The 144,179-nt window shown below is 33.3% G+C and overlaps 5 protein-coding genes and 2 pseudogenes across 10 annotated transcripts; 4 read left to right on the top strand and 3 right to left on the bottom strand.

Moving 5' to 3' along the window:
• The window catches only part of LOC133172442 (NACHT domain- and WD repeat-containing protein 1-like), a 16,684-nt pseudogene extending 13,729 nt beyond the window's left edge, over positions 1-2,955 (top strand).
• A 5,679-nt stretch (positions 2,956-8,634) lies between these two features.
• On the top strand, positions 8,635-15,053 carry LOC133171896 (inactive pancreatic lipase-related protein 1-like). Its single transcript, XM_061306693.1, has 6 exons — positions 8,635-8,707; positions 12,573-12,654; positions 12,901-13,202; positions 13,545-13,794; positions 13,916-14,032; positions 14,112-15,053. Exons 2-6 carry the CDS (start codon positions 12,606-12,608, stop codon positions 14,417-14,419), a joined length of 1,026 nt encoding a protein of 341 aa, XP_061162677.1. The 5' UTR covers positions 8,635-8,707; positions 12,573-12,605; the 3' UTR covers positions 14,420-15,053.
• A 1,067-nt stretch (positions 15,054-16,120) lies between these two features.
• On the top strand, positions 16,121-18,077 carry LOC133171852 (inactive pancreatic lipase-related protein 1-like; annotated as a pseudogene).
• Positions 18,078-31,683: 13,606 nt separating this feature from the next.
• Positions 31,684-37,959, bottom strand: LOC133172410 (WSCD family member CG9164-like). Of its 2 annotated transcripts, none has more exons than XM_061307289.1 (4): positions 37,883-37,959; positions 34,038-34,367; positions 33,534-33,773; positions 31,684-32,112 (listed from the first exon to the last, which is right to left on the bottom strand). In XM_061307289.1, exons 2-4 carry the CDS (start codon positions 34,324-34,326, stop codon positions 31,766-31,768), a joined length of 876 nt encoding a protein of 291 aa, XP_061163273.1. In that variant the 5' UTR covers positions 34,327-34,367; positions 37,883-37,959; the 3' UTR covers positions 31,684-31,765. The 2 variants fall into 2 exon arrangements, with proteins under 2 accessions (XP_061163273.1, XP_061163274.1); XM_061307290.1 differs by lacking the exon at positions 37,883-37,959 and adding an exon at positions 36,082-36,196.
• A 25,272-nt stretch (positions 37,960-63,231) lies between these two features.
• LOC133206002 (uncharacterized) lies at positions 63,232-65,315 on the bottom strand. The gene is made up of 6 exons (XM_061341907.1): positions 65,047-65,315; positions 64,605-64,764; positions 64,350-64,484; positions 63,982-64,216; positions 63,683-63,825; positions 63,232-63,601 (listed from the first exon to the last, which is right to left on the bottom strand). The coding sequence occupies exons 2-6, from the start codon at positions 64,755-64,757 to the stop codon at positions 63,410-63,412; spliced, it is 858 nt and encodes a 285-aa protein (XP_061197891.1). The 5' UTR covers positions 64,758-64,764; positions 65,047-65,315; the 3' UTR covers positions 63,232-63,409.
• A 1,512-nt stretch (positions 65,316-66,827) lies between these two features.
• On the top strand, positions 66,828-68,276 carry LOC133206178 (uncharacterized). Its single transcript, XM_061342108.1, has 4 exons — positions 66,828-66,994; positions 67,138-67,272; positions 67,455-67,689; positions 67,829-68,276. The coding sequence occupies exons 1-4, from the start codon at positions 66,845-66,847 to the stop codon at positions 68,164-68,166; spliced, it is 858 nt and encodes a 285-aa protein (XP_061198092.1). The 5' UTR covers positions 66,828-66,844; the 3' UTR covers positions 68,167-68,276.
• A 3,287-nt stretch (positions 68,277-71,563) lies between these two features.
• LOC133171891 (pleckstrin homology domain-containing family G member 5-like) lies at positions 71,564-133,779 on the bottom strand. 5 transcript variants are annotated; one of them, XM_061306688.1, is made up of 23 exons: positions 133,582-133,779; positions 127,318-127,403; positions 117,143-117,278; positions 114,753-114,897; positions 112,595-112,679; positions 112,196-112,303; positions 110,806-110,900; positions 109,036-109,172; positions 96,343-96,416; positions 94,370-94,522; positions 92,347-92,520; positions 78,305-78,463; positions 77,290-77,385; positions 77,005-77,055; positions 76,621-76,770; positions 76,266-76,376; positions 75,763-75,912; positions 75,215-75,352; positions 74,840-74,959; positions 74,596-74,728; positions 74,316-74,428; positions 73,220-74,223; positions 71,564-73,006 (listed from the first exon to the last, which is right to left on the bottom strand). In XM_061306688.1, the coding sequence occupies exons 1-23, from the start codon at positions 133,625-133,627 to the stop codon at positions 72,997-72,999; spliced, it is 3,474 nt and encodes a 1,157-aa protein (XP_061162672.1). In that variant the 5' UTR covers positions 133,628-133,779; the 3' UTR covers positions 71,564-72,996. The 5 variants fall into 5 exon arrangements, with proteins under 5 accessions (XP_061162672.1, XP_061162669.1, XP_061162668.1 ...); XM_061306685.1 differs by lacking the exons at positions 127,318-127,403; positions 133,582-133,779 and adding exons at positions 118,025-119,003; positions 120,674-120,920; XM_061306684.1 differs by lacking the exons at positions 127,318-127,403; positions 133,582-133,779 and adding an exon at positions 118,025-119,065.
• Between the last annotated feature and the right edge of the window lie 10,400 nt (positions 133,780-144,179).

The raw sequence follows: 144,179 nt of genomic DNA, 5'->3' as shown, positions 1-144,179 counted from the left end.
CAGACATCCTACCAACTGTATACCACGCTCTTTGGTCAAACGCTGTATATACAGTCATGTTTTTTCTGAGTTTTTAAAGAATGCAAAGATAAAGAACACGATTTCAAAGGGGGGAAACGGAAATGTATTCCTTTAAAACGATGAGCACGATTTTCATACATTTCTGAATGGTTTGCTTCACTTATCATTTATTTATTTACCTGTTTGGGCATTTAAGCATCTTACTTTTAATCATAGTCACATATTTTTATATCATATACATCTTAAATAACTATTGAAAAGGTAAAAATTAATTTTCTATGATTGTGCTTTAGCAATTTTGTCTAGTGTACGTTTAAGAGCAATGCTTGTAATCGATGCAGAATTTTATGAATTCAGCCTTTATATGAATATGTTTTAAGTAATATTTGATGCCAACTTAGAAAAAACAAGTTTATTTAACATTTTCTTTTAGGAACATTATCGCCCTTCCTAATAGTCGTTACGTAGCAGCGCTATTCAAAAAGACGAGTCAATCTACAAATGACTTTGGTCTGATAGTTTATGACCTGGTGGACATGAAAATTGTCAGACAAGCAAACATTGTAAGCCTATAACATCTCAAAGTATACTTATTACATGTTACTTATAAATTTATACCATAATTTTATATAACGACGTGTAAATAAGAGTCTTCATCCTAAAGTAAATTGTCTCTCGACAGATGTATTGCTACTTACGTAGTTTCTGATTTTGCATGGTGTAATTGAAAAACATAGTTAACATAAATGATAATTTCATTTAGATGGAAACACCGGGTGTGTTCGAATTGATTGATGATGAACACGTTCTCATGAACATGGGGAGCAGTAAGATTAAGATAGTCAATATAAATACCATGACAGTGGCGCATACATTTCAAGGAAAAATCCCAAAAGTCAATGACCCACAAGTCTGTGTTATTTCTGATCATAACAGTAAGGACCATTTTCAATTGCTGAATCTTTCCAACTTTACCCAATCCTTTATGATACATAGAGAAGAATTATATAACCATACTTTTAAAGTGAACACTGGATTTCTTTTTTCTTCAGAGGTAGTTATGCAGACCAAAGGGTCGAGTCATCTTAAAGTCTATGATATCAACCACGAGGAAACGGAATGTATAATCAAAAATCCCCTCTCTAATGAAAGAATTGAGAAAATATACGTGAGTATCAGAAGCCCTTTTTAATTGAAATTGATATATATTTTGGTATCTGCTATAATCTCTTTTTTTAATTATTTATACAGACAAACAATAAAACTTTGAAAGTTGCCGCTTTGACAGACTACAAGAACATAATTGTTTTCAACATAAGAGACAAGACAACGGAAGTGGTCACGGCGGCTGACATTAAGGTTGATGAGCTCGGAGAAATCGTGGCAGTGGCCCCGTGTGGTGACAATATTGTCTTAACGAGTGCAAAAAGTTTTAAGATTCACGATGAAGTGACTGAAGAAATTTTGGGTTATATTTGGAACTCAAAGAGTGGTTAGCAATTTTCTAGATTTTATTTTTGTCAAAGAGGGTGACAGATTTGGATTTTTCTATTGATGATGTTCATTTAAAAATTATTTTCTTTGTAAACTTATGCAGGAAAACTAGTAGCAGAACTCCACGATAAGGAATATCAGATTAATTATGTGTTGAAAGAGAATCAAAGAGGGTTGTCAATATCTGTGGATGATGTCATGTTTATAACTGACACGTGGTTTCTGACGTCAGACGATGATTACATCATGCGGGTTTGGGATATAAATACCGGTACTTACATATTATGTAACTGGTTTTACGGCTATTTCAAACTTTTGGGAAAAATAAAATCGACACCTTTAACCTTAATCTTTGGTGCTTTGAAAGAAATATAATTGTAATATGCAAAGATTGTTCTTGAAAATTGGGTAAAATATCAGATTTTTCAATTTTATTAGCAAATCACCAAGCAGAATATACTTTCTCCAAAGAACTGTCATAATGTATTGTATATCTAAAATAGGCACCTTGATGAAGAGACTAACAGGTCACGAGTCAAACATCGAGATGTTTTCTATTACTGACGGCCCTTTATTTGTATCTTATGGATGTTGGGAGGAAGAAAACGCCATTAAACTTTGGTCAACTGAAAGTTTGGAATGTATAGCTTCGTTCAAGTTAGATAGTGCGGTCAGTATTTAAGCTAACCCATCATTATTAAAGAAAACAAAATTAAAAATTAAGACATCCTCTAAATTTCTATATCAGTATGTAGATGTTTTTCTTTTTACTTGTATTAATAAGGAACAGTAATTTAAATATTTGAATGAATGACGTTTGAAAAAATTTGTGATCAGAAATCCCCATCAAAATCATGTTGTTTTTTTTTTAAGTTTGGAAAATTAAGGCTGTGCAAGGACGGGTTAACGTTCGTGACAACAGAAATCAATCCCTCACGTATTATTCACTGGAAGTTACACGGTGTAGAGGAAATTGTGGACTTGTCCAAACTTCCCAAGAAATTTGGTGGAAAGGGTACGACAAACACAATGAAATAATTAATTGTCAGAAAAGCCTTTTGAAAGTCTGTCTACTAATATATTCAAATTAATAAAAGAAATATACATAATTAAATGCTTTCATTAACAGTTCTGGAAGTAGACCTGGACCTTCAGTCAGTAGAGGATTATGAGGATGATCCTAATGATCCTGACACTGATATAGAGGTTAATGATGATGACGACGATGAAGAATTCGAGGAATGTGATGAGGAGATATGAGAGATTTTTCATGGTTCATCTCAAGTGTTATGCTAGCTTATGTCACAAACAGATATTTCTTTCATACCTACCTCCATACCTATACCTCGTTGTCTGATATTAAGCTATACAGAGGTTTTGGCCTCTCTAATTGTAACAACAATCGATGATACTAATCATCTTTGTTATGTTTATTTAAGAATAAAACAGAAATAAGGCAAAATATGTGACTGAATTTTGTGTTTTCTATCCTTTTTGGGTTTTTTTTCCCCTGAAGCATCTTTGCTCATTTAAGCAAATGCCTCTTAAGGAGAAAGTTCTTGCAACAAAGTTCAATTGCAACTCTTTTCTGTGACTATGTTCTATCAAGTGAAAGTGTATACGTATTTAAAAGTATTTCTGAAAAATTAATATTTTTGTTCAGGAGACCCCATATAAGGATGATGATTAAGAAATTGGAAGAGTTAACTTTACAAAAATCATCATCTCTAGAACAACTAGATCAGGAATTAAATGATGTTTTCTTTGAAAGTATCTGTAAGTAAACAACAATAATAATTAAGATGTACAGATTACACCAAGACGTTAAAGATTGTGACTAAATATTGTACCCAATGTTTACAATATAAAGGAGTGATTCTAAATGATCAGTTGTCTAAATTGATACAGAAATGTTAAGGTAGTGAAGCTTAAAAAAGACCTTGACACTTTGTCAGAATGGATTAAATGTATCAGATGTATGTTAAAATCTCGCATTAAGGATTGTAGGGTAATATGAAAATCATCTATTCTTCTGTGTTCAATAATTCAGAAGTGAAAAAAGAATTAGATAGACTACACGATCAGTATATAATGGTCCCAGCTGACAAAGCAGGTAACAACATTGTCTTTGTTTGTAAGGCTCATTATATTGTATTTTAGAAGAACTGGGATTTCATTTTACAATTGGCAATCCAACTTATACCCATAGCTCCCTTTCTAAGGAGGAAATTCTTCAAAATCATGTCAGTTCTGAATATTTTTAATATTCCCAACAACCAAAATGAATCTGAATTACCATATTTATATTGGATTCCGAAAATTTCTTAAAAATCCTTCCAAAGATATATAGCGGGTTGCAGTAAATGTTCTACCAAGCCTCTTTCTTTACTCCCCACTAAAATATTAACAGCAGTGAAGGAGAAACTTCAGGAGTACTGTGCAACAATATATTCGAGAAGTGGTGTAAATCAGATGTGGATACTTAAAAATTTGAAGGAACTTTTGGAAAATTTGAAATCACAAAATTTTACCAAAATCAATAACATAAAAACTTACGACTTTTCAACTCTGTATACAACCATTCCCCACGATAAATTAAAGTCCAGGCTTTTTGACATCATTGACAGCTGCTTTTTTTCAATAAAAATGGAAGTCGTAAATTTACTTACCATGTCATTGGTCATTTGTAAAATTATTTTGTTAAAAACATTCTGATTTACACATAAGTACTCTGAAGTTTATATTAAAAAGATGCTTGAATTTCTGATTCACAATATGTATGTGGTTTTTGGAGGCCAGGTCTTCCAACAATCTGTTGGGATTTCCATAGGTACCAATTGCGCCCCGTTGTTAGCAGACCTATTTCTGAAGCAGAATGTCAAAATCTTATATACATGAGAAAAAGAAATCTCTTGCTGTGGCCTTCAACTCGACATTTAGATATATCGACGATGTATTATCAATTAACTTTTATAGTTATATCCATTCATATGTGGACATGATATATCCCAGTGAGCTTGAAATGAAAGATACCGCAGAGTCTGACACATTTGTTCCATATTTGGATATTTTACTAGAAAAAGACGTTAATGGTAATCTAACAATTTATGATAAACGTGATAACTTTAACTTTTCAATCGTCAACTTCCCTTACTTAATATGCAGCAATATTTTTATAATATTAATACCCTTATCACCTGCATATGGGGTGTGTATCTCTCGGTTGATTCAATACTCAAGAGCATGCTCTACGTACTAACTTCTAAAACGAGATAAGTTTTTGACAAACAAGTTGATGAAACAAGAATATCAACAGTCTCGTTTAAAGTCATCATTTCGTAAGTTCTATGGTTGATGCATTGACCTTGTCAACAAATACAATATATCATTAAGTCATATGCAGACTGGCGTTTTTCTTACCAATTGTTAGGCCATTATTTACACACTGAATTGTCGACGGATTTTTCCGCTATTTCCCGATCATGACAAGGAGCACACGGCGGGTGTGATCGGTAGGGGATGCTCACTCCTCAATGGCACCTGATCCCATCTCTGATGTTTTTTGGAGTTTGTTTGCTCTGTTCCCGATTTGTATTGCATGTTTTAATGGACTTTGATCTTGAATACTGTTCGTTATCTCCATATTTTATTCAGTTTGATTGATTGATTGTACCGTTATGTTGATTTATGCCCCATTCGAGAATTTTTTCACTCATATAAAGACGTCACCATATGCCGGTGAAGGGATTCAAATTTAAATCTATTCTTGGCACTTAAGGCCTTTGAGCAGTGAGGGTCTTTATCGTGCCAACGCCTAAGAAAATTGAAAATATTTTGGGTAAGTTGGTGCTACATGTATGAATTGAATTAAGTTTCATCCTAAGTGAGTATAATTCTTTTTTGTTTTACTTTAATTTTTTAAACTTCTAACCAAATTCGTATTAGACCTCTTTCATCCTTCTTGAATTCAGATTGACGCCATTTGTTTCTCTAGTAAGCTTTTTCACGAAAATGTGACCTAGAATTTCTTCTCTATTGCGTATACATTGAAGTGCTACAAAAATTATTTTACTCATGAATTTTAAAGTGATGGAGTTGAAAGGAAGCACTACCCTGTAGAGGCAAATTCACACTTTCTCAAAACTATTCATAAATATATTCGTAATTCGTATCCATGTCTAGTATTCTGACTTCATGTTCCATCATTTTCCAATCTATTTTAAGAGTCTTAAGATTTTCTTTAAAACAGTTATTTTACAACTTGTTCTCTAGAAGCCTGTTTGTCCAAGATTCGTAGGCTAAAACTCCCATCTAGTTAAACTAAACCCAGAATGTCGTAAATATGTTATTTTATTTATAGAAATAACATTTTCTAAAATTGAATGAAGGTCTGGAACATACATTTTTAAAAAAAACTTATTTTTTCGTATAACTATGACTTAAGTAGCTTGACAGTCTCTGTCTGGAATGGTTTCCAGTGTTTGGCCTCTTTCCGGTAACATATCAACATTTATTATACCTCTACTGATTTTTCACTATGTAAGAGTAAATCGATATATTTTGCTGATTCCCTGAAAATCACCGTAAAAAGACTGATTCCCAGTAAAAAGAAGCATCAGTTTAATGAACTGAATACACACTTATGCAGACCACCTAGATATGTTCCAAATTAAATAAATTCATAAATATTCATATTTAGCAGCTGTAAAAGTTACATATAGGGAGGGAAATAGGGGAACTGGAATCTTGCTGACTCCCTCAGTATGATGTATTTTAACTGTATAATGACGCTTTCTTGACAGTTGACGGACAATGGACAACTGCTCCGAATATTTAACAGTGTCCGATTTACCTCTTAATGTTCATCTTCCCTCTGCTCACTCATATAAAACCTTTCCTTAACACTTTTGATTATCCAAAAAGAAATCTAATTCATAGCCTTCGGGTTACCTTGCGGGCCAAAATTTGACAGAAATGGTCTGTGAACTTGACAATATCATAAAGGAATAATCATTTATACTACTTATACTACTTAGAGTTATCTCTCTTATCCGAGTATCGATGAACCTTAAGGGATTGAAAAGCGGAACGATCCCATCTCCTCATATGTGTATTAGTCCTGGATGGTGACCACTCCTTTCGTGAGAGTCTACCCAATCTCATCAGAAATTTCTCCTCTATCCCTTTTCATAAGAATGAAACAGGAAGCTGTTGTTCCGGTGTACGTTCTGTAGATTCCAATGGATTTGGTACCTTGCAATTCACAGAACAATCTCTGCTCTCGGTCATTCCTGTTCCATTTGTTCAAATGTTATAACAGGGATATCATAAAGCATGAGTGACCATATCTAGTAGTGAATCATTGAAATATTCATTTATTCACACACGAAAAGCAAAAAACTGAGACAAAAGGCTACTACACACTCAAACCCCGTTATTTTATTGCATTACATGATGTTATCTGTAACCTTTTAAGAATCACGCCCATCGGCCGTATCAATTAATGCATGAAAGTAGGTAAACGCATTATATAGAGTTTTGTTTCATATAAACTCTAAACGTAGAAAGTCTATCTATGCTAGAAAAACCGTCAAGTAAACGAACTTTTAAAAAAAAAACTTGTGTCATAATGTATGTGAATTTCTAATGAAAATTCAGTTAATTTTTTTTTAACGTAAATCTTGGTATACAGGTAAATGTACCGCTTAAAGCGTGCTACCGATTTAGTTTCTACCTCAGAGGGACCAGAAGAAGAAAAAGGTAAAATATATTGGATATAATATTTGGATTATTTTTTTTTAATATGCATGTCAATTTAATTTTTTTAAAAACATTTCTAGTGTATTTGTACAATTATGCATTGTTGCACATGAGATATTCAGTAATTTAGTTTCTACCTCAGAGGGACGAGAAAAAAAGGTAAAATATATTGGGTTTAATATTTAGATTATTTTTTTAATCTGCATGTCAATTTTATTATTATTATTTTTTTAACATTTCAGTTGTATTTGTACATTTATGCATTGCACATGAGATATCCAGAGATAAAAACAAACATTATATCGGAACCAATACATGTGTATATTAATTAAGGTTAATGTGTACTAAAATGTCAACTCGATGATCAAATTCTCCTGAAAGAAACACTATTGTGAACATTAGAAAAGTATGCTCAAATTTTACCATAAAATATAAATAACCCATCTCTGAAACAATCAGATGTGATGATGAAAGCGTATACTCCTCGCTTTCTTCGATTCTTTTCAATTCTTTGGCTCTGTGTTATTAGATATGTTGTATTTTTCGCCAATTAATTCAACATTGCCATTTTATACCTCTACTGATCGAAATTTGTCCGTTGTCTGTATATGTTGTCGCCGTATAAAATTTTATTTTTGACATCTTTAAAATGTCTTCTTAAGAACCACTAGTTCGGAAAAGATGAAAATTATGTGAAAGCTTCTTTACATGGTGAAAATTCAAAGTTTGTTCAAATCAACAAAGTTATACATAGGAATATATAATAAAGAAAACATCTTTAAACTCTTCTTCTCAAGAACAGCAAAGCCACAATTAATCATATCAATGTAGTTCTCATCATTCTAAAGTAGTCTAGATTAAAGTTTGTTCAAATCATGACCTCCTGGGGTAGAGTGGGTCCACAAGAGGAGTTCAAATTTTTTACAAGGGAGTATATAGGAAAAATTTCCTCTAATAAACAAAACAGCCGTAATTACTCATAATGATATTGATTTGCAAGCATCCTCAAGCTATTTAGATCCATGTTTGTTCAGATCAGGGCCCCCGAGAATAGGTTGAGCCTACAATAGTGGATCAAAGTTTTACACGAGAGTATATAGGAAGAAAGCTTTTCAAGAGCAGCAAGGCCACACTAAATCAGATCTGGATTTTGGTCAACGATACCGAGTCAAATTTTAATGAAATTAAAGATGGGAATTAAAAAAAATCTGAAGATGAAGAACAGCAGAGCCATTATATTTACTCAGGTGAGGGTTGTGGCCCATGGGCCTCTTCATTTTCTTTTTTTAAATTGACAGGAATATAAAATTGCATTTGTCGAATGGGAATTATTTTTAAAATTGTATATTTTATTCAAGGATGAAATGACAAAATGAAAGTATCAAAAGCAGAAATACCCAGACTTGAAAAAATATTGTTTCTGTAGATCAAGGTGTGTAACTGCATTTATTTTATTTATCTCTGAGAAATTAAAAAAAAAATATAGATAAAAGTAAAATGAACGTTCTGTGTGATTTTGGTTCACGATCATGAAATGTATAAATATGACTGTCATTACTGAGTATCTTGAGTGTTTATCAGTTTCTTTTATTGCGGATATTGTTATTCCCGGACACAGTAACATGTTATATTGTCATGATTGTGTTTATTTTAGTTATCAACTACATTTGGATTTGGACAAATATTGTTAATTATGGCATGTCCTTTTCATTAATATCGGGTAGGACATTGTCTTTTTGTTACCCTCTTCAAACAAATTTGAATTTTGACATTTGAAAAGCATTTCAAGCTTGAACATGATCTCAAGTTGTACCAAACTGTAAATTTACATGTATGAAGCACAATTAATTCATTTCGCCCCGACATATGAAAAAAGGCCTGGTTGAAAAGTACGAGGTTATATGCCCCATGAAGTTTTAAAACTTTGAGCTGCATTATTTATGATAAAATTCCAACTTTAAATTATTTTATTCAAATACAAAGAAACTGACAAATATCTAGGCATATCTAGGCATTTATATTTCCTACTTTATGCTAAAGATGAGCTTAAGGTAGTGTCGCCTGACTGCAATATTACTCCTCATCGGTTGAAGTTCATGAGAATGTTAACTTGGAATTTTTTTCAAAGAAATCTTATAGTTAGAAAAATAACAGTTATGTAATGAAATATGAAGATAACGATCTAAAGTTCATTATGGAAGCAGAGCAAATACGGACCCCTGAAAACATCAGAGGTGGGATCAGGTGCCTTGGAGGAGTAAGCATCCGGTGTCGATCGGACAAATGTGAAAATCCGTATACAATTCAGTTTGAGAATAATTAATGGTCTAACAATCTGTATGAAAAACGTCAGTCAACATCTGACTTGACGATATGATTCTATTTGCTAACAAGGTCATTGTATCGATCATAGAATTTGCGAAATGTTGACTTTAAATAAGATTGTTGATATCCTTGTTTCATCAACGTTTTTGTCAATGGCTTGCCTCGTTTTAGAAATTGTTAGTAGATAGATCATGCTCTTGTGCATCGAATCAACTAGGAGACATAAACTCCATATGCAGGTGATATTGGCATATTGATACATAAATAAGGGAAATTGACGATAGAAAAGTCATAGCGTTTATCATAAAGTTTTATTGTTAGTTGCCATTAATGTCTGTCTCTTAGTAAAATATCCAAACATGAAACAGATGTGTCAGACTCTGTGGTATCTTTATAGTCCAAAGGGATATAATGAATCAACGTAGGAATGAAAATTATTATTAATTGATAAATCGCAGTCGATATATCTAAGTGTTGATTGAATGCCACAGCACGTAAGTATTACAATGTAGCCTAGATGTAATGTTGTTGAAAAGTTTATCATTTGCAAAAGAGGGTGTTGCAGAAACTCGCGATTATTCCCTAAATCGAGAAGGACATTTAAGGACATACGCAACGTACCTTACCTACTGATAATTTTTCAAGATATTCTTAATTTAAGATTATAGTGCCATCAGATGTTCGTAGACAAAAAATCAGCATGCATTACCAGGGGTTTTGAAAAGATATTAAAGATGAAAATTCATGTATAATTCAAAGAAAAATTTACAAAAATTACTAAACATATATGCTAGATGTTTTGTTTATCCAAACTTGTTCTAGAAGGAGTGAGCAACAGCATTTATAGACAATAAAATGTAGCACACAGTTCCTTTAAGTATTGGAACTCTTCAACTCCAGGGAAAAAGACAATAAAGTTCAAACTACATTGCGTATGTCCTTAAATACCCACTACGCGTGGAGAGTTAGCCTATCTCTAAATATAGATCTATAACGCTACGTAGATGACTTTATTTATACAGCGGGTATGTCCAGTCCAGCTTGTTATAACAAAACATTTCACATTTTACGTTTGTTTCATGCATAGTTTTTCCTAACATAGGCTGACGACCTGTTAGTAAACTTTTCACATCTATGGTCACTGTCGCCATATTGCACAAGAAAAGTTAGAACGATAAAAGCAAAACTAATGGCAAGTGCACTTCGCACATCATTTTGAAAGATGTACTGTATAAACAGCGTGCGTTAATATTTTTCAATATATAAAAATGTGTCCTATAATTACGCTGTTGATGCAATATCCAAGAAATTTCATCGAGTCATTTCAATTTAGTTGTTTCAAGTCAAATCTGAGCCACTAATTAACAGAACAATAATGAAATGAGTATGAAAAAAATAAATTATCTAAAATGATAGTATTTTATTTTTAAGGAAGCTCTAAACACTGCTCAGTAAAGAGTTCAAATTCCATGGTAGTTTTATGCAGTTAGAGTGATCTGCCCTTTGATGTAAAATGGAATAAATGAAACTCTACAGTTGATGACACAATTTAGAATAGATTAAAGTATTCTTAACATTATATTAGACCAGAATAAAGTAGTTAAAACATTGTTTGCATGTACATTCCCAATGTAAGTAAACAACAGTAATTCCTGTTCATTAATACTTCATTGTCTTGAATTAATTTTTGTGGAGAAATATGGCAGGTACCCTATATTGAAAATGAACTAGAAAATTCAATATGAACGCCTGTATGTGATAAAATTTTCTTAAAGTCCAAAAAACATTTTTTGTCAGTGTTGAGAGTTTCCTTAAGGACATACGCAATGTAGTTTGAACTTTATTGTCTTTTTCCCTGGAGTTGAAGAGTTCCAATACTTAAAGGAACTGTGTGCTACATTTTATTGTCTATAAATGCTGTTGCTCACTCCTTCTAGAACAAGTTTGGATAAACAAAACATCTAGCATATATGTTTAGTAATTTTTGTAAATTTTTCTTTGAATTATACATGAATTTTCATCATTTAATATCTTTTCAAAACCCCTGGTAATGCATGCTGATTTTTTGTCTACGAACATCTGATGGCACTATAATCTTAAATTAAGAATATCTTGAAAAATTATCAGTAGGTAAGGTACGTTGCGTATGTCCTTAAGACAACGCCACTATATAATAACATTAAATGTATGACTAATTAGTTTTAGATCACAATATCAAGGAAACCAATTTAATTCTGTATACATTTAAAATATTACCCATTAACTTTGACATTCTCTCCCTCTCTCTTTCTCTCTCCCGAGATGTTACATTGTACTTCCATTATATAAGGAAAAAATGTAAGCCATTCCAGGATTCGAACCCATTCTCAGGTAAAAAGAATCTTCGCATAGAGTCCACACGCTTTACCACTAGACCAGCTCCGACACTGAAGAATCATGTGCTATTTTATGTGAACATTTTGCATTTTGGATGGATAATAATTTTTATTCGATTTTTGTGATTTTCAAAAACATGCCTCTTTGAAACAAAAATCGGAAATGGCAGTTTTGAAGAAAAATCCTGTCTCTTTGTGATATGTATATCAAATTTATTTTGTTTCAAGGAGGCAATTTTCGAGAACAATGGGGATTCCCTATTTGAAAAACAGAAAACTTGACTTATTTTGCTATGTGACTAATTTACACTTCATTTAATGGCAAATTGGTAGTCGATATGCAGTTTCTAAATACCGCTCTACATTGTGCTGTATATGCCGTTGTATCTGAAAAAATTTAAGATCGTTTTCTGTTACTTAAAAATTTTCTTTTAAACTGCTACAACTTTAGGGAAAATAACAAAAGAACTGCAACACCCTCTTTGTACTTTAATTTTCAAAAACAAGTCCAATGTACATGTATATAAAGGATATCCTGTATTTTATCACTGGACATAATTTAATCCACATTTCTTTCCTTACTTTAAATCATTTTAGCTGAAGCTATATGAAGCTGTTCAAAAGTCACCTATGTTGTTAAAAATCTTACCTTTTCTGCTCCTGGTTTCAACATCCCAAGGTAATTCCAGTTACATTGTTGTTTTTAATATCTAAAACTGATACATTTTAATTATATGTAACTATAAAAATGACTTCAAAACCTAAAATACTTTTTTTTAAATTTAATATGTTAATATTAATATTGTTTTCAACAGGAAGTAACAAGTGCACTTCCTGTCAGATATTTCAATTTTTTTTTTTTTTTACATTTTATCCGTGTAGTTCGTGTGGCAACATTTAAAAACTTTTTTTTTTCCTTTTCTAGGTTTTTGGTTTTTCAAAAGCAGAAAAGTTTGTTATGCTCAGATCGGGTGTTTCAGTAATGCAGCTCCATTTAATAATGTGATGGGTATCCTGCCCGACTCACCTAACAAGATTCAAACAACCTTTATGTTGTACACGAGAGAAAACCGGGAAACCCCTCAGATTCTGAGCCCCTACAATTCAAATACCATCTCCCGATCAAATTTTGATGCAAGTCGATTAACAATATTTATCACCCACGGGTTTACTGACACTACCAAAACTGGATGGGCGCTGAAAATGAAAGATGCGCTTCTGGAAGTGGTGGGTTAATATCCCGTTATAATTATAATTTTAGACAAATGAAGTTTTACTGAACAATTTTTGTTATAATTATAAATGTTTTTTTATTGTTTAGGAAATAGAAATCATACAAGTTACTAATCCCTTTTTTAAACTTGTTCTTATTACATCAGATGCACTTCTGCTTTCTCATCCAGTTACCTGTGCCGAGTTTTGCTTAAGGTAATAAATTTTGCGACCTTTAGTAAAACTCGGCACTGATCCATAATTTCCTATGAATGGAATCATGTTTAAAATTGATCGGAACCACGTTTCTTCTGAATTTAAAAATTAATTTCAAATATTGTTGACTGGCACTTTTAGGATGATGTAAACGTGATACCTGTCGACTGGTCCCCAGGAACTAAGGGCTTCAATTACATGAAATCCAGTGCAAACACGCGCGTTGTTGGAGCTACCATTGGTAACATGCTAAAGGCTTTGTGGGACACAACTAATATACAGCTTAGTCGTGTTCATTTGATTGGTCAGAGTCTTGGGGCCCATATCATGGGGTACGCCGGTGACTGGACGCGTTCAAGCATTAACATTGGTAGTATAGGCAGAATAACAGGTAGCTATTGCTTACTAACGATTATTAAAGTTTATGGTCAAACATACTTTTATCGTTCTTTTTATTGTATTTTGTACAGTTGATTTTAACTTTCCCTTAGTGGCATTGCTTTGGATTTTAGGTTTAGACCCAGCTGGATTACATTTTGAAGGTTTTGACATCAAAGTGAAATTGGATGTCTCTGATGCCAGCTTTGTCGATGTCATTCACACGGATGCGGCCTCTATTATGAATTTTGGTAAACAAATTATTTTGAAAGAATTCATCAAAACCTTTCTTTTCTTTGTATCAATAAATATATACCCTTTTTCTTCCAGGACTTGGAATCAGCAGTCCTAATGGACACGTCGATTTTTATCCCAACGGAGGTAAAAGACAACCGGGGTGCAACGCTTTGTGGAAGGTAGTGTGTAGTCATATGAGAGTGATTGATTACTTCATAGAGTCCATCACTTCCTTCTGTGAATTTAAGGCGTTTCCATGCCTAGGCTATTGGGATTACTACTTTGGAGGATGTAGATCGTGTCGCAATGGCTGCAATAGAATGGGTTACCATGTCGATAAAAATGTACACGGCACATTCTATCTGCAAACAAAAACTGAATATCCCTTTTGTGAGGAATGACAAGTTTACCTACGTTTTTACCGCAGGAAATCTCTTCAAACCCTTGTTGTGGGAGAGAACACAGACGTAGGTCTGCTTAGAAGGAGGATTTGTAGAACTCTGGACATGATTTAAGAATTTAAGTGATCTGACTGTCAAAAAGATCTAGATGGTGACTGATTGAAAGAATATACTTTTCTATGTCTGGATAGTGAGAGTGTCCGAAAAAAGAGAAATCGTATCCAGTGTAGAAAAAGCAGTGAAAACCCCTTTAAGGCTACTTCTTGCTCAAATGCAAACCTTATACTGTATTTCCATTCGTAAAAATAACGAGAGAAGAATTTTTGGTGCTGATAAATTTGTAAAATTGCGCTGTATAATTATTGTATCTTTCAGTATTGGATTACTTTTTTATGAACTACATGTAGGGATGTGGGAATCTTAATAAAAACAGGAAATATTTAATTTTATGGATATGCGTGCATTATGAAATACTCGGTATGTAATTTTCGTAATCCAGTGAATATGGCGATGTAGTCTAATATTTCTTTCCTTCAGATATCCTTATGATAAAAAGATTCAAATGTAAATTGTTCTTGCTTTGAATTTTTAAATCAAAAAAAGTAATTGACACTGGAACGCCACCAATGGGAAATTTATATTTTTTTATGTGTTTTTTTTGTGATTTGAACTAGTCTATTTATCTTCTTTATTTCATTTCGTAATGTATTTTAGGTAATCTTTGTCTATAAATAATTTTATTGTTTTAAACTGTAGAATTCCTCTCCTTTAATATATGAAAAATAAAAGATGAACAAGTGAACAATATTTTGTTCTTCACTATAACTACTAATGACAGAAATAAAATGTTTGTAATTTTCATCGACGAATTTAATTAATTAATTGTTACATAATTGTTTTTCTCATTATACTTACTATACCGGATGCAACGGCATGTTATCATATTGTCCGCGTGCTTTGGTTTTCACTGGCTGTTGATACTATAGAAAAATGTAATTAATACCACCTCATCAACATTATCAGGTAGGTCACTTTGTCTCCTTACACATTAATCACCAAACATACTTATAACAACATCCTCAACTTTTATATTCTTTTTAATTTTACATTTCTCCTGTAATGAGCTCTGAACGATCACTTTAATCTGTGAAACTGATTTTGGAATTCAGTTCACGTGTTTATTTCCCACAATTTTATAAATATTTCTGATCTAAACCTTTCACTTAAAACATAAAAAAGAATTTATATTTTATAGTAATAGGAGATAGACAAGGATTTTTTTGTTTTTGTTTTCTGTTGAAGGAAAAAAATATTAACAAAATCAAAACTGAATATGTAGATTGAACTTTTAAAACAAGGTAAGCATTCTGACACATAAATCATTAAAGGAAAAAAATCGCTATAAAATTCCCAAAGAATCTATTGGAACATACATGTATATAAACATAAAATGTATATCAGAATGCAAAAACTGTTTTGCATTATATCAAAAAAGGTCGATACACAATATCGTAATGGGAGATGGACACGAGAAAGGAAGAAGGAAGGTATATAATTGGTTTATTGATATATTAATTATCTATCTTTAGAAAGCGAATGTTGTTTGCAAACTACTATAGTATGCGTATATATGACATGGTAACGCACTCTAGCCCGAGTATTTTTTTTTCAAGTTATAGATGGTTGATCACTGATGAGACCATGTCCATTATGTTAAAAGCCTCAATGTTTCTGCTCCTGATCTCATTAAATAAAGGTAACAACCATGAAATATATATACTTACTGCAATAATCAGGAATTTTTTCATGATCAATGCTATAGAAATTGTTTTCATTTTTAAGTATTCTTGGAATTTTTTTTAATATATTGGCTATTTAAAATTCTGATGCTTAAAGTTTTGAAATAACAAAACTCAGCCCTTTGGGGAAATGTATATGAATAAAAGTACTGAAAAATGCTGCTAATATCTGCATATATTGTCTTTCCGCTTTATTTCCATTTCAAAGATTGATAATCTCTGATCAATTCCCCAGGTTTTTGGTTTTCAAAATCAAAAATTCGACAAGTTTGTTATTCAAACGTCGGATGTTTCAGCAATGCCAAGCCTTTCAATAATGCAAGAGGGATACTACCCGATTCGCCGGAGAGGATTCGGATGACCTTTAGACTTTACACCAGACAAAGCAAGAAAACTGCCAAGATTCTGAACCCTTATGATTCAAGTATAATTTTAAAGTCCGATCTTGCTGCTAGACGACTAACCATTTTCATTACCCACGGGTTCAGAAGCACCGCCAAATTTGGATGGGTACTCAAAATGAAAGACAAATTTCTCAAAGAGGTGGGTTAATCAGTTATTCATTGCTGTCCATTTTGAACCGAGTTTAATTATAAATATAACACATGTACATCGATCTGTATGTATATATTTTATGAATTGACCATAACGTCTCTTACTTAAATTTTTACCATCCAAGTATGTTTATCTCTAGCAATTGGTACATACTGTTCTACTAGTACCGTTGCCTTTTAATATGTTTATCTTCCTTGTGTTTTACTGCTAATTGGTTATAATTAACTCAAATAATTTTATGTAATTCATATTTTCTCGGAATGTCCCCTAATCTATGATAGACTGTGTTGACAAACTTGTAGGATGATCTCAATATAATAACTGTTGACTGGTCTTGTGGTACCAAAGGTCTAATCTATCGGAAATCTGCTGCCAATACTCGCGTGGTAGGGGCCACCATAGGGAACATGGTAAGGGCTTTGTGGGACACAGCCAAAGTAAAACTCGACAGGATCCACTTGGTTGGTCACAGTCTAGGGGCCCATATCATGGGATACGCCGGACTGGATACGTCACAAAATCAAAATTGGGAATATTGGCAGAATCAGCGGTACTTCACTTCCAATAAAGGAAACTTTCCGGAAAATAATGACATGATAATGTTTGCATAGTTAACTTTTAAAACTTTTGCTACAATTTATTCCTTAATTTAAAATATAGTCATAGTTGAATTGCTACTAAATTAAATTAAAATGTCTGTAAATTACCTGTCAATTATCTTATGTATTGAATTCTCTTTGGAATATTAGGTCTAGATCCAGCTGGCTTGTATTTTGAAAGCTTTGACATCAAAGTGAAACTGGATCCTTCTGATGCTAACTTTGTGGATGTAATTCACACGAACGCAGATTCTCTTCTCCGATTGGGTATGTTATCTCTTTGATAGCAATTTATTTTGAAAAAATTTTCTCGCGTGAATTGTATTCCAGTTGTTTATGGCCTTTTCAGGGTTTGGAATCGGGACACCCAACGGACACGTTGATTTCTATCCAAACGGAGGTAAACAACAGCCAGGGTGTCGCTCGTTAAAAGTAGGTTGCAGTCATAAGAGGTCAGTCCAATACTTTACAGAGTCTATTAATTCCTCCTGCAAATTCAAAGCGTTTCCGTGTAAGGACTATAAGGCATTTTCTAGTGGAAGGTGTAAGTCGTGTCGCAATGGCTGCAACAGAATAGGATATCACGCCAGTAAGGAGATGCCAGGAACATTTTATCTGAAAACGAATTCTTATCATCCCTTCTGTAAAAAAAGTAAAAAATCTCCCCTATCCCCAAAAAATAACACACTCACTCGCAGGCATTAAACTAGCAAAGAGGAATTGTATGAATTTGTGCTATCGCATACCATATGTCAAGCAAGCACATTGCATTGAGCGTAACTTAAGTAGTGATTCCTCGACCATTTCTCTTTGAAATTCTAAATTATAAAAATTTTCAATCAAGCTAGATATAACTTAATTTTGAAATAGTAATTTATATTTATCAAAATATTAGAATTCCTCAAATGAGTTGTCGTATATTAGTCTGTAGATTCAAATTATTTTGAAAATTAGGATAAAAAATTTTTAGATAAAAACTATATTTTGCAATGGAAATCAAGGAAAAAATCATATTAAATGGCCATGGTTATTCACTCTACTTCAACATATTCATTTTCTTTAAAGTGTGAATAAAATGAGTTGAGAGTTACATTCCGAATTTATTCCTCTAACCACTTTACGAACATTTCAAGTGGATTGAAATCCAATTCAGCCAAGGGGTAAATGGGCAACAAAGCTAGCCACAATCACATTGGCACTGCATATCCTGAGAAGTTTTTAGGAAACCTGAGCCGAAGGCTCAAGTGAGCTTTTCTGATCAAAAGATTGCCCGGTGTCTATCTGTCACCCTCGTCTGTCGTTTGTAAATTTTTCACATATTCGACTTCTTTTCATGAACCACTGGGCCAATTTCAACCAAACTTGCCAGAAAGCATCTTTGGGTGAAGGGAATTTAAGTTTGTTGAGAGGAAGTGCCACACCCTCTTTCAAGGGTATATATTTATGAAATTCATTAAAATTTCTTGGCATCTTTTAAAAATCTTCTTCTCAAGAACCAGTTTTACATAGGAATGTATAGGAAATGTCTTTAAAAATCTTCTCGAGAACAGCAAAGCCATGCATATGATTAGTCTTATTAATATTGAAGTATTCTCAGTGTAGTACCTCTCAGGTAATGTAGACCCAAGTTTGTTCAAATCATGACCACTGGGGGTAGGGTAGGGCCACAACAGTTTACCGTAGGGATATATAGAAAATATTTTTAAAAACCTTCTTCTCAAGAACAGCAAAGTCATTATTAGTCATATTAAAAAAGAAGTAACCTCAAGTAGTATAGATTCAAATTTGTTCAAGTCAGGACCCCCGTGGGTAGGACGGGGCCACAACAGTGGGTCAAAGTTTTACATAGGAATACAATTTATATAGATGTAATGGTTAAGGGGCATTTGTGTAAAACGCATTGAAGACTTCAAATAGTGGAATGACCAGACAATCATTGGAATGGACTAGCCAAAAGGTATACAGTGTATAAGGCAAAGCTTTGGGAAAGTCAGGTATTCAGAAGCTAGGAGGAGAATTTGGCAGTTAATCAGCAATAAAGAAGGGTAAGAGCAAAATAAAAGAATAAAAGTTATAAGCACCAGTGCAAATATCCTAGGGAAATGATGTTCTGGTTGTAGTAAATCTGAAGAAGATTGAGACACCCGGTTCTTTTCTATCAATAGGAACTTAGGGCAGAAACATGGTGCTAGCAGTACATTACCCAGTCCCCGTCTCTAGATAAGAATAAAATTTTTGTACTGTGTGATTTTCCCTCAGACATAGCAGTCTTAATAATCATTCCAGTCATTAACTCAGAAAGAGTAAAAGGAAAACCTGTATATCCCTTGTAAGAATTAACCTGATCATACACGTTACATAGGAAATATATTTGAAAATCTTCTCAAAAATAACTAAGCAATTATTTTAGTCATATTTATACAGAAGCAACCTTAGGTATTGCAAATCAAGTTTGTTCAAATTTTGACCCCCAAGGGGTTAGGGGTACAACAGAAGGCCAAAGTTTTACATAAAATATATATATGAATCATCTTGAAAAAATCTTCTGCTCAAGAACAGCAATGCCATGATTAGTCATATTATTATAGAAGCATCCTCATGTCGGACTTTGCCATTGTAATCATATGGGAGGCGGGGGTATCATTTTGTGAGCTCAGTGCTCACAGTACTTCTAGTTTGTGTCAGGCTTGGTTATGTATAACACAGCTGCTCATTGGTTCTGGTAAATGAAATAACTCGATTAGGTGATACATTAGCTATCAGTTAAAATAAAAATTGATCATTGAACTCACCCAACCTGATTATTCAGTGTGGACAAGATATCTTGGCCACGCAAGCAAGAAAGATAATAAACAGGTATCATTTTAGTAAATGTGCTTTCAAGTTACTTCCCTTCGGATTATGTTGACATAAAAACGGAAAAAAATAAATAATGATATATGTAATTGGATGTTGAATTTCATTTGAGATATCCATCTACGATCTGACTTATCATGATCGGGAGTGTATGCACTTACTCCCTACTAAGGCTAAGTCAGTGGCGTTTTCAGACCCATTTTCATGATTTTTCTGTTAAGTCTAAGTTTAAATTTCTATAAATCTGTAAAAATTATATGTCATTGTTAATAATGCTTTTGAGAATTTTAAATTATTAAACGTCACAAAGGTGGCAAGACACGACAAACTGTTTTACAGACTTTTTACTCATTGAAGGAAGATGAGACAAGGTATTTTAGTGATGAGAGGATTCTAGAAAGAAATAAGCAATTTAATGTTTAACTGGGCTATCAAAATACTTATTGCATTAATATAAATCTTTCAATTAATATAGATTCTTGAATGACCGATGTGTGTTTTCGTATATTAATATCTCAAACTGCGCAACCGAATTCGGAAAAGGAATCTTTTTTAACATAATGTATACCCCCTATTTTCCCCTTCCCACCTCATGTTACTATGCCTTTCCTTAATTTTGAAATAAAAATGGAAATTTAACAAACTGAATCTAGAAAAAAGTTAAATTGCAAGATAAATGAAACAAAATGGGTTCACTTAATGGAATATCTATATGTGTCTGCTTGGTTTTATTCCTTCATAGAACCATTAACTTTCCTAAGACGTTGACTTTAATGTAAGACTTCTTTCGGATTTCTTGATAAATGGCCATTTTGTGAAAAAATGTTTGATATTTCAGGGGAACACTGTTTAATGCTGATGCAAGTGTAAATTAAAGAAATGAGAGAGAGAGAGAGAATAAAATAAACAAGAATTCGCATCAGAAAAAAATCGTGTTGTACAATCACAATGTCATCTCTCCTTTTCTTTTGAAACGGAATGCTGCCTTTAGATGTAATCTATATACGATATCTAGAAAATATTGTTCCAGATCACCTTTAGTATGTATGAAGTTTCTGAATGACATCTACTCATTTTGAACATTTTATTATAACAGTGTATTGATACCAGATAATCAACCATTAACTGGAGATTTGACTATGTTTCATTTTGACAGTACATGTATAAATATTTTTTAAAAATAAACTAAGGCACCCAAATGGATTAATTTTTTCCTTTGCACCAATATGATTACCTTGGGTAACCTGGCTCAAGTTAAACATACACTTACGTACAGTTTGAAAGTCAGTTGTCTTTGGCGAGTTAAGAATAACCAAATTAAGTTGATTTGTTAGTCTTTAAGTATAGGTTATAATTACACTCCTTGAGATTATGCAAAGATTTATCACTAGCCTGTTTTTATGATCAATAATCTATGTGTGTGTGTCTTTGGTGCATTGACTAATGAACTGATGTTATTGTTAATCTTTCGTTATTGTTAATCTAATGTTATTTTAATCAACCTTTCTGCTTTACTGTATTCGAAGAGAAATTCCCAGTGCACCTCACGCATAGCAATAATTACAAAACAAAACCATACAAAAAGTAGACACGCTGATGGAAACACTCGAACTAAGTCGAGCTTCAAAAGATAATGCAGCGAGTTTTTGTTCTGATGTGCAATGCAGAAATAAAACTCTGAGATAATGAACAGTAGATTATTTGTTTTCACCCAATGGAACTTTTTTACACTGAGAGAATATACAATAAAATTTTAAGCTATTCATGATTTTAACTTGGTTGGTACGTTTTTGACATCGTAATTAATTAGAAAGAAACATTTATTTATTATTTCAACAAAAATTTCAATATATTATACAATATTATTTTCTTGATACATTTATATAATTTTTAATATTACATTATTTTCGGGATATTGGCCATTTACACTCAACACATTGGCAGAACGTATTTTACATCATGACATAAATGGCTTCAAATTCTTCAATTACTTTAAAAAAAAATAAATCATGATAAAAAAAAAATAAGACAACTATATATCATCACAAAGGTGTTTGAAGAGACGCACTGAAGAGCTGAATATACTATATATAGTGACATATTGAATGCACTATCAAAGGATTCTGTTCTTTTCATTAATTTTGATTATCAATGCTTTCTTGTTACAACTTCGCTTATAACTTTATATTTACATTTCCAAATATTTTTCCTTAAGATTCTTTGCAAATAAGAAGAAGTTCATGTTCTCATAAACTATCGTGGGATGAGTAAGAATATTTTCATTTTGACCTAACTGAAGTAAAAAAATAGTGCAAACTTTTTTTTTTCAAGAATGATAGTTGAATGACAAAATATTTGGCAAATCATCAGAAAAATAACGTAAATTTAAGGAATGAATTTAATTTTTGAGAATTCATGAGGTACATGAACTACAACGCTAACGCGCTTCATGAAATATGCCGGCGTGAAGCGTCGTAATTCATGTCCTCATGAATTCTCAAAAATTAAATTCATTTCTTAAATGTAAAATTCAAACAAATTTTAAAAGGGTTACGATTAGTCTGTAGTATAGATCATGGAATTAAAGATGAGTAATATTTTAAATAAAAGTAAAAATCTTTGGTCTGCAGCGTAGTCAATCTCCTTTATTGTATGATCGAATAATTTCTATTTTTCTGATCCAGCAAAGTAGAAAAAATACTACGTTATACATGTATTCACCAGCACGTGTCCTTCCCGGTGAACATATGGATTTATTTTCTCTACCTTGGTCTAAAAATAGATCGGGAAATTCAAAATTGATACAAATAGTGTTGGAAAGCTATTTCACTTGCTACCGACTTCCACTCAGATGAACATAGCAAAAGGAAATATACAATTTGGGGTGGGGGTGGTTGGGGAAATGAACTTGACACCCCTCGGAAAACCATTGTCAACCGCCGCTGACGCGTCGGTTGACAATGGTTTTCCTTGGGGTGTCAATTTCAACTGTTACCCTAAAAACATGCACTATTTATATATTATCTCCTATAATTCATTTTCTATTATCTCCTATAATACATTTTCTTTCATCTCCTATAATACATTTTCTATAATATGCCATAATACATTTTCTAACATCTCTATGATACATTTTCTATCATCTCCTATAATACATTTTCTATCATCTCTATAATACATTTTCTATCATCTCCTATAATACATTTTCTATAATATGCCATAATACATTTTCTAACATCTCTATGATACATTTTCTATCATCTCCTATAATACATTTTCTAACATCTCTATGATACATTTTCTATCATCTCCTATAATACATTTTCTATCATCTCTATAATACATTTTCTATCATCTCCTATAATACATTTTCTAACATCTCTATAATACATTTTCTATTATCTCCTATAATACATTTTCTAACATCTCTATAATACATTTTCTATCATCTCCTATAATACATTTTCTAACATCTCTATAATACATTTTCTATCATCTCCTATAATACATTTTCTAACATCTCTATAATACATTTTCTATTATCTCCTATAATACATTTTCTATCATCTCCTATAATACATTTTTTTTCATCTCCTATAATACATTTTCTATCATCTCTATGATACATTTTCTATCATCTCCTATAATACATTTTCTATCATCTCTATAATACATTTTCTATCATCTCCTATAATACATTTTCTATCATCTCTATAATACATTTTCTATCATCTCTATAATACATTTTCTATTATCTCCTATAATACATTTTCTATCATCTCCTATAATACATTTTCTATCATCTCCTATAATACATTTTCTATCATCTCTATGATACATTTTCTATCATCTCCTATAATACATTTTCTATCATCTCTATAATACATTTTCTATCATCTCCTATAATACATTTTCTATCATCTCTATAATACATTTTCTATCATCTCTATAATACATTTTCTATCATCTCCTATAATACATTTTCTATCATCTCTATAATACATTTTCTAACATCTCTATAATACATTTTCTATCATCTCCTATAATACATTTTCTATTATCTCCTATGATACATTTTCTATCATCTCCTATAATACATTTTCTATTATCTCCTATAATACATTTTCTATCATCTCCTATAATACATTTTCTATCATCTCCTATAATACATTTTCTATCATCTCTATGATACATTTTCTATCATCTCCTATAATACATTTTCTATCATCTCCTATAATACATTTTCTATCATCTCCTATAATACATTTTCTATCATCTCCTATAATACATTTTCTATCATCTCTATAATACATTTTCTACCATCTCCTATAATACATTTTCTAACATCTCTATAATACATTTTCTATTATCTCCTATAATACATTTTCTATCATCTCCTATAATACATTTTTTTTCATCTCCTATAATACATTTTCTATCATCTCTATGATACATTTTCTATCATCTCCTATAATACATTTTCTATCATCTCTATAATACATTTTCTATCATCTCCTATAATACATTTTCTATCATCTCTATAATACATTTTCTATCATCTCTATAATACATTTTCTATTATCTCCTATAATACATTTTCTATCATCTCCTATAATACATTTTCTATCATCTCCTATAATACATTTTCTATCATCTCTATGATACATTTTCTATCATCTCCTATAATACATTTTCTATCATCTCTATAATACATTTTCTATCATCTCCTATAATACATTTTCTATCATCTCTATAATACATTTTCTATCATCTCTATAATACATTTTCTATCATCTCCTATAATACATTTTCTATCATCTCTATAATACATTTTCTAACATCTCTATAATACATTTTCTATCATCTCCTATAATACATTTTCTATTATCTCCTATGATACATTTTCTATCATCTCCTATAATACATTTTCTATTATCTCCTATAATACATTTTCTATCATCTCCTATAATACATTTTCTATCATCTCCTATAATACATTTTCTATCATCTCTATGATACATTTTCTATCATCTCCTATAATACATTTTCTATCATCTCCTATAATACATTTTCTATCATCTCCTATAATACATTTTCTATCATCTCCTATAATACATTTTCTATCATCTCTATAATACATTTTCTACCATCTCCTATAATACATTTTCTATCATCTCCTATAATACATTTTCCTCAAACATTGATGTTCTGCTGCTGTATGAATTGATGCATAATGATTTGATTCGTTTTGATATAACTTCAAATAATTTCCTGCTTTATTACAGTTTCTCACGCCAAACAACTTTTGATTTTAAAAAAAATAATTTTAAGCCCTCGTAGTTGAAGATTCGGGGGCAGGGATTTTTTTTTTTATATGTAGCTACATGTATAGCATGTAACTATCCGTCTGACTGTTTGTCTGTCTATTTTTCCGCAAAAAATTATTTTGTAATTAACCTTTGAAAGTTTGTGCTACGGCTTCATATTCCACATGTGTATTTCTTGTGACAAGGTCTTTCTTTGGATACCAACATATTTGATCTCTTGGCCTTCTTTTGCAAAATTTTACCAAACTTTAACCTTGCCCATAACTTTTGATTGGTTGGTTCTAAAGCTTTTATATTTCTCATGTGTGTTATTTGTGACTAGACCTTTCCTTGTGTTCCAACATTTTTTACTTTTGATTTTGACCTTGGAATTTGATCTATATCTGAAGAACTTTAACCTTGGTCATAACTTATGAACGGTTGGTGGCAGGGCTTTCATAATTCACACGTATATTCCTTGTGAGAAGACATTTCCTTTGGTTTCAATATTTTTGACCTCTTACGTTGACCTTGGAACATGACCTACATGTACTTTTCAAAAACTTAATTTAACGTTGGTCATAATTTCTGAATGGATATTGCTAGGGCTTTCATGTTTCACATGTGTATTTATTATGGCAAGACCTTTCTTTCGGTACCAATTGCAACCTTTTGACCTATTAACTTTTACCTACATTTGAAAAACTTAAACCTTGGCCTTGAGCTGCCATACGCTAGCCTCGGTGTTTTACAAACACATCTTGTCCATATTGAAATGTATGTATGTATGAAAAAAAATAGTTGAAGCATAAGAGACAGCGGAAGAAATATTATAAAGTAATCAAGTCATAAAAACACCCGTTTCATATCTGGCTTCAAAAACTCTACGATATATCCATTAATAGAAGAATCCAAAATTCTGTTTTATATTTCGGCATCTCTTTTTTCAGCTATACCGCAGGTGGATGTTTGTTATATTATTGTTAATTTTATCCAACCTTAAATTCTACAAAAATTTAGCATCTCTAAAGTTAAATGTAGCTAGCATCCAACAGTAACCTTTTCATCCACAATGGCTCCGTGCTTATAAAGCTGTAGGGAGAATGAATGTATAAGAAATAAATTAACAAGGGAAGAAGTTAACTAAGCAATGCCATGTTTATGTAGGTCATTTTGTTTAGAAAAGTATTTAGTATCTTTGCCTTGTAAGTACTGGAAATTATTTTGTAGGTTTAGAACTTGTAATAATAAATTACCGATTGAAGTTGGGAGATGGCAAAATGTGCCAAGAGAAAATAGAATTTGTAAGTTATGTTCCAAAAATGAAATTGGTGAATGAATATCATTGTACTTATTTAATTGTAATGATCCATTTATTTTGAAATCAAGGTTATCATTAATATCAAAGTATTACTATTTATATCCAAATGTTTATAAGTTTGATCATCTTTTTAATACAAAAAATACAGTTAAATTGATAAAACTGTGTAAATTTATAAAAATTATCTTTGAGAGAATTGACTCTCCTGGTTAGCTCATCGATAGCTTTTTGACTGTGTACTTTTTTCTGTTTCACGTATGCACATATGTTTAACTATATTTGTAATCTGTCTCCACCCTGTACTTAATGTCAGTTTATGGTCATTGTTAAATTATATAGGTGACATATAATTATAAAGAAATTTATTGAACCTGTTTAGTACAGATGGCATATTTATGCCCCCGTATCGAAGATTCGGGGTTATATAGTTTTTGCCCTGTCCGTCCGTCCGTCTGTCTGTCTGTCTGTCTGTCTGTCCGCAAAAACTTTAACATTGCCCATAACTTTTGATTGGTTAGAGCTATGGCTTTCATATTTCACATGTGTATTCCTTGTGACAAGACCTTTCTTTGGGTACCACTTTATTTGATCTTTTGACCTTGACCTTGGAGTTTGACCCAGTTTTGCAAAATTTTATTCAACTTTAACCTTGGCCATAACTTTTGAACAATTGGAGCTAAGGCTTTCATACTTAACATGTTTAATCCTTGTGACAAGTCCTTTCTTTGGATACCAACAACTTTGACCCTTTGACCTTGACCTTGGAGTTTGACCTACTTTTGAAAAACTTTAATATTGGCAATAACTTTTGAACGATTGGTACTTCAGCTTTCATACTTCACATATGTAATCCTTGTGACAAGACCTTCCTTTGAATACCAACAACTTTGACCCTTTGACCTTGACCTTGGAGTTTGACCTAATTTTGAAAAACTTTAACCTTGGCCATAACTTTTGAACTGTTGGTGCTAGGGCTTTCATACTTCACATATGTAATCCTTGTGACAGGACCTTCCTTTGGAAACCAACAATTGTAATCCATTGACCTTGACCTTGGAGTTTGACCTACTTCTGAAAAACTTAAACCTTGGTCATAAGTTTTGAACGATTGGTGCTTCAGTTTTCATATTTCACCTGTATATTTCTTGTGAGAAGGCCTTTCCTAAGGCACCATTAATTTGGACCATTTGACCTAGACCTTGATGTTTGACTAACTTTTGAAAAACTTTAACCTTTTCTATATCTATTCAATGGTTGCTGCTAGGGCTTTTATGTTTCACAGGTATATTCCTCGAGACAAGACCTTACTTTGGGTACCAACATATTTGATTTGCATTTGAGAAAGTTTAACCTTTGCTATAAGTTGCCATACGGGGGCATCAGTGTTTCACAAACACATCTTGTTTTTAATATTCTGCTCTAGTTTGCTATATTTTACGAAAATCTGGGTTAACACAGTCGAGCAGCAATTGAAGATATACTGATCTTATACTTTTAAGGATATGTTGATTGCTAATCTCACTATAGTTTAATGATAATTAATCTGGATCAATAGTTATATTGGTTATCTCACGCATGCTACGTTACGTGAAGTCCATTAAACAACAATACACAGACGTAAGTACTAGGACTCGAAATTCACAAAGCTATGACATACACACTGTCACTTTTTCCCTCTTTTTTTCTTTTCATCTTAGAGGAAGCAGATATGAGGAACAATAAGTTGTCTATATTTCATTTTATTATGTATATCCAAAAGACCGTTAACATCTCTTCCACTAATGTATTGTTATGATCTTCACGTCTCTCGATAAGGTATACAGAAGAAATATCTGATGTACATAATGTAATAACTGGTTTATTTTTATGTAATAGCTGTCTTTTTTAATGCAATAACTGATTTATTTTAATGTGCTGTCTATGTAACCTTTCAAGAGAATTGTAGAGAAATTCCCATTGAACTCCTTTTTTGTCGGCAGTCCCATGCATAACTATAATTCAAAATTAAAAACAAATGCAGGTTATGCTGATAAAAAGTCTTCATCTGAATTTTACTTCAAAGGTAAAACCAGAAGTCTTTGTTCTGATAAAGATTCAAAATAATATAACAGTTACATGCATGTAGGATAATATTGTTTTTTTTTCTTCGATTAGGGAAATTTTAAAAGCAAAGTGAAAAGTTATGAAAAATTTGAAATTTCATTTTCTTTTTGATATTGCCTCTCTATGGTGACATATTTCCGCCCCCTACATGCAAGATAAATTATGTTAACATGCAACATAATTATGTAGACATGCGACTTGTTTATGTCAACATGCAACTTATTTATGTCAACATGCACTATAATTATGTTAACATGCGAGTTAATTACGTCAACATGCGAGATATGTATGTTAACATGCAACTTATTATCTTGCCTGTTGACATAAATACCTTGCATGTTAATAGCGATTCTCTGTAACCACTTAAACTTCTTTGCCACGCATGGTCACCGATTTTGAAGAAACTTTGCCCTTTATTACAACTTGACACCAGAAACATATATCAAATAAAATTTCGTTGCTATGTGTCTTGGTTGCCATGGTAACAGCCAGAAAAGTTGAAAAAATTGAGATTTTCAGCTACTTTAAATCTTCATTAAGCCTTAATAAAGACTGAGAAAACCAAACAAACCATTCTCCCAGAAACATGACACCTTGTTGCCACTTATGCTATAAAAAACTATTTAGAATTTATCTCTAAGTAAGTTGTAACCATGGGTACATTTGGAATACATTTTAGATGCTGAAAAATGCTGAAAAACGCTCTATAGTCACAAATGATAGATGTTACATGATCAAACTCAATCAACAACGTAAGAAAAATAATGAAAAATATTTGACCTCATATAATTAGGTATTGGTAATATTATTCTAAAAATAACGTTCATGGTTGCCATGGTAACACAGTGTCACCATGCAAAATCTGTTGCTATGATTGGGTTAATGCTACTATCGTGAGGAAAAACAATAAAATTCATGACTGGCACATATGCATCCTTAGGACCTTGCAACACCGACAACATAAGAAAAATTGAGAATAATTGTTACTTTCCAGTGTAACCATGGAAACAACGTACTAGTTGTTTAAAGTGATATTTTTTTTGCTGCTTTAGGAATTTACTAACCTTTTAATCAAGAAAATATTATTTGAATCACCTTGAATAGTACTTATCTCGTAGAACTAAAGTTGAATATCATATATTGATAAAGGTTGTTGAAAAATACAACACTGTTGCTATGGTTACCAAGAAGTGAAAATGTTCGATTTTGTTAATTTTTTGTCAGTATTAGACCCTATGTGCCAGCTTTTTGCATGCAGTTAGAGATTGGGTGATAGTCAAAATTGAAAGTCAGGTTATTTGTTCACATATATCAATCATTAAAGTTTTGGGAATCTACATACAACGGTACGTATCCAAGGAAACAGAGTATTTTTTAGATTTTTATGCATGTTTTTTCGCCTTATTCCCATAGCAACGCACTATTTAAAGGATAGAAGTTGAATTTTTTGAAATGTGAAAATTAGGGTCACACCAAGGCCTTTAAAAATTGATCATCAGTTATATAGAAATATGCTTTTTAAAAAGATAGGATAAGATTAAAACAATAAGAGAGTAAATTTAAAATCCCTTCGTGGTATTAAAACCATGGCAACCATTGCCAACCTATAAGAAATATCATATTTTGTCCTTGGTATATGTTACAAGGATCTCTTCTCTATTATTTGCTTGCATTTCAACCTATAATTGATTTTATTCTCAAGTGTATGACTTTATAAAATTAAATGAACAAAATTATTACTTTTGAATACATTGTTTCCATAGTAACGTATGTTATAGATGATTTACCAAACATGTTTATCATGCATTTAAGACACCAGGCCTTCAACTTTCAGAAACAGTCATTGCCACTTGTTTGCTTTGCTGCAAACGTTAACTGTGGGACTCTGAAGATGTTGAAAAATGCCATTTTTCAAACTTTAGGACATGTTGCTATGGTAACCAAGACACATAGCAACCAATTTTTGCCTGATTTGAGTTTATGGTGTCAAAGACTTTTATCATATAGAGTTTGGAGAAATTCTGAGACTATGCGTGCCACAGCTCCTATATAAAAGTTCAAGTCATTACAGAGAATGGCTCTTAAAATATAACTCGCACGTTGACATGAATAAGTTGCATGTTGACATAAATAAGACGCATGTTAACATGAATAAGTTGCATTTTAACATAATTATCTTGCATGTTAGCATAAATAAGTCGCATGTCAACATAATTCTGTTGCAGCTTGCTTGTATGATATCGAATACTGGCATTAGTAAGTAATTTTACCAACATTAAAATTAGATTCTCAAAAAAGATTGGTAACTTGCATGTCAACATAATTATTTTGCATGTTGACATAATTATCTTGCATGTTGACATACTTTTCTTGCATGTTTACATAATTTATCTTGCATGTAGGGGGCAGAAATATGCCACCATACCTCTCTATGGTTTATAAAAATACTAGTAATTTGCACACACCCCCCCCCCCCCCCCCTTCAGAAAGGATGGGTGCAAATTCATACCCCAGCTGCCTGTACTACTAACCATATACGTTATCTGGTTTCTTGAAAATTTTGGAAAAGACAGTTCTTAGAATTTAAATTATGTCCCTTGATAAACTTTATTTTACACAATGCAGGCGCGTGAATTATATAACTTAAGAAATTTGTTTAAATTTTTTTGAAAATATTAAATTTTATACAGTAAAAAAGGGCACCAACAGAAACTTTTCATAGAAATTGCGTAAAAGTCATATTTTATTCCACTTATAATAAACATGTAAACTAACTTTAAAAATAATCAAATCAAAAAGAAAAGGACTCATGTATAATTTTTTGGTGGTGTATATCTGTATCGCTGGTCAATTATTTCGTTAATTTGCTGTTCATATTGCACTAAGATACTCCTCATTTCGGATGAATATGGGCCATAGTCTGTAACATTCTTCCTAGGTCGTTTAAACCGTCCATTCATATTCTGATAAACGCACATCAACTCCTCTTGTGATATGTGTATTTGTAGAAAGTTAAGCAAACGTTTAATTTCGTTGATAGGGTCAGCTTTGAGCTGTTCGTATCTCACAATGTGTAAATCGCCGGTGAAATTTAGCCAGTCCTTAGTCATATTTAACCAGTGCCTCGCCGAATTATTGACGTATGGTATCCATTCTGTAACACAATAAAAAAGATGCTTGAATCATAATTTGTGCTTAATTTATATACATATCTAGGAACCAAGATCCAAAAATGCTCTCAGAAAATATATACCGGTTCAAGTACATGTGTCTTGAAATCAATAATTAACAATTTTCAATTGCTAATGTCTCATTTGTCGAGTACTCACTGACAACTGACTATTTTTAGACACATGTACATGTATATATACATGTATACATGTATTTATGTTAAAAATCGCACCTTCTTTTACTGCATTTGGTAAAATTCTAATAATTGGGTTTCTTTCTTCATCTCTATTTCACTAATTAATACAAAAACATGTTACATGTACATATTACAGTACGCAGTCAATATTTTTTGGAATATCACCCGTCGTCAAGCAATGTTGACTGTTGCTAAGCTGGAGGGCGTGACTTCATTATTCAACGGGAATTATTGTTTTTTAAACAAATGTTTCTCGAAGAAACAGATTTTAATAACTGATTTACATGAAAGTATGATATAAATATTCGCTACCCTGTGAATGATGAAACGACGCCCTTTAGCGCGATAGAACTTCGCAACAGTCAACATTGCTTGACGACGGGTGATATTCCGAAAAAAAATATTGACTGCGCGGAATCTATGCGTGCACGCTTCACCATTATTTGTATAGAATATTCAGTATAATATAATAATACTGCATCTACATGTAGAAGAGGGTAACACATGAAAATTTTAATACCTCTTGGGGATAAAATTTTGAATGCATGTTTTAGCTTCTTTAAACTCTGGATACGTGTAGTCTCAAGTGGAATAAATTGAAGGTTTATAAATTCGTTTTGTTTTACATTATGAAAGTATATAAATTCATTGTCAGCCAACTTTTTTCGTATAAACGTGGAGGGTATGAATCTACATTAATTTCCAATGATTGAGGAGATAACACTAGAAGAGGACCTTCAATTCTCAAAACGTTTACAACAATGTTTACTTTACAGAACTTTATGTTGCTTTCTTTATTCACTGAGATCTTTTCTTGCTTTCTTCTTTCCAATCCAATCTTATCGGTTACATATGTTTATATTGATTGCTTGGAATCTTCGAAGAACGAAATTATGGTTTGCTTAAGCACACCACATTAAACTAAGTATTGTTTTATTTACCATGACCCGCGCTAATGCATCGAAATACAAACTGACTAGGCAAAAAAATACCCTCAAGTGTATTAAAATTAACGAACACATTGTATCTAGGGAAAATTCCTGCTTCAGTTTCAAATTTCTTCATTTTCATGTTTGTGCCAAATTTGTGTACTGTTTTTTTGTAAATGTACCGCGGTGGCATGCAAGCTATCAAATTTGACGGTTTTCGATTTTTCAGTATCCCCCTTGGAATGTCAGAACTGTGCCTCTCATTCCAGAGAAACTTACTTTGTTTGAAGTCTTCTGTCTTTGCATGACCAATGTGGCCAGCGTTCTTTCTATTAAATTCTGCCAGCAGGGAATCTTTGGGATTTCGGAGGACTAAAATGGCCCTTTGATATTTCTCCCTCTCAGTTACACCCCATTCGTGTGTCTTAATGACCAGCACCGAGGAGTTCTGCACGCCCTCTCCAGGAAATCCCAAAACCTTCAGAACATAGTCTCTATAGACACTTCCGGTATTAATACCTGCGAGTCAAAAAGTTATTCAAATTTTTCATCTGTGTTACAGTAACTCTCACGAAGAGAGATGTTTGTCTACCGACCTGGGATTAGTTTACTACAGACATTTTGTGTCATTCGTATCTAATTGCATTATCTCCAAAGAAATAGTTTCTACTACAGATAAAAATGGTAAAAGAAATTTGAGTTCAAAATCATAAATGCTCTCTGAAATTCTTTTAATTCTAAAATTAGAATATCTGGTTTAATGTTATTTATCTACAGTCTTACCTGTAGCTTGTTGTAATATATGGCGGACCCATGTATTTCCAGATCCTGGAAAACTCACTAAAGCAGTAAGAGGTAGAGCTTGTTTTGAGAAATGTGGAGTCTTACATTTCCAAGATTTAAAACCCAGATATGCCAGGTAAAGACGGCCTCTGTTGACAGCTACAGATGGTGGTGTGTACGTGGATTTGGTCAAACTATACAATGCCAAACCATTAAACAGCACAATGTAAGTGAAAGCGAGGCAGACGACAACCGAGGACGTGAGCCGGAGGCGCGTGCGACAGCTCATACGTGGTCATCTACGTCACCCACGAAACGTCAGTATCACTTCTGAAATGAATGAAACAGTAATTAACACAGACATCCTCTCTTTCTCCGAGTTCCTACGATATTCCTGTTAGATATTTCTATGAATATTGCTCCTCCAGTCCGGTAATGAAGTTGATCATATCTTATCTAAAGAATTTATTCAATGGTTACCTCATCATCAGACATCATGCTATATTGATTACATGGCTAATGAAATATATCATACTTGCATCTCTCCCCTCCTAGTCATGTATTTTTTGCATTACCGTTCCTTCTTTGCTATCTCTGATACAAACGAATAATCTTAAACACACTAACTATAATTAGATTACACAAACTATGCAAGTCTATGAACTTAAACAAATAAGACAGAGTGAACGAATTGGGTTACTTCTTTAATATCAATATCATTTCCTATTTATCGATCAATTTATGAAGGAAAACTTCATTGAGACTTTTTACAGCTTGATTAATCAATCTTTTGAAACAACATTTGTAATGTAAAAAATTAATTTTAAACATCTTTATATTGACTTTCTGGCACAAACGTATAAATGCATGCTTGAAAAAAGACGTCATCTCTCAGTATCCTTGCATATATTGTCAATATGAACTAGGAAGAATAAATAAAGTATGTGTAATATTTCAATTCCGTTCAATTATACATGCACAGATAGCAGCTGGGTCTCACTGAAAACAGTATAAAGCAGATCAATCTTGTGATGAAAACTAAATACAATTAAATAGATCATGCAGTACAAACAACATTTTACAGAATATATATCAATAGTTGCTCAGATACGTGGTTTTTTTTTTCTGATCCTAGAGGTTGGATTCAAACACAGATATTGGAACCCCTACGGGTAACAATCAATAGCAAATTATATCCAGTTACATGTATATAACAAAACCTCCTATATCGACAAGCCTGTTTATGAATGATAACTGATGAGATATCAAAAGCGATCAGTCAATGATATTCTCTCTTATAAATAGAAGATAACATCCAGTTTGATAGGATTTTACCGCGTGGTAACGAACGATAAAGAGACACTAAATACATACTTCATTAGAAAATAATTGACTTTCTGTAAACTGAAACGAATAAAGATGCAGATTTTGAAGGTTTCGAAATGATGAACATGCAATACTTTTGATGAATAGTTATATTCACTAGAAATCAATAAAATGATGATTTAAGAAGTTTTATTTATCCTACTTCTATTTTTAAATTTGTTCCCCTCCCGTATAACAAGACAATCTCAGTAACATACATAATTATATAAAAAGAGATGTAATTAATTTCATAGACAAGTCTTACAAGAAATGAGTTAATTGATTTCCTAATTTTTTTTCCTACCAAAATAATTTTGTTGCAGCGAATATGTTCGTGATGTTTGCTTGTTTGCTGAAAACAAATCTAATGCCAATAAATAAAAATAATATCAAAATTTTAAAAACATATTTTCTTAGCTAAAATTAATCAGTAATTAACACAAATATATATATATATATATATATATATATTTTTAGAGTTTTCATAAAAAAAACTCCAACAAATAAAATAATGGTGTAGTTGTAATTTTTAAAGAAAAGTTTTATTTTAATTCAATATCAATGAAACATTTTTAAAAAATCCCATAATGTGTCTCTCAAACAAGAAGACAGAAAATAATTCAAAATACAGCTACCTGCATTACTCTCAAAATCACTTGAAACAAATAATTATATTTACTGTGTCGAAGACATTTGATTCATCCATTATGGAATTTATTCCAATGCAGGGAAATATAAGTCCAACTTAACATGTTTTAAAAGATATTGCAAATTCCTAGCCATATCTCCCACTGCATCTCACAACGTTGGCCATGTTAATATGGTCTAGATGTACCGAATTTTCCACTCCAGGAGTTTGAAGCTAATGAAACTGACAGCACTCTACTTGTTGGTTTTGTTTGCATGTATTTCAATCAGGGCGGAAAACTCCTAAAGTTTGGCAATTAATCAATTTTCAACTCAATGTGAAATCAAGTGATCCAGTGTAAAATTATGAACATAATTCCTTAATTGTATCCTAGTACTCCCAGCGCCTTAAGTTCTGTTTGCACTGGTGAACCTTATTTAATGTTTAATTCAAAAAACAGAATTCGTCCTGGGTGGCTTTTAGATTTCTCTCTTTTAACAGCGTTACCAGACAAAGGGATTGATTAACATTCCCTAATGTACTTTTATATGTATCTTGTTTTCTGATAATTCGACAGCAAATAGAAACTAACAAAACAAAAAATGTGTTTCTCGGTTAAATAAAAACACAAGGATGGGCATCTCTTAGAAAAGGATAATAAAACATTTTCTCAAACTTTCAAAGTATGGGATTATTTTCTCTTTATTCTCTATTTATGTACATAGTAGATATGGTCAAATCTTTCTTAAACTCTGCATTGTTCAGTGCTCTTTCGGATAAATCGAGGAACAGATGTGGATATTGAGTATTTATTTAAACATTCAGAAACACTTATTATGGGTGCATCATTATTGTAAATATGTCCTTCCAACTCAACAAATGGCGCCAAGTTACTTTTTTCTTCAGAAAAAAAATATATCCACAGACATAAACTGCGTATATTGTCTCGTACATTGGATGTTACATGAAACCCCTTTTTCTGTATGCATCACTGATAAAATCCTTATAATATGATACTCATATGAATAGTAGAGTTGTAATACGCCACACAGAAATCTGTAAAAATTATTCATCTAAGCTTGTGTGCACCCGATTAAAACAGAGAAAAAAAGGAAGAGAAAATCTACCCACCATATGTAAATGAATTATTAAGCGAGGAGATATGGCCTGTCCATAAAAATCCATCTTTCAGGTATCCGACATTCTTGACGTACACTCATGTACGTTAAATCCCTTGTAGAACCCTTTATACGCTGAAGTTTACACTGTTATCTTCCGGTCAAGTTGATGGCCTCTCGAACATTAGGTTACTATATACTAGAAGGTTAATTACCGAAAAGGGTCATACACTTCGATCTAAAGTCAACACTTCATCTGGACTCCACTATATAACAATTAACAAGAGCTGCCTGTTTTCACACCTCTTTACTTTGCATTTTCCCGTATGCATTTAGCCAATAATATAAACCGGAAAAATATTGAACGGTAACACTACACTTGCGATAAAGGTACCTCAAATTTATTTATTATATCTTAACGAGCTTAAGGCTGTTTCTACAAACTTCCGCTTCATGGATTTCTTGCATCGATATCTATTCTTCCATCATATACTACATCGAAGAGACAAATATAGATAACCAATTAAAAGTACTGCTAAGTCTTTATCTTGGATAGTTTAAACAACTGTCATTGTCTGAAATGAAGTGGTTAAAAAAACAAAAACAAAACCAAAACAAACAAACAAACAAACAAAAAACAAAACAACAACAACTAAAAAAAAAAAAAAGAAAACATATAATGTGACTTGAAATTAAAGGGGTAAAAGACATTCATATTAAGGAATCCACCTTACCTAACAAAGACACCTTGTTGGTCAATGCAGATGACTAACTCCTTCACTTTTGTGAAACATCAATGAGTACTTAAAAAGGCTGCAATTCACCTGACGAAAGTTAAATAAATAAGCCTTGTGTTATTCGGACCAACACTCTTTCGCGTGATATTCATTATGTATATTTGATATATGTATCGTATACCGGTATATATCAGCGAAACATTCAGTGTGTTGAGTACATTAAATATTTATATTAAATCCATCTTGGTTTTTTAATCGGAGTCCGATTTCCTGTTACACTTCACTATAAAATCAATTTCAACTGCTTTCAAAATAATGTTTTAATATGAATTTGTTGCAACATGTTCGCAAAGTGCATTTTTTTTTCCAACAGCACCTACTTGAAAATGATTTTTTTTTTCCCATTACATCTAACCTTCATGTTTAAACTTATGTTTTGTGATTTGAAAGGATCATTTTTGATATTTTTACCTGATTTTTGGAACGAATTAATGTATTCGATATTTTAAACAAAAGCAGATTTGAGTATGTAAAGATGCAAGGTCCTCCAGAGTTTTCATTCTGCTTGTTTCCCAGGTAAAACAGGTGGGCAATCCAATTAATTAATTGGCATGAGGGAAAACATTATATAATGTGTACAAATACAAGTTTGATCGTTTGTGCACTGCATGTGTGTGGAAATACATAGCCATTCTGTCGATTCTTTAAACAAATTGATCCGAAATTTGTTTTTAGTACATTCAAATACAATTCATTTTAAATCAAACCAAGCCATATCATGGAACAATTCAAACAAACATAACACTTGAGAGAAAAAGGTATGTTAATTTTATAGTAATTTCTGCATATTTTTTTTTTTCAAGTACCTTAGCAATTCTAAAGTTGCCTGAGTGATGCCTAACTTTGTAATCCACCAATGCTGTACCAGAATGACTAAGTGACAAGTAACGTGATAAAGAAGGCGATCATCCTGTGCGCCATGCAGGCTAAGGAGAATTGTACGTGAATATGCACATTGATGAAAAAACACTTATCAGTATAACACGGGAATGATAGGAGCTCTCAGGAATTTACAGAATTTGTGATCCGGTAGCGATAGTAGCTGGTCCTGCATAACTCAAAGGTCTTGCTTTATAAATTGATCACTGAATAATCTGTTAAATGTCTAGAAAGGTAACGACATTACGTATAACTTTTGAAAAAATATTTATTTATTATCTTACAAAAGACTAATGCTGATAGTCAGACTTGTTTACTGCTGCAAAAATTAAGACAGAACTACATACCTTAATTAGTTCTATATTCCCAAAATTATTGAATATAATAATTTCCTAGTATAAGAAAATTGTCTCATTCATACAGTCCGAAGTTATCTAACTCTTTTTGGACTTATTTCACAGTCATGCGCTATGGATTGGTTTGACCATACAGAAGTCCGGTCGTATCACATTAACATGTCAACTGACAGATAATCTGACAAAGTTGGAACCACGCGCTTTGTATTCTTTGTATTTTCTTTGGCTGTTGTACATGGATTGACACACCTTGTTAAAGTGTGTTATTTCTTTATTTCCTGTCTCCAGCCTTGAGTGGATAACATGATTGTATAATTTTTTTTACTTAAATTAGTGTTGTGGTTTCCCGTCTTTCGCTGATAAAAGGTGTTTCCTTTTTTTCTTTTTGAAATTATTTGCTTCCTTATAAAGTAAGTATGCCTCGTTGATTAACACTTTATGGCAAAAGTAGATTTTTTTCTTTGCATATAAAGATGTAAAGTCTTCCATGGTTTTCAGTATCTCGTTTTCCCGAGAAAAGAAAATGAACAACTAATTAATTTATTATTTATTAATATCGACATGGGTCTTTCTATTGCTTATTTGTACCTTATTATTGATAAATAAATGAATTTCTTCGGAAAACATTATTTAATGTGTTGAAAGTTCGATACTTGAAACAGGATATCCTAATATATGCACGTATACTACAGCTTGCAATATATCAATAATTAAAGATATTGATTAAATTTTAATGATTTGATAAATTTAATATAAATATATGTTGTTAACAATGAAATGAACTTAATTCTCACAACTTTAAAAAAAATAGTGTAGAGAAATACAAGTGTACAAGGTGAACAACCAATATTAAATATTATATGCATGAAGAAGTGTAGTTAACCAAGAGAGATAACTCTCTCAATTTTTTTTAAAGTTGGAATTTAGATTTGATTGATAATATTAGAGCATATTCAAGGAATATGCAATTTTATCTCAGGGAAAGGCTATTGTTAATATTGTGTATGTACTTCCCGGAACAATCCAGGATGCGCATACTGGATTCTTGAAATTGGAACATCTCTGGTGGCTATTTCATATCTTGCAACACCTTCAAAACATTCATTGCATTGCTGATTAGTAAGAAAACAAGCATATGACACTATTTTTTGGACAATTTTATTTTTGCAGAAAGGGCAGACACAACTCATTGCCAAATTTGAAGATATAAAAATCATGTTCAATTTGTGAATTAAGTATTTAGAATAAAGTTCATAATATTGAAATTTATGACAAATAAAACTTTTCTGTTGAAAATTTTCTCGGCAAAAATTATCTTATTATTAACAAAAATAATAAGGTATTCTTGGGTTTCGAACCTTAGCAATAAAACAGGAGATTTTGGGAAACACTTACATGTATGCCCCCCCCCCCCCATTAATTGGAATTTTTCTAAGTCCAAGGGGCATAACTCTGTCAAAAATTGCTCCTTGGTACCCAAAACAGAACTTGGCCTAGATATTTTTATGATAAATCTGTATACCAAATTTCATTTCAGTATGTGCAATATCTGCAAAGAAAATAAACGGAAACTGCAAATAATTGGAATTTTAGTCCAGGGGGCATAACTTTGTCAAAAATTGCTCGATGGTACCAAAAACAGAACTTGACCTAGATTTTTATGATAAATCTGTATACAATATTTCATTTCAGTATGTGCAACCTCTGCGAAGAAAATGAACGGAAACTGTTGGTGGACCGACAGACAGACAGACCGACCGACAGACAGCAGCAAAGCAATATGCCCTCCCTTCTTCGAAGGGGGGGGGGGGATAAAAATCTTAGTATTAGTTTAATTTTTCTTTGAGTATAACACGCTAACCACTACTCTACACAACTCATGACAAAGAGCGGAATTTAAATCTTGTTTGTGATAAGGCCCTTGACTAGATGGACTTAAAGTATTTCTAGGAAATATACGAAAGCTGTGTCATAAAAGTGTCCTTTTAAGATAAGGTGGGTCTTTGCTCCATGATTTTGCTAACCAAAAAGTTGAAATATATATATATATATATTTTTTTTTTGAGAATAAACTTTCGAAAAAAATGGAGCAAAGACTCACTCATATATATGGACAAATTATGTTATGAGAAAATTATCCTTTTTACCCTCTTAAGTTGGTGTATGCTATTTCATAGACAAACAAGATGTGTTGGTGAAACACTATGCCCCCGATGGTGACACAATTCTGGAGTGGGACGTAGACTACAGTGCAATAGTTATGGCCAATGTAAAAGTTTTTCAAATGTATGTCAAAGGTCAAAGTTGAGGTCACATGGTCAAAAATTTCTGTACCAATGGAAAGGTCTTGTCATAATGAACACTCATGTTAAATATTAAAGCCTTACCCTTGACAGCGCAATAGTTATGGGCTAGGTTAAAGTTGACAACAGACAGACAAACAGGACAAAAACAATATACCCCCGGGATCTTTCGATCCAGGGGCATAATAATTTCAATCTTTATGAGATTTTTGCATAAAGTATACTTTGTTGTTAGATGAAGTAACAAAGTAAATTTTGTCATAATTGAAATTTAATTTTTCACCTTCTTATTTGTCGTACCGTTTCGGCATTTCGCCCGTCTTGTTCACCAATCTTCTTTTAGTACACACCGCCACGGTAGTTCAGTCGGTAGAGCGCTCGGATCGGATCGGAAGGTCGTGTGTTCGAATCATGGCCGCGACTAAGTCGATAAAAAATAGGTAGCAACTGTTCCTTCGCCAAGCGCTCGGCACTTTGAAGTGAAAGTTGCGGGTCCTTCGGATGAGACCTTAAAAACCGAAGAATCGTGTCACGGTAGTCGTTGGCACGATTAAAGAATACTCACTGCCCAATGGCCCTGAGTGCCGAGTAAAGGTCTAAATTGAAGTCCTTCACCGGTGTATGGTGACGTCTCTAAATGAGTGAAAAATTCTCAAACGGGACGTAAAACAATATACAATCAATCTCTTAGTACACAGATTCCATAATCGGTTTTGAAATGGTCATTCCCCTGAACCTGAAAAAAAAACCCTAGTACCCACTAAATAATATATATCTCAAGGCACAATAAATTCCCGGTAACCGTAATCATAATGCCACAGCTGCTGCAATATTCAATATTTTGTCAACAATTTGGCAGATTCTGGGACCTAGCTAATTCTTAATTATCTCTCCTTGAAAGTAGAAGCTCCAACAGCAGACCAGCGATCCAGGCAATTCCAGCTCCCTTCTACAACTCCCTCTACAATTTTACTGATAAAACCAATTCTTTAAGTCAATATTATTATGAAACACATTACAAGTTTATACAGTGGTTTACAAGCTTGTAATCAATTAAGTTCAGCTCAAAGGTGGATATATTAATTTGATACAAATTCCTATCTCTTGAATTCTTAGATACATCATTACATTTAGACAAATTAAGATCCACAAAGTGGAGCATCCCCTTCACAAAGAGCACATTTAAGCAGGTAAGAGGCCTGTTTCTTACTCCACTCTCACCACTTGCATCAAAACAAAAGCAAACGGCTGTTTGTAAAAGGCGGTAGGTCATATAAATTTTTTAACAAGTGTCATTGATTCCTGATTCAATCCAATATAACACCGCTGCATGGGGTCGAGGAGACATATGCTTCGACCTGCAAAGCAGTGTTTCTTGTATTGTTTTAATTTTAGTTTTCGCTTTTTTTTTAAACTACTCCATTCAAATACTCACAACATGGCATGTGGAACCTATCAATTACATAAATTTTTGAATTTTCTCACACACTCTTTGTAAAAAGGATCGATCCATAGATGAAATACTGAGCCTTAAGAAGGCAATCAAATTATCAAATCACTAAAGGTGGCATGACATAATACAATTGAAATTACCTGTACTTTTCTTACTTAAATGGGGAAAATACATTCAAATAAAGTTTCCTCTATTTTTAATTCTTAGAATACCCTGGTATTTAAATTGATAAACTAATATTGTCATACACTGTAGAATTCAAGTTTCCACATGAAAGGGCTTAAACATATATTCTTGCATTTTTGTCAGGAACAATTTAGTTGTATGTAAGTTTTGCCTTGAGATCAACCCCATCCATCTTTGAAAATCTCAATTATAAAATCCTTGTCTGTTGTATATTTTCTTTCCCATTATACTTCACTCATGGGTAGAGGGTGTTCAATGACCTTGAACCAATTTTCTAGATGAAAGGTCAAGGTCGGAAAATCTCTTTGCATAAGAAAACCTTGTGCAGTGTATGTTTTCTCTTCCCATGGCCTTACCTTGCTCAAACTTTACCCATAGAGACCCATGGGTGGAGGATGTTGAAGGACCTTGAACCAATTTTTTCAAGCAAAGGTCAAGGACCAGAAACCTCCTAGTGTAAAATCCTTCTTCAAAGCATATTTTCTAATCCCCTTGGCTAAGTTGGACTCATATTTCACTCAAAGAGTGTTCATGGGATGAAGGGTTTGCAGTGATCTTGAACTAATTTTTATAGATGAAAGATAAAGGTCAGAAAACCTCTGTGTTAATTTCCTTGTCCAGGGTATATTTTCTCTCCTCCTGACCCTTCCTGGATCAAACTTTAAGATTCTAGGTTGGTGGTCAAGTTTATAGCAAACCTCTGTAAAAAAAATTCTTGATCATTATTTTCTTCCCATCCAAGTCACAAAGAAACTACAAGTGAGTTCCCGACTTAAATCCATTAGGAAATACAAGACTGTTTTCCATATTTTGAGTATGCAGAAATGAACTAAATTATGTTTGAAAACTCATCACGTGGACTTTCACCTGAATATTGCAGACGGGTAAACAAACCCCTCAAAGTATTATACTCTAATTTTTTTTTTATTATACTTTAATCATAATTATATAATCATACATGTGCCTAACAAAATTGGACTAGTCAGGATTAAAATATCAATTTAATCCAGAATTTCTGACAAACTTAGAATTATGGATGTCAATTTATAAGATATGGGGAATGCTTTTTAGCTTAAGGGTTATATGGCATTTTTGAAATGCAGTTCCGCTGTTTGAAAGAAGAAACACCTCTTTAAAAATGAAAATTGTATATGTTAACATGATAATTTAATATCAGAAAGCTTTATTAGTTTGATAGGTAACATAACACTTTAAACATCTAAAATGCAAGTCTGCAATTTTTTCCGTTACCCGTACTTCAACCTTTCACGTATGTGGAATAATATTCTGGCTCATTGCATTCCTGGAGAGAGTTTAATTACTTAATGTAATTAGGGTCAGACGACATTTTCCTCAATAATATATATTTTTCCCAAGGATCTGTGATTGAAGTATTGCTACTTTAAAAAGTTCCTTCGCAAGACATTACATTACCAAGCATTTGTGCAGTCAACACTCTAGTTAACAATAGATTGTATTTGCTAACAAGTCATTTTATCAACCAAAGAATTCAAATTGTTGACTTTAAACTAGAGTGTTGATATCCTTTATAATCGACTTATTTGTCAATAGCTTGTTTCGTTTTAGAATTTGTTCTTACGTAGAACATGCTACTGCGTATAGAGTCAATTGGCAGACATAAACATTATAAGCAAGTGATGATGGATTATTGCTAGATAAATAAGGGAAGTTGAAGTCAACACTTTTTTCATAAAGTTACGTTTTTAGTTTGCAACCAATGTCTTCCCTAGTAAAATACCTTAATATAAAACAGATAGGTCAGACCTTGTGGTGTCACTATTTCGAGCTCAAAGTGATATATCGTTTCAACATAGGGATGAAAATAAAATATTGTTAATTGTTGAAACTTTTTCGATATAACTAAATGTCGAGTTTAAGGCCACAGCAAGGGACTTTTTCTTTTCTTGTAGAAGTTTTTGACTAAATTCTGCTTCATATAAATTAAAAAGAAATATGAAGATAACGAACAGATCAAAGGTCCATCGAAATAATACAAATTTGAAGCAGAGCAAACACGGACCTGTGAAACATTACAGGTGGGATCAGGTGCCATGGAGGAGTAAGCATCCCCTTTTAACCGGTCATAGCAGCTGTGTACTCCTTGTCGTGATCAGGCAAACGGAAAAATTCCGTAAGACAGTTCAGTATAAAAATAATGGCCAAACAATTTGTATGGAAAACGTCAGTCAACATTCGACTTCACGAAAGATTGTACATGTATTTGCTAACAAGGTCATTGTATCGACCATAGAATTCGCAAATTGACTTTCAACGAGACTGTTGATATCCTTGTATCATCAACTTATTTGTCAATAGCTTGTATAGGTTTAGAACTTGTTCGTAGATGGACATGCTCTCGCATATCGAATCAACTGGAAGACATAAACTCCATATGCAGGTGGAAATGGTACACAGCTCCGCGTACTTTTGTTTGTTTTTTTTTTTTTTTTTTTTTTGGCTCACATGGGTTTTCGCACAAATTAAAGTACATGTATCTTACCAAAGTACGACAAAATAATCCTGTGATGTATTTGATATTTCATATCAAAGGTACATGTCCTTTAGAAATATTATCGCAAGTTTTCAAAGTCGATATTGTAGAGGGAAGTTTAGAAATAAATGGTACGATGTAACAACTATGATAATTCTACCAGGTATTCACAAATTTGATAAATAAATCGAACTTTGTTTGATACAATTTGGTTGAATTTTTTAAATTACTTCTCAAAGATGAATTTTACTCTGAGTACTTTTCTAATTTATCATAATCGCCTTGGTTTTATCGAAATGTAGCGCCGAAAAGGGACATAGCTGCTGATGGAAACCATGCCAAAAAGTAGGATAATGCGGTATTTTTTTCAAAACGGTAAATTGTCACCATTGAAAGGAAAGTTATTTTATATACATTGTTTGAAACTTTGTAATTTTGCAGTGGGACGGATCTCCCTTGAAGCTAGAGTTCATGTAGTAACTTTGAAAATATGGAAAGCCGTCGAACAGATGAAAGAGAAATACTGTGCTATCATCTTGCGCTATGGAGTCATAACAATGTACAGAAAATACAAGTTACAGGCACTGTGTCTAGGCTAGGGGAAAAAGTCGCCCATAGTCAAGAGAGCATCTTCAAAAATTCAACATTGTAAGGAAAGGCGATTTAGTGCGAGAGTTGAAGAAAAGTTCCAGCAAATATTATTTTGTCTTTATTTAGTGAAAATAAAATAAGATAAACAATCGCCTTTAAAATATATTTTGTTGTCTCTTCGCACAATATCCCATTGTAACAATGTGACTTTAATTTGTACGAAAAATCAACTGAGTTCAAAAAAGTATGCGAAGTTCTATTGCTACATAAACAAGGGAAGTTGAAGATCGAAAAATTGAAGTCATCACGTTTATCACAAAATTGTGTTGTTAGTTCGTCATTAATGTCTTTCTCCAGTAAAATATCCAAATATGAACCAGATGTGTCTGACTCTGTGGTGTCATTTATGTCGAGTTCAAAGGGATATATCGAATCAAAATAGGAATGAAAATGAATAGTGTTAATTGATAAAACGTCCTCGATATATCCAAGTGTCTTATGAAAAGCCAAACATGAAACTCCTACAAAAATAAGTCTGTTAATACGTACTCAAAGAAATTCCAACAAATTGTTGGAAAACCTGGTTTCTGAAAACTACATAGATATTGTCAATCAGAGCTCAAGCATCTTTTTTTAAAATATTTATCAACATCGCACTTTTTGTGTGTAGAATCAAAGAGATTTTAGCAATTAGATAAGTTTGCGGATTACCAATGCCAAGGTATGCAAATTTAATAATTCCATTTCTATCAAGGAGCAGTTGTGACTGATGTCAAAAAGCTTGATCTTTAATTTATCATGGGGAATAGCTGTATAAAGTGTTGAAAAGTCGTACTATTATAGGCTTTTAAATTTGGTAAAATTTTGTGACTTTGTGTACCTTTGTTTGAATCTTTAAGAATCGAGCAGAAGTTTGGTAATTCAAGTTTAATTTTATTGTTGGGAATATTAAAAAAGAATTTTAAAATGACATATGATTATGAAGAATTTTTCCCCCATAAATAGGGAACTATGAATATATGTTGGTTTACCACTTGCAGAATTTCATACAAGTTCCTTTAAAATGCAAGTTTAATAATAAGCCTTACAAACAAAAGACAATGTTGTCACCTTATTTGTTAGCTGGGACCAATACATATTGATCGTGTAATCTATTTTGTACGGATATTTGTGAGAAATACAAGGCGTGGACTTCAACTTGAAATATGGTGGAATACAAGAATGGACCCTTTTGTGATTAAGAATATTTCTGATGTTTACTGCGTCAATTCCTTTGTTGGCAAATTTAAGGAACAGACGGATTTCTTGGAAATCCTTGTCTTCCGTAAAACATCGTGTTTTAAAAAGCCTATGATTGGCAACATCCATATTTTCAGAATCCAACTTGTATTCTAGACTTGAGGAATCACAGTATGTATATATTTTCTTTGTCCTTTTCATAAAGTTCATATAACTTTCAAAGGAATAAAATTTGGTGCAGATGGGATGCAGACCTAACGGTTTATTGAGGTGAAGAACAAGTAAAACAGTAGAGGCATGATGTATACTAGCTTTATTGTAAGACCGATGTCCATGACATCGCTTACATCTATGTGTTTTGTTTAAAAAAAAAGTCTCATCACATTCACACTGCTGCACTGAAGACTTGAAAGATTCCCAAAACTGTCAACCGGTACATTGTCATTACAACCATATGGCCATATGCCAGTATTCTTCTCGGGCTATTAGTATGATGATTTTTCTCTCTCTAGAATTCTAACTTTCATTGATAAAATAGAATGGTCTGGAGAAAAAATGCTCATAAAGAAGCTGCTGACCTTGGTAGTTGATTTCATATCTATGTCAAGATATTTCATTTAGTGAACCCTTGGTTTCAACAACATAAGGTACATTCTATTCCGTAGCCAACATAAGATATGCACTTTAGGTCTTAGGACGATTTGGTATATTACTTTTGTCCAGTGATATTACTTATATATGGCATTTTGTAATCAAAATATCACATTTTTGCAGTTTTTTTTTTTTTTTTTGCAGAACATTTAGAAATAAAGGGCATGGAATCCGAAAAGGAATCATCAAATGCAAGTATCTATACTTATAAATTAATAAATTTTGTAAATAAACTCCGAAACGGGTGCACCAGAGTTCTTACTAACTCCTCTAAGAATACACTAGATAAAAGATGATGTCCGTAAACTATATTTAGATTTCACTTGCATAGTTAGTATCGTACATTAAATTAAAAGTCTACCCTCATTTTCTATAAACAGCCATTAAATAGCAAAAACATGAGTACGGTGGCGTTTCCGGTTGGCGGATCTAAGTTACTGGCAATTTTTAATGACACTGACAATAAGCAATCGTTTATTTATTTCATAAAACGTCATCACTGAATTATTCAATCAAAACTTAATTTAAATGATATAAAAGAAATAAGTTGTGATACCCGATTAAAAAGGGAAATGTGCAAATTATTTTCGTAGTTCACCGATCTTAATATTGACGGAAGCTTCTAGAACATCATATATAGCATCGAGCCCGATGTTAAAAAAAAAAAAACGAGGCTATTATGCTACATTAACATAAAAAAGCTTTTGTGTGAATGGTCATTGAAATAATGATAAATCATTGATAACACTATAAGTTTTGAATATATTTATATATCGAAAGACTATTACATATATGTAGTAGGTTTTCCTAATAAATTTATCGGTAAAATCCTCACTGAGAGCATTGTGGCAACGAACCCAAAGTACAATTTGTACTTCGTAATAAACTTGCTAACATGAAAAGAGAAAATTAATGAATAAGGTATTGTTCAAATACAATGAAAGCTGTAAAATTTTGTGCTTTAATTACATTTCGGTTATTTTTCTGAATACAGTTCTTTGTATCAAATACTCGGCCTATTCAGAGGGCGTTAAAAGCTAATATTTACAAGGGTACTTGAGTCTTGGTTTATAAACACGTATGTACCTTATTGATACATGTATGTAAAAAAAGTAAAATACATTTTTTACATATCGATAAGATACATACATATTTATAAAGCAAGACCAAAGTACCAGTGAATTTTTACCCCCCCCCCCCCCAAAAAAAAAAATCAATTTATCAGTAAAATGTGCATATTCGCTGGTTTTATCCTTGAGGGAAATGAAATAAGAGCATCTGAAGTACAATATCCATAACATAGTGTAACAGGTTTCACAATAAACGCCAATTAATGAAACTGTTTTTTTTTTCAAATTTTCACAAATGGGGGGGGGGGGGGATTGGAAACGTACATCTACTTCATGCAGGATTTTGAACAAAGTATTTCTTCCTGCTATAAGCCTGTAGGCTATCAGTAGAAACTACAATATATTTTCTGTCGGTAGTAGTGTAAATTCAATTCCCCGCGCTTGCGCGGGATTTCATCTAGTATCTCTTATTGGAACCGTACAATGTTTTGTATGAATTGTTAGATAAATACCAAAACTGACGACTGCACATACGACATATGTTCAATATCCCGAAGGATGATCTGATTGAACTCTTAGAGTCTATGTCCCTTATATACTTAAAAGATTGACACCTTTATCATACCTGCCGATGTATCAGCTAGTACATTTTCGTTATTCTGTGCCTTACCCATGATTGCTTAGGCATCAAACGACAAGTATCCTTGTGGACAGACTGTCCACAAGCAGAGATACATTGATAAGATGACGAACATTGATAATGCTCAAAAGTCCATTTAAGCAATACAAATGAGAGTATATGTTCCCAATGTTTCTTTCCTTTATACCTCACAATGAAGACTGTTTTTACCCAGGTTTTTTAATTTGCCAGAAGACTCTTTCATAGTTTATGAAAATATATATCAGATGTAAAATAAAGACACCCTATTAAAGTACGATCCCCTCTTCTTTTGGTAGCCTTTGATCTCAGAATTTTTAATCTTCCTCGTCTAATGATAATTAGTGAGAAAGTTTGGAAATAAAATAATTCTCTGATCAAAACAATTCATTTTGGAAGTTTAAAAAATTATTATAGATTTATTCAATTCAACTGTTTAAATATTTATTTGAATTTTTTTTTTCAAGACTTTGTGTTAGTGAATTTTTTCCTTACACTAAAACATCTGCTACACAAGTTTCCACCCACTGAATGAGGTTCTCTCGTGCGGAGTGAGGGATTCAATATCACCAACAGGGCCAGGAGGGGGTGCCGTGCGGACATGCACAACATCTCCCGCGTTCAACTCTTTCACTACTAGACCTGTAGTTGAGAGTCGACCATTGCTAGTGTCACTATTTGTTAAAATTCCTCCAATATTATCAGCATTGACTACAATTTCGGAGTAAATATATCCACCATTAGAGCAAGCAATTGTCCAAGAGAATACATATACCCTTGCAGAAGGAACAGTGAATGTACCGCTGAAATGATTGTATCCCCCGCCGACATTTGTAACAGGGACGTCGAATACCAGTGTATGGTGGGGTCCAGGGTTTACTTCTGTATGTCTCATGTAGGCATAGAAGGCAACGACACCAGATATTGCTGAAAAAAGTCTTATCTCAGAATGTAATAGAAACATCATATACTTATTATAAAATTATTTACAATTTACTTTCTTTTCGTAAATCAAACACTTTGAGGGTGCATGTTTGAATTATAGCCGTTAACTTTGAGATATGTTGCCAGGAATATTTTATTAAAGTTCTAAACAACATACATTGTAAATTGTATTTTAATTATACATTTAACATACCTCTGCGAGATTTAGTTTCTTGTCTTTCTATTTTCAAATGGTCAGTAGTGGCATTGTCGTGGAGATGGGATTTCTCTTTACGAAGTAATCCTACGACATCTCCTTCAGAACTTAGTTTTTCTTCTGCAGTCATTAATCTTTTTGATATTTTCTGTTTTTCGGCCTCAGATCTTGCAAGCTGTTTCTGAAGAAGTTGGATTTGTTGATCTTGATTACTGACCTTTTCTTCAAGAACGCGTAACATGTCAGTGTTTTTCAAAACGATACCTCGAAGTTCATGTAGTTCTTCGAGAATATCATCCGCATGAATGGGATCAATACTCACAGTCCAAGAAAGAAATATGAAAAAAATATACATAACGGAAACAAGACAATAAAATGCACTCGTAAGTTAGGGTAAAGTGTTATAAAACTTATCTTTAATCTTTGACCAAATTATTTTATTATCATTTAAGGCGCACCACGTACTTGGGAATCCCTGTCTTTCGAATACTAGTAGTTTGATTAAATTTGTAGTTCTTCAATACAAAATTCAATAGTTGAACCAAACTTTTTTTCAATTTAAATAGAGAGATAACGAACAGTAATCAAGCTCAAAAGTCCATTGAAACAATACTATTTGGAACAGAGCAAACATAAGAGGTGGGATCAGGTGCCATCGGGGGAGTAAGCATCCCCTGTCGACCGGTTACATCCGCTATCTACTCATTGTCATGATCGTGCAAACGGAAAAATCCATAGACAGTTCAGTTTGTAAATAATGGCCTAACAATTTGTATGAAAAACGTCAGTCACCATTCGACTTAATGATAGATTGTATTTGCTGACTATGTCATTGTATCGACCATAGAATTTGCAAAATATTGACTTTTAACGAGACTGTTGATATTTTTCATCAACTTTGTCGTTAGCTTAACTCCCTTTAGAAATTCTTCGTACGTACTAGCTGCATGCTCTTACGTAACGAATTAGGTGATAAGGGTATATTGATACATAAATAAGGGAAGATGACAATAGAAAAGTTAAAGTCATCACGTTTAGCATAAAGTTTTGTTGTTAGATTACCAAAAACGTCTTTTTGTAGTAAAATATCTAAATACGAAACAGATGTATCAGACACTGTGATATCATTTATTTCGAGTCCATAGGGATATATTGAATCAAAACATCCATTCTTGGTAAAGAAGTCTGCCTGCTGGCATCTATGACAATAATCAACAATCAACGCCTTGACCTGTTGCAGAAATGTTAACGAACGATAAACACATGTCATTAATATAATAGTTATGGAAAAACCACTGCTTTAACAGAAACCATGCACTTCTACTTCCCAATATATAGGGTTATTACAATGGTGAATTAATTTTAAGAAATGTTTGTTACAAGTACATACAACACTAAAAATATACCGAAATTACTTAAAATATACCTCACAAATATGTTTAGAATCATAGAATAGCTAAAAATGATAAAGATCTTCAAATGAGAAAGGTGAAGATAACTAACCTTGATCTATCTAAAATCCTATGAACAATACAAATCGTGAATGGAGCGAAAACACATTGTTAAACCTAAGCAGGCCTCTGACAAATAAGTTGATGTTCCAGGGATTTCAACACTCGTTTAAAGTCAGCATTTCGAAAATTCTATGGTCGTTATAATGACCTTGTTTGCAAAAACACGCTGGCATTCTTTCGTAGATTACGACTAAAGAAGCACTTTTCTAGGAAAAAACTCCCACTCCGATGATGACTCGTATGACTCTCCCAAGCCACAACTGCACAACATAAAGAAATATAAACTCTATAGGCCCAAAAGCAACTGGAATTCTACATCCAGTGCAGCACTGTCTTCCTATATCAGTAATCAATTCAGTAAAATAAACCAATGGTTCTGAAATATTCTGTTCTATAATGGCAAATATGGAGCCCTTGAGTCGTACATTGACATAGTGGAGTCAGACATAGAGAAACCCCTTTCCGAGCCAAACAAAGCCCCTGACAATTAATGAAGGAAGAGAGATTCTTCTTAATTCTTTGAAGAATTGGAATGACATAATAATCAAGAAAGCAGACAAAGGATCTACACTAGTAGTGCTTGATAAAGAGACGTGTACATGGCAGAGGTCAAGAGACAACTTTCAGACGAACGTTTCCATAAGAAACTGGACTAATAGAGTACTCAGCCGCAATCACCAAAATTTGACGAAATGTTTGCTAGCATTCTCGAACGCTAGCAACTACCTTAGTCTTTTTCACTAAATGGTAAAACTGGATGGCTTCACTTTGGCAATGGCGTCAATGTGCTTTATGCATCCGTCGTTCAACGTTATTTCAATGTTGAGGTGGAAATTCCAGTCAAAATTTTGTATGAAATAAATCTTCAAAAGATTGTCACAAACACACAGCAAATATCATTCCAATCTTCCAAGATCATATTTTGTATCTACAAATACACTTTCTTTCGACATGTCAACGTCAACAGTGTGACGTCATCAATTTACATGTCATATCAATTTGGGTAGAAATCAAACAACATAGCTTAAAAGGGATTATCTCGAAGTTTTGTAAAAAAAAAAAAAAAAAAAAAAAAAAAAAAAAAAAAAAAAAAAAAAAAAAAAAACTAAAATCGTATGAGATAAACCGAACATCTATAATTATGTGATATTATATTTGCTCTATCCAACTCTTTGAAATGGTCCATATTCGCTTGGCAAGCATCGTTGGATAAAGCAAATATAAAGTCAAACAATATAGATATCCTCTGTTGAATTCTTATTTTTGGATTTCGTATCGTGTGTTATACATAAAGAAAATTACACAAAATGTAAATATATATAATTAAAAGAATGTATAATGATAAACCAATTTGTTCCCATACATGCATGAATTGGTAATCTCTGATAGTTGGAAACAATTTAAATTATCTTTTATGACTTCAATATAAGCTCGGTCATTTTTTAATTGTTTTAAATTTTTGAGTATGCATGTCTTCCCCCCCAAATATACATACTCATAAACTAATGGGGGTAAATATATAAGTAATACATTGCAGGGTTAAAATCTGAATAAGTAAAGTTGTATATTTCATATTCAAGCGCAATTTTAACAATATTACATATTACAACATTAACTCTATTTTCAGGAAAACTGTATTTAATTACTGTCTGTCTAAAATGGCAACCAATACAATCCGGGCACAGAAGGTCATCCTATGTTACTTCTTTGACAGGAGACCCACCCTGCTTCACTGAAATTCCTGCCAGGTCAACTCATGTGAAGAATTACATGACGTCATCGCAACCTCTCCGACTGGAATAAAACGTTTGGAAGATGGCATTGCAAGCACTATTGAAATAGCAATCACTATTGAAATAATTATGTCAATAGTGGTTGAGAATGCATTTCAAAACCAACATATATATATTGAAATAAAATTGAAATATCTATATATTGAAATAATATCCACTACTGAAATAAATATAAGGATTTATTGTTCATTATACTAGTATTACCAACAAGGACAAAGGTAAGCAATATTGCCCATGTCTCAGTTGTCTACGTGGTGTACATATACTGAATATATTAACCTATATCGAAGACCCCCGATTTTGTCGTGATTATCATAATCTTCATCAGATTCAATATCTCAAATTTATGTAATAGGGAGAAGTATCCATGATATTATAATAGTGGTTGTAACACCAGAGTTTGGTTGAGGGGTTGAGAGTAGAAATAATAAGGTAATCAAATACAATGTACACTGAATATATATTATATGTATGAAAACTAAATAAAGCGAAACAAAAAGACAATAAAAATATTGCAATACTTCTTAAAAGATATACTTAGGAATGAACTATTCTTAAATCAGCTATACATGTATTGGGTTTTGAGGATTACCAAAGCAAAAATTATCTTTAATTGTGAATTACTGTTTCATCGTTTGGCACATAACCGGTCAAATCGTTTCCTCGGACATTCACTTCAAAAGTCTTATAGATATTAGATTTCTTGCTCCTGGTGTTTGACCTTCTCTGTAAACGCGCATTCTTGTAAATGTTTCAGAAAATATTTTGTAAGAGTTCATGAACTACTATAGAAGGTCATCCTCTATATATGATATTAATTATAAACAAATTTCTAAGAGATAAAGATATTCGAATGCTTAAACCTAGCGAGCATAAGGCAAAAAAGAATGTTTTGTTTTAATGGACTGATAAGAAATTTCTTATCTGTGACATGATTATAAAGAATGACTTTACCGTTTTCAACCTAACTTGAAAACAGAAAATCTCTCTATTCTTTTTCAATGGCTTATAACAACCAGTATACTGTTGAAGATGCCGTTTTCCCTCATAAGGGGTGTGGGCTATAATATACCTGTTCGTATTTTTATCTGAAAACATTTTTTTCAAAATACCTTTCCTCCTAAGAATAAAAAAAATCTGTGAAATTCTTCTAAATCACTGCTCTTCTTTCTACCACAGTTTTTGGTATGATTTTTATAAAAACTTGGTATACAAGAAGATTACACAAAGATGCATAATTTTATAAATCAGATTTTGATTTCTTTGAACAACGTTGTTGCCATGAAATAGAAACTTCCCAGAAATTCCTTCAAATTGCCTCTTCTCTTACGGCTTTGGTCAGATTTCAATAAAACTTGTTTCACATACTCTACAAAAAGATTCACGATAATTTCTTAATCGATTATTGATTACGATGAACAATGTTGCCACGAATGATAAAATAATATGTTGAATTCTTTCAAAATACTTCCCTTCATTCAGTTTTGGTCTGATATAAATAAAAACTTGTTACACTAGGAGACTTGACCATAAGTCTATTTTTTTTTTTTTTTTTTTTTTTTTGTGTAAGATTTGATGATCGGTGTTGCCTTGTCTACTATACATGTAGGGAATAAAACATGAAAATCTTTCAAAATGCTTCTCCTCATACAGATTCCGTTTGATTTCACTAACACTCGATAGAAGTTTTGAAAAAGTTCTGTACACATAGTTCTTTAGATGTAAATTTAATACCAAAATATCCTTTCAAGTCCAGGTTATCATTTCTCTTCCACCATCTTTAGTACAATCCTATAGCCCTCTAAAGTGTCTTAATTATCACAGACAGTTTGTCTTTCTTTTAAGTTTTACTCCTAATTTATACTGCAACAGACATGCCATTTTGACATTTGAAAACTAGAAACTAGAAATAAGTGTAAGTCTTTAGGACATGAATGCCCTACCGAATGATACATTTGTACATTGAACTTGAAAAGAATTGTACTTTTTTTCTTTTTATGCCCCCGTAATCGAAGATTTGGGGGTATATAGTTTTTGCCCTGTCCGTCTGTTTGTCTGTTTATCTGTTTGTCAGCAAAAACTTTAACATTGCCCTTAACTTTTGTTTGGTTGGTGCTATGGCTTTCATATTTAACATGTGTATTTCTTGTAACAAGACCTTTCTTTGGGTACCATCATATTTGACCTTAACCTTGGAGTGTGACCCAGTTTTGCTAAATTTTACCCAACTTAAACCTTGGCCATAACTTTTGAACAGTGTATACTAGGGCTTTCATACTTCACATAAGTAATCCGTGTGACAAAACCTTCCTTTGGATACCAACATCTTTGACCCTTTGACCTTGGAGTTTGACCTACTTTTGAAAAACTTTTACCTTGGCCATAATTTTGAAAGGTTGGCGCTAGGGCTTTCATACCTCACATGTGTTTTCCTTGTAACAAGACCTTCCTTTGGATACCAACAATTATAGCCCATTGACCTTGAGCTTGGAGTTTGACATACTTTTGGAAAACTTTAACCTTGGCCATAAATTTTGATCGGTTGGTGCTACGGCTTTCATATGTAACAAGAGTATTTCTTGTGACTTTGGATACCAACAACTTTGGCCTTGATGTTTGACTTATCCTTGAAAAACTTTTCTTTTCAATGGTGGTTGCTGCTAGGGCTTTCATATTTTACTGGTATATTCATCGGGACAAGACCTTACTTAGGGTACAAACATATTTGATTTGCAATTGAGAAAGTTTAACCATCACTATAAGTTGCCATACAGGGGCATCAAAGTTTCACATACACATCTTGCTTTTCTCTTGTTGTGGTGATGGATACTTTCATGTAAATGATTATGCCCCGTAATCGAAGACTTGGGGGCATATCGTTTTTGCCCTGTCTGACTGTCTGTCTAGCTGTCTGTTTGTCCGCAAAACCTTTAATCTTGCCCATAACTTTTGATTAGTTAGAACTATGGATTTCATATTCCACTTGTGTATACCTTGTGACAAGACCGTCCTTCTTATACCAACAACTTTGACTGTTTGCGGTCTTGTCACAAGGAATACACATGTGAAGTATGAAAGCCCTAGCACCAATTGTTCAAAAGTTATGACCAAGGTTTTTAAAAGGAGGTCAAACGTCAAAATTGTTGATATCCAAATGAAGGTCTTGTCACAAGGAATATCAAAAGTAAGTCAACTCCGGGATCAAGGTCAAGGGTCAAAATTGTCGGTATCCATAAGAAGATCTTGTCACAAGAAATACACATACACATAGTTTGAAACCCTAGCTCCAACTATTCAAAAGTTATTGCCAAGGTTAAAGTCTGATAAAATTTAGCAAAAGTGGGTCAAACTCCAAGGTCAAGAGGTAAAATCTGATGGTGCCCAAGAAATGTTTTGTCACAGGAAATACACATGTGAAATATGAAAGCCATAGCTCCAACAAAGCTATGTGCAAGGTTAAAGTTTTTGCAGACAAACAGACAGATAGACAGCTAGACAGACGGGCAAAACAAAAACTACATGCCTCCAATTCTTCGATTACGGGGGAATTAAAAGTTTTGGCAATGAGAGTAGGGTCAGATCAAGGTCATAGTAGTGTCAAAATTAGAAAATACTAACAAAATTGACTAACTCTCGATTCCCGCCTACATTTTACACCCATTTAATTCAATACTAATGGCAATTTGGCTGTAAAATCTTTGTTGAAATGCAAAGAACAGTTCAATGGTAATTGACTGATAATTTTAATACCAGTATGAAATAGTTAATTACCCCTAATTCCAGCTCTTTAAATAAGGGGGGGGGGGGGGTAGACGATATCTTGAAATCGGGGTTTAAAGCATCACCACATTTTAAAATATTCTTAAATATGAATAAATGTTCCTTAATCTTTTCTTATGTTTTACGCATATAACATTAAACATATATTATTAATAAAATACAATGTTTTAGTTGTAAATCCCTTTGAAATTGGTGAAAAATATGCATTTTTGTAGTTTTTTGTCTATAAACATATGCCCCCCCCCCCCCCCCGTGAAACACAAAAAACTTTGGTATGAATTTTTAAAATGATAATCCATATTACCTGTAAAAAGGAATTTTTAAAAAGGGGAAGATGTTTTAAAAATATTTTCCGTTTTCCGTTGATTTCTATAGTGAAAAACACAAGTTTTACCAAAATTATAGAGTTATTTCCCTTTTGTTTTCCCAAAGAAGTAATGTTTTTAATTCGTATGAAAATCTATATAGATATGAAAAATCATTCAAATGTGTTAACTTTTGAAAATTGACTTGAAGGTACAATACTATCGTTCGCAGTTCTTTATATCAATGACAGTTATTAGTGCATGAAGTTTATGGAAAGTACTAGTATCTTGAAAAGTTTATTTGAAACTCAGTTTGAAGTTGTTTTTTATGCCCCCGGGGGCATATGGTTTTTGCCCTGTCTGTTTGACTGTTTGCCTGCAAAAACTTTAACATTGTCCATAACTTTTGATTGTCTGGAGCTATGGCTTTCATATTTCACATGCGTATTCCCTGAGACAAAACTTTTTTTTGGGTTCCAACATATTTGACCTTTATCTTGGAGTTTGACCCACTTTTGCAAAATTTTACCAAATTTTAACCTTGGCCATAACCTTTAAAGGGTTGTTGATAGGGCTTTTATAATTCAAATGTGTATTTCTTGTGATAAAGCTTTCCTTTGGGTACAACAATTTTTGACCTTTTGACCTTGACCTTGGACTTTGACCTTCTTTTGGAAAACTTTAACTTTGGTCGTACTTTTGAACAGGACTTCTCTCGACCTTGGAGTTTGATTTGCATTAGAGAAACTTTAACCCACGCCACGGGATGTCATAAGGGGCATCAGAGTTTCACAAACACATCTTGCCTTTTTTTTAGAACGGACAGACAGACATAAGGACAGAGGTGCTGATCTGACAAACACCACGTATGACAGAGTCAGATATATGGCGGAGCATACAAATGGTTTAAACTTTATTCATCTTTATTTAGTTTAAACAGGTTTGTATCTTATTAGACAAAAAAATATCGGAGAGGGTAGCCCAGTGAGAGCAAAGAGAAATAAATAAATAAATATGTGCTTTGGTTTCTTAAAACCTTTACAAATTGTTTTACAATTTTTTTTAACATACTTTTGCAGCATTTCAGTTTATTTGAGAAGGCTATTTTCAAGATTTGTAGCTTCCTGTGGTATTCAAATACAGATTTCTTATTATGACCATTGACCTCCTCTCTGGGACCAAATAACTTGTTAGTGTATTTACATATGATACAGAGTTTATGAACATCGTTTTCGAGGTCATTTATTTAAGAACTGAGAGATAAAAGTGTCCAAAAATATTAAACATGCGTGGAGAATGATCGGTCGAAGAGAATGTAACATTCTGAAGTAGATGTTATATTATCTTATCAGTGACAAGATTATAAATTATGAACTTATTTCTGATTGAAGAATGTGAATTATACCTTTTCTTACTTCGTCCTCTGCATTTTGAAAACATCTGTAATTCTGATACAGAAAATTACCATGACAAACTTGATAAAGCCCTAACCTAACTGATAGTTAAAGAAATTATGATGAATCTTTCTCAATAGTTTATCATTTGTTTTTCTTATTATATGTACATGTATGTGGCTATGATCGTTAGTGTTTGTACGTATGTACGTTTATTTTAAAAGGCAATTCGTCCTTGGTGATGTTTTTTTCTTCTTTTCTTCCTCAAAGCTTTAATTTCCGAGAACATTAAACACACATACTACATATATGAAAAAATTGTTAAATCTCGATAAAGGCCGGGACCTAAGATTTATATTCTGTGATATTTCAAAGGCCTTTGATAGGGTTTGGCAAAAAGGACTTATCTTTAAACTTGAAAAAATAGGCTTCCAAAATAATATTTTGGGCTGGATTAAAGATTACCTTACTGACAGGCAACAAAAAGTAAATATTGAAGGTTTCTCATCAACATTAAAAACTGTTGATGCAAGAGTACCCCAGGGATCTGTGCTAGGCCCATTTTTATTCTTATTATACATTAATGATATAACTGAAGACATACATAATGGTATCCGTTTATTTGCGGATGATACATCTTTGTTTGCTATAGTAGACGCTGATATTATGACTCCTACATTATCTCTTACAGCCGATCTTGAAAAAATAAAGAAATGGTCAAACTCTTGGGCTGTAGATTTTAACGCTGATAAAACAATTAATGTTAATTTTACAAGAAAGCAGCGACTTTTTCCAGACATTCATTTTGGAGAAAATGGGGGCATTATTGAGCCATCCAGTAGTCATATACATTTCGGGCTTCACCTTCAGTCCGATGGTAGTTGGAATAACCATATATCTGCTATTTACGAAAAAGCTTGTAACCAATTAAATATTTTGAGATTATTAAAGCACACACTTGATAGAAATTCCCTAATAAAGATATATTTTGCTTTCATTAGACCTGTCTTAGAATACGCAGATGTTGTATGGGATAACTGCTCTCAGGAAAATACAGAATTGTTAGAAAAGGTCCAAATAGAAGCTGCAAGAATTATTACTGGTCTAAGGGTAAATTCTTCAAGATCTATTCTATACGACGAACTTGGTTGGGATCTTACTATAATAGTTTTATTCCTTCAACTATAAAACTGTGGAATAATCTTAGCTCTGATGTAAAAATGTCACCTTCTTTATCAATGTTTAAGTCAAAAATAAAATCTAAACGACCATTTAGCAGTTGTAAATATTATAACTAGGGTAACAGAAAAGAGAATATACTTCACTGTCAATTACGCAATAAAGCTAGTAACCTTAATGCACACTTAAAAAAATCATTATATAATAGCTGATTCATCTTGTCCCAGGTGTGATTACCATAATGAGGATAATGAGCACTATTTCATGAATTGTATAGCTTATAGCATACAAAGAAATGAACTAAGAAAAAAATTACAAGAGCTAGGTATACCGTATGAACTAAAGATTCTTTTACATGGGTGTTCGAAGTTATCGTATCAAACGAACATCAACATTACAAATTATGTACAAGAATATATTAGGTCAACAAAACGTTTTTAAATACATTTCCTTTTGATATATATATTTTTTACTACATTTTATTAATACTATGTGTTATGCTTAATTCATCTGGATCTGTGCGTGCCTGTGTGTGCTTGCGAGGGTGTGTCTGTGTGTGTGCCTGTGTGTGTTTACCCGCATTGTAATATCTATACTTATAAATTAATAAATTTTGCATTTAAACTCCGAAACGGGTGCACCAGAGTTCTTACTTACTCCTCTAAAAATACACTGTATACAAGATGACGTCCGTAAACTATATTTAGATTTCACTCGCATAGTAAGTGTCGTACATTAAATTAAAAGTCTACTTTCATTTTCTATAAACAGCCATGAAATAGCAAAATCGTGAGTACGGTGGCGTTTCCGGTTGGCGGATCTAAGATACTGGCAATTTTTAATGAAACTGACAAAAAGCAATCATTTATTTATTTAATTAAACGTCATCCCTGAATTATTCAATCAAAATTTGATTTAAATGATATAAAAGAAATAAGTTGTGATAACCGATTAAAGAGGGAAATATGCAAATTATTTTCGTCTTTCGCCGATCTTAATATTGACGGAAGCTTCTAGAACATCAAATAGCATCGAGCCCGATGTTAAAAAAGAAAAACGAGGCGATCATTTAAAAAAAAAACAAACTTTTGTATGAATGGTCATTGAAATAATGGTAAATCATTGATAACACTATAAGTTTTGAATATATTTATATATCGAAAGACTATTTCATGTATGTAGTAGGTTTTTCTTATGAATTTATCGGTAAAATTATATATACATGTATTCCTTACTGAGAGCATCGTGGCAACGAACCCGAAGTACAATTTGTACTTCGTAATAAACTTGCTAACATGAAAAGAGAAAATTAATGAATAAGGTATTGTTCAAATACAATTAAAGCTGTGTAAAATGTTGTGCTTTAATCAATACATTTCAGGTTTTTTTTCCTTCTGAATACAGTCTTTTGTATCAAATACTCGGTCTATTCATAGGGCGTTAAAAACTAATTTTTACACAGACCCCGTACCCTATTGATATGTTAAAAAAAAAAGTAAACTACATTTTTTACGTATAAATAAGGTACATACATATTCATAAACCAAGACCCAAGTATTTGTGAATCCCCCCCCCCCCCCCCAAAAAAAAAAATCATGCAGTTTATCAGTAAAATGTGCATATTCGCTGCTTTTATCCTTGACGGAAATGAAATAAGAGCATCTGAAGTACAATATCCATAACATAGTATAACAGGTTTCACAATAAACGCCAATTAACGAAATTGTTATTTTTCAAGTTTTTACAGAAAGGGGTGGGGGGGGGGGGGGTGGAGGCATTCATCTACTTCATGCGGGATTTTGAACAAAGTATTTCTTCCTGTTATAAGCCTGTAGGCTGTCAGTAGAAACTACAATTATATATTTTCTGTCGTTAGTGGCATAAATTCAATTCCCCGCGCTTGCGCGGGATTTCTTCTAGTATATATTCACTCAGTCCATTGTATTTTGTAACTTTGATTCTTGTATAGAGAGGGTATTTATAGGCATTGCCTGTTGCCCAGTCTATTCATTATTTTGAATAAATATTGTTTAAATCACACATACTACATAACCAAACTCAGTCTGGATTATATCACATTGCCAAGGTATATGAACTAATTTCTTTAAAAAGATATTGATATTGTTGCTTCATTTTCAATTGTATCGTGCATCTTTCATTATTATTCTTCCAAGTAAACTATTAAAAAAACTAACATGTGATTTCCTTTAATATTTTATTATAAAAATTTAAAAAGTGTAAAATATATAAATAACAAATAAAAATAACAGATAAAAGCTCTCATGTCAACAAAATATAAATTAATATATAATGCAGGGAAAGTTCAAAAGAAGGCCAATTGCAAGCATTAGATGCAGCTGAAACACAAAGATGAAATTCTCAAGTTCTTGATGTCTATCAAAAGCATGGCAGTGTTTTTGAAACACACAAATGCATTCAAAAAGAGGAATATGCATGGCACTAACCCTGAACCTTTAATTTTTGGCAGGCCGCTGTGCAATACAAAGATGGACAATATCCACGTCGGCAGTTAGACTTGCACCAATTATCAGCGTAGTTATTTATGATTCTGAAGTCTGGGGTTGCACGACACGTTACTGCAATGCCGTTGATAAATGTTGGGATCAGTTGAGGACGCGCTTCAACGTGCTGCTGTACATAAGGGCGAGGGATTTCTTTCTGCTGGGATCCATTGGTGATTAGTTGAGGACGTGCTTCAACGTGCTGTGTTACCTGTATAAACGGGCGGGGAATTTCTTTCTGCTGGGATCCATACGGGACTTTATCGATGGCAATATCAGCGCACCCATAAAACTGTTCCTGAGGGCCACACCCCTTACACATCCCTCCATATGGGGACCTTCCATAACTGTTACCTATAAAATGAAAACATTCAAAAGATTAATTGTATACCTTAAAAAAAGAAATCCTTGAACGTCCACTGCAATTGCAAAATAAATAAATAAATAAATAAATTAATTAATTAATTAATTAAAGATTTCGTATTTGAAGCTTGAGCAAATGATTCATACCAGCGTTATATTTCCATTGCAGAACACACTGTGAGCAAGTCAAGCCTCTTGGGAGTTTGAGCTTTATTGAGTAGACCTGGGTGCGTCCCTGTTCCATAAATCGAACACTCCCATTAGGCTGGTGAAGGACGTATTGATCTAGGCAAGCCTGTGTAGCGGGCTTGTGAATATCATTGTTCGGACATAAACGAAATTCGAAGTATCCTAAATGGGATGCAGTGATTTTCACTTGTGCCTGAAATATAACATAAACTCCAAAAATTATCTTTCTATAATTAATTGTAGCCCTTTGTCATTAACTGCAGTACATGTTGCTTTTACTTCTTTAGTGATTGTATCTATATAAGTGTACGTAATATTTCATTTACCTCAATGATCTCTCCCTCTTTGTATCTTCGACTTATGATTCCTTTTGCATAGCGACCACCAGCCTCGTTTTCACGAACACCATCCCAAGGATCGCCACAAATTCCACATTTTCCGCCATTTTTGCCCCACTGTCTCTAGAAAAAAAAAAAGCAATACGACTTTTAATATGACTTTTAATATGAATGATTTCGATAATATGACTTGTAGATTAAATTAACTTAATTGGACAATTTATACTCTTGATGATTTCTTACATTTTTTCCTCCACAAAAAAGTTGATTGTCGTTGTAATTGTGGGGTGTATTGAAGCCAAACCTCCACATACTGGAGCGGGAGGGGGGTTCCTGGAGGTAACCGTGCCCCAGGACGGCAGGTGCGAGGAGTGTGAGTAGGAGACCAATGAACATCTTAACACTAGAAATAGTCAAATGACAATACTGATAACTATATACCATATAAGGAGTTTATTTAAATTAAAGAGGAAATCATAGATGCTTTTGCGAAAATAAAAAATAAAACAAAAGCATGCAGTCTATAAAACGTGAAGAAACTCTTTTTTAATTACACATTAATAAATTTAAAATCGGTGTTACAAGCATTTTAGTTGATATTTTTCAAGAAAATTCAATAAAACAGATGCATAAATCAGGTTTCAAAAATTAAAAGCATACTTTTTGGAATAGATTCTAACAGTACCTTTTCTTGTTGCAGGTATTTGTTGTCTGTATCCAACCTACACGCAGAAGTCTTATTTATACCCAAATCTGATCAGAATCTCTATTTACATATGTCTCATTTTTCATAGTGCGTCTGCGTAGACGTTTGGTCCTTAATCTGAAATAATTAAATCTCTCAGATAAGTAAATCCTGACTTCATTCATAAAACCAGTCATCTTTGTTTGTTTTTATTAAAGAGAATGCAAAATTCCTCCATTGTCCTTCGAAAACCCCCGGACGTCATTGATGGATCGTTTTATCAGTAGGCCAGATACTAATTTACGTGCGCATTTTTGAAAAATCTGTCATGTATACATAATTTCAGCTTTGGTTATGTTTCTATGGATCTTTTTATCATTATTTTTTTATTTATTGATAAAAGATGTCTTCATAAAGCACTTGCTGACCCAGATACAACACTAACATCCAATTGTCTTTTTCCATCTTGTAAATATTTGACAGGGAATGTGTCATCTTTTTGCGGTTAGGTCTGGGAAGATTTGTCTTCGAGTCATATCACTAGGGTACAGTCTCATAGGAAGCTAGGATTTGTTGGTCTATCCTCCAAAAAATCCATCTCGGGTAAATGGTTGGGGAGTTCCCCATAAACAATTGGATGCACCCAATCCGCAAAGGAAATCCTAGTCGGTTCTACGAACATGAAAAAATGGGGAGGAAATAATACCCGAAAAAGATTTAGCTGAATATACTTCTTGGATCTCATGGGCATTTTATGCAGGTACCTTTCTGAATTCTTGGGGAAGAGGAAGAAAAATCCTATAAACATTTTCTAGACGAAGACAATCCCAAATACGTGTATAAAACATGCAAAGACATGTACCCATTTATGTCCCACTTTTCAGTGTCAGCAAAATTTATTTTACATATTATAAAAAGTGGATTGACACAAAGAGATCTTTATAATAAATAAAGAAATCAATCATATTGCAAAACAACATGTTCTGTCAATGAGAACATTGACTCTGGTTAATCGTTACATTGTGGTTTAAACCTTTGAAAGATGCAATTCAGAGAACGATAAATGGTTGCCATGTTATGGTTACACGCAATTCGATCAAAACCCTAATCTGAATACATGTATATGCACGCAAATGCTCTATTATTTAGACTATCAAATTTTCTACTTATCGATATGAGTATATTTATGTACGCATGTACATATAAACAGAACTATTCTTAGAACCTCGAAATATTTATACTACTGTTTGCATAAACCCGTTATCCGACGTGTCCTCAAAGAATCCCATGATTTCAAAACTCAAACTTTGACGTCTTAACAGAAATCAAGCAAATTTTTGAATCGAAATTTTAACAAAAACAATGAATGACTAGACCCAAACAAACAGAGAATAGGTTCAGAATGATGTCAGCGTTTGTACTGGAAGTCTTTTGTGGATTAAATCGGATATCAATGGTCTGATTGCGTAGTAGAGATTCCAATATGTACACAAACGAAGAGATAAAAATTCACTATATATACGAACAGTGTGGCTACTCCAGAAAAACAACAACAAACAGCCGATATACATTAATTCTTACTGAAAGTAAGTGTACTGTCTCATATTCTGATGTATTAAATTGTGCTTTTGCAACTGAAAAACCAAGCTAAGTTCAAATTGATTTATTTACAAATACAAAATTAACATTGATATTATATTTTACAAACCATTGCTAGTCTTCAGACTTTCTTATTCGTTGGTAACTCTTGCAGGGTTTGTACCGTCAGGGTTTGGGGAATATTGAAAATAATCTGAAAATGATTGAACTTCTGATGCTGACGCTGATCCCCGGTGCTCTAGGGCACGGCTATCTCCAGGATCCCCCCTCACGATCCAGTATGTGGAGGTTCGGGTTTAACACGCCCCACAACTACGACGACAACCAACTGTTCTGCGGAGGATTTGATGTAAGAAGTTAATTCAGAAACAACTATACGTGATTGTTTTCTATTTGAAAAGAAAAATATATTAGGACCTTATGCATGTTAAAAAAAACCCACTATGATAAACAACGGTGATAATTAATCACCTTCCGTTAATCTGATTGCAGAGGCAATGGAATAAAAATGGCGGGAAATGTGGAATCTGTGGTGATCCCTGGGATGGTGTACGTGAAAACGAGGCTGGAGGTCGCTATGCAACTGGAATAATAAGCAAAAGATACACTGAGGGACAAATCATTGACGTAAGTAACATACACTTTCACTCTGAAATTTAAAAGAGAATATGTAGCAAAATGATCCTGCACTGAAAGAGATATTTCCGATAGCATTGATAAAAGCTTTTTAAATCTTTTCTTGTTATATTCATATAAAAACTTATCTGCATGCAAAAGACTAACGTATTTTGGGTCCTTCTTAATTTCAGGTTAAAGTGAAAATCACCGCCTCTCATTTAGGATATTTCGAATTCCGCTTATGCCCGAACAACAATGTTCATAAGCCTGCAACACAGGCTTGTTTAGATCAGTATGTCCTTCATCAACCTTCTGGGAGTGTTCGATTCATGGAACAGGGACGTCCCCAGATCTACTCAATAAAGCTCAAACTTCCAAGAGGACTCACGTGTTCACAATGTGTTCTACAATGGAAATATAACGCTGGTATGATTTACATGTACATGGATTTAGTTGATAATTTTATAAGCTTCCAAAATAGAATCGCATTTATTTCTTTACAATTGCTAACTAAAGGTAATCCCATATAGAAGACATAAATGTTTATTTTTTCCTTTCCTTTTAGGTAACAGTTATGGAGTTTCCTCATACGGACAGACATGTAAAGGATGCGGCCAGCAGGAACAATTTTACGGCTGTGCAGACATCGCTATCGGCCACTCCGAGACTGGGTCCCAACAGAGCGGAAGTTATCAGCCGTACGTTCCAAACAACGTGGCGGTGCGTCCCCAGCTCCCTCTGGCGGTTGTCGGTGGCAGTTCGACGACTTGTACCGCTGCACCAGCATTCAGAAGGATCAACCAACAGGCCGCTGATAACTGGTGCATAAGTAACTGTCGAAGGGGAAACTGTCCGCCATTTTATTGTAACTCAGCATGTCAAAGTTTACGTGTGTATGGTTAATATTCGCGTTCCTGTACTTTGGTATATACTAGTAACGAACCAGTATTTTCAAAGTACTAAGTGCCTGTTCTAGTCTTTCATTTTATGCTACAATCAATATTTAATTTTTATGTTACATCATATATTATTTTTTTATATAAAAGTTTTTACTTTTTTATTGTGTTTATTATTAACTTATAAGTTATAATTATGCACAATCGATATCTTTACGAGCGATATTGCAATCATGTCATCTTTTGTAGAATAGACTGAGAACAACTCAATCCTTGCATTTTATAAAAGAATCTGTTTTTGTGTCTTTTTTTGTACTGAATGTTACTTTTCATGAATTATTTGCAAAATGAATTTTTATTATTTATATTTCTCGTTTTTGTAATAAAACACAGCATTAAACTTGATGTCTTGATTGTCATTATTTTGAAAAACATGAAAGAAAGCATGAAATTTTGAAAGAAATTAAGGAAGAAACATTGTATAGGTCATAAAGTAAAGCTCTTCAGGACTAATGCATGGCATCTTAAAACAGTTTTCTTATGATGGTTTGTTTGGCCAAAATAAAACATTTGTGTTGGGCCATCAGATCTCCCTCGGACATGTAAATTACATACTCTTTGTGGGGGCCAACAACAAGGGGGTATACCGAAAGCAAACCGTCACTTACACTGGTAATGGTGCTGGTACATTTAGATGCATCATTCACGCACTTTTAAATAAAAGCAGATTTTTTAGGTGTACAAATAATTTGGCACCAATAGTCAGTAAGGTCTTCACTGGGTGTTGGTTCTAGCTTCCGACTATACAAAGACATTTGCTTTTTTGTGTATGAATATTGATCCTTGTCAATCTTGCATACATAAATAGTGAGTGGTTGTTTTTAGCACATAGCACGTTTATGCCAGATTAATATTTTTATTTGCAAAGGGTGTATGTCGCGGAGAGAACAACGCAACTCATTTCGACCAGAATTTGAGGAACTGTGCCATATACATGTATAAATATTTCCTCCTCTAAATCAGCTTCAACCAGGGACCTATATACTTAGTATATAGGTCCCTGCTTCAACGAAATAAATTTGTTTCCGACTTTCACACACCATAGTATGATGTTGGTATCCTTGCAATTATGACGAGAGCGATAACTCAGTTACAAAAAGTTAGAATGTAAAAGTAGCACAAGAACAGCTTTAACTTGATCCTGTAGTTAATACACTTCCGGTATTGATGAGTACGTATTTTTAAAATAGGCATTTAAATGCAGTGGTTGTTGATCTTTGAGAGAAACTCCTTTGAGTTAATCAAGTTAACTCTGGTTAGACATACATGTACATGTATGATGGATACCTGGATTGGTATATTTTAAAATTTTTGGACCAATTTTGGTTGTAAATGATGCAAATATCAAATTTCTAAAATATGAAAAAATCGTAAATTTTCTATAATGTTCAAAATCCTACCTTCTGTAATCACCCTTATAAATCGATACAATTTTTTTCATCACTAACTTATAGGACATTATACACATGACTGTAGTTGTTATTATGTTCCCCAAACGAAGTTGGGGAACATATTGTTTTTACTCTGTTTCTTATTATTATTATTATTTTTCTTCTTCTTCTTCTTCTTCCTGGGTACTTTTTTGTCCACGAGTGATCTCGTCAACTACTCATCCGATTGAGGTGAAACCTTTTTAGGGTTAATAGGCATGTTATGTAGATTTGCGGAATCAAGGTCATTTTGCGCGCACGTGCATGCACGTGTGTGCGCGTGCAATGCGTCAAATGACCAATATACTTGATATAGCTGTAACTTTTATATTTTTTGATGAAATGCTTTGATACTCAAAATATAAGGATATATTAAAAGTGTAAACAAGATGACATGGTCAACATGCACATGCATGCACGTGTGCGCACGCGCAGAGCGTAAAATGACAAATATACTTGATATATTCGTAACTTTTATACTTTTTGATGAAATGCTTTGATACTCAAATTATTTATATATATTAAAAGTGTAGACAAGATGACATGGTCATCATGCACATGCATGCATGCGTGCATGCATATGCATGCACGTGTGCGCGTGCAATGTGTTAAATGACCAATATACTTAATATAGCCGTAATTTTTATATTTTTTATGAAAAGTTTTGATATTAAGAATATACAGATATATTAAAAGTGTAGACAATATGGACATCGTGCTCATGAATGCACATGCGCGCGCGTGCAGTGTGTTAAATGACAATATACTTAATATAGTCATAACTTTTATATTTTTTTATGAAAAGCTTTGATACTAAGAATAAACAGACAAATTATAAGTGTAGACAAAATGGCATGGTCATTAGGAACATGCATGCAGGTGCGCATTCATGCAATGCTAAGATGACCAATATACTTGATATAGCCGGAACTTATTTATTTTTTGATGAAATGTTTTGATACTGAGAATATAAAGATGCATTAATAGTATAGATGAGATGACATGGTCATCCTGCACATGCATGCACGTGTGCGCGCGTGAAATGCAAAAAACGATCAATTTACTTCATTGGCTTATTTAATGAAGCTTACAGGAAATAAGACACCAAAAGGGTGTTGGGGAGCGTTTGGGGAACATCTGTAACGGTTCCCGTTACAATTATAACTAGTTTTCATGGTTTTTTGGAAAAAAAATGTTTGTATCATCTGTCCAAATTAGCTATGTATAACAAAAGTGAAATGGATAGTCCAGTTTTTAATGTTTTCTTCTCTGGTTTATTACGATTTTTGTAACCTATTTATTTTTTCAAACTTTTAAGTGCTTGCATGACAAAAGTTGATTAATTAAAAGTCAGTTAGCACTGTAACAATTCATCGATACTCACTAAGGGTAAATACTTCATAATCATGAAAATTTTCTTTGTTCACATCAATAACTGAGGATTTATGTCTGGGTTAGGTAACATTTCTTATTTAAGCTTATGTCCCCTACTGGTGACACCTGAGGGGACTGTAGGTTTCCTCCTCGTCTGTCTGCCCCCCTGTCTGTCTGTTCCTCTAATCTGTCTAGCTTTTCCTTTGTCTGTGTCCGCCTGTCCCACTTGGTTTTCTGTATTTTTTTCTCATCGTCTTGCAGATATTAAACTGATTTTCTGCATGCAACTCTACCTTTATGGGTTTAATACAGATCAAATTTGCAATTGGTCCATTTTGATGAGTTCTGATGGATTTATGGGCTTTTTAATTTTTAAGGGAAACTAGATTATACTTGCTGGTAGGATTGCAATACTCTCAGAATGCTTATTTTCATTGAAACCATTGTATGACTAAGAGTTACATTGCAACTGAATCTGAACATTCAAAAATCAAAAAGAAAGCATGAATTTAAAAAAAAAGAACTCAGAGTCAGTTGTCTTGTTTTAAGTCATATTATATTCAGATTTTTGTAACAAAAATTCATTTCAGGGTACATGATATGGAACAAGTGAATAATAAATAGAGGGATGTTACACATATCACATAAGGAATGTCCAACTGACAGACTGATCAAAGATTGACCGATCAAAACACATACAAAAATCACATGACTACACAAATATGCCATTATTAGTTTGGATAAAAAATTCCGAAATAATTCAGACCTTTATCTTCCATTGCATACAAAAATGAACACTCTTAGTCAGTTGCACAAGCTTTGAACTCAGACCTTATTAGCCTATTTATTAAAATGTACCTTTTTTCAAATTGGTTTTCAGATTTAAAAAATGGTTGCGCTCTAAAAATGCATTATTTTTTACTTCAATGAGTTGAACTACTATACTGATTATTTCAAAAATTAAAACAGAGTGGATAAAGGGATTTGACAAATTGTAGGACAAAACAGCATTCTTTTCTTGATTGCTGTAGATAAAATATATATATTTATATATATAACAATTGCATCATTAATTTAACAAAGTGGAGACAGCTAAACCATCATTGCATATATACACACAATTTTATGAATAAATGAATGAATTTGCACATATTGCATTATGGATAACTATAGTTGAGCATATATAAAGTCAATACACTATCACAAAAGGTCCTTAAAAACGATTTACATAAGTATACCGGCCTGCTGAAGAAAAAAAAAAGAGTAAAATAAAATGAGAAACAAGATCTTATGTTATAAATTGCACAAATCAGATATGCTTCATCAAAAACATCTCCCTTATCAGTACATGTTGAAATACAGTGAAACTTGTCTAACCTAGGTATTTTAGAAATCCCAAACATATTCCATTTGGCAAAAGGCAGAATACTTTGTTTACCAACAGTTTTTATTTGGTAGGAAATGCACTGGTACAGAGTGCGTGTGGATATTAAATAGATCAATATTACCGGTACATTTTAGACAAGTTACACTGCACCACAAACTATTTCAGATCTCTTAATATCAGAATAAACCCTCAATAAAATAAAAAATTTACAGTTAAAACTGTTAAAACAAATAGCACATTATCACAATAAAAACTTTCTAAAACATTCTGAAGACATTCACAAAAACATTAGAGCACTCAAATATCACAATCCATTATGTCAGCCATTTTCTGTTGTCATGGCAACATCTGTCATGGCATGCATGAAAGTCACTGGAATGAACATGATCCAAAATTGATATGTCATAAATGTGGACATTGTAAGCCTGAATTGAGTTAAGCCATCACAAAATGCACATCAGTGTTGACCAGCATGATAACTTTGGAACAACTTGGATTTGCTACACAGGGGGCGGATAGTTTGGCAGTATATATAGGACTCCAGAGTCCTGGATTTTGGTTGATCGTAGCACTGAATTTTCTTCTTTCATACCTCACTGTAAAAGATAAGATTTTGAAGATTCAGAATTGTCTACATCATGTATATTATAAATGGAATTGTTTTGGCACCTAATTGATGTTAATTCTTGCATCAAAATTTATCATCAAAGGATTCACTCAAATGAGAAAAAAAAATTTCAAAGTTGCTTTAAAAATTCATTTGTTTCTTCACTTACACTGTTTAAAGTAATTACACAAAGAGAATATACCTGGCTTCAACATTTGAACTAAGCAGGAGTTGCTTCTTTATCTTCATGATTTGAGCATGACTAAATTTCCTCTTCTCAAGGTTAGCTGGAATGTCCACAGAAGAAATCCCGTCCTTCACCTCACTTGTATGGAGGTCTTCAAACAGTTTGGCAATATCTGTGGTTGACTTGGATTTGTGTCGATCTTTTTCACTGATATTTTCTTCCTCATTACAACTGGACTCATGTATTGTGCTAATGTCATTGTTATTTTGGTATAAGTCCTCAATAACGTCAACCTCCGGGCTCAAATGAAGAGACCCTGTTGAGCTCACCCCACTTGAACTATGTACGCTCCGAATAGAGTCTGTACTTTGCACTTTATTTTTAAGTGTATTTTGTCTAATTTCTTCATCTTTGGTTCCACAATTCCATGAAAGTCTTTTATATATACTTGTATCTTTATCCTCATGCTTACTTAATTCCCGAATCGCATCAGCTGTTAGGTACCTCTTTGTGTCTGTCCTTGAGGACCGCCTCTGATTTAATTTCTGTTTCAGACCATCATCAAGAATGTCTGGCAGTGAGGAGTTACTGGTTGCTGAGGATCCATTGGAGGAGGAATGCACCTGTCCTTTTTCCTCCTCCTCCTCAGGATTCAATGAGTCATCAAAATTCGGCACTGAGTAAGAAGATTGCACTGGGGGGTGACCACTTTGGATGTCCTCTGATCGCGTTCTCTCTTTTGCGAGTTCTAAACGATGGCTTTGGATTGCCTGTTCAGAGTGAGATTTGTGGAAGAAGTGAGGAGAGCACTTATCGATTGGGCTAGGCATGGGACTACTGCTGCTTCGGAAGAGTTCAGACACATCGTATGGTGTAGTGGAGGGAGACAGGAGGACATCCTCGTTAAGGGGGTGAAGGGGAGTGGTGCGTATCACTTCCTCCTCCACAACCTCCTCATTTCCAGGATTTATAAAACTACTATTTCCTTGACTGGACCTTCTAGCTTCTCTGTACAAAGTCTGTAAAAACATATGAATTTAAAGTTAGCAAATGAAAGATCAACTGATAGTATCTAAATTTTGATAATTGAGTAAGAGTTATTGCCCTTTACCTGAGCTTTTCTGATATGATCTACCCAGACTCGTATAGACGCCTGATCAGCATGGAACGTGAAAGCTGACACAGGTACATGGTACTCATTCAGGTAAATCAGCAGAAAACTCCCTGCAAACAAAGCCAAACAGGATAACAACAAATTTAAAAATTTCTTCATAGGAAAGTATACTTGTAGGACAACATTGTTAAATATATAGAGTTGATGGTGATTTAAAAAAAGATATCCATTTTTGCTGGATTAAGCCATTATCTACTAATATTTACAATATAACTACCTTTATCCTTAAGTTCCTGAATCATCATGCGATCCACTCTCATTGGAGGTTTTATAATTTTATATTTCTCCATTCTTTTGCTTGGTTTACAGATCAATAAAAGATCTGTAAACAGGAGACATTCAACATCCATCTACAAATCAAAAGCTCAACAGTCAGTCTTATTCAATAATTGAATGATAAAAATGAACTTTGACTTCATATTTGCTTTATCTGATACAGAAATATTTGATGGAGATCTTACCCTTGTTGCCGAGTCCTTGAGTTTGAGCACAGATTGCATAATGAGGGTTCTTGTGTGATCGGCACCACATCCAGGCATGGGTGCACGAAGGTCAAAGTTATCATAATATTCTTGAATATACTGCAAATAAAAGTCAAGCCAACAATTATCTCTCAAAGATCTTCTTTAGTTTGGAAGCAGATACTAGATGAAAATATCTATCTTAATTAAAAGCCAGTAACTTTACTTTGCTGCATCTACTATCTATGTACAAAGGCTAATAACATCCACACAAAAATATTTTAAAAGAGGTAGAAAATGTATCCAGGACATTTATAATAATTATGTTTTAATTCCTCATCATTTCAATAAATCATAAAAGCAATGAAAACTTACTCTTAGACATTCATCATTAGGTGACTCTACGGCATCATAAGATTCAATTTTAGCAACTATTGCATTTAATCTTTCTTGGTCATGTTTATGTCGCAGTGTGACATTCACATGTGAGACAAATTTGTCCACCCCTCCAATCTGAAATTATTTAAAAGAAAAAGAATTAACACTGTAAAATCCAAGTTAAATACTTTTTTCTTCCATTTAAATGTGTGTATTGGTTTAAGACTTTGTTATAATTGAGAGTTTGTTGGTAGACCATTTCTCAGCAAAACCATAAAATAGCAAAAATAGTTAAGAAAAAACTAACAAACTTAAACCAAACACCTGTATTTAACTGACTTTTACATAAACATTAATTCCTGATTAAAAAGACTCTGAAAAATTTAGATCTGTATATTCATTTTTTAGAAAATCTTTTCATTTGACTACCCCCCCCCCCCCCTTTATTTATTATTTTAATTTAATTTATTTATTTCAATACACCTGCCCATTGCTACAGTACATTTTTATTAATTGAAACATGCAAATTAACCTTTGACCCTTACCATTTCTAAGAGGTCCCTTCGTTGTCGATCATCTTCTGTCTTGCGGAGAATGGCCTGTAGTAACAGGGAGTATTTGGTCAGCCGCTGCATAGGCTTGACCAGTAAATCGGTCAGTTTTAGACGGTTGCACTGCTTCTGGGTTTCTGCCCACTGTATAAAAAAAAAGGTGTTTTAAAATAAAGCAAGGTAACTTTCTCTTGTCCCATTTACCAATGAAGTCTTGTAAATGCACAACAACACTAATCAAATAGTTTGTAATCTTTTCTCAGCAATTACAAGTTACCTGGATGTAGAAATAAAATGTTAAGTGTCTTATTTTCATTTGATTTCTTGCACTTTACTATGAAAACTTTGTTTTCCCACACCTTGCCAGGTTACCCTGACTTGACATGTCACCTGTATTAACTTGCAATCAAGTAAATGACATTACCCTTTGACAAAGGGTCAATGCAAACAGTCTGCAGAGTTTGCTAAAACATCGACACTGATGTGAAACAACTTACCACAACAAAAGTTTTAAAGAGATCATTATCTGCATATCTGGCCTTCATGTACTCTGTACAGTTTTTCTGTTCTGTGCAGTACTTGGTGTAGGGACCAAACAATTCACCAAACTATCAAAAAAAAAATATTCTTAGTACTCATAATGCAACACAACAATCTTTCTCTTCCATGGAAAATTTTTTGACTTAATTACATTACTAAAGGTTGATTTAACTGGAAAAAATACAGGGATTTAATGCTGCTCTACTTTATGATTTCAGTATGTTCTTTGAATATAAAGACAGGTATTGGGAGATAGATGACAGTTTAATTACAGCCTGTGGATATTATGGCCATGGGAACAATATAAGCTACCTTTTTAAATCCATCCTTCATGTCTGAGGGGTTGAGAGGTGTTCGATTTTCTCTTGCCACAGTCAGCACTTTTAATAAATGGGACTCCCAAAAATCACAGTTAACTGTTAGGACATCACTGATATTACCAAACAAAAGTTCTGTCTCAATCTGTAGATTAAAAGGATTACAGATTAAATAAAATTGCAGGAAACTAAACCTATCCTAAAATTTGTGAAATTATCTCAATTCTTTAAAATGCAAAAACTGGTATGTCAATGTATGTTTGAGGAAACTATAACGCAATTAATTATTATTTACTTAAATATTAGGTTTTGTAATTTAAGTGTTGTATAAAAATAATTTCTGTGATAAATAAAATTGTTTTATAATTCTGCTGCATACCTCATTTAAAATACTTTCACTCTGTAAGTTTATTAAACAGCACATAAATAACTGAAAAGTAAAAAAAATATAATAAATGGCTCTCATAAATGTCAATATATGTATTCTGAAAATGTTAAATGGAATAAAATGTCAAAAGTTTAGTGATAATTGTATTACTATTTTCATCTGGTCTCATTTTGCCAAGCCTTGGTATTGATCAGATCGCTATAAGTAGATATTAATACTGTCTGAATAGATAAATGATCAAAATATCTTTCAGCTATATGTCATCAGTGGACTTACATCTACAATGACCCTGAGAGCTTTAATATAAAGCAGTTCTGTGTTGAGTAGTTCCCAGATAGCCTCTTGTTGATCATGCTGACGTTTCGTCAACATCTGAAAAAAAGACAATACAAAATATCATTCAGGTTTAAGTAATGTTAAAAGTACAGCTAAGCTGATTATCTGGAGTGCAGCAGTGACACAACCTGACATTATCGGATCTCCCATCTCATATTGACAAGACAGTAAACAAAAAGGTTCTTTTCGGATCAGCTCCCAATATTTACAGCTGAGTAGACCAGTGCTCTAATCTTGATGTTACACTTAATTTGAAGGCCATCTAAATCTCAGAGATACTAAATACCCTAAAAGGTCAAAAGTACTGCTTTAGATGTACTGTTTACATTCTTTATTACTTGATGGCTCCAGCTGTCTGTTTTCTTTCCCTCTTTTTAAAAAACCCAAACAATGAGTACCTACTGTTTTTGCCAAAAAGATTTTTTTTTATTAAACATGTAATACACTACACTTCTAAGTCCCTATATCCCATTGTAAACACTGACCCCCTCCCCATATTGAATAACTTTAGATAACTGTATTCAAGGTATAAAAAGGGATAGTTGGGTTGTGACCTTTGTAAACAATTCTACAATGAATTAATGACACAGGAATTACCTTTATTAAGCTCTAGCCTATTTAATGTTTGGTAATGCATATGAACAATCAAGAAAACTGGAAACCCATTTTAATGATATTTTTGTTAATAATAAAATGAGTGCTTTTAAAAGTACACAAAATCAAATCAGGTCTAAACAAAATAAAACCCTGCAGTATATATATTAAATTCCACTTTTTTCCCTAAGTTAGTTAAAATTCTAGGTTTAGAAAATTGAAATTAGAACCACAAGTTTATGAGTCTCTAGCTAACATCATTATGAAAACATTTTAAAATTTGAAAAATCTACACCACAACAAAGACAGAGTTTTGTACATCAATATGAAAACATTATAAAAACTGCAGATAGTTCCTTACAGAGGCATTGTCCACCACAGAACTCCAGTGAGGTTCAATCTCAAACAGGTTCTCCTGGATACAAGGCCGGCCAATGTTCAGGAGGTCGGGCATCGCCGGGATACCATTACTACTGTACTTGTTCAAGATCTCACTCAGCTGTTCATGTTTTTCCCGATCCTAAAAAAAAATTACAGAATATGAAATTATTAGTAAAACTGTCTATATTGACTAGACATTGACATTTATATGAAAATTCTATGAAAGGATCAAAATGATAAATTGAACATTAGGATGGCGGTACAATTTATTGCAACTTGTACATCATTACAGATATACTCAATGCTGATAGGTATGCATTGATTATGTTCACCTTCAAATATTTATATTACACAAGAGTTGGAAGAAATAACAAATAAATTATTCATCAAGAATCTCTTTCATGTTGCTGAATGCACCTTTTCTTTCATTATTAATCAGAATTCTTTAAATATATCTTTTGCCTTGTCATGTTTATGGGATTTGATTGAAGATGTGAAGCAAAATAAAAAGAAACAAGTATAACCCGTCTTGTCACAATAATTAGAGTGTGACTATCGGAATTAACAGTTTCAGCAAATCAGATCATTGCCGTTACAGTAATATACAGGTAAACATCAAGATTCTCATGAAATATTCAGTTGTTTTCTGGGCCCTGGGGTCCCATGGTATGTTATAGAATTGCACAAATAAAATAAAGATTGACCGTTTTCCCCTACAACTGGATAGTGTTTGATGGGCATTTAATAACTGGCCATGTACGTCATGGGCAACACATAAACAGATCGTCTAAATCCTCATTAAAAATTTAATTGATTTTCCAAACATTCTAGGTCAATGTTTTTGTTATCAGTTTACCCAATTACACCATCAAATACATTTGTGAATCAAATTAAATTTCAAAGACAGTCACGTAAACACAGATAGATAAACATGAAAATGTTATGTTTAAATGAGGTATTTTGTACACTTTGATTGATATATATATCCATTAAATTGCACACCATCTCATCAGAACTAGGATCTTTTAATTGTAATTAATTTCAAAAGTCTTGAGACTTTCAATAACATTTACTGAATTTTCATTAATAGGCATTATCAGCTTGAACTAACTACTGGAACATGGAGAAAATTTATCACGACTGTAAAAATTTGACCCCTTCTTTTACATTAGATGTAAATTCATATAGAAATCTCAAATACACAAATGCGTAAAAACCGTTCATTGCAACAATTTACATGTTGCAAAAACTGTTTCCTTATTGCAGAGCTGACAGTAATATTTCCAAGCTATAAATACACATGCTGATGGGAAAATAATGGTACACAAAGAACCTACTATTGGCTAAATAGTGAAAATGTCGTCAGTTATATGCAAAGGACATGTTACCTTAAGACTGGACTTAACCCACATCTCTACATCTTTATGACTGCGATGTCGCATTTTCTGACACTGTTTATGACTAGAATGGAGAAGTCCTGAGAAATCTTTCAAGTGTCCCATCAATGCATTCCTAACTCAGCATTTTTTTTTTTTTTTTCTGGTCAGATTGAAAGCTTTTCTCATGTATTCCATCCAGGAATTCACTGTATACCAGAATCACCATTCAAACACCACCACAGTTTGTCCAAACTTATTAAGTCATCATAATTAATACACAGAGTTATATATCATGGGAACAATCCATTTAAATATAAACTGACATCATTCCTTTTGAAAAGAAACTTGGCAAAACACTTAGATATGAGGTCAGTAATCCAATTTTTAAAAAAAGGTTCATTAAAGTCCAGTACCTTGAATAAATCCCTGATTAATCAATCTTATATAGAGATTTAGTCCATTTGTCCAGTAGGAAATTCCACACTGAAGTCTAAATATCCATATAAAGAAGTCTGATTTGACATTCACTCCACCTTTTCTAGGCAGATTACACCTGCAAGATCTTATGAAAGATGGGAGTTGATGCAATAGCGCCCTTTATCTTCTAGCACATTATTGATTCTACCTGATCTTAATGGAAACCCGATATCAAGGGCCACAGACCTATACATAATTACACCAGGTAGATACCATTCTCTTCTAAGGATCCCAAGTCATCTATCCACCTTTACCATGAGGGATGGAAACCATGTCTGGGTTTATATACATGTCCTTTTAGTCAAGTGTTATGTTGATCTCAATAACAATGACATAGGTAAATAAGTCATTTCCATAACAAAACTATTATGTCCACTGTTCCCATGAACCTACATCTAGGTATTTAATGCAGGGATTTTTTTAGGGTCCCTCCAGGGCCGAAATTCGGCCCCATTCCCAATGCTGAAAAGTGCATGTTTTTCCCAAAATCATATGTAAAAATTCCCAATATGGAAAAAAGTATTAAGTTGTAAATTATTAAAATAAAATAACGACAAAAAGGTGTTTATGTTCTCTATGTGCGATGAACGAGCCATCCGAGGACTTCCGAGAAGTTATTCGGAATACTATGGATGTTTGCATGCATACTTTTTAAAGCGGGATCGATGTTTAAAAATTAAAGTCGGGATCGTTATCTAAAAAATAAACGTGCATCATGTCAGTCTCTCCAGTTTGCCTAGGACGGTAATTTTCAGGCTGGGTTGAATCGCTCTTATTCTTATAAATTGGTCAAACAATACCGATTAACCACTCATCTGGAACAAACCCACTATCAAATATTATTTTAAAGAACTTCTTACATAAAGGTGAAAAAGATGACAACGTATAAATATGTTCATTTACAATGTTATCATACCCTGCGGCTTTGCCATTTTTAAGCTTCTGAACTTCAACAGCCGCTATTATTTCATATCACTAAAGCTGGTTTAAGCCAGCTTCATACTATAAAAAATAAGAAAAATGATTAAATATTTGACTTTTGCTTGTTTTTTCATATTTATTTGTATGAAGATATTTTTCCCAATTTCAACCAAATATCGCTATTTTTCCCAATCTTGACGGACCCGGCCCCTGGAATCAAGGGGTAAAAAAATCCCTGTAATGTGAAAGTGTGTATTCCAATGACTCAGGTTTTTGATATATAAAGTGAATCCATGTTTAGCTTTAAAAATAAGTCCTTTTTCATTGACAATTCCCATCACTTTTTGTTTCAATAGAGAATTCCAACCTTCATTAAATATATACTATGGCATTCTGAACATTCATATAACTAGTCACCATTTTATTGATTGGATCAGTAATGACTACCTACAGGGGAAAAAAAAGTTAGCAAAAGAACTCAATCTAATGTGACAGGTGAAAAGTGATCTTTGATGGGTTTATATTGACAATTAAAGTTTTTTTACAATTTATAGAATGTTAAACACGCACACAGACAGGTGCCATATTATTTATATAGGTCAATGTCTTCTAAAAAAACTATATAATAAGTCGATTAACACTTAACATCGTTTAAATTGTCATGCTGTACCTATTTGATTGCATTAGGTGAAAATAATCCTTTTTTTTTTTTTTAGGAAACATTGATTTTTTTTTTTTTTAAAGAGAACAGCTTGAAGAAATCGGAGTATTGGTAATAGGCACAAGAAGTTCTTTCAACAAAAATATTTACTTAAATGAGAAACTTAAGGGAACATTGATCTCTTTGATAGATATAGCTAAAATAAAAAAAAATCTTGGAAGCAAGAGCATCTTAAATGTCCTTATATAGGTAGATTTATCTCTTTAAATAAAAAAGGTAGTTATATTCAGAATGAACTACAATTCAGTGGTGGGGGGGGGGGGGGGGGGGGTTCAGGAAAGAATATTGGTTTGTGGGACTTTTATTTAGAGCAAATAGTAATGGCACTGTAGTTGGAAATTAGAACAATTCCGAGAGGTCATATGAATTCATGAGTATTTTCATACCACAAAAACAATGAAAAACCCTTAGAAAATTTGCGATTTTTCAGTACTTTGTATCAGACAATATTTACCTCTGAGAATACAATGAAGGTCCCCCCTCCCCCATACTTCAGAATGATGTACTACATGATAGAACTAATTTTCTGCGTAGTAAGAAAACAAGAGATAAAGACAAGAATACGATCAACTCATCTCCCCAAACAAAGAGATCAATCGTCATTACTTCTTTATAAATTAACACATAAAACATGTATAAAGAGCATACATCTCCCAAAGGTAGTTTATAGTAGACTAGCAATGTGACAAGAAAATCATTATCAATGTCATGGAGATGAAACAACACGTTCATAATCAATCATAACTGTGAATGTCTGCTTGGAATCTTTTTTTTTTCTTTTTTAGTCTAAATAAGAGGGTGTGCTCATGTACAGAATTCCATACAACAAACAATTACAAAGTGCAGATGCACCACAAAAACCTAATCTCAATGATATTTTTGACTCTATTACTTGACTAGGAGATTTCAATACTCAGATATTAAAAACAAAAACTGCTGGGAGCCCATTGAATTTCTAATTTTCTTTTCAAATGATCTGAATGCTTTCAGTGTCTTTATTTAACCAATAAATACAGTTTCAGTGTAAATCATGGGGTATATATATTTTGTACCTACATGAACATAAAAAATCTACAAAGGTACCCTACGGGGAGTACATCATCACCATAAAATCCATATTAATGGCAAGACATAAAAAAACCAAAATCCTGATCAAAACAGGCCAAATGTCACCCCATCACAGATGTCACAAACCAGAACTTCTAAAGGGAACAATAGTCTAAAAGAATGCCAGTCTCTCATATAATAGGACATAGGATATGACTTTATTAAAGGACATCAATATTCTTTTTGTGTCACCTACAGCACAGTACAGCTTTAATAGAGTTGATTGCTTGGGAACACAAACCTTATAGAAACTTTTCACTGGATTTCCTGTCTGGTTTTGTTGATTTCATATCATTTCTGAAGGTGTATATTCAATGAACACACCTGTATCTTAAGATAGGAAAACTAAACATGATCCCCTACTAAACAGATAAAGAGACACAACCTTCATAATACAGGGTCTTATACGGAACTTCTTAAAATGTAGTTAGTGCATTAAATCACCAAGTGAAAACCTCATGGGCACATTTATGTATTTGATTTCTAAAACTTTCAAGGGGCTATGGCTTGATAAATGCGTGCCAATGTTCCCCTTGTTACAGTACAGATATGATCAATACCATTCATGCAAATGTCCTACAAGTTTGGGTGCATGAAGTACTGAAACTTTTTCTTTGCCAAGTCTGAACTTATAAGGTTCTCAGAAATCAGTATAAGCCATCTGGAAACTGGTCATTAGAGCTATTCAATACCCATAAATACACATTCAACTCTTACAATACATATAATGACTTATTAGAAACAAACATTTTCATAGCCAGTTTGAGAAATCACTTGCATAGATCACTGTCCATTTCTCTGTAAGAACTACCGGTAGTTTGATCTGTTGAGTTCTTTTAACTCTTTAAATTAAATCCCATTACTTGTACTTGTGGAATCTATCCTGCACAGAAAGACAGTGTGCTTTCATTGTCATGGATATTGGAAATAATCTGTAGAAATTCTCACTTCAAATACTTACATGCATGATCATCTCTAACACATGTGTGATGGTAGTCTGAGAGTATCTCCTCATTTTGGGTTAAAATGCACAAAATAATCCTCCTAAATCCCAAATCACATCATTCTTAGGGAGAATCAAATAAGGTTAAAATGTCACTAGCAATGAACATTGCTAATAATTTTCCTGAGGGCAAGGACTATAAGCTGATCAAACACTATTATCACTGAAGACAGCGATTTAAACATTCCTCAATTAACTTAAACATCGGAGAGTCCATAAGGATGACAACACATGATTTTATCATGATGCCTCCAAGGTTAAGTTTGTGGAATATTTGAGGAGCCCCTGCTCTCCATAAGAATGGGGGGAGAGGAATGTGATGGACAACTGTCAAAATCCTGACACAGTATATTACAGTACTGGACATCTATCACCCTCCACTCACCACGAATCTTCCACTGGTGTCAGAAGAAGGAGATGAAAAAGATATAAAATTCGCTACCTATACAAAGCCTGTTTGCATACATTATGCAATGACATTAAGTATGGTGGTTTAGAAATGAAGAGAATTCTCCTTTGTTCACACTGAACTTCGCCCTTCACCACTCTGGTTTAACTTTGTCTCACAAAAATATTATCAACTTTTATTTAATTTCTCCATCCTGCTTTAATGATGGCAAATTACCAAAACAGTTTTTACTTAAATTACTTGAAAGTTTTGATGGTCATTAATTATTCAAATGAATGATATGACGATGCCCGTTTATATCAGAGTGTATTTCAATGAGATGGAGGTCCTAAATATAGGTGCTGCAAAAATTATTCTTAACTAATTTTTTTTTTTTAAGTTTACATTTAATACAGAAACATTTTCATAACATTTGCATGTATATAAGTTAAAATTGATATGACTGTTTACTAGTAAAATCATTTAAACCTCTACCTTAGTATTATGCATGTCACTCAGAGTCTCTACTTAAAAACAAATTATGCTTGAAATATGTTGTTGTGGACTATAACAAATTTTGTTATAAATTCTGACCAAGTTGAAAAGAAGTTAATGCTTTTTATTTCATTCACAGAAACCACAAATTGCCTGAAAAACTTAAGGATTTTACACACAGAAAGTGACACTCATAGCTAAACGTTTTGCACAATTAACAATGTCATATTATCCAAAATCAATTCACAATATGATCTCCCTGAACTGATCTAGGCACTAAGCAGTGATTAAGTATGGATTTTTGTCAATTGTGATTGTTCGAAAATTGAGTAACAAGTTAATCAAAGCGGCTGTCACTGGCACAGACTGGCAGACTTCTGCAACAGATTCTTCGCGAGACTGAACCAAATCTCTACAATCTCATGTCATCTCAAGAGACCCAACTCCCTATAATCTCACCCCATCTCGAGACACCCAACTCCATACAATCTCATGCCATCTGGAGACACCTAACTCCAAACAATTTCATGTCATCTTGAGACACCTAATACTCTTACAATCTCATGCCATCCTTGAAACTTCCAACTCCCTACAAACTTGCACCAATTCCTCAAACACTCAACTTCCTGTAATCTCAATCCATGCTCCTTGCAAAAGATGGCCACAACCTCTGAATCTGTTCTGCGACAGTATCAATCTGTATAATGAATGCACTTAATAAATTGTAAAATGTTTGCAGTAGATGCATGGACAAGTTTTCATGAATTGTATCACACTGCACTGGTTCCACTGAATAGAACACTCACAAAGGAAAGCCCTGTAATACATCAAGCCCTTGATCTAAAAATAGTGTCAAGTCACAAAGGACAGGGTATCAAATTGTTGGGAACAACATGAGAAAGCACCTCTTCTTCCCAGGAGCACCATATTACAGGGTAGTGACTCTCAGAATAGAATTTTGTAACTGCATGTAGAAGATCAAGTTGCATCCTATTGCTAAAACCCTTTCCATTGTGAGAACTCTCACACAAGGTCATCCATGACATCAATGGATAAAAGTGCAGTTACCACAAAATAAAAGAACAATTAACCAAGAAATCTATTTAAAAAAAAAAAAGAAAGATGCAGGAAACTGAAAGCACCCAAAAATCCAAAATTTCCATAAAACGTAAGCTAGAACCTGATTGGTTCTTTAATATTAGGTAAAATTTGAATAGAAAAAAAAATCTTCGTTCTCATAATTTATTGCGATGTGTAATGAAGAGTGAAGTTCTAGCTTCCTTGAAATCTTGGTATTTTCTATAATATATACAGTTGAATTTTGGTATCTTAAACATCAACATCTTAAATATAATGGAGTCGGAAGTCCAAATTACTTTTTTCTTAATTCATTTTATCCTCAATATCTATCTTGAAGTTTTCCTCAGCTCGAGTCATCCACTGAGTTCAAGATTACAAATTTTGACTGTATCCAGTTTGGAAGTTAGAGGATATATGCTGCATTATGTTCACTGTATAAAAAAATAACATAGAAAGAATTCGACATTTCTCGTGTGTCATTTGAATAAAATAAGCCATTGAAAGCTCTACTAGTGCTTGCATGGTTATGTTTTGTATGTGTTAAATAATTTTATTACTTTACATAAGATGAGGGTAATCCACCTTTATGAGTAATACCAATATCAAATTGCTTCATGCTTTAGACTCCAAGCATTATCCAATACTGCATTACCACAAGTATGAGTTCCATGTATAATATAAGTAGAAGTATATAATGCACCTGCAAGACATTTTGAACTTATAAACCTGTGACTTGTTCCAACATATGCAAATATATTTCAGGTGCTTGAAAGGAACAAAGGAACAGATATTGCTATACTCCCCAAAACATGGTGAGAAAAAATTATGCTTTCTCTCCCAAGTCAGTAAAGATTGAAAATGGCAAGGTCTTGGAAAGCATACATGTACATACCTTTTGAATTCTGTTTCCATGGGCCGGTGCCATAGGCCATGACCTTCTATAAAGAGGGTTGTGAACATTTCTATGGGCCCTTCGCTTCACTTCTACACTGCTTGGCAACATGTTTAAGGCCTCTTTGCCATCCAGAAAAAAATTTCATCCACAGAAAAACCACAACACTTTTCCTACATCACTCTCTCCCCTTCACACCATTAGAAACTTCCCAATCTATTGACGGCAGAATCCATAAACATATAAGGGATAACACACAGAAGAGTGGCTTTGTCAATCATATAAAAGCTTAAAACCTGTGAAAAAACATTAGCAAATCCTCAGGAATACATTAATGAAAGGCATGGACACTTTATCCTTATTGTCGAGTCATGAATCACTTTCCAACCTACGACCCAAGTAACCAAGCCAAAGCAACCGTTTCACTACCTTTTGAAATCAAGTTTTTGTAATTGGCTCACTGGTGACAATGCTCATATGCTCACGCCATGTGACACTGTGTAAAACCAATAAAAGCAATTGATTTATCTCCACCAAATCCATGTCTGTCATGGTATCCTCGATTTACCCTGACCAGGGCAATGATGAGCTAGGCTTTGACCCTCATTCAATAGGCACTTAATTTTCACAGGTAAGCACATTTTGGGTTCCTCTATTCTATAATTAATCTTGAGTTAATTATAAAAAGTCCAAGTCTTGTATCAACAAAAAATCAATAGTTTGCTTTCAGTTGTTTTATACCCAGGTAACAGAACACTTGCCAAGAATGCAAGGCAGTCAACTCCGAAATAAATCTCAAGCACTGGGACAAAAAAATCAACAGTAGGAAAATTAATGAATATTCAAGTGTCTACTTTAGGACTAGTTGGAAGGTGTTTCCCTTCAACTATGCCTGGAATACGTAAGGTATTTCTATGTCATCAGATGCGCATATTTATTCGCATTGCTGATTTCCATATATGAATCAATTATTTCAAAAAAAAAAAAATTACTCGTCACAGCTTGAGGCACTTCTTAAGGAAACGAATCCCACAAATTATATATTTAGAGGAAAACTGTGCGGGAAATATCACATGACCACAGGTTTTCTTTAAACAGTAGACATAAGTTTGGACACAAGATTTTGCCGACAGTCTGAATTTAACCGCAAGAAGCACTGCAGTGTAAATCATTTAAAAAAAAAAATTCGCACATCGAGTTGTTCCCCAGTCATTAAATGTGTCACGCTTCACTGAATGTACCAAAACAGCCTTTCTTTTCTTTTTGCAATAAACGATCAAAAGCTGGTTATGAAAAATTCACAGCAATTTTATGACCTTGTATGCATAAAATTTCTAAACCAAATATTTATTAAAAAAAAAAGAAAAGAAACAAAATCCCCCACTCCTGTTTCAGGACGTTCAAGGTAGTCATCACATGAATTGTGATCTTTTTTTCTTGAAGGAAATTCAAATAAAATAATTCCAATGACATCCAATTCTTGATAAAGCAAGATTGTAACATCCTGTTAAAACAAATACTGCACTTAAAAAGCAAGGTTCGTTGCTTAAGCTTGTAATACAAATGAGAATTAAATAAGCCTTCAAGTTCATTCTGGTCAACTAACACTTTATCCGTATCTAGAATATGAAGGATCTGATTTCCCCTTGTAAAATACCCCTTTTGTTGACTTAAAAGGCAAAAGCAAATAAAAAACATATATTTGAAAAGGAAAGTGGATTCCAAATTAACTTTATCAATGCTTACAACCTGCTTTACAAAGAATACAAAAATATACTGAAATACTTCAAACTAGTACATATGTAGTCTGCAGTAATTCATTTCAGTTCACTCTGTCACATTATTCAAAACTTGAGTGTTTCAAGTCTAAAGGGGGTTTCCGTTTGGCTGCAAACCAGGAAACCATGCAATCCTTTTATTAATTATTGTTAATTGCTCCCTGAATGATAACACAATTCTTGATATCTTTTCCTTTAATTCAAGCACATATAATATCTTCGTCACGCAACCATTTTGAAACTTACCTTTTTAATCGGCAGCCATTTGGCAATTTCTGATAGTTCCGATGTATCTCCGCTCGGAACAAAGGATAACCTAGTATTAGGATTAGCTGGAGGCTGAATTATGTTGGCCAGGATGAGTTTTGAGATAGTGCCGTATCCCGAGTCTTTAGACCCCCTTCTGCTGAGACTGTCCGTAAACATCTCAAATGAATGCAAATTTTCTTTTCTAATTAACTCTACAGGTGCATTCGTAGAGTTTTTCAATACAGAGAATTAAGAACACTAATCGCAATTAGTTTTCCACCTCTACATGACTAAATCTTGTGTCAAGTCCTATAAGAGTCCAAGGCAGCCCAGGTAAATATTAATATCAGTAAGCACAAATAGCCAGCTGTCAAAGTTATCTTTTGATACGTATTTCACAGCACTCTTCATCAAACAACAATCCACATCAATAATGTACACAAGCAGGCCTTAACTGTATACAGTATCTCACGCACACCTGAGAATCTGATAACTTCATTACGAGGTATTGTAATCCGAGAGTAGTCCATTAGTCTCATTTAGTTAGCTGAAATAGCAGTCATCATCTCAGAATTCATAAAGTGTGGAATGGAGTTTACAAGTCCCATAGACTTACACAAGCAACTTGTTATTCCATTTTGGGGGGAATCCTCAAGATCAATGCAATGTAATTGAGGAACTGCTTGAATCCCCTACTTGCCGATAGAGGTGTCACTGCATATATCCGTTGGATGGACAGCAAGAACTATTTAGCCGTCAGAGACACATACTTAAATCACAATCGCTGTCAATTCGTAATTACTGATGTCGCTTCTGCTATGAATTTCCTCACCAAGTTAACAAATTTGGAAATCTATTCGTGTCTACTTCAATCAAAATTCACTGCAAATTTATTCCGTTCCAACATGTCTGCTCAAAATATGAGGACTGGCACGCCCCAATTCTTATTATAAAAAAAAAATCACTTGAACAAACTACCAAGGAAAAAATCTTTATACCATAGGAATTTTCCCTAAATATGTTGATAGCTTATTTGTGAATTTTTAAAAACCTGGATATGCCTTATTAATCACACAATCCATTTTACGTATTGTGGTGAGGAATGTTCCCCCATTGCGACTTTTTATCTCACATTCCGAAACTCTCTAATTACAAATACAATAACACAGTTCTTGTCACAAAAACTTGTTCATTATCCCAAACAAAAACAAAAAAATTCCAAGCACATTAGATTCTCATATCATCCACAACTGAAAACCAACACATCAGGTGACACCGAAAATGTTGTTATATGAAAACACACAAAATAAACCTGTATAAAACCTTATTTATCACAGAGGGAATTTGTAAACTGTAACAACAGTATTCTATCATTTCACACCATATCCTTGAGGCATCCTTTACTCAAATGCAAAATTAAGATGTACGACAAACCTTTACATTTAGACTTCACACATAAAAAGAACATTAAACCTGAGTTAATTTATATCTTCTTGTAATATTAATGATTCTTGTATTACAATGGCTGGCTAATAATCCCAAGCTGTGATTAGTTGTTTTGTCAATCATCCTCCAGGTATTTGACATGCTGAGTTCAATACAAGGTCTTTTTTTCTACATGTACACCTGTCTCCTATTTTCAAGAAAACTTTCTTGACCTATGGTCATAATCCTGGAGGGACAAATATGGAACACTTGTGTATAGTGCATTCCCCCTTCCTGCACATACATTGATTTTAGAATAATTTTTCCTGTAAAAATTGCTGGCTTAATTAACCCAAATATGAGAAAAATGAAGAGAAAGGTTTTTTTCCCCCATTTTTTTCCGATTTAAAATATAATCAAAAGTGACAGTAAAATCATATCTTTCATTTTTATTATCACATTTTAATCTGTGTGGGTGTAAATTTATTAGCAAGGTTGTCAAATATCATTGAAGTCTACGCATGTACACCTCTATAGCCTTATCAGATGTAGGGACCACACAACACCTGACCAAAAGACATTTCTGTGCAAGATCCTGTTTACATCTCATTAAACTTTATTCAGTGGTACAGGAGGAGTTGTGGATAAAAGATGGGTACCCCAAATGTAATGGATGTACATCCCTATCACTATACCCCCCCCCCCCCCCCCCCCACAACAAAGCAGTTTATGCATGCCAACTGCAAGTCAATTTTTAAGTATTTTTCAACTTAAATGCATTTCTCTCCCCTTAACAGTCAGGGGAATGATGGAAACAAGTTATTTTTGAAATAATTTGTCTATATTATTAAATGTCATTATTTTGGGTTATTTTTTCCTGGTTTTGTGTTTCTTTAGTAACTTATCAAAATTATTAATCATTTACTATTCATAATTTTAAACCTACTGGTATCAGAAAAGCTTTATTCATGCTAAACTTGGAGTATTTAGTAAACAGAAACAATTTTTGGCAGTGAAAGTAATCTACGAGGGTTGAAAAGAAATTCTACATATGTTTGGATCAACCCTTCTATCTTTAAAATTTCACAAGTTAAAATTCAATAAATCATAACTTATTTCAGTTATTTCATCCTTAACCCACCTCACTTTAGAACTCTTGCACAAAAACCTTTACAGCTTTGCACAAAAAATGTAAGACATAGAAACTGTATGTTAATTAATATTCAAGGGTTTTAGGAAAATTATTCAAGGTATTGGCCAAAATAGGTAGAAATTGTGCAATTGACCACTGAAAGTTCATGAAATGCAATTATTTTCCCCTGAAATTTGATAAATATGATCCTATCTGCTCAGGAGATCCCAAATCTGTCAAGTCTATCTAGAGAAGTACTGTTAATTATTTACAACTTTCTCAGCCTTAGTCATCTTAAATCAGCAGCAAACTCAAAATAAGCGGATTATAAAGCATAAACTGACCCAAACAAGGTTATACTCAAATAATTTGGCCAAGAATTAGAGTCATTCCTTATAATTTAATTTAAAATCATTAAAAAATCTGTTGCTTTTTATTAGTTCAAATTTGCCGCTCAATAATACAACCATAGTAACAGAAGTAACGGAAGTGATGGGAAGCGAGGGGAGGTAAAAACTGATACATAGGCCTAGCAGCCTTGATGTTTGTTTACATGTGGTAAGATCGAATTATTGTTTGAAGTTAAAGGTACATTTATTGAATCTGGAATTTTCCATGAATCCCGCGGACTGGAAATGAGAGGATTGATTCAGCTGATTGTCAGGGGTGTGTGTCCCCATACCAAACCAGGTTATACTGAAATAATTTGTGTTCCTTTTTGGATCTTAACCAATCAGAGGCTAGAATACAAACAAAATTAAATTATTGAAGTTTTTTAACAAAATTGACAAGCATTAATTCTAGTTTTTAAGAATTAATTCATATGAGTTATTTCTTCTTTTTTAGGCTTAAATAAGTGAAGTTACCTAGGCGAGTTATTTTGAAAAAAAATAACTTGTTTCCATTATGCTCCTGGTTGCGTAAGTGAAAGTTAGGATCTAGTACCCAACATTTAGGGGTTTTGCTGAACATTACCTTGGATCCGGCTGGACTGAATAGGTTGGTGAGTTTGCTGCGATCTTTGATTCTGCGACCCTCATTGAAGGAGATGGTTCCTTGGGGACTGACAGAGGAAGAAAGGGTTTGTGGAATTGGCGTCATGTCGTCAATGGAGAGATTAATTCCCCTGCGACTTCTCAGGCTTCCCACCTATTGGAAATAGCACCCAACTAATTTCAACCAAAAATAAAACAGGATTTTCTAAACAATTTTGCAGTGTTTTTATACCTAAAATCTATCATACAATTTGAAGTCTTCTAACTTTATAGCTAAACTCTGTGATGGCAAGGAATTGCTATCCACATTTTAGAAATAAGAAAACAAACTTTTATTTTTTTGGTTATACCTGTAGAATTTAAGAGAGTGCTTATTATGAAACTTTTCAGCATAGCAAACTATATGATAATTTAAAGTAAAATAGAAGGGACTATCAGTTCATACATTGGTGATTACACATTAAACATTATACAGTAAAACATGTTTTTAACAAATATATTCTAGTAAAAACATCAAAATGTAGAAAATTGCTCATTATTAACTGGAAGTATATAAATATGTATATTCTTGTCACAAGGTAGTTTTCTTTAACCATGTTTTACTGTATATTTTCAAAGGTCTATAAATATGGTATTATATCAATAAAAAAAAGTGTATACATGTACATATTTACATCAATATATGCAAATAATTAAATATATAGGTCAGGATAATACACCAAATAAAGTTACAAAGAAATTCACATTCTACACATGTCAACATCAAACCCCATTTTATCTAATCTCTTTCTACAGCAATGCTAACAAGGTACAATTTCTCTAACATAAAACTAGACAATTTTTTTAAAATAAAAAAAATATCTAGCCCATTCCTCTTTACCTAGGGCGAATCCATCATTGTGACAAGTTTGAGTTATTATGCAGTTTACAACTTTAAAAGTGGGTCACCCATATATCTGTGATATTAATGGACTTAATTTTTTGGGTAAGTACATGCAATGAAAATGATCAAATACCTCGGACAGGGTTAAAGTAATTTTGCATTCAATAAGATTATTGGTTAAACTACTTGGGATTTTCAAAGTGACTTTTAACCCTAATTGGTGTTAATTTGAGTTCAACAGGTTAGATGGTGCAGACATGAAGCCAAGCCAAAGCATGAAGCATGATTGCCATAGAAGCGCAGATGAGCATAAGCTATTGCTTTTACAAGCATAAACAGTGCAGCGCAATGCATAAATGGTTATTAGAAACAGCCAGATAAAACATGCAAGAAATTGCTTGAACATAAATAAAGTAGCTTTATTTTTTGCATCAGACCGACTTAGATTTAAGGCTTGCTAAAGAAAACTGACACCATATAAAGAAAATTCTAATAATTAAACATTAATTCTTAATTCTAGACCAGATGCATAGGTTAATTAATCTTTTAAAAATTACTCTTCCTACTAAACACATATGTACCAATTCAAGGCCCCACAAGTATCTACCGGTATTTCTTTGTGATTTGAAAAAAAATAGTTCTTGATGATAACACAAATTCTTTAAATTTGGACTACAAATATTAATATTAACTCTAAATTACCTTATATGTTACATTCTCTCTCTCTCTCTATCTCTCTCTCATAGCAATATCCTCACAACTAACAATTAAGCACCATACAGTTCTACTTTCTAGCAATCATTTCAGATTTAAAACAGCAAAAAAAAAAAAAAAGTTTTTAAGTTGCTGATAATACGACCTATTACACAGTCTCATGCACAGAAATTCAATACATGTACTTTTTTTTTTTTCTAGAAAAATTAAATTTTTGCTATTAAAAAAATTCTTATGATTTAGTGAGCTATGATACTGAGAAAAGGGGAATAATTCAAAGAAGCTTTATTGCATAAGCATATTTCAGCTATCATGCTGGGTAAAATACACTTAAATCAATCTGATGCAAAATATCGGAATAAATAGTTGTCAAAGCGGCATGCATTACCATGACAACTGGACTTACGGACTGATTATCGTCAAGCAACCTTGGCCCGTCACCCTGTTTGGGTGTGGGGTGAGAAAAAAATGGAATAGACAGGGAATTTCTACGTTGTTTTACCGATGGTGGTTCGACAACTGGAGGCACCCTCCCGAAGAGCGATTCTCGTCGTCCCATCTGTTTGGTAACCAAGGAAACACATAACATTCAGCAAGAAATTGACAAAGACATGATATATATAAGTACAAAGCTCATAAAGAGAATACAGATTCGCTCTGTAATTAACAGTGTTAGTGCCTCGCTGCTTGCTTTGATGCTGCATATTATTGTTTAAAGTTTGCTCAAACCTCGCTTAATAACTTCATTCCATCAAGCAAATTAATTAGTGTAATTTCATATATGGGTGACTGTATCTGTAATTTTCAAACATTAATTTATAGTCTTGTCATTTTCAGTATACAATATATAATAAAATTGAAAATGTAAACTTCAAATTTTCTGTTCAGTAAATAAATGCAGGAATTGAAACTCAAAATGAAGAGAACAAAAATCAAAGATTATAAAAAATGAACTTAAAAAAAAAATTTTTGGCTTTGTTTTTAAAATGAGCCAAAATTATAAGAAAAATGTTTTCTAAAATAAAACTCAGGGGTAACATAAAAATAACTAAGCCTCATGCCATCAGCTGGAAAAATGCCAAGGTTAAAATTATTTGCTAACATGCATTTACCTTTATGTGCTTATAATTACCGGTATACAGACAAACAAACCAACATGCAGTCACTCATGCCAAATGGGTTGCTACAAACAACATGCTTTCCAAATAGGGTCAAACTATCAAATCATTAACTTTAACTTAAAATTATGGGAAATCTAAGTGATTACTTCAATAATCTAACTAATCTGTTTTAATCAACTATAGAATCATGAAGGATTATTTCCTATCCAGATGGTTTTTATTTTTTCAATAAAATGCTGCGATGAAAAAACTGGATTTTGGGGTTCAATGTTTTAAAATATACCATGTACCTTTTATTTATGTCAATATCAAGGACACCCAGATGCAACATTTACTATATATACAAACACCTAGACACAGCTTTGACATTTAAGTACAATATTAACATTTTCCCTGTAATTAATTTACCCTTAAAATGGATTCCCGTCTCTACAAGAGTATGTAATAACAATTATATCTGTAAATAATTTCAACTGGGATCTTGGCTTACATATGGTTTATAGGCTACGTTTATTCATTAAATATTGAATGGTATTCGTATATATCTTGAAAATTATTTTAATTCTGTACAATAAACTTCAATCAATTAAAACTGTCTAAACAATTTAAACCAAAACAAGTTTGATTCCTGTAACATATTACTTAAAAAAAAGAAAATGAAAGACTTTCTTTAACTGAAGTCTTATCTATAAAAATAAGATATGAAAAATATTTTTTCTTTTGAAAAATACTTGCATCTCAGGTGCATTGTCATAGTTTGAATAATCAGAAATAAGCAGTTCATGTATAGTCAATTCTAAGTTAAGTGTTGGGGTCACCAATGACAGAGGCAATTTTTCATCATTCTCTCTTCTTTTTTTTTTTTTTTTTAAATTTTAAGAATCTTTTCATAAGTGTTATCATAATCTTAATATTGCTTTGTAAAGAAAAAATGAGCTTTTATCTCTTATATGATGTTTACTTTACACTTAAATGATAACAAAAATTAATATTAAAATATACATACACTTACAAACATGCATAATTTATTAATTTAAAAATAAAATGAAAAAAAGAGAAAAAAACCCAAATGTGTTGATCTAGCTGGTATACAGGTATATGGATTCACCTCAAAACATTCAAACAAAATAAAAATCTATATATCAATCCCTTATCCAATATACAAGAAGACCAAAATTGAAATTTCAAAAAGAATTAAATGCTGTGGCACTGCACTCTAAAAGAGGAGACAATTCTCAGTCCTTTTAAAAATACATACCCCAGAGTTCTTTTTACTGTTTTTTGAGCCACTATTTGGTCGAGACTTGCCTGTTCCTCCCTCAAAGTCTTTCTCTATAAATAAAGCAAAAGCATATTTATCTGGAAACTACAAATTTGTATAATTCAAGTTTTTTGAGTTCACAAGAAATTTACTAAATCTTCAATGAGCTTGTTTGAAAAATTATCCAAAATAAATTATTGATGCATTTGTTTTAAATTTTAATAGAAATGTATTAAACTTGCTAAAGAATTTAACAGAATGCAAAATCTTGCAATTCCAGCATGTGTATGGATTTTATGAAATCACTACACGTAGATCATTGATGAGAAAACCCTATAGTTACACAATAACAGTCCATACATCCTATTCCCCTGATATCAAGCATGACACGAGAAAAAAAAAAAGAGGAGATACACAGATAAAGCTCAATCAAAGCTCCTGGTCTTTGATGCCAAGTGATTTTCTCTAGCTATTCTCTATCACCCCTTAAATCTGCTGACTCAGGAATGAAATGTACGTATCAAAAAAAAAAAAAATTCTCCGTCTATGTATTCTTACTGAAACCTTGCAAGTAAACAACCCCATCAGACAAATGAAGGCTAAGTTTTATGGGTGTTCTTTTGTGGTGAATTTTACTATAGTACATAAAAGTCCTATCAGTGCAAGGTGACAATGGAGATTATTTACATCCCACAAGATATATTGAACAAACCAGTGCAAAAGTCTGTAAATAGTTATAGATTTGTTTTAATTGGGGCTTTTTCTCCCAAGCTGAATTATCTTTTAATCTAGGGGGTTACATCTAAGAAAAATAATCTCAGTGTGGAATTGGCTAATTCTGGGTCTTTGACCTGCAGTTGCTGATGCTGAAGCTAATCTTTCCTTTAGCACATTAACTTTACACTTAGTATGGGAGGCATTGGGTAAGCTATGGACTTTGATCATCATCACGAAATATAAATTGATCGATAAACCATTTCTTTGACTGAAGTTAGATTTCAACAGCATCAAAATTAAAGTAAACATGTATATATAATTATAAACTTTTAAATTGATGTTAAAAAATATCCATGACAACATTTAAAGCACTTGCAATGCTTAATAATTGTTTCATATGAACACACATGCAGAAAATTAATTTTCTTAATGATTTCTGAACATACTTTTCAAAATAATCTTTACAGCTGCATGGTCATTTTTTTAATAACCTTAAATTATCAAACAGATTCTATTTAAAAAAATCATGCTGTGAAGGTCATTTTTTTAAAAAGAGATTTGATTTTAAACTTTCATCTGCACATTCACCCGTACAGCAGGTGAAAATAAAGCAAATCATTTAAACTTTGCATTTTACTCCATTTCCCCGTTATAATCTTTAATTCCAACAAAAAACATAATCTCCTTCCTACTAACAATTCTTACCACAAACTGATCTTCGTCGGAATCCAAATGCCATGTTACAACTTTCACAGTTTAAGCAGAATTAAATCCTCTTTCTCAAAGAAAAAAACTGTCAACATTTTCAATATGTATAGTGTTAGTGGTTTATTTTGTCCCAGTATTAGGTCTGCAAGATATTGCGTTGATTTTGATCAGGTAAATGCAAAGTCTCCATATCTAAATAGCCTTATCATATTTGAAGAAGGTGACGATTCAAATCTTCAGGTGTGCCCTTCTTTCGGCACAGCTAGCCCACACGAATCACCTTCCTCCAGAGGAAAAAGATTTAAAAACCCAAATATCCACTATCAATAAATTTTAAAAATATTGCAGATCTGTAAAATCTTCACCATGTGTTCATCTAAAATTGACGATCTCCCCAGCAGGGAACTGTACATAATATTGAAGTGCTGAACATCATTTCAGCTCTAAATCTCATCTTTATATATATCCATGTAAATTAACTTATATACCTCCAGTAATGAAGTAAACAGAAGTTCAAGGGCAGTTCTTTATGAATAGCTGATTGGAAATCTAGTTTTTTATGTTCAGATTCTAACAATATAACTCAATAAGCCTAATACTTCAAATTTAATATTTTTTCCATTCAATTTTGAATATCAAAGGCTCGTCCTATAGTTCCTTTTCAAAGGAGAAAAGTCTCTGGTATTACACATCACTGCATTGCAAGCATTAACCTTTGCAATCTATTCATCCTAGTAATGTATACTCAAGGGACACCTTGCACTGTCAACATTTTCTTGCCAAGTCAAAAAGCTTTACAAACTTTTCAAACAGTCATCCATCATTGAATATACTCATGAAAAAGACAAATAAGGCTCGACACACACAAAGGCTCATATCCTCCTACTCTCCACTCTGAAAGCACTTCACAATTTAATGGATTTTAATTTATTTTTTCCTCAGTAACTGATTGCAAGCCCCCTATTTTTGCAGTTGAAAATGTGGTTTGGTCCCAATGCTAAAGGCAGACATAAGACTCAGCACATTTGATATCGCTGTGAAGACCACAGCTTTGATAACTTTCAGGGTCGAATATCATTCACCATACAGGGTCCTCGGCACCTCCGCCCTCTGTGATTGGTCGATAATCCCCCACGAATTGTTTCTTATCGCCAAACACTGACCACAGTTTACTTACAAAGCCTTATGTTTGTTTGACAACTACATACCAAATTTTCTGGACAGCTTTCAAAGGTGGACATAAAATATTCTAATTTAATTTCATTCCTTTTAAATTTCTGTGTTTAAAGCTGATAATCTTTGGTGTTAACTGCTTACAATACCAGAAGAATGGCGATTAATGCTAGTCTAGCAGTCACTTGTCACAAAGTTCACAGAAACACCTGAGAATTATTCCTTCAGTTCACCCAAAACATGGATAAAAGGTACTGGTAATACCCATATAGAAATCAGTTCAAAAATGAAGTCTGAAATGCTGTTGGCCAGTACTTTTGTTTTTGTTCTGACTTCTGAATCCTGGCAAACATGCAACAGCTGAGAGCCAACAGAGAAATGAGAAAACTAGATTGCAGTCACACATGGTATCTGAACATTTTATCAATATTGACTTCACATAAAATGAAGTGTGAAGTGAGAATTTGAATGAAATGAAGTGTTTTTTATGAATCTGAATCAGACCCTTTGATCATATATGCACACCTTATACAGAACTCCAGTCTTTTTTTACTATGTAGTCCACTTTTGAACTTTGGGTTAAAAATCGGCAGAACAATTTATAGATATTGTTTTCTCTATGCCAACAGCTCTCTAATACCCGAGTTTTGTAAAACACCCAATATTTCCCTCCTCGTTTTATCCTAGTCTACCTTGGTAGGGTTGGGTGGATGTCTTACTTAATAACACATCGGGCCAATCTGCAGTTATAACTTTGTAATTACAAGATGTTTGAGCACACACAATGTCGGAATGTGGGACCTATACTGCTCTCTTATCAGCGGGACCCACAGGTTATTAATGCAATCATTGTAGGTTAACTAAACTCATGTGCTACCAGCTTGTATTGCATAGTCCCTTTGCTAGGAGACCTAGTATATCCTCAATATTTGTAGACCATTTTATACCAAAAAAAAAAAAAAAAGGCCTCTATCACGATTGTTTAAGTGCAAGTGCACTTGATCACTTGAAATATTTAACAGTTTAAACAGAAGACACATTTTCCCCTATCTAATGGCTAAATTGGTACTGTGATCTGATTAATTAAAATGTAATTTACTTAAGCTGACATTTCTTGTGAGTTATGACCCTGTAAACCACTGATACACCTTTGTATTTAGATATTTGTAGTAGAAAAGGAGAAAATATACATGTATGGCTGGACTGGGGAATCAAACCCAGGACCCCTGTGTCACTAACCAGGTGCTCTATCTCTGAGCTAACCAGGCTGATATCCATGGTCCATATAGTCCAAATTTCTACATAATCAAATACAGTTGAGTCTCAATAAGTAAAGTATGTTAGGACTGTATTACACAGTTAAGACATCTGATTGTTCAGGATATCAAAGGTGAAGTCCAAATTAATTTCAAAGTCAGGACACATCTATGTATGGTATTTGACATAATTATCGACATTTGAAATACCAAGGTTCAGTAAATGATATATTAGGTTTATTTAGATTTTACACAGATAATACATGATACTTTCAAAATTATGTTAGGCCATCTTTAAAAAAAAAAAATTTGTTTGCCAGGTAGCTCTCCTGACCGACTGACCAAAAATGGACCAACTCAAAACTTTGTTTAATCTCCAGGAAACAATAATTTTTTTTTCTCATCCCATTATTAACTATTTTAACTTCATAGTCACAAGTGTTTTTGAGTTTTAAAAAAAATCCCCCTACATACCTACCCAATATAATCCTAAGTCGGGTGAGAGCAAGCAAATATTTTTGTAAAGATGGCCTTACAGACTCTTTTGAATGAAATTTCATGCTTAATAATTAAAAATGAAAAATTAACTACTGTTCATGATCATGAAGACAAACTCTGTCTAAAAATTTAACTCAATTTCTAAATTGCTGACATCCAAACTAAGATGGTGCCACCATATATATAATCTCAAACATCAGATATCATTTCAGTTGTTCTGTTAAATTGGAGACAAATATTGTGTTCAGCAGTAGAGACAAGGTAAACCTTTGGCCTCCTGAGAGATTCTGACAGTAGGTGGTATTATTCCAGTACACAAGGAAGATTCATCTGTCAAAAATGCAGTCAACAAGAGAAGATAATACAGCACTAATTTCAATGACCCAGCAAATTGCATAAACAAATTCAATCTGCATGAAAGACATTGCTATAATGGGTCTTGTCATCCAAAAAAATTAAATTATCTGGTAAAATCAATGAGAATCAATGTGCATAATAAATGTGACCAATATGATTTTTCCAACCTGATTTACAGCTAATAACCTCCTATACATGTGCTATAGATGGCAAAGTTTGTCACTCTTGTGAAAGGTAGATTCTCAACCATAGTTTTTCCAAAAGATTCTTAATATAAAACATAAACCCTTAAATTGGGAGAAAAAAGAATCCAGGTACAAGTAACCCTTCTGGTAAATTTAATTAGGACATCTACATAAAACTTGGAAAACAGTTTTAAAATCTATATTATAAATCAGGACAAAAAATCCTCCAATATTTACAATGCAAAGTACATTGACACTGCTGCACCAATAAAGAGACATTGCTTTCATTTATTTCAAGAAGTACTGACTGACTTGTACCTAAGCTATTAAGATACAGATAATATAGACTGTACACGTCTTAAATTGAACCTCTCAACAGCAGTAAATATAAGGACAAATTTTATTTCACAATAAAAGATATTTAACATTCCTGTTGAGACAACTCAATCATTGGCAAATTGAGTTCAGCTGTCAAATTAGGCCAACTTGAAACATTAAGAGGGAACATTCCTTTTAATTCAAATTTATGTGCTTTGGAGTCCTGCTTCACTGGTATGGGGGTATGATTTACTCTCTGACAATGACGAGGTCAGCCTTTTGAACACCAGGAAGAAGTAGTTTCTTCTCTTGTCAAAAAGTCATGAACTGTCATTCCACAAATGAAAACTCCATTTTATCTTCATTACTATCTCATGAACATCCCAACACCTTCTGGTTTTATAGTCTGACTTGAACCATGACAGTGCAAAATTTTTTTTCAGTAAGGGATTTATGTTGTCATTACAGATTTTTAATTCACTTAACACATTTATCTACACCGCCGATGAATTTTTACACCTAAACGTACCTGTGTGTTTTAAATAAATTGATTCCCAGTTGAGATTATTGATTTTACAGAATCTGCCATATTTGGATTTTTGTGGGCTGTTTTAATATACATGTTGGTACATTCACGTTATGGTATACTACGGATTACTACCTAGATACATGTCCATTTCTGGTATTCAAAGATTTCTGGTAAATCAAAGCATTAAAACTTCAATGGAAATGTGGGAAAGTGACAATTCTATCAAGGTAACCCATTCCATGAAAGCAAAAAATATCGATGGATTTTAACCATTATGTCTGGCTTTAAAGTGATTTGTACATTTTGTTATGATAAGAGTATAATTCTAAAATCAATTTTTCCCATGGCTCATACAAAAGAAAATAGCTAGTTTACAGATTTTCCTAAAATAAAACTGTCGAAAAATAAATAAAAATCAGGTAAAAAGAATTAAAGATTTTTAAAATCATACCTTTCCTTCCAAATAACTCTTCCGCAACATTAGCAAAGTAAGTTGGTCTGAACAAATCGGATTCTGACTTTCTACTAGCCCTAGATCGTCTTCTCTGCTTTGAAGATGGATTCATTTTCTTCTCCATTAAGTAAATAATCCAGATCAAAAAATATCAAGGTACCATTTAAGGTTCCTCCATTATAAATACCTCCTTTTTTATTTGCACTTATCTAACACAATTTCAGCATTGCAAATCCTGATATATAAATCATTATCAAATATTAGTTTCTCTTGGTAAGAAAGGATCTCCGAGGATTATTCTATCATTGAACAAGTCTATTTTTTGGAAAATCCAAACACATCAAGATTTAGACAATCTCTGGCACTCTTGGCTCTTGTCTCCTGTTCACATGCAATTTGAGAACCACAATGCAAAAGATCACCAGAATTCCTTTGGAACATTCAATACCTGCTCAGAAATAGTCATCAAAGGCTACGATCAGCACAGTCGACCCGTAAAATTGACTTTAACAGAACAGAAATAATCAAAGAATAATAGCTGACCTAAAGAACTTTGTTCCTGGCCGCAAAAGAATGTGTCATTATTTGCAAACTTCTGTTGACAAAACGTATTACCAGAAAGAGATCTTACACAACGGTAAATCAATTATCAGGTAGCTTTAACTATACATGTATGTAGAGCAGTTGCCACCACACAATCTAATCAGAATCGCTACTGAAAAATCAGCTGGAAAAACTCAATACAGTAATAATAAATTAACGCTGTAATGTTTATGAAAGCCTGGTGCCCCAGCATCTGAAACCTGTGTGGGCTGAGTTCCAATTAATCAGTCCAATTTCACCCACAAAAGGACTAAAACAGGCTCACTTTCTGCTGAGCGTGTAGCAAGTATCAAAGAGCGATCGTACTGATTTAGTCCGATACAATGATCTAGATAGTACATCACACCAGACAACAATAAAGATCAATACATTGCTGCCTTTATGTAGGTCTTAAATACTTAGAGCATGGCAGTGAATTCACTACAGTACTAAAGAAGCTATGGGGCACATGCAATATCTTAATCAAATGCCTCAAAATCATCAACCAAGAAAAACCTATGGCAATTGATCCAACTGTTTCTGGTCTGGTCGATGTCCAAATCTATCTCATTTTTGATCAAGAATTAACACAAAGATCACTTTTTCTGGTACATATGAACTGATTATCATAAGCATGTGTAAAATGAGTATCTCCTTCAGACTGTTCTTTGAGTACATGTATAATTTTGGATTGGAATTCATACCTATACATTCTATACTTCACTAGTTCATATACCCCCCCCCCCCCCTTTTCAACTTCTGCAGCTTTAAAATCAACTGTCAATTATATTAATGCCATATTAACATGGCATTTATGATTTATTGAATCTATTATTTCACATTACTCTGTGGCATATATTTTCTCAACAAACAGTCAGCTAATTAATTTAGTCCTTTTCTGCAATGCAAATTGGAGAATTGTCTTTCTGAAGCAGTAAAAGGGTTGCCACGTTATTTTGTGGCAGTGTGTGGGTAAAATATATATATTTATGTGTGCTGCTGATTTGTAAATTTTTCCAGTTGTTTCCAGAATTAACTGTACTATTCAGATCAGTGAGATTCTCAAACATTTCACTTTATTTTATCATTGTAATATGAATAGGTAGGTTATGATTTGTTTGAAGGTCTTGAAAATCAAAAGAAGATGTATGGGATTGCTAGATAAAAGTAGATATATGAAATGATTGCAAGGTATCAGCATCTGTCATCATTTCCTCCACTAATAACATGTACACAAAAGCCTTAATAAGGCTTATTAAAAATTAAAATATGTGATTCATCATTGTAAGTATTTTCCAATAGAATAGAAATGAAAGCCAGTATACAAAATGATGAACAAATATCACACAACAATGCCATGAACCAGAAAATATGATTATCATACACGTATTATAAATTGCTGCTTTTTTTTATGCTGATTTCTAGAATAGATACTTATAAAGTAAATGACTTTGTACTTAGAATCCTAGTTTATTGAAAATAAAATAATTACAGTCTGTGTCCACAAAGTTTACCAAAAACCCTTAATTTATCATTTATATAAACATTATTAAGAGAATTTCTGCACAGATCTAAGGATAGAGGATAAAATACGTACCGGTACTTGTTAATAGCCATTTGATAAACCTACCGTTTATACCTGCATGTGCATATTTTTTTCCCAAGCACAGTCCAATATGTTTCAAATATGCTAAAAGGATTTTTTTTTCCTTGAATGGCTATGATATTTTTAAAATACTGCAGTCTGGGGTTCAAATTTTTATGCTCAAAAAATACTTTTCTGCAGAAAAGTTCATGGATCAAAGATTCCGGTTTTTCTTCCTAGCTCTTTGAGTTAACATTTAGCTCAATAATGTCATATGCCAAGAGCAAAATAATAACTTTATAATCCCTTAATACAAATTAAAAAAAAATTTAAATAATAAAAAAAGAGCAAATATTTCTGCTTGATCAAAAATATCAATATTGATTCCAGCAGAGTAGCACTGCATTTCAAAATCATCTCATCCAGAAACTGTACACTGCTTCCATGCTCTCAGACAATTTGATTTATCTCCCTTACCTGGACACGAAACATGGCGCTTATGGAAGTGTCTCCCAGCCTGCTGAATAAAATGTTGCCTTGCTGCTTCCATTATCTCAGAAGGAAGACCAAATTAGGTTTCATTTACAGTTTCTTGTGTAATCCAAGAGTGTATAAAGAGAAATTTTCACAGTACTAGTCCTAAAGAATAGCTCAAATGTGTTAATGGCAAAATGATGGTAACACTATGGGTGTCATCTTGTAATCGAGGTATCAAAGCATCGGTTGAATCACATGATTTTTTTCCCCATCCACTTCATTGGGCAAGGTTAAAAAGAGAAAATTTGTTGATCAATCCGAAGAAGCCTTAAAGCTTAGTCCATGAATCTTAAGGACATTCCCCTCCAAACTTGCAATCAATCTTAGTTTTTATTTCAAAAGCAAAAGGATTTGTCTGTAATTTCACATATCATGTATCCAAATCTGTACTCTACATGAAATCACTGAAACTACGCATTTTCTACAGACCACTGAATCAAAACAATAAACAGGGTACAGAAATAAATTCAACATACATGTACACCCTGAAAATCCTTTGTTCTAATATCAGATTTCCCATTGGTATTTTCAGATAAGACACACAGTCAATAGGTGACTATATACCTTATATTTACAGTGCACAATCAGTCCTTGATCAAACAGTTATTGAATCAGCAGGCATTATGGGCAAAAAAAGATTTTCTTTACAATCCAGCACATGAATTGCATAACACTGTCACTTTCTAAAGAAATTTCAATGCAATAAATCTTTTTTCATGGTTAACAAACAGTGGCAGGGTTAAAAAAAAAAGTCTTGATTTCTATCAATCAAGGTCAAACGTAACAGCAAAAGTTTCCAGAAAAAACAAATTTTGTAAATCCCTGCTATAGATAGTTAGTATTAGTCTATAAGACTTCTACTGAAATATAATGTACGTTCTGATCAAAATTTCCATAACTTGGTAAACCACAAGGTAGATATTACCATTCTAAACAGCAAACATCACCAGATATTCATAATCATATTAACACTCAGTCTGTCACATGTATATTCCAATGTAAGTTAGTACACACTCATAAAGTACAAGAAAATGACATCTTAGTAAAATGGTCAGAAAATCAAAAGCTATTCTCTGCACTGATAATTTCACAGAAAAATTTCCCCGTTGTTTTTATATGTGATCAAATCCAATGTCCAGTAAAAAAAATACCACATGTGTGTTATACATGCGTTGTCATCATGCATTTTTCCAGGTTCAATCCTTCACAAACCTGTTAACCAAGGTTTTAGATCAATACATTTAGATATGTCAAAGGATAGAAGAGGACACAATAGTGTCTGGATTCCTAAGTCTTTCTCCTTCATTTAACATTGTACCAGACATATTGCTTAAGTGCCTTGGCTAAAGTAAAATTCTCATTTATTCAGCATGGGACTAAAGTAAAACAGATGATTATCTCCAACGATGGACAAAAGAACAAAATATTTGACACTGTCAGCCCCCAAGACATAATGCCATTACAGAGCTGTCATTTTCAGTTGTTAAATTCACACCTAGAGCATTCATATTTTTTCATGTTTGACAGTTATTTATGGCTCTTCTTAGAATCAAATACACAAAGCATAATGCCTAATTTGGCTTTCACAACAAAATGTGATACTAACTAAGTACAGAGGTCTTCTTGAACAAATTTTAACATTATGAGCTCTCCAATTTTTTTTTCTCTCGCAAACTAATGAAACTGCATGTTTCAATGTACCTCTATTTAAAATATATGTTCAATGTAAATAAAAGAATGGCACGTTCTCAGTGAACTTCTGTATTTGCAAAATATCAAATAACCCATTCTACATAAACAGGAATGCAGGCAAAACCTCTGCAATATCATCAGAACTACCTGGTACAAAATGAAAAAAAAAATAACTAATGATCTTCTAAAATGGAACCATGAAAATTTTCAGAATTATCCTGCATTACTAGTAAATTTAAATGTACAATGATTTAAAGATATACATACACACACACATATATATATATATATATATATATTAACATTCTACATGTTGTCATGCAATTGCTAGAATAACAAAGGAAAACAAACCTTTAGGTCCACAATGTGCAACCATGTTTTTACAAGCTAAAAGTCTGAATTGCTCAGTCACTATAACATATGTACAAGAAAAATAACTATTGATGAGCAGTGCATATCTAATTAAACTGTATCTAATGACCTAAAACAAAACACAAGTCATTCATCTGATTATCCATCATTACACATGCATTTTATTATTTCCCTTTGAGGGCCCCTTTCTGAGATGAACCAGACCAATAAATGGGGGTCATCAAAGATGTAGTGATTGGTCAGATAAAAAAGGTCTGTGATCTGATGTAATCTTGTCTATCATGGCCCAGTGATCTTAAGGATGTGAGAAACTAGCTGTCCTATATATAGTCCAGATATTGGCCAGGTTTGCTTGAAGATTAATGATGATATGATGGCAAAGAAATTTTTGGACCAGAGAGTGAATACAGAAAAAAACCCAAAAAGTAGACCAATGATTAAGCACCAGGGTGATTAAGTAAAACAATCTTCTTTTGATTATTTATAATGACTGGATTTTCATATTTACTCAAGCTATCAAATTTTTCATTAAATGTCAGATGAGCTATATATTTCATAGGATCCCACTCTGTCAAAGTACCTAATCCTCCTTCTCATGACAATATTGACCATGGCCATCTCAATTTTCAGGTCAATGTAAGGAGAACAGCAAACATTTATCAAGGCTCATATTTATTCAAAGAGAACCTGCTACAGAGATAGTTTTTCCTGTTTGGATCTGTACAGTACTATATGGTACTCTGTAAAACTTACGCCCACATTGCTACATGACCGCTGTCCCCAGATACAAGCTTGCATGTATAGTTCTATCCCTACAATACTGCTTAACTATGAATAATATGATATCAATATTCATGGAGATGTCTGTAAATTAAATTATTATAGCTTTGTGTATTTATTTACTGTAATAAATTGTACTATTGATCAAACGATTGTCTAGCACACTGTAGATCAGCAGACATGTAATTGACTGATAATGAGGGGTCAGTACCAAATCAATCATCGTTAAACATAGCCCCCAGAAACACAAAACACTGTCCATATTCCAACCTAAACAGCACTCTGCTTTTTTATGATCTTAGATAGCCCTTTATCAAATACAGTTTCTCGCTGAAATGCATTTAGTTGGCATGTTAGTTATGCATATTTCATGCAGTCATGATAAAATTTTCTTCACTAATAAATCTCTTTCTCTGATGTAAATTAAAATGTGTGTGGGTGCTTTCTGATCCCCATGTATGACTAGCATTAGTTCTCATTAACCCCTTCTATGTACTTAGATAGGGCCTCGCCAAGTTCTCATCTGGTCAAGCATGGAAGATGGAAAACTTAGAAGCAATTAGACCTATAGTCTAAAGAACAGAGGAAAGTTTTTTGTCCCTAATGAACTAATTAGAAAAATCAGATGAGGTTTCACTTGCAATTGTCCTATAGATCAATCTGATCCAAAGCTACAATAACAATGAACAAAAAAAAAGGAACAGACAGGACCAAACATATGAACATATCAAAGATACCATTGCCTTTCTTTCTGAACATAATAATCAATGGAAACTGATCTTTTTGTTTATAAATGGAAATGCTCATCCATTCTTTGCAAACAATGAAGGACGGAAGGCGGTGATCTATAAGGATCGTTTTTCAGTTGGCATATGAAAAATAGCCATTCGGTGATATAAAAGAGTAATCTGAAGGAAATATGTCTCCAGGGAGGGCAAATTTCCTACCTTTAATGTTGAGGGTGTTTCCTCCCAAAAGGAAGCACTCACAGTCCAGTGGTAGAGGTGTTTTGGAGGCCTCCACGAATGCATTAATTCTGTTGATGTCCATTCCCCGCCTCTCTAGAATGGGTTGAATAGATGCCCTGCAATATTTTACCATTTTCAAACCTTAAAAATTTTATTATTCATGGTCATGATCATATCAATAACCTTCTGATTTTGGACAAGTTACCCATAAATTAATAGATTTTTTTCAGAATAAAACATACACATGTGACTCTAGAATTAAAATTCAAAGTGCCACTGAAAAACTTTAAAGATTAATATAGTTCTAGAGATCACGTTAGAAAAATCTGTATTTTTCCCACTAATTCAAATGAAGTTTTCTTAAGCCAAAATTTTTTCGTTTCCTGGGGACAAAATTTTCAAAATAAAAATTCGTTTTCTTTCATTCTTTTTTTTGAAGCAAAATGTTCTCTTTTTCTGGTTTCACTTCTTTGTCTTATATTATTATTTCATACTCATTAAATCTGAATAATGTTTTAAAAACTTTATTATAATTTATCATAAAATGTTAATTGATAAAGTATTGTAATGAAAAGAAATATATTGTGTATCTAAAACAGGGGTGGACCCCAGAATTGACATTAGAGGGGAGCATCTGATTAGGGACTTGAGGCCGAGGTGAGGCCCCCAGTGGGTTCAAGGCTAAGCCCTGGTGGAACCCAAGGGCAAAGGTCCCAGATACCCATTTATCAGGAATTTGACAATTTTAAAGGGGACAGGGGATAGTGTGTTATAAAGTTACAAGCAAGTTTGGGCGAAAAGGGGAATTACTCTATTTTCTTTTTCTACTTGATTTAGAAACTGATTTATTCAATTATTAATGTGCGTGAGAAAATAATTTTTTTTGGACATATATTTTTCGAAATATTTTCAACAAATTTATAGTTAGTGCTTTGTTCATGATAAAAATTTCATATTCATTTGTTTCCTATATATCCCTTTGAGAACATTTCACTTAGCCAGTGGATTAGTATGGCCACTGAGCAGCAAGGGATCTTTCTTCATGCCAGCATCTACTTCAACAAAGAACCTCTATTTCTACAGACTCATTCAAGAGACCTGTCTCTTTATTCCACAGAGGGATTCGAGCCTAGGATTTAAGGATCAGTTCCTTACTCCACAACTCTCTCAGAACAAATTAAGCCCTTTGGCCTAACCACTGTGTCACACTGGCAACTTAATTTCAAGCTAATTGTAATAAATTGTAATAATTCATCATATCTGTATAATGAACTTTGTTTAAGTATAGCAGTTTGCAATACACAATTTTTTCCTTACCTTTTTTTGACTAATGAAAAATGTTCCGGGAAGTACTTAATATGACAAAATTGGACATTTTAGAGATAATTTATTTTGGAAGTTATCTCTCATCAGAGGCTACAGGACACAAAATCAACTCACTTATATCCATAATTTTGTTATATCAGAGTTCATTATAATCATAAAATTTAACAAGGAATTGCGAAGAATCTTGCCCATGTCTGTACTCAAGTTCTAAAGATCTTGAGACAAAAGTAAACCTGTTTGATTTATCTAGGAAAAATTCAGGAACAAGCCTAGCTGACTTACAGAAATCGAGCTTTGAGCAATTGAAAGTCACCTGTACCTAGCAAGTCTATTCATGCTAAATGTTGATTAAAAGTATTAACAGGAAAGTCAGTTCTTATTTAATTAAACCTGCAAATGCTAGTAAGATACTTTGAAGTATACCTTAAACTGATGCCTCTTACGGCAGCCACTACTTCCAACTCATTTTCAGATACGTCCACAAATCTGATGGTGAAGCATTCATCACTGATGGCAGACTAAAAGTAATATTACACAGACACTGCATTAACTCAAATTAATACTAAAAAAAAAATATGTATTCTATCATTTTCCATTTAAATCATATTATTTACTGTATTAATATACTGGTATCTGTATTGCACATTTTTTAAATTGAAAAAAAAAAAAAACCAAACAGTTATAACAACATATTTTAAGTAAAAAGATCAAGCAAATTAAATGAAATCTGAATGCATGCATTCACAAACCAGTGAACAATCTTTCAATTAAGGTGTATATAAAAATCAATCTTGTGGAACATGGATTGATATTATCTGCACCAGTTTGCACTTTGCATCATCAATAATGAAGAGATTTTTATTTGAAAAATATCCCTTTTTAACGGTTATACACTGTCGCCTTATATATTACACAGTACGTGTGTTTACAAACCCTTGAACATAAACCATAGAATTATGAATCCTAGCTTGCTTGCATGGAAACATTTTAATCATGAAAAAAAAATATTTATAAAAGTCTTTTAGCAAAGGGAGGTGTTAATAATATAAATTTAGATGGAATGGGAGGGCTTGCAAAAAGTATATATACATGTACTTAATATACATGTTCGTATATCAAAAGTAATTTTAATGGCAAAATGATTATTAGAAAAAGTTAAGGATTAAAAGTTAGTGTATGAGAAAGAGAATTTGTTAACAGAACAAAGTCAGACATTTACACAGATCTGTTGCTAAATCCATGGAAAGAAAATTTCCTCAGTACAAATTTAAAATACAATGGCCTTTTGGTACTACATGAATAACACATTATCCCAATTTTGTTTCAAACAAAAGAATGTCAAACTGCAGAATTTTACATAAGTTTCTGTATATATCTGGGTATCTCTGTGGTTTAAAGTGTCCCCTTGGCAAACTCTACATCAGTTCAATCCAACCAGATGGTTCCTACTTCTTCAGCAATTTTACCCTAAAATGCCCTTTTAATTTTATAAATTACATATATTGTTAAGTTGAAACCAAAAGTTGATCTGTAACATTATCAGTTACATTCTAAATGTGTTTTAACCCCTTAATTGGAGACGAATACTAAAAAGGAAAAAGAGATTTATTGTGCTTTTTGTTGGATTTACCTGCAACTGTCACATGACCAACATAAGACCAAACAGCAAATTACACTAATTATATTTTATACTGTAAGATATCTCATTAAGTTGTACATTGTGTGCTAATAATGAGATACATGTAGTCATATATATAAAGTTTGTGCTTTGTGGGGGAATCCTTAGTGACGTATATTTTCTACTTTTAGACACCTTTGATTGTTTGTGGAATCCTCCTGAGAGGTCCTCAGACATACGTCTATACACGAGATCACTCTCCTCCTCGTCTGAGTACAACTCGCTACTGCTGTGGTGTGATTCCTAGAATCAAGGAAGTAGTAGGGATCAATAGAAAGTGAAGGGTGTGGATCAAAGTTCTGTGTAGGTGGGGGTTAGTATAAAACAGATGCAAAGTATCCACACCTTATTACCAACAACAAAATCAATATTAAAATACAGTATTTGAAACATAAGCAGAAAATATCTTTACAATTATATAATGTATGAAAGCATTTTACTGTATAAGCAAACCACTGCAATCTACTGTGTAAATACTTCAAGAAAGATAACTGTTATTTTCCCCTTTGTTTCACACTGTGCCAATGAACTCACGTCTGTGTGCCTACGCTTTAACTTCAAGGCTTTTTTTCTCTTCAGTTTGAGTTCTGCAGCAGAGGGTGTGGGTGGTGGACGAAACCTAAATAATACCAATAAATTATAGAATTGGCTTATCTTATTTTTTTAGTTCATGCGAATTCAAATATTGTTAAACAAATGGGAAAATTTAATTAATTTATCTTTAAGCCAAAAAATTCATTGAACAATATTTGAATACAAATTAACTGTTATATATACAATACATCTAACCAAAAGTAAATTAAAGCTTTCAACACATCAATTCCGAGAGATTGTACATTCTTGATTTTCACATGTACAATTCAGTATCAGTACTTACACTAAAAATGTTCATTTTATCAGAAAGATAAAGACAGAGCAAGAGGATTAAATTAGACATCGTTACGTTAGTGCGAACTATGTCTTATCTTTTGTAAATCTGTGATTATATAGAGAACATGTTGGAGTTGTGTGCAGGAAAATTAACTCTCACTTGTCAGCTCATTGACTCTCACGCTTTACGGTAAATTCGACGATCAACAACCATGTTTGTTTAGCACAGTCCGCTTTCTCTCAAGGTGCATGCCAGTTGTAGTATAAACACAATTAACTACTCATGTCATTAAAAAGTAGGTGTCAATGCTAAAATGCAATAAAAATTTAATCATGGCGGTCGTCGATTTTAACCATGGCACAGCTCGTTTAACCAGGTGGGCCACCATGGTAAAACCCCTTGTGGAGAACCCTGCTTGAAGTTTTTTCTCAGTCCCTTCAAGTTCAAGACAATGAGGTTTGACTGTAGTTATATTATTAAATTCCATAAAGTCCAACTAATCTATCCAGAAAGAAAAGTTTTGGCAATTACTAAATTGAGGCCCAAGGGCCTTAACTGTCACCTGAGCATAATACAACACTGTAAAGGATCCACAGAAGTATGAATTAAAACAAAATAAACTGATTATCATAGACATCATTAGACGAAGCTTTGTTGCCAAAAAGCAAGAGAAATAGGATGATCAGGGATAAACAAAATTATAATTAGTCTAGTACTCAGTACAAATCTTAAAGTAGCTATATTTACTTGCCTGACTTGCCCATATTTGTCACTATCACCACCATGCAGACTAAACAAAACAATAGTGCTTGAGTACTATTAGTAAGCACATTGACCTCAGTCTTTGAAGAACATTTAATGTACAAACACAAGGTATTTTGTCTGATTATTTACAAGTCTATCTGACAATTAAAACTATGAAAGTACTTTTAGTATTATAAAAATTCTTGTATATTTCTCTTATTCAATTGATCTTTCAATAACATTATTTACAGTGATTAATTGTCATAGGTGAAAAGCAAAAGGGAGTAACTTCTCTCAGTAGAATACAAAATAGAGCCCCGCCCAGCATCAGAACACTTAATCAAGGGGTCCAGAATTTCAAAATCTGTTAAAAATACCTTTGCCTATTACAACTTTGTACTCTGTTTGCCACCTAAATGCCCAGGAGCAGAGAAGAAGATTTTCAAATAAATAATGTATTTTCACTATAGATTCAATACAGCTCCACCCTAACAGTAGAGCCCCCTAACCCAGGAGCCAAGAAACTCAAATTTTGGAAGAGGCACACTTGCTCATCATACCTATGCATTTAGTTTATCTGCTAAATAACCAGGAGCAGAGAAAAACATTTTCAAAGAAATAATGCATTTTCACTATATAATCAATAGAGCTATAATTTTCACTATATGTCAATAGACCCCCCACCCTAACTCCAGAATCCCTGAACCCAGGTCCATGAATTTCAAAATTTTGGTAGAGGGCCCAATGCTTATTACAATGCAAACAGTTTGCCTGCTTGATGTTCAGGAGTAAAAAAGAAGATTTTTAAAGAAAGCACTAATTTTGATGGTTTTAGCCCCACCCCTCAGCCCCCAGGGGGGCAAGAACCATAAAAATCTTAACTTTTGTACCCCTTCACCCATCGATGCTATATGCCAAAATTTGTTGAAATTGGTACAGTGGTATAAGAGAAAAAGCTGAAGTTTATGACGGAAGAACAAGCACAATGACGGACGGAAACAGATAGCAATAGGTCACTTGAGTGACTCAGGTGACCTAAAAATTGAAGATGAAAGACATAATACACAGGAAACTTACTCATGGACCTCTGGCTTCTTGATATAAATCCCGTCCACGTCGTCTCCATCCTCTGGCTCAGTGTGACGACGATTTAGCTCTGAATGAGATTCCCTCCGAGTTCCAAGATTGGGAGATGATGATCCACGTCCAAGCTGAGCCAGACCTATAAAATCGAGTTTCCATTTAATCACACATTAAACGATGCTTCGAAATAAGTTCTAGAAACACAATGACTCTGCCAACCCGTCACATTTACAGTGACAGAAAACTATACAAGGATTGCAACACTTGATGGTACTGACTCCTATTTCACCCTGGGAAATCAACTGGATATGTTTACAGTCCATGAAAGAAGTTTTGGAGCTTTTGTAGCCAGGGTACATGTGTAAAGTTTGAATCACAACGATATGGTTTACATGCTGAGAGCATTCAATCTGATATGGGATACCATCATATTTTTTATAGCAATTAAATTGTTCAGGTAAAAGTGTCACGTATTGAGAATTATTAACTCACAGAGCTACACAGTGATTTAAAACAGGTTATCAATCCAATTATCGGAACAGTACAGAGAGTTTATTTTAAGCAGTTTATCAAGTTTATTCAGTATTGGATCAGAGGTGACATTTTGAACAAAGTAAGTTGTGTTGACACAACGTCCAAATTTAACTTCAAAAGTTTCAAAAAAGCAATCAAAGCAGCAATAAAGACACCGTTCTTCATGTGCGGTGTCAAATACTGAAAAAAAAATCTCACACTCGCCACACCACGGTTTTTATCAGATTGGTGGGTTCTCCTTATCTAGCTTTGCATCTAAATTTAGAAAATATTCTCTCTGTAACTGACTCAACCAAACTTTACTTAATAATGACTATCCTTCCCTGTTAAAACTCCTTGAACCAGAAGTCTCTGATGAGACTGTAGCTCTACTTGTTCTACTTATAAAGGAAGATAAAAGTAGCACTTGGACTTGAAAGTTTGCAACAGCAATAAATAGAATAATGATCCTTGGTTTAGTCTCTTTTTGTGGCAAGATTTATTGCAATTAGACTAAAACTGTAGGAGGAGTAGCCTTTTAAAACAATTTTACAGAAATTTGGATTTAAGTAACCATGGCAACATCATTCAACAAAATCAAAAAACAATAACCACAATTATGTATCTCTGTGTAGTCTACTTGTATGCCAAGTTATACTGAAATCAGACAAAAAGTGTAGGAGGAGTAGCATTTTGAAAGTATTTCGCAGAAATTTCTATTTTTAGTAACCATGGCAACACTGTTCATCGAAATCCAAAACTGGTACATGTATAGAGAATTATGTATCTAAGTGTAATCTACTTGTGTGCCATTAAGTTATACTGAAATCAGACCAAAGCTACATGTAGGAGGAGTAGCATTTTGAATATATTTCCAAAAAATCTTTATTTTTAGTAACCATGGCAACACCGTTCATCAAAATCAAAAATCGATATAAAGAATTATGTATCTAAGTGTAGGTTACTAGTGTGCTAAGTTATACTGAAATCAGACCAAAACTATAGGAGGAGTAGCATTTTGAAAGTTTTTCACAGAAATTTCTATTTTTAGTAACCATGGCGATGCCGTCCAATGAAATAAAAAAAGATAAAAAGAATTATGTATCTTATTACAGTCTACTTGTGTGCCAAGTTATACTGAAATAGGTCCAAAACTGTAGGAGGAGTAGCGTTTTGAATGTATTTCAAAGAAATTTCTAATTTTAGTAACCATGGCAATAACATTCATCGAAATAAAAAACCGATATACAGAATCATGTATCTTATTAAAGTCTACTTGTGTGCAAAGTTATATTGAAATCAGATCAAAACTGTAGGAGGAGTAGCATTTTGAAAGTATTTCAAAGAAATTTCTATTTTTAGTAACCATGGCAACATCTTTCATTGAAATCAAAAACCGATATATAGAATTATGTATCTTATTATAGTCTACTTGTGTGCAAAGTTAATATTGAAATCAGATCAAAACTGTAGGAGGTGTAGCGTTTTGAAAGTTTTCCACAGAAATTTCTATTTTTAGTAACCATGGCAACACCATTCATTGAAATCAAAAAACCGATACACAGAATTATTCATCTTAGTGTAGTCTACTTATGTGCCAAGTTATATTGAAATCAGACCAAAACTGTAGGAGGAGTAGTGTTTTGAAAAATTGTTTACAGATGGACAGACAGCTAGACGGACGGACTCCGGCCACCTTACTTTCGCATAAGCTCTTCTGGTCTCTGTCCAGAAGAGCTAAAAATGAAAACAAACCTTATATCTCAGGCTTAAATAATTTGCTTTCTTAATAATTACCCTTTTTTGCCTCTGGGATTATTAAATAAATCTACATTTCATTAAATATTAATATGCTATCAGTGGAGTCCTACCAAGTTTCTTTTTTGGAGCATCAAGGACGAGATGGTTGCTATTTTGAAGATTCCCATGAATACGCTTATCGCATGGTTTACACATAAGCAGTGGATGCCCTCCATTGCTCTCTGAACAGTCTGGATGGTGACAGACCTACAAAACAAATGATTATGATTTTTGTTAAAAGAGGAAAGAGTTCTGCATGGTTAATTTTACAAAAGAAGGATAAAGATCTCAAGAGTGTCTGTCTACCAAATCATACATGCTTCTTTGCACCTGTACATCTTCTTTAAAACTTTTTCCTTTATATATATGAAATCCCAGACACGATTAAATTGTACTTTTGTATTATAATTAATGGCAAAGAGTGCAAGCTGTATTAAATTTATCTGCTTTTCACAAAATACAATGTATCCTTTATCATATTTCATGTACAGTACTTTTACAAAAATAAAAGACCCTAAGACCACACCAGTCACTTGATTCAAAACACATTTCAAAAGTCTCTCTGTGATACCAATACATTTAATATACAAAGTAACACTTAAGTGTCTATACCAGGTACATGTTTTATGTGTCGGGGTAACCCCAGGTTTACAACACTCCCTTAGTTAATTGTGTACAAGGGTTACCTCAACTCATGCGCATCCACCTCTTTTAGTCAAAAAAAAAAAGATTAAATTTCTTTTAAAATATTTCTTACAAATATTTCAAATGCTTGTTTGCTTTTTGTTCTGGACTGTGTTATATCATAAATCACTTAGTTTTTATATTAAATATGTTTTAGATGAACTAAAATTAAAATTTTACATACACATGTACACTATATCTAAGAAAATACTCTGCAAGTCTTTTATTTTAACATTTCTTTAAATAGTTACAACACTGAAAATACCTACCATGGCCTGAAATGACTCTGTAACAGTACAGCTTTCCCCTCCCCCTTTTTTGGGTTGTATATTAACCACCGTTACTGTGATCCCATACAGACAAGGTTCACTCAAAGCTTTAACAATATCACAGTTCCGACCTTTTTTAACTTCAGATTTATCGATGTTGAACCTAACTCTCTTTGATACAGATCCTTTGCCATCTTTAATGATTCCATTCATATGTTCCAAACTCTTTGGTGATTTACTTGGTGAATCACATGTGTTACTGGGGGATTCATTATTTGGTGAATCGCTAGTGTTATTTGGTGAATCTTGATTGTTTAGTGCATCACTAGTGTCCTCATCCTCACTAGAATCATGTTTGATAGTTGTATAGGGGTGCTCCTTATCATCATGTTCACGTTGTATAACATAATCTAATGCCTCCAGAACAGACCGAAGATCTTGACTTTCAGTCTCTCCATCACTGCAGGATGATGAAGAATTGTGCTCCAAAACCATAGAAAGGGGAGAGGGATTTCTATCAGGTTCTGGAACTGACAGAATCTCTTTGTCCTTCTTGTTTTCAGTGGATGGGGAAAATAAGTCATCATAAGCAGACACTGGGGAATTTGGGAGCCCACTATCTGGGGAGGACGGTAACAAGGGACTTCTCACTCTCTTCTGTTCACTAGCCAATTTCAATGGACTTTTCCTTCTTGGCCAAGAGAAGCCATATTCCAAGATTGGTAAAAAAAAGTTCAATGGAGATGTTGGTCTGCTATTACTCAGAGGGGGAGTGTCCACATTATCATCATCGACACTGCTGTTGGCCTGAAGCTGGTAGATCTCCGATGATGAGTGAGATTGGCGTGTGAGTTTGATTTTCTTCTTGGAGGCTGATTTTTCTGGAGATGACAGCTGTCGAGCTGCCTGGACTTTGATCTTCTTTGGCTTGCTTTTCTTGGGCATCCTGATCCAGATAAGTACTTGTGATCAGCAGAACCTGAGCAATATCATTTAAAGGAATCAGCACATTCTTTACATTTTCCAATAGTATTGCCATGAATCATTTTTTTATAATCATCCAAGACAATTGGCAAGGATTAAGACACAGCAGTTTCTTAGTAGAGTATTCCATCTCCCGTGGAATCAACTTAGAATTGTAAGATTGTGGAAAGATTTAACTGATGAATATATAGAGTAATAAACTTTTACAGTAAATTTCTACTTTTCTACAGATTTATAATCGTTAATCTTTAAGGAATGTCAACCCTTCTAAAACACAATAACCATAATCCATTGAATATCAATACTAAATGATTAGCAGTCAACAATAGTTCAACAAGCCATTCAAACCAGGCCATAAAGTCGTAAAGTCCATTTAGGAATTATAACCACCACAAGAACACAAAGGGCACATTCCTGATTATCTCGGACATTTATAAACATTTCAATACATGTACTGGGTATGTCTGGACCGAACTCTCAATGTTTGCCTATTCAAAAAAGCATCAGTTTCATTTACATAGGCTTCTGTCTTCCAGTAAGTCAACCAATACAAAACTATCTCCACCCATGTGATTGGCTGTCAATTCAAGGACCTTCGACCGTTTACCGATTCAGAAATAGTCCTGCTTGTAAACAAATACAAAATTAGCTATTCAATGACCACATTACTGATAATCCTTCACCCCTCTTACATTACCACAACTGGCACAAGAGACCACTAAAGACCATTTCTATCACACACATTACTATTTCTTCCACAAAGAACTTATCACTATGAATCACTAGTGCAAACTTCACTCAAGTGCCTTAGACAAAGCATGTCATTTTTGAGGATTAACATTTTGAATGAAATTATTATGAAGTGCTATGCTAGTTTTACAATTTTTAACAACTTGATTTGAAACTACTGTACCTGCAAGAATCAATTAATATAAGCTTATGGACTTTTAAATGCTAGATTTCCCAGACATAACTTAAATTTTCAGACCAGAATACTCATTTACACAAACCAAACTAACATGAAAAGATAACTATCTCTTCTTACAGAATCTGAAGGTGCTTACAAAAACATTCTGAAATTTGAGACAATATTACAAATGAGAGAAAATTTAGGCACAATCACCTGTCTGGCAAGAATAAAACATCTATTTCATCCAGAAAAGATATAAAAAAAAATGTTACCCCTAAATAATAGAGTCTTAACCTGCCAAAATCAATTTATGGTATTTATCTTTGATCTAAAGTAATAGTGAAAAAGTGACTGTACAAAAGTATTTTCCTAAATATTTACACTCAAAAATGTTAATGGTGTACCTACATTGATCCAAATTTACCAAAGCCTCTCCGAAAGATTATTCCATCTTCTTTTCTAAATGACACAATTTTGTTTGAATTTAGAAATGTGTAAACCTAAAACCAGAATTTTTTTTCACCATTCAAACACCCCTTAGATGATCTTGGTTTAAATAACCACTGAAAACACAGACTTTTCAATATCATCCACCTAGAATAGTGATATTTCCTTCCTCTCCCAGTCAATGGGACTGACCTGGATATGAGAACATAGCCCTAATTACAGCACCTACAAACACATGTGGCACCTGCTTCGCACTACACCTTAGAACCTCCTTAACGAGTTACGCAGGCATAAAACGCTTTGCTAACCTCACTGATCAATGCTGAATGGCCTCTTATCTACTTAAATCCTCTTTTTTTCAACATCTTTATTACTGGTTTTTGCGTTCACGGGATGCAAACAATGGACTATGTTTTGGGAGATCTAGTTATTATTCCGCATTATAATCATCAGTGTTTACTCAGATAAAAGAACTCTCAGCAACTGTCATCTTTCAAGAGAACTGTAATCCAACCATACCTATCTATTGCATAACACAGCCAGTCCGGATCAAGCCGTACTATTGTTGATTATCTGCAATCGGGTCCACTAGGAAGATGACTAATTGTTTAATAAGGCTCATCTTGTTAAGTAAAAGTTAGTACAACCTGAAGAGGTAGGGGGATTTAAACTTAACAAATGGCTCCTGCTGGGCCATTTTATAGTCCTCCAAAATGGTTCCATTTAAATCAGGGTTGTGTCATCCACCAGGAAACAAGGTGTGGTACATCCCGATCACTAATATCACTTTTTGCTGAAGTTTTATTGTCAATTAATATCCGGATGATTTGGAGATGAATTTCAATGATCATGATTCAACCATCTGATAAGTTTTTTTATGTGGACTTCAAAAGCTGTGAATAGAGCAGTTTATGGTAATTGATAAAAAAATAAATAGGGGTAGTCGTCTGCGAGCTGATTTATTCATTTCTATCAATCGGCAACTCAAAAGAAATCAGGAGAAGGACTCTAAAAAGAGCTACTGAATCATGGCAACATGTACCTGAACAGAGAGAGACAACTGAAGGTGAAGGGCAAGGGTCACCCAGGATGTGGTGTCTTGCACAACTTAAAGGCTCATTCTCTAACAGACAAGTGGTTTTCAAGTAAATGTTTCTTCCTCTAATATTATACAGAATGCAAACAAAGTAACATACCAGGTGTGCATTATCTAATTCCTGTAAGTCTACACACTGTTTGTTCTGTTATCAATCATCTTCAAACTTTTTTGTTTTTGGTAAAAAAATTTATGGAACAAGGCTTGTCATTACTATTTTGAAGAACAATTTATTTGTTAATTAAAAAGCCTCACCCCCTCTTTTCAAGTTTTCAGTCATGTCATAAACTGATAGAGTTTATCTAGCTATGATTATCAAGAGCTAGCCTATCTGCATGAATTTCATTACAATGAACACCTAGAAGAATATCAGTACAGACATACATGTATTTATCAACACTTCTATTGAATATCGGTTGATAAAGAGCATTTTAACAAGAACTTAAATTCCACTTGGTGGAATCCCTGATACCATCTTAACATCAGTATTATTTGTAGATAATCATCTATAAATCTGCAATTTATCACATTAGCACGGCTTATCACCCATCGACAATAAAAAAAATTATGGAGAAAGTGTTTTTAACAACTCATTAAAATTCAGAAGGCCGCGCTTCATGACTCATTATCCATAGTCTCTTCATGATAATGCTGACACAGAAATATATTGTACACCAAAGGACCAAATAATCTTCTCAAGTTGTATTTATTTTTTGGATGAAAAACATACAGTATTCATCTTTGTAAACAAAATATTTGTCATCTTTGACACGTCTTTTCTTTACGCTGACAATTACAGCTGAGCAACGAATGAATACTTGGAAGAAGACGGAAAATGACTGGATGACCCAATGTCATCAGAAGAAAGAATTACTGAAAACTTGCTATACTGACTCATAGGGTCCATTTAGCTTGCCTTCAAATGCTCTAGGATTAACAGAATTGACTCCTCTATATCACTAAGCAAAAGGAATTAGTGATTTGATGATCAATCATTCTACAATAGCTTAAACAAAGCAACAAGTCATTAGATGAACAAGAACTCCATATTTCTGTCAAAAAAGAAAAGGGAAACACTTCCAGAGATCACAAGTCCAAATGATCGAGACTCCAAAACCCCCATTTTTTCTGATGAATTTTAATTATATCAAATGGTATTTAAAATTATAATTTATTTGCTTAACTGTAAATAATTCTTTAGAAAATTTCATTTTATTTGGATTACATTAGATTTAAACTTATTTTTAAAAAAGCATGACTGTTAAAAAATGTATATTTAAATGAACCAAGCCACAGGCCGTCAATCTGGCAAATAAATACAGATCTCAGAATTATCAAAAGTAAATTCAGTGACCTTCCAGTTAAAAACAACAGGTAATTCAATTATTATGAGCATGAAGTTTGATAAAAATATCTTGAAAGTTTTCTTTGAAAATTGAGCTAAGAATAGTAAGGTCAAGGTCATGAAGGTCAAAGCCGAAAATACTTGATGCACTTAAATACCTCGCACCAATATGTATCAGCAGATGAAGTTTGATAAGAATATCTTGAATAGTCTCTTTAAAACTGAGTTAAACAGAAATTAAGAAAAGTGAGGTTAAGGTCAAAGGGAAGGTTCAAGGTCAAAAACTTTTAATGCAGTTGAATAGCTCTCACCAATATGTATCAGCATATGAAGTTTGATAAGAATATCTTCAATAGTCTCTTTAAAACTGAGTTAAATACAAAACTCTCTGTGACAGAGAGATGGAAGGTAGGAAGAAGGACATGACAAACACTGTATACCCCTGCCATATTCATGGTAGGGCATAACATGATTTTCGACAAGTAACATTTGTTGACAACTGTCTGATGGACAAGTGTACATTTTAATTCACGAAGAGCCCTGGTATAATAAACATATATTATATTTTGATAAAATCTTATTAACTTATGATTATCTACCAGACATTTTTAGTTAGTGTTTAGATAAATCCAGTGACATTTACAATCTCCAATTTTCAAAACACCAGAAAAGGTAAAGGAAAAGGTCAAGCAATATTTTCGAGTTGGGCCATACAGAAATTATTTTTTTCTGCATAAAAATAGATTTTTTAGGTTTCCAAACCTGTAATTTTCCGAAACCTAATACTCTCAGGAATATTGAACAAAATTTGAATGGGCCATGCAAAAATTCTAGTATGTTAATTTTCCCGTTTGTGCATCAGTGTTGTTTTAAAGAGCAATAAAAAATACTTCCAAGATCTCAAGTTTTGAAAGATGATTAAGAAATCAAGTGTAAATTTTCTTTGATTAAAAAATTATATGGGGAAAATCGGAATCATGGCTTGACTAAGAAATCAAAATTTTAAAAGATATCTCAATTAAGTTCTAGTCATGAGAATCAACTGTGACCTGTATATGTTTTGATCACTTTGATTTGATTTGAAACAGCTAGTGTACTGTAATGTCAAGTACAGTTACAGCTATCCAATTCACCCTGATAGATCAAAAGAAGACAATCTGACATACATATATTCCTCCAACCTGTCTTTGTTTTCAGGTCTTCTGATGAATGGATTTATAATTTTGCATAAAGGCAATAAATATTGTAAATTTTGAAATTTTAAAAATGGTAATTATTTCTTTAAAAAATACTATATTTTCATCCATATTAATACCTTAAAGTGTCCCAAGTAATACAAACCATTACCAGGTAAGCTAAAGATAGAAAATTGATTGAAGACCTTCTGAGGAGATCAAACAAGAGAAGATGTGCCTTGCTGTAATTGGACAAATCTCTGAACTACATTGACACAATGGGATGTGATGATCATACTTAAACAAGAGATCTCACACCTGACAAATCATCAATGTCATGTTTATGGTTTTCAATTAAAACTTTTTATACCCGTTGGCTGCTTAAAAAACAAGCACCATCACTGTAGAAAGATCATTCTCTTTCATCTTATTCTCTGTCAATATTTATTTCTTCCTTTAGAAAATATGCTAAATTCCACTTTACCTTTATTTTTTTCTTCTTTTTTTTTTGTAAATACACTTTGAATATAAAGTACTGATAGATGCATTAAAGAAGTTTTTCTGTTTACACATTAGTTCAAACTTTATTGCCTGAAAGCAGGATCAACCCTTAATTTACATCTTTATTTTGTCCAAAAAACCTGGAGTGCATTCTTTGCAGCATATTTACAGGTCTTTAAACCTCTGACAGCCATGCTTTAGCCTGAAGTCCTGGCATTGATGATTTGATCCAAACCTATTTCATATAGTAGAAAAACATGTCCACATGCCACTTCAACACAAAGAAAGGGCATATATCTTACATGTGATACCATGGGACAACTGGCAACTACATATTTTCATTCTCAGATTTCAAGCATTTTGGTCCTCTAAGTTGCCCTCCATCATTCAATCCAGACAAGAATTGTGTATAAATTCCCTTTATTTGAGTCAACGACCTTCTTGCCTTTTGGAAGAATACAATCATCTCTTGATGATTTCTTTGTGAAAAATACTTTCAATAAATTTATGTCTTTGAACCATAAATTCTTCAATTTCACATTTCTTAGTTGTCCATTGGCCATGTTAGAAGTATTCATCTTTTTGGGTAAAGAAATTAGAATATTAAAAAGATTTGGTTCATAGCCCATGAAAAACATAGGTCATCAGAGATTACAGAGCTCACCTCAACAATGTTGTCCTGAAGAAAGTTCCACATTAAACTAATAATTTCATAGTGCATATCCCAAGATGCAAAATTTATGCAATTTTGCTCTGATAGGGCTTGCAGTTACTTGGCAATGAACTTATCCAAGAACTTCAAACTAATCACTCATCCAGAAAATGTTGTTCAAATCCAGCATCTGAAGCAAGTTTAAGAGTGTTCATCCCTTGATGCATCATCCATGCAAGTTTAGTTCAGATAGGCCTTATAGTTTCTTGGTAATGGACTTGCACCAAAAACTTTAACCTGGTCACTCAACTGGAAAATTAAGGTCAAATCCAGCATCCACAGCAATTCAAGTAGTGTGCATCCTTAGATGTATCGTTTATGTAAGTTTGGTCAAGGTATGGCAAATAGTTAATTTCGAATGAAGCTGCTCCAAAAACTTTAACCTAGTCCCTCATCTGGAAAATGTAGGTCAGATACAGCATCCAAAGCAAGCCTGGTAGTGTGCATCCTTAGATGTATCAGCTATGCAAATCTGGTCAACATAAGGCTCAAAGTTACTTTTGAATGACTTTAACCTGGTCACTCATGCAGAAAATGTAGGTGAGATCCAGCATTTGAAGCAAGCCTGGTAGTGTGCATCCTTAGATGTATCATCCATGCAAGTTTGGTCAACATAGGGCCTAATTGGAAATGTGATCTGCTCCAAAAACTTTAACCTGCTCCAGAAACAATAACCTGCTCTAAAAACATTAACCAGGTCATTCTTACGCTGAAATTGCAGCATCTGAAACCTTGACTGATACAATGAAACACACTAGAAGCATCTTCCATGCATCTCTGATTAATGTAGGGCATAGAAACACTTAAAAAGAAAACTACACCAAACTATTTCACCTGGGACGTCGATGCCAAGGGTATCACATAAGCTCCCTCCGAATTCATTGAGGTGAGCTAAAAACTTAGTGTACAGAAAATATACCTTTAACTTTTATTTTTAGTTGCTTAAAACTTCTTAAATGAGATAATATTTGGGCTCCCTGTTACTGATGAGGATGAGGAAAAGGATTCCTCAAACCAATTTAGTTATAAATGTACCCACTCTGCAATCTTTGAAATGACCAACAATAAATTTGAAGATTTTATAGTTTCACTATTATTGTTTGCCCAACTGTCTGTTTGTCGCTCAGTCTGCAAGATGCTTCACACATTTGTTTCATCATATTCAAATTTTTGGGAAAATTGTATACAGGAAAAAGAGAAAATTAAAGTGCTAGGATCCCTTTATGCATAAAATGGCCCTGCCAATAATATATACAAAACATGTTTTATAATCTTTAGAAACAGTTCTTTCATTACATAATGGCACAATTTGAATCAGAGGTTGGCCTCCAATGCAAAATATTGAGAAACAGCTTAAACTTTTGGCCATTTTCTTCAAAAAAGCCATTGTTTCTATGGAAACAAAGGAAGATCAGCTTGGGCTTACACTTTTTAACTTACAATGGCAAAGTTTCTAGTTTTACTTTGCTATTGAATACAGTTTATCACTTTCTCTATCAATCCATGTCAATGTTATGGAGATTCTTCTAAATTACATAAACGTTAAATTGCCCAAATTCAATTAAGTCCAACTTCCATGGTGTCTTTATCAGACCTGCTTTATGTCAACATCCAGGTGCTCTGAGGATAGCATGGCTTAGTGGTGCAACAGAATCCATCTTAGATTTTCCTTCATCATTTTCAGATGGCAAAACTGGATTGTGATTTAGACTGCAATCTGAAAGCAGGGTTGTTCCTAAGACCCAGGGGCTGGGGAATTTCCCTGCCTATAATGATGTTATCCCCTGGTTATTCTGGTAATCCCCCTCAACCCTTGGTTGGGGGAGGAACCCCAGACCCTCTTCTGCTTTTTTAATATCTCCTGCAGTTATTTCTCTTCTTAGGGACAACCCTGGAATTGATCTGCTAGTATAGCTAGTATAGTTCAATACAGGCAAAATTCTGCATCAAGATTCCCACTTCAATAAGAATATCCTTATGTACAAATTCTTCCATGATCGATCCTTGATAATATTGTCATCTAATGGTGTAATTTCATTTTCAGCTTCTTTTACTGGCATTCCATTGACAATCTTCTTACTACTTTTTAAAAACTCAAACTAAAAATTCCAAATTTTACTCACCCTAACAGCAATATGCTTATGTTGACAGTGTGAACTCTGACACTCCATGACATCTACCCCTGGATCCCAACCATCTGTATCACAATCTGAAAATATCATAAAAATCATTTATCAAGAGAAATCATCATTAAACAACTCCTGTAAATTAAACGTACACTATATCAATTGATGCTCCCCACTGTTGGAAAATTATGATTATATCATAGGAAACAAATCACAAGTCATACTTGCACACCTGTTGAAATTGATCAGAAATAATGACAAAAGTAATCCAGATCAATATTTGGAAAATTGACAATTTCCTCTCCAGAAACCAGCAATAAAAAGTACACTTAAAATTATAAAGATTTTAAACCCCTCATGATTGAAATCTCACCACACCCTGCCTAAACAAATTCTTCTGCATTTCTTCTATATTCTCTTGGTATTTCCTACCATAAGCAAGAAAAGTTATTCCAATTTTGGCATTAAGTTATGTAGTGGAGGCAATGCCCTGACTTTACCTTTCACAGACGAATACCACAGCAAAATATGCAGGCCACAGAGTCATACTTTGTATTTTGTACAAATCCCACTTTGCAGACGTCAAAAAAATTATCTTGTCATAAAATCAGGCATGTCAAAAAAAAAAAAACCAATTCACTTTCTGGGTAAAATGTTTATTATTACACCAACTCTTTCCATTACTTAAGTCACCACCATGATTTCCCTTGTGGTACTTAAAACAAACAACAGTCCAAAGTAATTACCTATAATAAAAACTACTACTAATTACACTATATTTACCTTTATGCTGTCAAAAAGTGGCTCAAAATAGCTCTGATAGAAGTATGTAAGCATATCGGTAAACATAGGTAACAAATGTTCGTGGAGGGATCGGACAGGTGTCAGGTAAGTTATTATCTTACAAGGACTGGGGGAGCATTAATGTTTACAAACAAGAAGGTGGAGGGTCCTTCTTAAGAAAACATGCAGGTCAACATTATCTCTGTGTTTCTACCATAGTTAGAAATTTAAAACAGTATGCACTGCTGTACACCTACCTCACTGGACTACCAGCTCTCCATATATTGAATACACAGAATGTTTGCATAAGTTTACATTTCTGTCAGTCACTGCATGCAGTTTCTGGCATATATGAATACAAATATTTCAATTCTCTCCTTTAATAATTAACCAAAAATTAAAATTAAATATTTCAGATCTAGCTTATATAATGAACTTGTTTTTCAACTTGTCATGAAATTCTTGACAAATTACTATTTAAATCATGACATTTATTGTGGAGGAAGTTTATTACACATCTATACAATTTATTAAATGGTTGAAAATGAGGAATCATTTTTCTTAATCTTCATCTTGTACCTAATTCAGATCTCATAAATATCAGATTACCTAATTACAAACAGATACTCTCTGAGATGTATGTTGACAGTATTCTATATAATGTCTACATCGGCCATAAAAAAATAAATATAACAATTTACTTTGGTACGATATTCATAAACATGTTGAAAAGGTTAATAAACTGCGGAAAATATCTTAGCTGTACATCTACATTAAACCATGAATGTTGTCTTATATTATTCTTAGTTCAAGTTTGATAGTCATTGTTTTCTAAATTTATTTCAAGTATATGTATCTTTTAACTATCAAATAAGCAAATAATTTTACAAATTGAAGTAGAGTGAGTTATTATTTAAATCTACATATAAGATTCCACTACTAAAAAATATTCCCAAAATGGTCATACAAATATTCAACAAATGGTCAATGAAATTTGCTGGCTCATATACCTTTGTATGACTTTTAAAATCCAAATGGTCACTTCCGAATACAACAGTTTTGGCTCAATAGATGGCTTGAATACCAGGAAAAAAACACCCAGCTAAGGTGATATAATAGATCAAGAAGGTCAGAATGCCATATACACGATTAGTAGGTAATGCATCACGCTTCAACGGCACAAACAATATGTATTAGATCTCGGATTGTTCTAACGCTTCAAAGGTTATGTAGCACTGTCACAATATACACATACAAATGACACACTTTTAAAAATCTCTGCAAACTTGCAGTGCTTGAGTGAATTTCTAACCACAATGCTCCAGGCATTAAAGAAATGGCTAGTTTTGTTTTTAAGCAATGAATGTACAGCAAATATATTCTATCTTTTCCCGAATCTTTCATCATATGGGTGAATTACAGGTAAATTCTTGACATAGAATGACACATTCCTTGTGGGCTAGCTGACAATTTATTGATGGATTATTTTACTGGGGTTCAATGCAAATGAAGTCATAAATGACCTAGTCTTTATGAATATATGCAATATTCGGCACACATGTATGTATCACGATAGTGAATTAACAATTTTTGAGCCTTATCAATATTAAAGCCTTAGATAATTCTTCTACACAATATACCGATACATGTACTAAAATTCATGTCTTTTTTTTTTCTTTCTTTTTTTTTTGCATTTGCAATTTTTAAAAAAGTCCAGTAAATGCACATGTATGAAAAAGGAAAGTGTACTTTACTTATACTCAGTAACACTTATACATAGCCATGTACATGATGTATGAAATTTATCACATCTCTAGGTCACCTGTGTGGCACAGTGGTGAGAGTCATGGAATTCTAAGGAGTTATAATCCTTACATTGTGGGTTTGGATCAACCACAGAGTGTGAAGATCAGTAATCTGGATACAATAACACTGTATAAACCTTGGTGCCATGTCGCAAAATGTGCTGGCACAAAAAAAATCCTTCACTACTCACTGGCCATAAGTGCCACATACATGCATGCAGGTCTTAATTTGCAACCTTACACAAGCCATTGGCAAAATGAGTGAAAAAAGGATGGAAAAAAACCAACAAGCTGCAGTCGTATGAACATGCCAAAGACCCATACATGTATATCATGTAAAACTAGCTACCTTATCTGACAAATTTATATCTTTTACACTGAGAATAAATTTAAAATATAATTAATATTTTACACCACAAAACATTGATGATCTATCATTAAAATTTTGAAGTAGATCTAGTTATATACTCTTCTTTCCCTCATATTAAAATGTCCCACTTTCACTAGTTTAAACCTGATGGTCAAACACATGCCTGACCTCTCACTCTTTTGCTGTTGTTTCTGTATCATTTAAACACCTAGCAACACCTCACCCCCCTCAATTAACATTCATATGCCATTGGTTATATTGCATTAAAAAGGTTTCAAAAAAATTTTTAAAAAATTATAGGAAGATCCCCCCCCCCCCCATGCACTCCTGAGCTTTATTCATTTTGCTTGACCTTATTTTTGTGGCTCAACACACCCCCTTCTTTGAAAAACTTTGTCTTGGGTTTATGCCTCTCACACTATTTTCCTTTAGAAAATAAATCATATTGTTATACCTTTGAAAATTGTTTCCTATACAATTCTATACTTAAAAAAGTCTAACATTTCCAATGCTTTACTGAGCGGTCATAAAAAAATCGATGTTTGACCGCAGAGCGAGATATTGGACCTATAGGTGAGATGTTGGACCGCTTACGTCACAGTGTGGGCAGGGTCAGGTGTATCTTATTTGCATTCGTTATAATTTTACGGAATTGATCAAGTTTAAACTGCAGTGCGGGTAAACAAAATTTACATCATGTTATGTCAAAATATAAAGTAAAATGTGTAACAAAACATTTATTGACTCTGTTCTCGGGCAAAATGCACTTTGTAGACCCCTCAAACCAAACTGTTTGCCTTCGGCCTAACGGCTTCAGGCAAACAGTTTGGTTCTTGGGTCCGACAAAATGCATGTTGCCCTCCAACCCAGTCAATAAAGGTATAATATTAGGTTGGTTACTGACTATCCACAGAAATATATCAGGTTGATCAATGTCACAGATGGCTTTGCCTCGCCCTTCTATGAGATTGATCATGACTATTTCTGTAGACAGTGTCAGCTGCATTAAACACTATACATGGCTTGTTGATAATTCAACTTGCATAATTTTACACTTCTGCTGAATATCACTGGCCATGGACTTTTTTCTTATGTTTGCCACATAAAATAGTCAAAGGTTTATGTTAAATTAAGCTTTTAAAATAAACAAGACTGACTACTTAAATTTGCAAGTGAACATTTACATGATCCCTATATTCATGTTCCAAGTAAAATGTGGATCAGAAAGTCTTTGCTAAACTCCAGCTTGACAAATACATAATGTATATATATAGCTTCACTAAAACATGTATTTTAACAAGATGCGTTTGTGAAACACTGATGCCCCCATATGGCAATTTATAGCGAAGGTTAAACTTTCTCAAATGCAAATCAAATATGTTGGTACCCAAAGTAAGGTCTTGTCCCGAGGAATATATTTGTGAAATATGAAAGCCCTAGCTAGCAACAACCATTGAAAAGATATGGAAAAGGTTCAAGTTTTTCAAAAGAAAGTCAAACATCAAGGTCAAGGTAAAATGGTCAAATTAATGGTGCCCAAGGAAAGACCTTCTCAAAAGAAATATACTTGTGAAATATGAAAGTCCTGGCACCAACCATTCAAAAGAAATGGCCAAGGTTAAAGTTTTTCAAAAGTAAGTCAAACTCCAAGGTCAAGGTCAATGGGCTATAATTGTTGGTATCTTGTCACAAGGATTACACAGGTGAAGTATGAAAGCCCTAATACCAACCGTTCAAGAGTTATGGCCAAGGTTAAAGTTTTTCAAAAGTAGGTCAAACTCCTAGGTCAAGGTCAAAGGGTCAAAGTTGTTGGTCTCCAAAGGAAGGTCTTGTCACAAGAATTATATTTGTGAAGTATGAAAGCCAAAGCACCAACTGTTCAAAAGTTATGGCCAAGGTTAAAGTTGGGTAAAATTTTGTAAAACTGGGTCAAACTCCAAAGTCAAGGTTAAATATGATGGTACCCAAAGAAAGGTCTTGCCAAAAGGAATACACATGTGAAATATGAAAGCCATAGCTCCAACCAATCAAAAGTTATGAGCAATGCTAAAGTTTTTGCAGACAAACAGATAAACAGACAGATGGATGGACAGGACAAAAACTATATACCCCCCAATCTTCGATACGGGGGCATAAAAAAACTATTATACAATTAGGTATGTTGAAATAAATACTGATTACATATCTTATGACAAAAAATGCAGAAATTGTTAATAATTATGACCATCCTATGTACTATTATATAAATATTGCATGTAGTTGAGTGTTACATTGAAAATTTTCAATGTTACACTCAACTACATGCAGTATTTATTATATTATACTGAATGTTTTATAACAAATACATATTTCAGTGAACCTTGCGTGCATAAATTCTGCGCAGTCAATATTTCTTTGAATATCTCATGTCGTCAAGCAATGTTGACTGTTGCTACGCTGGAGGGCGTGGCTTCATTATTCAGCGTGTAATAGTGTTTTTTAACAAATGTTTCTCGACGAATCAGATTCAACTAATTTACATGAAAGTTAGGGCTGTCACGGTTCCAAAATTTTTCGGGTCGGGTAGGTTCTGTAAATTTTCGGTTCAGTTTCGGGTTTTTCGGTTTGGTTATTTACATTTATTTTATTCCTTAAATTCATGAAATTAACTTGAAAAATCTTTATTTGTTATGTTACATTCACCTTGAAAACATATCTTTATCATATTCAATTCTTGACATTGGTGTTCAGGACTACTAAGCCGACTATTACCTACAACCTGATTATTCTTGCTGATTTTCATAATTATCTAATCCTTTCGTGACAAGTGCTTTGTCATACAATGAAGTAGAATTCAGCTGTTATTTTATAACTTTTATCGTCATCATTCTTTTGATTTTGACGTCATTTTTGTATAAAAACAGATTCTAACATATAAACAAGACCCAAACCGAAATCCGGAAAAATGGAACTGAAACTGAACTGAACAACTTGGACTGCGGTTTTCGGTTATTTCGGGGAACCGTGACAGCCCTAACAAAAGTATAAAGTTAGGTAATGTGTGGAAGTTACATGCTATACACAGTGCTAATCATGAATCCACAGTGATTCAGTAGCGGTTCTACCTTACATATAGTAACAACAAAGAAGCCGAGCTTAAGGAAAAGAAGAATTTGGATTTTGTTGACTAAATGGCATTGTAGCATTTACCACCGATACATATATGAATTATTACAACATTGACTATTAATACCTGTACAGAAAGATGGTGGTATTTCAGCCTAGAGTCCAAGAATACAATATCCTTAAGCTTTTTACACCCACCTCTTAAGCTCAACTCCAGTTCAATTGCTTCCAATAGCCCTGTCATTTCCACAATTATCACAATTCACAAGACAGATGTCTGTGTTAAATGTGTCAAGCCGTCCTCTTAATGCTTGCTAGGATATAGCCAATGGTTGGCATAATTGTGTCTTATCTGGCTCTAAAGTTCAAACATGAAGCAGTCCTAATCCATGATCAAGAAGAATCTTTGTACTCATTTGCAGACCTTTCCATTTACTGCCATAAGCTAGTTATCATCTTCCCTTTCACATGGCCAATCACAGAAAAATAACAATTTGTACAAGAAACAAAGAAACATTGACACCTGCAGAAAGAATGTGTCAAAACATACACCTGGGATAGATTTCTTCCTAAAAAAAAAATTCAGTTAAAAAAAAAAATCAAAAAATATCTTCCAAATCTAAAAACTACTTACTTCATTTTGATTCAACTAAAGCCATATTTTGTTCTTTCTTTTCTTTAGGTTGTGTTTTTGAGCATTTAAGTCACAAGTATTGCTTAATGGATGGGGTCCAATATTTAACAAGAAGAGTCAACAAATGTTAACACTGGGCTTTGGAGAGCCTCGACACATCTAAATCAATAAATCATAGCAGTTGTTCAGTGGAGGGTAAGTGTAAATATTTCCTATCAGTCACTGGCAAAAAAAAAATTTAGTAGTAAGCCACTGTTTTAATGTGGATGTTCCCAATGATATTCTGCCCTTCTAAAGCAGAAGGACTTCAAGGTCTTCAAACTTATCAGAAGACATGAAAATCATGCATATTATCTTTCAAATAAAGGATTTAATCAAACATTTCTGATAATAAATGGCGATTTCAAGAAAATACCTCTGAACAGGAACAGTCTTTTTAAAAATTCAATTACAACATAAGAGTTATGTTTCTGAATAAATTACACAAAAAAGATCAATGGCAAGGAATTCATAAGGATTATGCTGGATTTAACCCTCATAAATATTTTCAATACACTAATATTCATTCACATCACTTTTTTCACCTTGAAGGTTAAGAAGATAAACACAGAATATAAAACCGCCATGTTAAACAGAAATTTAACAGCAACAATCAAGACATTTCTGAGAGACCTCTCTACACCAGAAAATAGACATCCTATAAACAGGATAAGCATTATATTAATCCTTCATCTACACAAAAATTATACACAATGAAAAAAAAATGTTCCAAATCCAAATTAAAGAATTTTGAAAAACGCTGCTCATTTAAATCTCCATTTCTGCTTCCTAATTCCCACAATCATAATCACTTTATTAACTTCTACAACTTTATCTAAACTGGCAGAGGAAAAGCTTTGATAATTACCAGACTTCTCATAAAAAGAGTTCAACTATCATTACACTCTTAAGCAATGTTTAAAACCTCAAAAGAAAAAAAAATTGTCAATTTTTGGAATCAAACGGAAATGATAATGCATTATTGATTACACTGAAAACAGGAACACCTCGAAAAATGATTATGTAATTATATACAGTAATTGAACTCTTACATGTACCTGAAGAACAGACAAAATTATATATCACTGTGCTTCCCTTATTCGTTACTGTTGGTCTTCCTTTTTGTCAACACTTAATTCATTCACCATGCATTGTCAGGAAAAAAGAATACCCAGTTTACAACAAATGTGGAACATCCTGCAACAACGGAGAAATGCAGAAGTTTGTATTGTTACAATTTCAAATACGGAATTGCTCAACAGATGAACTACTGTTTGTCATACATGCCCAAAAGATGGTTTATTAGAAAGTTTATGGTAGAATCAATAAGAGTGACATTTTCTCATTTACTCAAGCATTTGAATACAGTCATTGTACTTATGGATGACTGCCTAATAAAATCCAAGGCTTTTACATGGGGCTATAGTTCTTCTAAACAGTTTCTCCAGACCAGTTCATGATCTGTATCAAGTTACTATGTATCTCTTCAACACATCAATGAGTCAGTGAAATTAAGAGATAAAATCTTGCACTGTGCAATGATGCACCTAGGTGGCATACATTACACCTCATCTATCAACTTGACAGATTATAGTAATTAAGAAATTTGTCCACTAAAATGTTTGTGATCATTGACAATTTTTAGAATAATTACTGTTTCCTCAGAACTTTAGAATGGAAATTATGGTAAATTACTTTTTTTTACGTCTTAGAATTAAATTAACAAATTTCAAACATAGAGATAAATTACCTCCTGTATAAGAAACACTTCCATATTCACTGTCGGAAGTTTCTTGAGATTGAAAACTTTCACAATCTGAGCTCATTTTCCGAACCAGCTCGGGTGTGTGTGAGCTCCGACTGTCACAATCCGAGTCACCCCGAGTCTCACAGTTGAGAGGAAGATTTTCCACAATTTGAGGATCTTCATCATCCAAGCTCTGTACAGTTATCATCCTTGGACCAGGACTTTCAGGGGAGTTCATCCATACCACAACTGGCTTGGGTTCCATATTTCCTCAAATTCTAACTTAAACCTTGTAACTCATTTGACTTTTTTCACACTTTGGGAAAATATTTCTTTGAAGGATAGTTTCTATCCCATGATAAATAAGTGTTTCTTTTTAAGAACTCGTGTCCTAATCTGCCTTGTCAACAGTTTAGTATAAACAAATTCCTCTGGCCTTCAGGAATCCCATCTTGACATAAAAGGACTAAAATAGGAAGACTCTTGTGCAATAGAATACACAGGCTTTTTAACAAAGTAAAAAGTATCTCTGCTCATTAAATGTCTAATCCTCTTAGGAACAAGGTATCCAGCAGGTATTAAATGTAATACATTGTGTCCAAAAACCATATACAGCTACTGTATGTCTAGTTCTCTAAGAGGTGACATATCTGACACATATTTTTGCTAGCCACTAACGATGGCAGGTATGTATAAAACTTGCATCTCAAATTCCAATAAAAATACTTGTTAAAAAAAGAACCACTTCCATTTATTTGCACATGAATGAACATTTTTTTTTTCTTCACTTTTTTCTATAATACTTGAGATCAAAATTAAGCGATTAGGAAAAGGGAGAGATATGATTTGGTCTGCTGACATTCAAGAGACATGATACGCACATTTGAGTATTTCCTTTAGTTTCCTCAGTATTTCATATTTTTCTGCTCATCCAGTCATACATATTATCATCATCTATAATTTACATAATTTCAACATAAAAAGTTTTTACTTATTTAAATTTTCTTAAGCAATGATTCATAATATGTTGTAAATATTAAACACAGCAAATTTGATGACTTCAGTAAATTCACTTGAATGTTAAGGTCCAGAAGTCCTCTGTATACTCATGTAAAATTTTGCTTTAATGCTGACGATTTTAAAAAAGAAATCTTACTAATTTTTTTTAAATCAAAATGTACACTCTCTCAGTACAAGTTGTGGGGGAAGTTTTGATATAAATGGCATTTCAACTTCACAGTTTTATAAAGGAATAATTGGCATTTATCACAGTGAGAGTAATTCCTTTTATCAGACGGTCAGAGGACCTTAAACAGTGGAACTTACATACATGTATGAGTAAGGTAGGTTATTGTATACCTGTACAGTGATGACAATATATATGTAAAACTAAGTAATGAACCAAAAATTATAATAATACATAGGTATAATATAATGAATATGTTTAGGAAACATTGATGCAAGCATCAAAAGTGGGCCTTAGACCCAATTTGCAAAATTACATGTATGCAAGCATGAAATTCAAGAATGTGTAGAAACTATGCTAATATCACAGGTACTTGTGGACAGGACCCCCCCCCCCCCCCCCCGATATTCGACCCCGATGCTTGTTGGACATTTTTTTCACAAATTATATTTATTACACTTATTCATCATGTGTACCATAGGAAAAGAATTGTGAAAACCAAGGTTAATAGTTCATGCTATCGGATTTACTCTGCATCTCGTAAGAATCCCACAGCCATCAAAGTAGTGGCTAACAAGCGAGACATAAAAAGTGGAAGTATAACAGCTGTGGTACGTGCCTTACTACAGAGGTGTTTACCCTATTCTGCAGTTTTCGGTAATTTAAATGATTTTTGTCCATACATTCAGAAGATGCTTCCATAAAATCATGACCAATTATGCCTTTGCTGTTCATGAGAAAAATATTTTTCCTCTCTCTCTCTCTCTATATATATATATATAAAGCACAAAGAAATTCACTTTTACAAGGATACCCACTTCCGCCCCAGCCCGGGGTTGAACTCTCAACCTACGGAATCTGTCTCCTAGCAGTACAGGAACAGCGCGCTAGACCGCTCGGCTATCTAGGCAAGTCAAAAAACTTGCCTTCGATGTCGATGGAATTCTCGCGGCGCTGCCCTATACTACACGGTCATTGAGAATGAAAGTGATCGAGATACAGTTATTTGGACATTAGTTTTATTAGAGTTTGTTACCAATACACGTTGTAATGAATTTAATTTTTATTTATAAAGCACATTTTACAACAACTCTTAAACTAACATAACTGCCCTAAGTGAAGAAATATTAATATAGAAAGCACAAAGAAATTCACTTTTACATTACAAGGATACCCACTTCCGCCCCAGCCCGGGGTTGAACTCTCGACCTATGTAATCTGTCTCCTAGCAGTACAGGAACAGCGCGCTAGACTGCTCGGCTATCTAGGCAAGTCAAAAAACTTGCCTTCGATGTCGATGGAATTCTCGCGGCGCTGCCCTATACTACACGGTCATTGAGAATGAAAGTGATCGAGATACAGTTATTTGGACATTAGTTTTATTAGAGTTTGTTACCAATACACGTTGTAATGAATTTAATTTTTATTTATAAAGCACATTTTACAACAACTCTTAAACTAACATAAGTGAAGAAATATTAATATAGAAAGCACAAAGAAATTCACTTTTACAAGGATACCCACTACAGGAACATATATATATATATATATATATATATATATATATATATATATATATATATATATATATATATATATATATATTCCTATGTATAACTGTGTTCGCTCATTGTGACCCCACTCTAGCCCCTGGGGTCATAATTTGAATAAATTTGAATCTACACTACCTAAGGATGCTTCCAGAATCCACATCAGTATCTCCAGTGATCCTTTACTGTTCTTGAGGAGGCGATTTTTAAAGATTTTACCTATGTTTTACTATGTAAAACTTTGATTGCCCATTGAGTAAATAATTGCTATATCCGATTTTGCTCAGATTCGTGAATTCTTTAATGAGGATTCAAGAAGTTAATTTGTCTGCGAGTGACAGAGTAAGTGGCAACAAACGCAACACTGTAAAATGCTAAATGCTTGCAAGTTGTTATTCATACACGTCTCTGACTCTCAATCTGAGGTACTGTACTATATATAATTAGGATAAAATGGTATGATTTATCATTATCAGCTAACGCATAGCTCATGGCTTGGTCAATCGAGTGATTTTTATTGACTTTATTGATAAAATTGCGAACTCATGTGGCCTATCTAAGCAAACCCCAGCTTTACCTTCCGAAGAGGAAGAGGAATCCATCTCCGATTCACTCATTCTGAACGAAATCTTATTCTTCTTGTTAATCAGGGTAATTATGGATGCTATCTGACGAAAAATCTATTTAAAAAATAGCCGAACATGTCTTGTTTGCTGTGCGATAACATGATGTCATATTTCGCGCCTGTATGTGGAAAAAGTGAAGAGTTCCATCAAAGGGAAGCTACTCTAAATTATGTCAAATTCGCATACATAGTTATACAGGTGCATGTTACTTTATAGTCTTTACATAGTCATATGCCCTCAAGGAAAACCAAATTGGTTTCAATAAATTTCATATTATTCGTCTTCCATTTCGGGATGTATTTCCGTTTTTTGGACGAGAGGTTATGTACATTTTTGGGGACTACATCAACCGTGAACGATATTATTTATGATAAAGTTCAAAAGTATCGTCAGGGATGATGCTTCGTTTTTAAAGAAAAAAAAAGCAAGAAAAAATTTAAGAGAAATGTCTGTGTAAAACCTATTTCACGGGGTTTGGGTGCATGGTGGTTCCTCTTTCTTTTCGACAAAAAACAAAAGTGGGAGACCAAGGGGACTTTGAATAAATGATAATAAAAAATCCAAACTGAAAAAAGCAGCAAAAGAACATTTAAAAAAAATGGGGCGGGGAGCTCAGGGTGCACCCCGATAATACGTGCCTGAGTATCATATTGGAGGGCAGAGGGTCGGTTGAAAGGGGGGCCAAAATGAGGATAAGTATAACACTGAAATGGTTGATCTTTACTATACCCCCTCCACTTTAACCCCCCCCCCCCAAAAAAAAAATCTTAGCTAGAAATCTCTAAATAGCTCCATGCAGATATTTTATTGCTAGAAAAGACTCAGAATGATTTATCAAATCATAAGGATACTACTCATTTTTCACCGACTGCAGATGTTAATTGTTAAAGTGTGTTTCGATGTGTTGGGGGGGGGGGGGGGTATAACTCGTGTGCGCTGACATGTTCATAACTGGCAGTACACTTTATTATATCCAAACAAATGTATAGGCAAGATATACATACATCATTCCTCCAAATATATTAGGGTTGTGTCTTCGTTTGAAAGCAGATAGTAAATCATTCTGCCAAATCTACTCTTTATACGAAATTTACTTTATTGTGTGTCATTAACTCTGTTTAAATTATGACATTGCTTAAATTTTATTAATTCATTTTCAATAAATTAATCTTCAAACCCTGGAGTTGAGAAAACACATATACTAGTATATAAAAGGACTGCTAAGACTTGTTGGTACTGCCTCTGAATATATTTCCCCCAAATAATTAATTAAAGCGGTGTCATTGTATTTACATGAAGCGTAAATCAACATGATCACATTTACAGACGAACAAGAGAGTTCTCGTGTTTAGGGATAACTTTATGTCTTTTTGACACATATGAAGTAAATACAACCCTTTATAGCGCACCTTGAGCGATGTACATTAAATCGTCAGTAATAAACGCGGACATCGTCACTATATATACATTTCACGATCCTCAGCAAACCTGATTTGCTGTTCAGAGATTGGCCCAAAAATAATGATCACTTCTATTAAAAATTATTATCTCAATTAAACTGGAAGGGAGAAAATTTCAATGTTCCACATCATAATAAAAAGTTAATTTATCTTTATAATTAGGTTTGGTATTGTAAATTAATTTTATTCTGTTATTTTTTTTACAAAACTTCTGACATGTTTGATGACCTTTAACAAATGATCATGTTCATTTTATATATTTCGTGCTAAGGCATAATTTGTCTTTTATTTACTTCCGGAATAACGGGAAACTATGCAAGAATTCTAGAACCAAAGGGGGAACATCATGAAAAATCAATTTCAGGTGAGGTACGAAAAAAGATTCTATTTTGGGTGATATCAACATCACTCTTTAAAAATGATGTACTTGTTCAAGTATCTATGTTGTTTGATAGTGTGCCAAGCTCTATTCAAAGTAAAAGAACCTAAAGAGTAGTATCATTTTGAAGTGGTTTAACTATCTCTTTTTCAATATCAGCAATAATGGTAAACCGAAAAAAAAACTATAAAATAGATGACTGTGTTATCAACTATTATAATTGCATCAGGATTTCTAACCCCCCCCCCCCAAAAAAAAAAACAAACAAACAAACAAACAAACAAAACAAGAACAAAATAACAAAAGGAGGAAATGCAATCAATTCAATCAAAATACAACAATTGAGCACAGAATTATAAAGTCTAAATGAAACTAAAACTCTAGATGGGTACATGTATTCCAGGCACGTAGTTTGTTTGTTTTTTTTTTTTTTGGGGGGGGGGGGGGTCCCAAACGTAACCTTTTACTTTTGAAAATGTTCATTGAAAACCCCATTGAAAGGCCGACCTTTTTGTCAGTTTAGTCAAATTGCCCCATGTATTAATAAAATTTGTTTGTGGAAAAGAAGTTGGAACCTAACACACACACAAAATAAAATTTTGGATAATTTTCCTTTTTTTTTTTTTTTTTTTTTTTGTTGTTGTTGTTGATTGTCAAAGATTTTTCAGATATGTTGGTATTTTTGCTGGCTGCCCCCTTTCAAAAACACTACGTGTCTGTATTTTGAGATGTTACTCCTTAAATAATGTTTAAATTCATCAAAATAAGGAATGTGTATCTTTTCACAGTCTACGCTGTATATCACTCAAATCAGAAATTCAGAGTACGTACGAAGATAAACTAGGGCGATGAAAACTTTATTAATTGGTTAGGTCATCTTTGTTTTCGACCAAGAAAGCTTAAAGATATACATGTACACGTACCACGTGATTGTATATCTTCATAATTACCGTACATGTGTCTATACATCCCGGTATATACATGTATGTATATATTTAGCTACACATTTCAATGTTCCTATGTAGATATACTACATTTTCCGTACAAAGCATGCATCGGTACCAAGTATGGTTTCCATTAATAATGGAATACATTTTTTAAAAAAAAAACTAGATGTAATGACCTGATCAGAATTATTAAATGTGCTTCAGAGATGAAATGACATATATACGAGTAAAATATGCTAGGTCATTCTACAGCCCTGTAACATCGACATACAACGAATATCATTAGACCTACCTGTTTGGTTGATAGTCTTAAAGTTTGGATGGGATCGATGTACCCTCTTCAGAGTGACTTTGTCCCCCAGGGCCCCAGCTCGCACCAGAGGGGTGGGCTGGGCAATTCCTGATAAAATTGCCTTCATTTCAGATCGACTTGTTTAAATCCTGCCATTATCATAAATGAAGTGTATGGTAATAGATTTCTCTTCGCTATGTTAATAGTTTAATTAAGTCCTATTTTGCGGGTTTGTTTGAGACACAACGGTAAATATATATCACCAGAAACAAGGTCGTCACTACTTAACGGTTAATAATTATTCAAGCGTTTATTAAAAGACCCCAAAATAGCATATATCCAGACGTTTTAAATAGGATTTCAATACACGTTATGTAAGTCTATTTCACCGTGATATAAATGACCAAAGATTGCGTTCCGTTACGTAACGTCAATTCAGTCCTGTACAGTTTCCATTTAAACAAAAAGCAGTAAAGCGAGAATCTTCACACGTTGTCAGACGAAGGCAACTCCGTTCCAATCTCTGATAGAGAGAAAGACAAAAATCTTCTTACAATCAGCATGAAATATATGCTTTCAATTTACAAAATCTGCAGGAAAATTGAACTCCTTTTAAACTCCCGGTCTTCAAAGTCGGAAACAACTTCGAAAATGAGTCCCGTATATTTTCCAGTGCTAAAGCTAACACATAACAATAATTATATGCAGGTCCATTTCGAGAAATATGACAAGTTTATATGGGTTGTTATCCAGTCCATAAATTCGGCCATCACTTCGTCAGCGGTCCAGCAAAGTGGACGTTAATATCTGTTTGATTGGACAGTCTTCCCTGTCCTTCCTCGCGTCATTCGGTATTGTATAAACATTGTATATATTAAAGCCAGGTTCTTTTTTGTGTGTCGATGACAAGTTCTTGACTAAAACATCAGGGGACTTTTACTCGGGCCAGTGTATTGGAAAGGACAATTATTTGATAAGAGTTTCGGTGCGATGGCTACCCAGATAAAGCTCATCTGTTTTGAAGGGCATTGGAGAAGTTTTTATTGTTCGGGGTCTCTCAGTCACACATGCCTATCACGTATTTCATTTATTCCAATTACATGTAACTTCAGGCATTTGCAAATGAAACTCTTCAGTATAGCATTTGTTCATTGTGTTTGGTGTACACCAACAGTTGTTGCATGTAATGCGCATGTCTGTTTATAACACATATGATTTGATTGTTAATATTATCAATCATGGATCATATCGTAAATGATTCGGACACCTGCAAAATCAATAACCGTTAATACATAATCTACATTGTCCACATTCCAGGAAACTTATTACACTATATATAGTCCAAAAATTATATACAGTCCAAAAATAGGACAGCCTTAACACGATATATATTGATCCTTATATTGATATATATTATTCATCAACATAAACACAGAACCTCAATTTTTTTTAATAGAAAAGAAACAATTAAATTCCTGAAAATCTGCATGAGTCATGGATTTATGCGTGCAGAGATATTCTCTCTCAAGGAGAGGTGGTAATTCAGAAAAATGTTAATTGTGATGTTTTAAATCCTTCGTGCTTATTATTTTTCAGCACAGTGGGTTAGCAAGATGCAGCTGGGTGCATATGGTTATGTTTTAAAGCCCAATGCAAGAGAAGAAACTTCACTGAATGATTAGTAATAAGACTCACCCCTTGTAATACAATTATCTATCTTTAACGTTAACGTTGCAGGAATTTCTACGCTTCTGTAACATCTTTATACACATTGAATCTAGATTTGATATATGTACAGATCTTCTATTAGTGGCGGACGCACCCGGCGCCCCCCCCCCCCCCCAAAACTGTCAAAGTTAGCGTAAATTATAGTTACGTCAAGAAAATGTAAAAATGTTTACTTGGTAGACCTCATTTTTAGCCTACAAAAGCTCTA

The sequence above is a fragment of the Saccostrea echinata genome, unplaced genomic scaffold (genome assembly GCF_033153115.1).
Source record: "Saccostrea echinata isolate AGI-Se365-2 ecotype Australia unplaced genomic scaffold, CSIRO_AGI_Sech_v1 ptg000054l, whole genome shotgun sequence".
NCBI lineage: Eukaryota > Metazoa > Mollusca > Bivalvia > Ostreida > Ostreidae > Saccostrea > Saccostrea echinata.
This window is presented reverse-complemented; position numbering and strand designations above follow the sequence as displayed.

Coding starts and splice junctions, on each gene's coding strand:
- LOC133171896 (XM_061306693.1), top strand. CDS start 12,606: ATGTTGTTAAAAATCTTACCTTTTCTGCTCCTGGTTTCAACATCCCAA. Junction 13,795..13,915: donor TAGTATAGGCAGAATAACAG/GTAGCTATTGCT, acceptor TTTGGATTTTAG/GTTTAGACCCAGCTGGATTA. Junction 14,033..14,111: donor GGCCTCTATTATGAATTTTG/GTAAACAAATTA, acceptor TTTTTCTTCCAG/GACTTGGAATCAGCAGTCCT.
- LOC133172410 (XM_061307289.1), bottom strand. CDS start 34,326: ATGAGCTGTCGCACGCGCCTCCGGCTCACGTCCTCGGTTGTCGTCTGC. Junction 33,774..34,037: donor TATATTACAACAAGCTACAG/GTAAGACTGTAG, acceptor TTTGACTCGCAG/GTATTAATACCGGAAGTGTC. Junction 32,113..33,533: donor GACAGAAGACTTCAAACAAA/GTAAGTTTCTCT, acceptor ATTGTGTTACAG/AATGGATACCATACGTCAAT.
- LOC133206002 (XM_061341907.1), bottom strand. CDS start 64,757: ATGTTCATTGGTCTCCTACTCACACTCCTCGCACCTGCCGTCCTGGGG. Junction 64,217..64,349: donor AAGAGGGAGAGATCATTGAG/GTAAATGAAATA, acceptor GTTATATTTCAG/GCACAAGTGAAAATCACTGC. Junction 63,826..63,981: donor GCAATGGAAATATAACGCTG/GTATGAATCATT, acceptor TTCATTTTATAG/GTAACAGTTATGGAAGGTCC.
- LOC133206178 (XM_061342108.1), top strand. CDS start 66,845: ATGATTGAACTTCTGATGCTGACGCTGATCCCCGGTGCTCTAGGGCAC. Junction 66,995..67,137: donor TGTTCTGCGGAGGATTTGAT/GTAAGAAGTTAA, acceptor ATCTGATTGCAG/AGGCAATGGAATAAAAATGG. Junction 67,273..67,454: donor CTGAGGGACAAATCATTGAC/GTAAGTAACATA, acceptor TCTTAATTTCAG/GTTAAAGTGAAAATCACCGC.
- LOC133171891 (XM_061306685.1), bottom strand. CDS start 118,969: ATGCCCAAGAAAAGCAAGCCAAAGAAGATCAAAGTCCAGGCAGCTCGA. Junction 92,521..94,369: donor TGCTTGACGATAATCAGTCC/GTAAGTCCAGTT, acceptor TATTTCCAATAG/GTGGGAAGCCTGAGAAGTCG. Junction 74,960..75,214: donor CTAATGATGAATGTCTAAGA/GTAAGTTTTCAT, acceptor TTTTATTTGCAG/TATATTCAAGAATATTATGA.